Below are 144,179 nucleotides of genomic sequence, written 5' to 3'. Positions count from 1 at the left end.
CTCTTGTAGTAATGATAATATCTCTGATTTTACCATCTTGTCACCTTTTTAACAGTCACATTGGTTTTGTTCAACTAACTGTTATTTATCTTTCTTGTCTCACAGGAATCTAACATCAGTGTGGTGAAGTACGTGACACTACGGATTCATGACAACTGGGGCAACTCCCAGTACTCGTGTATCTACAGTTTTAGAGTTCATGGCAAACTAGCATGGCATGAACACTAAAACTGTGGAGACATGCAGGACTGTGGTGGAGTTAAGTATAAATGGAAAAAGAGAGAAACATCCGTCCTCCACGTAACTCTAGTTAACAGTTTGTAGTCTGATGCGCCTCACACCCAGCCGGTCGTCATATTGTTGGGGTTTTCTCTCTTTCCTTTTTCTTTTTTAATTAAATATTTTTCATTTCATTTCATTTCATTTCATTTATTTAATTTAATTTATTAAAACATTGCTTTAAAAAAAAATCATGTGTGTCCTTTGAAAGTTCTTAAATGACTGTGTATATTATGATACAAAATTACTAATTACAAAACACCTCGAACAATCTGTTTAGATTTCACGTACTGAACAGTAAGACAGATGAAAAGCACTAGAGCCACACGGTTTTCCCCTTAATAAAATTCAAGTCTATGTTGAATGTGCTCTGATATGACAGACTTATACTGTGAAATAGGATTTAAGGATTAATGAGGAGACTTGAGGTTTGAATGGGTTTTCAGGTGTACAAAGGTGGCTTACTACTTACCCTGGGTACCACTGTTACCATCATAACTTTTGCTGCAGATTTATTCTAAACAATAAGAATTTATAGATGTATATATCACTAAAAACTGATATTTGATATGTATATCCACATAATTATGGATTATTATCATATATATATATAATATTATGCAAAAAGACAGACTGTATTTTAAAAGAAAATACGTGAAGAAACACATTATATTAGATTTTTATTTCAAATATGACAAAATGCTGATTTTACAGCAGTAAAATTATTCTATCTCTGCACTTTAAACATTTAATAGCCTTTCTTCCTTGCACAGAGTGGATAGTCAAACAAACTGACTAATCATAAATACATTTTATACAAAGTTATATTTATGTTATGAAGCTGCCAGTTTTAAATAATCTGAGGCCACGCCTTCTCAATTCAGACTGGCCTATAAAAGAGCTTCAACCGAGGCAGGGAAAATAAGATGGCCACCACAGAGGCAACCTGCGAACACTTTGCTGCATTAGTGCTTCTCAACAATTTATTACTTTATTTTTTTGTTTTTATTACTTTTTTATTATAGCACTAGGAATAAACAATAAGATAAGGATTCTGGATCTGGATCAGCACCATGATGCAAACTTGTGGTCAGAGTATTGACTGTGTTCTGGAGCAGGCATAAAATGTCACTGTGCATGTGTGCGTGCATCTCCACCACCACTATAACAAAGGTATGGCAAACAGACCCACTTTCTAATAAAATATATATATGTTCATAAAATTATTGACAATATAAGCATTTAAGCACAACTGGATCTAAAAAAGCACTTATCCCAGTGTTCCAAGTTGATGAAAATCACCCAACAGGAAAGCAGCTGGGCATTCAGAAATATGATGTTAATCAAATCCTTCTGAATTAACCATCTAACACGGCAAAAATGAGCAGATGAAAAGCCAAAAATTCCAGCAGGCGGTGCTGGACCAAGGCCAGGAAGATCGTGAAGGACCTCAGCCATCCCAACAACGGACTGTTCTCTCTGTTGAGGTCAGGAAAGCGATTCCGCTCCCTGAAGACCAACACAGAGAGACTGAGGAGGAGCTTCTTCCCGCAGGCGATACGGTCTCTCAATCACACCACCACACAGTACTGACCCACACATATGGTTCTTACACACACACTGGACTTTCTGGACTTTGTTTTCACTTCATCACTTAAATCAAGACACAAATGTGGATTGCACAACACTGGACATTATATTTCTTCATTTCCATTTAATACTTGTACAGCTGTTGTTATTGTATATATATATATTTATATTTCTTCACACATTCTTATATACTTCTATACTGTGTATTGTGTATTTTGTTGTACAGTTATTTTATTTTCAACTTTAACTTATATATTTTATCTTATTCTTTCCCAGTTAAATTTACCCTTCATTCTAATTTGTGTTGTACAGTTATTTCATTTTTAACTTAAATTTTTATATTTTATTTTATTTTATTTTATTCCTTCCTAGTTAAATTTACCCTTTTTAATTTTCATATTTATTTCCTATCTTATTCATAGCCTTTTCTTTTTTTCTTTAGGTCACGAGCAGTTGTGTAAGCATTTCACTGCATATCGTACTGTGTATGACTGTGTACGTGACAAATAAAATTTGAATTTGAATTTGAAATCTATTCACAGGTTCACAATTTGGGCTGCGGTTCCCCCTGATTGTGCAACGGTGTTAACCATCAGCAAAACCACATATAAACCGCTCTGTGTTTAAGAATTGCAACGCTTATGCTATTCTTCTGATTTAGGATTATTTGGATGATGAGTTGGCGACACAGTTCTTATCTTCCTGCATTTCTCCAAAAACACACAAAACTGCCAAGGTTGAAGCTGGCACATGTACTCATACACACACACACCCTCAAACACTCAGACATTACAACAGCTATGTCTACTATTCAAACTGCTTTTCTCATACTGATCAAACATATTTTGATTTATATCCTTGTGAATAAAAATTTTTCACTATTTGGAAATAGAGAAAAGCTCTATTTTAGCACTCTGATGATTTTTACTCACATAAGGCTGAATATTGAGACCTTTTACTGTCTCTTAGCTGTGATGTGGATGGGCGGGGACTTCAATCTCTTTCTACGCCTCTGTCAGTGCGCCCCAGGGCAGCTGTGGCTACAATGTAGCTTGCCATCACCAGTGTATGTGTGAATAGGTGGATGACGAAATGTAGTGTAAAGTGCTTTGGGGTCCATAGGGACTAAGCAAAGCGCTATACAAATACAGGCCATTTACCATTTACGCCAGGTCACATGACAAAATTAAACAGCTTGTGATGGACAGAGTTACCATAACAGACAAGACATAGAAAAACGTAATTTGTGCCAGTATAATTTTATTTTATGAGAAACAAATTAAAAATGTGACCAAGATACTAACATTAAACTAAAAACTGATCAGAACAGCTTTGGCTGAGCTCTTTACATTTATGTATGGGCTTTTTTTGTTAGGATGCCTGGGTCGTTGACCCAGGGTTTTTTAGTTTATTATGTTATTTATAATTTCTAGTCTTTGGGTTTTTGTTAGAGTTATGTCTTATGGTTTGTCTCTGTGTAATCCTTAGTTGCTGTCTCCCCTGTCCGCTATATCCCCGTGTCCAGTCAGTGTCTGTGTCTGCCCTGGTCCCACGTCTCTGTTCCCTCTGTTGTAGTGCCTGCATGTGAGTCTGTGTCTTTGTTCAGTCTGTGTTATGTGTTTCCTGTTTTACTTTGAAGGTCTCTGTCTTATCTCAGTGTGTTCACTTTACGCTTCCTTGTCTTGTCAGTTCTGATTTGCCGCAGCTGTGTTTCCCTCCTGTTGTCCATTCCCTGATTGTTCCCTCTATGTATTTAAGCCCTGTGTTTCAGTTTGTCATTGTTGTGATCTACCTTTATCTTGCTGTGTGTTTTGGCTGCATAGGTGTATTTTGTAGTCTTAGTTTTTGTTACCCTTTTGAGTTCAGCATTAAAGCTGTTTTGAGTTACTTTCTGTCTCCGGAGTCTGCACTTTGGGTCCTTCTCCTGCCTGCACACAGCCGCCACATAACATTTTTGCTGTCATCATGTAGCTGAAGTGAAATAAGACATGTAATGTTTCAGCCTCAACAGCAGACCTGTGTGGTATAAACAAACAATTATTAAACATATTTTAAGAGGCCTGAAACACAGCTGGGGGGGTTGGTGAGGCCAAACGTCATAACGAGGTACTTAAAGTGTCCCAGGTGAGTGTTGAAAGCAGTTTTCCATTTATCCCCTTCTCGAAGGCAGACCAGATGATAGGCATTGTGGAGGTCGAGTTTAGAAAAGATTGTGGCACCTGCTGTAGCTCAAAGGCGTATGCTATCAGCTAGCACTTATTCTTAACAGTTTTTAATTTAACCCCCGAAAATCAATGCAGGAGCGCAGGGTTTTATCCTTCTTATCAACAAAGAAGAATCCCGCCCCGAGGGGAGATGTGGATTGCCGAATAATGCCTGCTGCAAGTGAGTCCATTATATAGTGCTCCATAGCCCCGTGCTCAGGCTTTGAGAAACTGTACAAGCAACTGTTTGGAAAGGAAGCGCTAGGGAGAAGACCTATACAAAAGTAATAGGGATGGTGAGGCGGGAGCGGCAAGGCCCGATCCTTACTAAACGCTTGGGAGAGAACATGGTATTCAGTGTGAACCGCAGAGAGGTCAGTGATAACCTCTGCTGGGTTAGTGGCTACAATGTTAGGTACAGCCAACCTTAAACACTGCTTGTAGCACCTAACACTCCACCCTTGCTGCTTTAGGGGCATTTAGTACTTACTTTCGCCAAATAATAAAAAATAATCAATCAAATAAATACAGAAAAACATGGATTTGTTGTAGTCAGTGCTCCTGCTGCTACTTACAGCTGACCGAACTTTGCACTGACATCATAGCCCAGAAGTCTTTGATACATCAAAGGCAAACGTATGATGTACACGTATTTCAAGCGCATGTGCGCAGGAGGTAAACAAATGCATCAGGTGTGAACAGATGACTGCGTTCGCTAACTGAAGGTACAGTATCTGGGTTGGGTTGAAATGCTCTTCAGATGTTCCAGCTTTAATCTCTTTGATGTGATTCGATACTAATTACCATTAAGCTTCATACACACTGGAAGCTATTTGCTCCTCACACATCCTTATGTAGCTGCCAGCTGGTCCCTTGCAGAATCCCAAGGCTCCAGTTCACTAGTTGACCCTCTCTTTACAAGCAGGTCACATGTCAATATTCTTCCCTGTTCTTGGCAGACTCTTCAGTCAGTCTGTTGAATGTTTTTGCCTGCTCAGTGTAGTGGGGAATGCAACTGCTTGACACTGAAATGTTCCTGCTTCCATTCTTGCTGGAGGCACAAAAGTATCCAGTCAAGCATGTAGACTGACTCCAGTTTTACAAGTAAGCACCCAAAAAAAGCTGCTATACTATTAATCTTATTTATCTTAAATTGGTTAAACATCCATCTCGAGGAAAATTTTAGTTTAATGTCTTCTTTTTTGCATGTTTTTCGGTAATGCAGAACCCTTATTAAGCAGACCTCTTTTGTTCGTGTCCATGACTTATACGTTACACATTTTTAAAGGCTTATGAAGTCTGATAACAACTCCAACAACCAGAGTGCTCCTTCCTCTCGCATTGCTCAGCTGCAGCAATACAGTGTTAGCCCAGGGACATTCTTTGCATATTGTCATGGGGTGTGTGAATGGGGCTTAGGCGATTGAGAAATGATATCAGCCACAAAGAAAAGCAATGGTCTGTGACCAAATGCTTGCTCTTCTATGCATATGTTCTCTGAGATTGAGGGCTTTAGTTGCCATATAAATGCAAATAGCAGGCTGGTATATTTGACATAATGTGCAATTATGAGTCAAATTGGGATTTTACTCAGTCTCATCCACTTTTCTGTTTGCTGATGTGCATACTGGAGCATACTAAAATCCCACAGAGTAGCAGGACTTTAGACATAAAGATGGCTGATCGTCTTTAGGAGGAGAAAGAAAGATTAAGACCCTATGTCCAGGATTAATGAGCTTTAATTATTTTATGAGATAAAATACTGACGATGTGTGCTGCTGGTAAAGTTTCTGGGCTGCCTTTCCTCATAAAAGCCATCCCTCAAGATTCTCTCCATATAAAGCAATGCAATATCAGGGACTATAACATCTAGTCCTTTTACTGAATCATGAGATATATAATATTCTGTTTGGTTGAGTAAGTAGCCTACATTGTCAGAAAGATGATTTATTAGGTATATATGATTGTAATAACGGAAAATAACCTCTGGGTGGTGCAATTTCACCTTTTTCCACCCTCTGGTTAGAATACTCAGATCCTACTCTGTGTCAGGGATGAGTTGATGCCCGAAGTGGGGAACTTTAAGTAAGAGGGGAGCGGGAGATCGACAGACCGATTGGTGCTATGGCTGCAGTGACACGAATCCTGTACCAGTCCGTCATGGTAAAGAGAGCGCGAAGCTCTTAATTTAGCGGTCGGTCTGTGTCCCGGCCGTCACAAATGGCCATGAGCTCTGGGTAGTGACGGAAAGAACAAGATCAGGGATACAAGCGGCGGAAATGAGCTTTCTGCGAAGGATGACTGGCCACTTTCTTAGAGATAGGGTGATGTCCCACTGGGAGGAGGCCCCTAGGCAGACCCAGGAGAGATTATATCTCTCGGCTGGCCTGGGAACGCCTTGGTGTTGCTCCAGACAAGCCCGAGAAGGGAACTAGGGAGAGAAGTGGTCTGGCCTTCTCTGCTTAGGCTATTGCCCCCTGCGACCTGGTCCTATATAAGCTGAGGAAAATGATTGGATGGAATTCGATGGTTTGATTTTGTCAGACCCTTAAAAGGCCAACCCTGGGTTTAAGTCCAAGAGCAGTGGTGCTGACTGAAGGAGTCATGGTTACTGAAATTAATTCTTGGATCTTTCTTTGTGCCCCCATTAATTTACACAGACTCACCAACATTGGACAGCAGGAGACTAGAAAAATGTTATCTGATGTGATGAGTCTCGATTTCTGTTCACTTGTTACTGCATCTCAGTTCAGTAGGGAGCTTTGAGTTGTGGTGGAGTGACAGGTTCACTTCCAACCCACAAATCTGTAGCAACTCTGTCATGCTGTCAATATGAAGAAAAATGTCTGAGGAAATGTTGTTGAATCTGTGCCACTAGCGTTCAAATGGTCGTTGAATGTAAGTCCCAAAGTCTGTAAAAACAGAATTTTTTCCTGGCAAAGCCAGTTAGTTTGATCATTTACTGCATTGTATTTTCCCATTTTGGCGCTACACTCTTGGTCTCCTGGTACCTTATTTCTGGTTTGTGGTGTCCGCATATGATGTCCACATATACCTCACTGAGGTGTCACTGTTGAGTAAAGTTGAAAAAAAAAAAGACTTGGTTGAAGCAACAGCTGTTCAAGTGTTAATTATTAAGATTGCTGTGCTAAGGGCTCAACAGTTGCTTTACACTGGAGTAAATTTAGAGTCATTAGTGAAAGGAGCTGATGATAGGAGGACCAGAATCATGCTGTTATACTATATGCAGCAGTCATTTTAGACACATAGATCATTGAAAGCTGTTTAAACAATGGGAATTCGCTGACTGAGTCACTTCAAATCACCTCATGAGTCACAGAGTTAAGTTCATTTAATGTGAATAAACAAGTTCAATAAAGTGAATGATGACTGAAAAATTGTTCGCTTTACTCTGAGAAACATAAAATGCCATTTACTTCCTGTTATTATATCAGTTTAATGACCTACTTTTACATTTGCTACAAAGTACCTACTGCCTATTCTTTTTTAAACTACTTTATAGTAAGTACTACCTATTTACTATTACTTATAGGTGAAAAGTTCCTGCAGGAAACTGACTAAATGGAGAATATCATGTTCCCTTCATCCCTTTTGAAGTTTTCTGAACCCTCAAAATACAGAGGTGTGGACTCGAGTCACATGACTTGGACTCGAGTCAGACTCGAGTCATTAATTTTATGACTTTAGACTTGACTTGAAAAAATGTTCTAAGACTTGTGACTTGACTTGGACTTTTACACCAATGACTTGGGACTTGAATTGGACTTGAACCGGTTTACTTGAAAAGACTTGATATTTTACCCCAAATATAAAATTTAACATGCATATTATATAGAGATTGAAAATGTGACGTCATTCACGGGTAGAACCGCAAAGGATTCTGGGAACTCGTGGCAAGAGGTACTAGCGCACGCAGGCTTTCAATTGAAATCAGTTACACAGGGATAAAAAGAAACACAAAAATGTCAAGAAGCCGTTGTATTATTAACTGCAATAGCCGGTCGCATGACAGCCACGGGAAGCCGACGGGTAAAGAGATCGGTTGTTATCGGATTACGTCGTTGAAGAGAAATTGTTCAGCCATGTTTCCGAAGTAACAAAGAGGCGACTGGATTGCAGCCATTCAAAGATCAAATATAACGTCCCAGAACACTCCAGCTCACAGGTTAGTCTGCTCCAAGCATTTCCACAAAGGTCAGTCTGCTGTTGTAGTTAATGCGTCATTTTCATAACATAATTGGTGATATAGGTTACAAGCAAGTCTGGCGCTGAACAGAAATTGTCGCGCTATGCTCCTTTGTTTATTGTGTATAAATAGTGAATTGTCCTGACACAATATTGTGTTTCGCTTCTGTTATTATGGTACATTGACAAAAACATATACTTTTATTCACAGGGTAAAACAGTTGTTTTGTATCACTAATTGCCCAGTGCGATTACAGCATACAATATTATTGTCACTGCTACATTTCTGTGATGCTACCAGAAATTATTTCCACTACTAATTAATTACCATTGAGCTCAAAGGTCCTATTAATAAACGGTTAAGGAATGTGTATTTATGACGACGATTTGTGAGACTGGTAAACTTATGATACGTACGATGGTCTTTACTTTCTACACGGTGCATTTCAAGGTCCTGCACCCATCCGTCGGTAAACTGTACCTGGGCTTGTTGCAGTGACCTGAAGTTACTAAACTTCACGAGTGTATGCATTCACTCCAAGAAGCGTATAATTATAAATATGCATATAAATATGCTACGATGAGATAGCTGACTTCATCTAACTAGCAAATGTTTTCCAGGCTACGTTGGTGATGCAGTTTTTTTTAATGTGTATGATATTTTTGTCATGCGATTTAAAAGCCGGTCCTACAAGCGCATCCAAGAACAACATGCAGCTTATCTCAGAACTGTTGGTGAAAACTATTCTTGGAGCTAGGTTTAATTGAGCTGCATTTTATAGAGGTGCAATTTCACAATTTGTGTATATTTTCTAAGTTCACTATTTTGTCATGTGTTGAGAAAAACACAGATTTAAAAATTACATGGTCTAATATTTACATTTAGCATATAACTGCAACATGCTTTTTTCGTTTTTTTTTTAAAGACTCGAAAGGACTTGAAATTCAAAATTTCAGACTTGTGACTTTACTTGGACTTTTACACCAGTGACTTGAGACTCGACTCTGACTTGCCTGACATTACTTGAGACTTGACTTGAGACTTGAGGATAAAGACTTGAGACTTACTTGAGACTTGCAAAACAATGACTTGGTCCCACCTCTGTCAAAATACACATCTGGTAATATAATCATCATGTTTCTTTTGAAACAGTATAGTTATCTGAGAAAAATGAGTTTAAGGATAACTGAGCTTTATACGTTGTAAAGGAGTATGAAAATAAGTCAGAATTCTAGATTAATCTGATTTTGCTCAAAGTAATACTTTTAGACTTAATTAAGAGAACTGATTAGTTCCTTCATTGAATATCAAGTATATGTGTTACACTGTGGGTATGTCAATATGATGAGAAATCGGTTGTAAAGCTTATTTTATCTGACTTTCTGTCATCAAATATGTCTACGTTCAGTGGATTATTCTTCCAATTATATTTGGCCACATACTCTGCTACTTATCAAGTTTAGCACATCCCGAATTACAAGTGAAAGTACTCTAATAAGGCTGTTAGAGGATACCTAATGACTCCGTGTGTCATATGGCACAGTATTCAGTACTCTTTGCCTCCAAACAGTGTCTCAAACTGAGTGACCTTAACTCAATATCCTGTCTGCTATCAATGAGATTATGCAGGCATGCTAACAAAAGGAAATTTGCTCTCACAGGGATTGACCAACAGCCATTTATAGTGACTCATGACTCAGAGGTAAGTCATGGCAGCGCTGCCTCAGACGACACTGTACAAGCTTGCATTTTATAATAAGTCATAGTAGGAACAACGGGTTATCACCAGGGCTATCGTTTTTTACGGTGAGTCATAGCTCAAGTGGAGATAAACTTTTCACTGCAGATACAAAGACTAGGTTTACCACAGCTATATAAGGAAAGAGAAAAGACCCACCTGGACTGTGAGTCATGTGTGTTTATGTAGTACCAGGGAGAAGTCGTATGAGCAGAGTCACACAGTGCTGATGAGCAACAAACATGAGTCTGTGGTACTAGTCAGGACACTCACACGGACCCATTTCCCTGCAGGGTCATCCTGTCAATCCTACTTGAAAAACTAAAAGGAAATATTTATTACTGAGTTCCTATCCTTTGTTTTTCTGGGAATATCTAACAAATAGTTTAAAATTAAATATACTGAACTTTTATTTTGAGAAAAACAACAGCAGCTACTATTGGGCAGTAAAGTTCATAATTCAGCGGGTGTAGGGGGTAATATAAGCAGTTATTACCATTTTACATTTGCGCTGAGAGGAAATCTATCTCAGGAAGCTTGGCTTTATGGGAAATGTTCTTTGCTTCTGCTTTATTTTGCCAATTTGAGTCATCGTGCCATCAGACAGTGAAGTTTTATTCCTATTGCCCATTTCAAACAAATAACATGCATTCAAAATGCTGTGGCTGGCAAAAAGAGACATTACAATGACTTTAATTTATTAATTTGATTTTTTAAATTCATAGCAGCAATATTGGGTTGTTCTGGGGTTTATTTGTCATCTAATGTAAACATTCTGTATAATAAAAAACTGCTTCTCTAGCAATGCAAAAATAAAGAAAGGCAACACAATCTCATAGGTTTTGGATGTTATGTGGAGCATGTTGCCTCATTAGAAGGTCCTGGGTTTGAATCCACGTTCTGGCCGTTACCTTTCTGTGTGGGGGTTGCATATTCTTTCCAGGTACTCGAGCGTCCTCACACAGTCCATAGACATGCAGTTAGTGTGAGCAAGTTAATTAGTGATTCTAAATCACCCGTAGGCGTGAATGGGAGCGTGAATGGTTGTCTCTCTTTGTGTAAGCCCTGCAACAGACTGGCAACCTAGCCAGGGTGTACCCTGCCTCATGCCTTATGGTAGCTGGGATAGGCTCCAGCCCTCCCGTGAGCCTAAATTGGATAAACAGAAGAGAATAGGCAAGCAGTCTTGTTGAACATATTGAGTAATAACTTACAGTACAAGATGTTTAAAAAAAAGACAGTCATTGTCGCAACAAATGTCCCTAGAGCTACTTGGCAGTTTCTCTAATTTAAGGAGATGAGATCAGACGTTAGGATTGCAGAAGTGTCGTTATAAAAAGGTGTCACTACAAAGCGTGCTCACTAAAAAAGTCCTACGACCAAGTTTAAAGTTTAACATGACTTTATTTGGAGGAAAAGTGGGTCTGCACACAATGGACGGATCAGCATACATTCAAAATTGTGTCCAGATTTTATTTAGGAGTATATGAGGAGAACCATAGTAAATGACCCCCCGTCCCCCCAAAAAACAAAACCCGCATGTTTTTGAATTATCAACTCAAGACTAAATTCTGACCCCTTAGCCCAACTAAAATACTATTGCCGGACCTGAAGACAGCTGCTCTATTAAGGCATTGCAGAAATAGTGAATTGAAACAGCTCTGCAAAAATGAACCTTCCTCATTTAATCATCATCAGTGTGCAATTCTCATAAGCAGCTACAGGAAATGGAGGTTGTTGCCGCTTTCTATGAGTTATATTGGCGAGAGTTCACTTGTGTGATTGTTTATTAACCTGCATTGTGTGTTAGTTCAGTCAGATTGAACGCTGCAAATATTTTAAAAAGAATGTACTCTCAAGTTTTTCTTGCAATTGTGTGATTCTAGTAACTGCAAACAACCAATAAGGGCATGCTTATGAAGACTGACTATGAAGATTTAGCCGAGTGACTGGTAATTAGACTGAGATGAAAAATAGCTGCCTTCCTGTTATTCATAGCAGAGTGACTTGCGCAACAGCACAAAGTTTCAAAAGATCTGTCACAAGGGATTTGGACCGAACACCATTTCCTGTGTTTGAGTAGATGAGCTGGTAAAAAGAGTGACGTCACACACAAAATAAGTGCCGGAACAAAACAATCTGTATACCAATGTGGAAACAGAGTCACTTTTGATGGGTCTGCATACAAAAGTGAAAGCACAAGCAGGCACAACGAACTGTCATTTATAGAGTAGTGAAGTGAGAAAGGAAGGGCCTACTGCATGTGGAAGGGTGTGTGTGGGTTTGCCTGTGTGTGCGTGATAGTTATGGTGTTGATTGGTACACCATGTGCTCGCTCTACCATCCCTGGAGGAGCTGTCATAAGCTGTTGAACGATTGATGGCTCTCTCAGAGGGAAAACACAGTGTCCTGTTATTGCCAAGAGGATCAGTGTTAACACTTTTATATGGCACCCCTGAGCTCTGTTCACTCATGAACTGGTATATGTCAAACACGCACAAACAAACACATGCAGGCAGTCACGCCAACTTTGTATATGTTAGTGATTCTCAGGGGGAGAAGCTGGTGTGACGGATCAGGAGAAGGAATTTAAAAAAAAAGAAGTCAAAGAATATTGCACCATTTTTAAAACTAAAATTAAAAAATTGTTCCTTTTTCATTTTTAATAACAGAAAAAAAGGTTTTTGGAAGATTATATACGTTTTTTTTCTCTCTAGCAGGGCATGCCAAAAAAACTTTGAGAGTCTGTGGTGAAACAATGGTGAATGGTAGATTTTGCGCATTTAGTTTGAGAAAGATGTGTATAATCTTCATGGCCAGGTAAAATATTGTCTTTTAAAATTATTTATTTCGTTTTTAACACCTAAAAATGTGTAATCTTCTGACATAATAATTGTGGATTTTATTGTAAAATCATACACAGGGTTGTTATAAAGTGATCTCCTTTGACAAACTATGAACAGTAAAATATGTAACATTTGGAGCAATCACTCTATTTCATGGTCTGGTTTTACTAGTTTTATTAGTAATCCATTGCGTTCGAGCTGCAACACTTCTGTGAGGGGTTTTTAAGCAGGATTTGTGACATTTACCTACATTTTTTTGTGTATTTTTGTTGCTTTTCAAACATCTGTAGCAACTGTCAAATACAAAATTTTATATGTGATTATCCAAAACCAGGACCTTCTGAAAAAACTCTAAACAGTATATGTTACAAAAATCTGCAGAACATAACCAACAGAAAAAGATCTGTGTTTATTGTGTCCAATATATAACTTTTAAATTGATTTTTTTAATTTACTGAAATAAAAGTGTGCGATAATTTTAGATGTAGTTGGGGTTGGTACACATGAGCGATGAATTAAACTTTCTAGGGGATGCTGACTGTATTTAAGCAGTTATTTACATCTAAGTTCAAATGATAATCTTCAGCATCTGTCTTTTTAAAACTGGCTAATAACTGGTCATCTGCTTCCTTATCACATCCATCCAGACTCCCACAGTTTGAATGCCTCTCCACTGGGACATTATGACGTCAAAGACCCACCCACACCCACACACACACACTGGACCAAGTCCCCTGAGGTTGCTGCCAGCACAATGTCATTATCATCCATCGGACTGCAGTGGCCACTGCCCATTGAGTCTCGCTGACGTTCCTTTTGTGCTCAGTAATTCTTCTCACAGAAGCCCACAACTCCACCCCCAACCCCCACCCGTACACCCGTCCTCCCGCCTGTCTACTGCGGCCCATCTGTAATCCCATCCCCCCGCCCCGCACCCCCATATCCGCTCCGTCTCGGCCTGCACTTCTCCAAAACAAACCAGCTGTCTTGGCCGGTCGTGTCCCTGGGGGCGTAAACAGGTGTCGAGAGGGCCGCGGGGCCTCAGCGTGTGACACACGGCCACACGCTCCTCCAGCCTTCTCCTCCAACCTGCCAACCCACCACAGAGCGAGAGAGTGGTGTGTTTTACACTTTTGTGGACTTGATTGTTACTACAGACAAGGAGCTGTTGATATCTGGGACTGCACATAAAACCTAATCTCTACAGGTCAAAGCAGCTGCTCACACTAAGTGCTTGTGATAGTTTCCTCACATTCATTGATCTGAGAAGTCCTTTGTTTATTTTTTAGAAAATCTTTGCTCAAGGGTGAGAATTCATTTAACAAAGATATCATGTATGAAGAAACCTTGACATGCCTGTAGCAGATATAAAAATACACACTGCTGTGCAACCAAAATAGATGAAAGGAGACGGGTATGTCCTGCTGAGCTTAAAGCCAGCTGTATTTTTAGCACAAACTTCACACTGTGCATAGGAGTGGAGGAGGGGGCTTGCTGGCTGAATGCAGGTCAATGCGCCTGTACACACATACCAAAATGGTAACAGCAGGTCAATGCCACTATAGTTGTATAATTCTGAACAGTCAGTGGAGGCAGTGAGCAAATATTGGCACCTCACTACCATCACTATCCTCATATATGCGTCCACTGTGGGCCATTTGAATTCCAGCTGTGTAAGTTCTTCTTCTGTGTGACTATAGAAAATTTGTAAACTAAATCCAAGCAAGTGCACCGGCTTCTTTGTGCAGAGCGTTCACATTTTACGACTCTTTCAAGTGCCTGCTAATAAGATACCCGACTTTGGAAACTGTGCTTGAAAGCAGTAAAGTCTTTCTTTTGAAGCTGCAGGAACAAAGGCAGCTTCACACCCTAAACAGTCCCGCTATCACTCTCTCTGCGGTGAGCTCAGCGGCACTGCACGGCCCATTGTACATCTGCCACTTGACTCCTTGACACTGAAACAGGGAGTGTGTGTGAAAGGTGGTGTGGTGGAGGTGTTTAGGCCTACATGTGCATGTGTCAAGCTGTACTTGTGCTTTAGTGGAGCTGAGCCAAGCTGCAAAGCCAAACTGCCACCTCGTTGATTCCTGTGTTCACATGTAAAACAAGCTGAGGCAAGTTAGTGGCTCATCTCTTGCATTCATGTACGACTCCTATCACCTTCCATCTTTACAGCAGCTCCAGAGTTATTCACCCATCTGGAGACAAAACAAGCCAGTAGCAATTACTGGAAACCCTTTGCGCTAGAGATGCTGAATGTCAAACCTCAAGCCTTTATTCAACAAAAACATAGGCACGGCTGTATTCTTATGCAACCTTGGTTATGTGGCTGACAGCCAGGCAATTAAGCATATGTGGATTTCTAAAAGTAAAATGGAAAAAGAAGCATAGAGTATGTTTTCCAGCTGAAGTTGGAAACCTACACTTATTTTTAAAAAGAACAGCTCTTTTGATTATAATTATGTCTCACAGTCCAAACTGAAACACAACAGAGCCAACGTTTTTTTATTTTATTTAGACAGCTCCACTGTCCTATACAGCCTACTGAAACAAAAGAAAAACAGAAGGAAAACAAGGACCTAATTTCATCAGAAATTTTGAAGTGAAGTCACATGCAAAAGAACAAAAACTGCCCAGTGTTACATAACTAAATCAAGTGATCTGTTGTGACTGCTTATTTAGACACAGCCACGTAGAGGTTTATCAGCAATAACAGGGAAAAGGATGGAGATTGCGCAATATCAGCGAAACACATTTGGCCAGCTGCTCACACTGGCCTTTCATGGGTCTGCTGTGCAGTCTAAAGTCTGAATTGAGACTCTCAGCAGCAGCTCATGCATTTGCATTTGATGCAGACTCTTAGCAGACTTCAGTCGGAGGCTCCAGCACCCGCGGATGACTCTGAACTTAACCAAAAACTTTGCTCGTGGAAGGCTAGAGCATTCAGAGACGTAAAAAACCTATCACGACGCTTTCGTTTCTGCCTTAGAGCTAGCGACGCAGTTTTGGGTGTGAGTCAAGTGAGGTGTGTTTAGACTAGCTCTGGCCTGAAAGAGTGCAGACGGAACTAGGTTTTCTGGCGGAGTAGCACTAAATCCACAGCGCAACAGACTACCGGTGCACAGTTCACCGCTGAGCTCGAGACAGACGGAGCGAGTCCGCTAAAAGTGGTCGGTGCGACTCCGAGATGTGTTTTGTGTGACATTAAAAACAACAACAACAACAACAACAGCAGCAGTTTGTCTTTACTCCCGTCGTCTCCACTACTCGGAGCGCTTTAGGGACAATTGTTCCTCCGTGTTTTTTCCAAACTGACGGACTTCTCGACACTGGACTGACTTCAGCTGAACTCAAAAGATGTCAATTTTGCCTTTCACTCCCCCCATTGTCAAACGACTTTTGGGCTGGAAGAAGGGAGAGCAGAACGGCCAGGAGGAGAAGTGGTGTGAAAAAGCGGTGAAGAGCCTGGTGAAGAAGCTGAAGAAGACGGGACAACTGGACGAACTGGAGAAAGCCATCACCACCCAGAATATCAACACGAAATGCATCACTATACCGCGGTAAGGAGAGTTTGAGCGTTGACCGTGAAATCAGCATCCTAGCTAGCTGTACACTTAGTAGCTTCCCCGGGGGGTTATTACTTCATCTGATTTCATTACAGCTTTGTTACAGAAAACTCAAAAAGGTTTCTTCCCTGGTTTCTGTCATCCTCGGCGCCTTGCACATGTATGGCATCATTGCTCGACTTGAGAAGTTGACATTTCCACTTCCTTTCTGGCGTCAATATTTCAAACTGTTGATTTCCTTTACGTGTTTATTGTGCAGCAACATGGTGGCTAAGGTGCTGCTTAACGAGCTAGCGTTGGACCATGAGCAGAGCTAGCAGATCATGTCTGAAACATCTCGGTGGCGAGCTGCTGGGGCATCATGCTGTCATCGTGTGCACACTTCACTTTAAGCGAGCAGCCTTCAGCACTTTCTTATTATCACATCAGCATTCAGCTGAGGGTGTTTTGCTGAGAATAAAAAGGGTACAGTCCATGCATTAACTAGCCAGCAGAGCACATGCAGTGCAAAAGCATTAATGGAGTCCAAGTTATATAACTTGGCCTTAATCTGGGACGCTTTCTAGCGTTCTTAGTGCGTAGGCGAGCCCGTGGAGCTGGCTTCTTCTTGCTCTCAGTCTGCACAGCCATTTGTCCATCAACACATTATTTAGAACAAATAACCAACAGTGGCATTTGTCAGTAAATCACAGCTGGTAGCTTCTGTGAGTCACTTCTCTCCTGAGCAGTCATTCTCCTCCCTCGATGAGAGGCTGTGCTTGTAAAAGCCTCTGAGGTGCACAATGTAAACACAAATCATGGATTTTACCCCTGCCACTCTTTAAAATGTATGTGTGGTATTACTGCAGTGTTGATTTTTCAAGTAACTCTCAGTTGCCGGTTGTTTTAGTACACCTTAATCCACCCAATGAGCAGAGATTAACTGATTCGTCAACTTGAAAGTTCTTGTCCGTTACATGGATAATCAATTTGAGTCATTTTGCATACTCACATGTGTCAGCTTACGTGATGTGGTTTTTAAGGGGCATCCCTTTAAGATAAGATACTTGGCATATAATTAACACCCGTGTCAGTAATAAAAAGCTTTGTCAGTATCTACAGATGGAGAATGCCTCCAGTCTGTTGTGCAGAAGAAGCGAGTAGTCTGCAGCCTCCAAAATAGCTATAAAGAGCCTGTTACACGTCCCTATAACAGTTCTAAAAACTGAACATGATACATTTTGCTTTGGAGATGTCATATCAAATTGAATTAGTTTTAACCAGGTCCAACTGCAGCGAAAGAAAATGGATGGATGGACAGGTGGAACTTGTATTAAAAGTACAGTGTGTGCTCACATGTATTTTACTTCTTCTGCTTTCTCCACTTTTACAACTAAACTCTCCAGACCTTTGCTTGCATCTGCAAAATCTCACTAGTGTTTGTGGGCTATTCAGATTTAATAGCATACTGTCAGATGAAAATTGAGCCTCAGTGGGGCACTCCCACATTCTTCATTGCCACAAGTGTGCATATCACGGCTTGTACAGGCCTGGGCCAGCGTTTAGAATTAAGCCTACCCAGAAAGTTAAATAATGTTTGTCATGATCCAGGTTTCATATTTCCCACCACTAATGCAGAAGGGAAGAGGTGGAGTGCATTAAGATGACCCCAGATCAGAGCTGGCTGTCAGTGTTGGCTAACAGAGTCCCTGGAGAGCTGCTGTTTCTATTAATTCCCCCACGTTTTGGCTTGCTGACAGCAGCTGCTTGCATGTTCAGGCCTGTCCACAGGGAGGTCAGCTTCTATCTCTCTGACACATGAACTCCCTGTTCAAGCTCATTGCTACCCGTCTTAATGGTGGTTTGCAGTGATGCTGAGTCGAAGGAAGCGGGCTCTGTGTATATTGATTGAATCAATAGTTGTATATGGTGGGGGAATAGCAGGAAAATTATATCACATCTCAGTGGTGTACATTGAGATAGAGTTATGGGGAAAGAAAGGATCAGATCTCAGCGGGCCAAGTGACAGAATATTATATTGAAATCTCAAGGCTATTTTTTTTTCCTGTCGTGTCAAGCACACTTATTTCTTTTTGTGTATGTGAGTTTGGTCTGTCAGATGAATCTTCGAATCAGCTGGGGAGCTTTGGGAAAGACTAGTTGTTTTTGAATGGCTGCAATCTGCTAGATAACACTAGCACACAATTACAGGACTATCTGTGGAAACTGTATAACAGCTTGGTGAGTTTGGTGGTTAAGTTATTTTTGGGTTGGAGGTCATTGACGTGGTCAGTGGGGCTGCATGTAGGTGTAGGTGTGCCTTTATCTTATGAAAAAAACATTAGTCATGTTCCCAGTTGAGGTCAAAACAAAGTATTGCAGGCTTTGACTGTTACTCAGAGAGTGCCATTGCTCTACTTGCCTTTTAGTGGTTTTTGACAATGAGCAGCTTTACTCATTTAAGACGTAAGTAAAAGTTTAAACCTCTGTCCAAGTTCAAGCCTGACTCATTCAGCAACGAGCAGCTGTGGTACTGACCTACCCTCTTCTTTTCTCCATTGGCCCTATTAAAGTCCTGTCTTCCTGTGAGCTGTAAACTTGGGTTAGCCGAAAACACTAGTGTGTAAAGTGCGTCAAGCCACTATGAGTTTCTAATGCATGAGGGAAGGATGTGTAGTGTGACAGCCTGCTGTGTGAGTGTGACAAGATGACTAACAGATGTGTGTCCTGTTGTTTACCAAGACCTGTATCTATAAACAGGAGCCAAGTTGTGTTTCCGTTATACCAGGATAAACTGGGAGCAGAGTTAAATATAGTTACAAAGTCAGTATTGGGAGGAGGTCAGGTTGGTTGGATAGGTCAACAAAACCTCAGGCTTTGAGACCAAACATGTACGTATGCTTCCTGTTTCCTAAGCGTAGTAAATGTCGTTTTTCTTTTTTCTTTTCCTGAGTTATGGCCATGATTGTTTCCTAACGTCAACCAAGATTACGTAGGCTTTTTAGCCTTAAGGAAGTAGTTACTTTACCCAGACCACATTTTTAAAGCAAACTATTACATTTCACATTTTAACCTAAATCCCTGACCTTTTGCCAACCCTAACCAGGTCACGTTTTTTTCTCTCAAACTCCAACCATAGTGGTGTCCATTCTTGAGTGGTTTTCTGTTCAGAGAAGTGACTTGTTTTGTAACTGTTTTGGGAGACACTACCACATTTCACCCCCCCCCCCCCCCCCCCAAATGAAAAAACTTTGTCAACCATTGCCACACAGTCAAACTTAGTGTAAACATTTAAACTTAAAGTTTTTGAGGTTGAATTTTAGGTGCAGGTAATTGGGAGGCAGTGGTTGAGCAAGTCAAACAGTTGCAAACAGTGTAACAAAAAATGCCATATTGATTAAAAACAATATAATCTCTTCCTGTACCTCCTTTAGAGATATATATTTATAGAAGGTATAAAAAAGGACATTGCTACCATAAGGTCACCTATTGGTTGCTTTAAACCCTTTTTGAAGCCTTTTGAGTGTTTCCTTCATTGCTATCTTGGTTGCAAAAAAAAAACAAAACAAAACAGATGTGATGAGGACAGGGGGTCTAACTATGGTACTACACACTCACAGGCTACTTTGCATAAATCATGGTGAAGTATAGAAAACTCTGTTCTTGTCATCTATGACTGGGAATCCATTCATAAACTAGAGAACACCAATGTATATAATTCCATACCCTAAACTAGCTGTTACTTTGAAATTTATTATTACTACAGCGTCCTTTTTTTTTAATTTGTTTAATTTGTGTTTTTTATGGATTGCATAGATTAGTCTACAAGCAAACAGTTGACCTTCACCACACACCATTTTTGCTGTTGTGAATAGGAGGATCTCTGAGACAGACCTTAGAGATGGACTGTCTTCTGTAAATACTAATGTGTGACTGTCAGTTAGGGCAACCACTAATAACTGTTGCCGTGTTGATCAATCTCTTAATGTTTTGGTTACTCAAGTAATTAAGATGATTTTTAAAATGATAGAAATAACAAAGATACACTTTGTTTGTGCAGTCCGAGTTGACACTTTCAGATAGGTTTTGTTTAGAAGCGTATAGCATATAGATTATAATAAAATAAATGAAATTAAGACAAAAAGTGTTGGTTTTTGGGAAGCTGGAATCAGATATCGGCTTGAAGTTTTTTGAAATGACCAATTATACAAGTTGTCATTGGAGGAATCAGTAGTTCCTGTAAGTACAGTATAATGTGTGAACTAATCACAAACAAAACTTGTAGAAGATACTGTGCTGCTTTTGACCTGATTGTACTTTGTGTATGATAGTTGTTGTGACAATAGGTAGACAACATCACACTAACTCAATCTGTTGTCTAGTTGTTTGTGCCAAATGTTTAATAATTATGACACAATCATGCACCTGTGCATATAGGGTCTGTCATGTGTGAACAGAGGTAACTTTTCAATGACAAAACTTAATGGGAGTTAAATATTCCTTAGAAAGACACACTCATCAAAGTTGCGTCTTCTGTGTGTGTGCTTAAAAATATATATTTGGGGTTAATGAGTTCCAACAGTTGCACACTGGCATCAAAAAGACATTGAGACATTTTCCATTATCTTAATATCATGTGTGATACGTGTACTGTGGACAGTGAGTTTTATATTCACAGAGCCTGGGGAAGTGGATTCCTCACCTTTTATCTTAATTTTCTCTGACTTTGTGCAAGGGGTGGTGAGAGGGTTTGTCTTATGTACACACATCTCTCCTGGCACTAAGGTTACAGTCTGATTCACACTGCATGTTGGGGCAGGAGGGAGTGTAGGATCTTCAAGTTCAGATGTAAAAGATGGGATAAAATGAGAAAGACAGGGACTGGACCAAGAGTGAGAAGGACTGCATCCACACTGCTGTTTCTTTATACATCACTGTTGAAAGTACTTCAACAATACAGTTCTTGATTAAGGAAATTCATTTTGTTGACTTTTGTCAGACCATCATGTTTTCCACCTTATCAGTGTGCAGCAGTTATGTAAAGATGGCTTTGTGATCCACATCAGCAGAATTTAATCCTGAAATGTAGACTGAAAACAAACAGATTTACTTTTGCTGTATACTTGGTGTCTTTTTATATTTGCTACTTTTGGTTAATAGTCCTTCCGGTTAGTCAATAGAATTAAAGCAGTATTTATTTTTTGCCTCATTATAAAAGCTGTGGACACTTGCACTGAAAGAGAGATGTAGAGGGAAAAAAAGTGCAGAAGAGAAGTATGGAATTCCCAGTGTTGCAAGGAAGTTGTTGTTATAATGGGGAAAATGTGCTTTAATGAGGGAAGATGAGACATTAATGGGTGACCAAAAACACAGTTGACAAATGAGAAAAGTATAAAAGTAGAAGGTAACAGAAAGTCAAGGGTTGAGATGAAAGACACTGAGGAAGCAGTCTCTTTGGCAAGCTGCAGCGTCTTGAATTCTCAGGCTTATCAGAGGGAGACAGTGGTTAGTGGGATTCTCACACACACACACACACACAAAAAAAATATACCGGCTAATAGATGAAATAGAACTGGTTTGTTTACCTTCTAGACAGCATTTGAACATCAAAAGAGATGTCTGCATGTGTCTGGATGACAGACTAGACTTCATTAAATGCACACTGACACACACTGCCAAACTCATACAGTGTGCACCTCGGCCCTGTCATGTCATTGTGCTGTTGTCATATTCAGAGTTAATTTTGTCTCATTCAAATCATCTGGTGATTTTGTAAGCGTAGGCCAGTGTCACTACAGAGGAGCAAGCATGTTGATGATCAGTCCGATGTGTCTGAGGTGGGAGCACAAAAGTGAAAACATAATGAGCCTTCGTGGTTTGGGATCTTGTCTGTTAGAGAGAGATGTGGTGCAGTTTTAAAGTGAAACAACAACAGAGCTGGTATTTGCTCATTCTTGTGCTAATTATATGAGCAGAGCAGGTAAAACTACTCTAGAAGCGTGCTAAAAGCACTTTATGGACGTGTCTTAAACAACTTTACTGCTGCACACTTTGCAAAGATGATATGGAGCTGCCAGACACCTGAGCAGAACCAGGGAGATCTTTTCATGAAATTAGCAGTCAGTATGTTGCTTCATAATAAAAGTTTGAGTGCACAGCTACCTTCCAGAATACAAAGCACGCCAGGCTACAGAATTGTGCAGTACATTTTTCCCTCCTACAAACAACCTGTCCAGAGTTCTTTGGGACTGGATTAAGTAAGACAGCTAAAATAACTAAAGCTGAATGGACTTGAGCCTCTTATGAAGGTTCTGGTTGTTCTATTCTGCACTTTAGTGTGATTGCCTGCTCAATGAAATCGCAGCACAGGGGAAACCCTAACTAAAGGGCATGAGTGTGAAAGCACCCACAGAGGTTTGTGCCTGCTAAACTTTTGTTTTGGTAGTTCCGTTCTGATTCCTCTCGTTCTCAAATAATAATTTTGTAATTTTCTGTTTATTTAACTACTTATATTCTCACATAATCAAATCAACTGTGTGGTTTGTATAATTTCAGAACTGTAAGAAGTTCATCTTTTTTTATGCAATTAAAAATCCAACCCCGCCTCAAGGAAATCAAACTTTTTAGAAAGTTATGAGAATGAAGAACACCAAGTTTTCAAGGTAGGAAGCTGAAAGCTAAAATGACAAATGAATGTAAAACATTAGATTGATATTGTAGGTGTGATTTAACAAAATGCGTCATCACTTTGTTAAATGAGCACACACACTTTGTCATTCACTTTCATGTCAAGTATCACACCTGGGTCACCCGAGACAGTGTTGTTCAACAGGACTCTGTTCAAGACGGGTCACAGAGAGTTTATGTGTGTTGTCTGTCTGTGTGTGGTTGGCGTCTCTAATGACAGTGACAAGTCTGCTTCTTCAGGATTGGGTTCAGGATTCCTGTCATTGTTTGATTTACTTGACTGAAAGGGATTGCTGCTGTGAGTCATGACTGAAGTCTGTTTGTAGACAGTAGTAACTGTGTTGTTGTGCTTACTTTGTTTGGACCTTAAAAACAAAAGAGTTTAGTGTCCTCGCTACTGTTGGACAGTAATTTCTTAGTTAAGTCACATGGTGATGTCATCCTAATATTGTTGCATTTTTGTTGAGGGTATCATTGGTTGTACAAACAATAACAGAATTTATTTAAGATCCTGATCAATTATAAGTCTAGTGTATATGCCATGCCTGAAGCTTGGTGTTCATCGTGCTTCTGTTTTCTGTTCCTTCAAAGGAAATAAACAGAATACTGACTGTAGAATTCAGGCTACTTAACCATACGTTAATAGATATAAATATATTTATGCCATTGTACATGACTCTGTGTGCGTGTGTGCATGTAGTTAGTCAGCTTAGAGGAATGCTCTTTCAGACTGCTGGGGCCTTGAGGAGGGTGTGGGCTGCTGTTTGGTTTGTGGCTTGCACCACGGGTGGAAGGGTTAGAGACACAGCTCTGCCTCGACTTGGCCCTAGCCTGTCTCACTATCTGCGGGGGAGTGCACATGCAGAAACACACACACACACACAGACGTGTTCTCCAGACAACAAATGCGCCTTTGTGCTCCACTGGCCACTGCCACCACCACTGCTGCCGCTGCTGCTGCTTCAGGTGCTAGGGTAAAGCTGGGTATGTGGGGGAAGGTCAGCTGATTGGAAGGAGTAGGGGTTTTTAAGCAGGGAGAGGAAGTACAGGTGAAAGTCATAAAATACAGAAATTACGCAATGACTTTTCAAGGAGGTTGTGTGATAAGTGTTTCTTACTGAAGTTGCCATAGTCGTTCAGGACTTGCTGAAAACACAAGAAACAGGAAAGAAACATGAGTCTTTCTTGGCCACAGGGCCACAATTTGTAAGGTTTGATAGGCTGAAACATTTTATCACGATAAGCGGTGACTGTGAGGTCTTCTTACACTTTACTGTCAATGACACCTGAAATAGTGACACGAGAAACTTTGGGCAGAAACATGATAAGAAATGCTTTAGATATTGTATCGTGTGTCTAGATGGATATATTATGCTATAATTGTACCAAGTGTTGGGAAATGATTATATGTCTTGATGCATTCTCAATCATCCAGGAAAGTAAATCTCCAAAAGTTGGTTCTGTTCATCTGTAGCGTTTTGTGGGAGAAATGTTTCGTCACTCATCCAAGTGACTTCTTCAGTCTCAGCTGACTGCAGTTTTCCCCAATCTTATAAACAGTACATTTGCATAATGACTGAAACCAGTCCACTGAAGGAACAATGGGCTGGGAGGTCAGTTCCTTAATCTTAATTATGCAAATTCTCATGACCATTGATCAACAACCACTGACCAAAACCCACTGATCAATGGCCATGAGTACCATTCACAGAGAGTTGGGGAATGGCTGCAATCACAGCATTGTGAGATGGCGAAAGATGTACCCTTAGGGCCCCTCCTCGATTCAGAGATGGACTTTCCCTTTTCACATAAATGGCCTCCTTGACTCCGCGCTCAAACCAGCGTTCCTCCCTGTCCAAGATGTGTACATCCTCATCCTTGAAATAGTGTCCACTGGCCTGTAGGTGTAAATAGACTGCAGAGTCCTGGCCTGACGAGGTAGCTCTTCTGTGTGGGTGAAGAATTTGTCTGACAGACAGCTCACCCAAACAGAGACAAAACATCCTTGCTAAAGGGAATTTTGCTGTCACACTGAGACAAATCCCGCTAGTGGAGCTGATCACAGCCACAGAAACAGCAATTTGCAACAACAATATTGCAGAAGTGGAAGCAGAGCAACTATGGAAAGTTTCGGCCTGTCTCAGCAATGCAAAGCCCCCAGCATCCAACATCACCATGGAGGAGAGGAAGGCACTCACATCACTTAGTGATGACAACAACATTATCATCCTTCCGGCAGACAAGGGTAGGTGCACAGTATTGCTAAACCAGAAAGACTATCATGAGAAAATTTTGTCACTACTCAGTGATGAAAATACTTATGAGCCCCTGAAACGAGACCCAGGAAGTGGCTACAGGAAGAGGGTGATAGACTATCTGAAGCAGTTGGAACAAGACAAGGCTATTGACCGGACCTCATACCACAGGCTATCCGGTTGTTCAGTCTGACGTCACTAGCCGTGTCTGGGTCTAAACTCCGCTGCAGGTCCATATATCAAACGATCACTATGGCATTACTGAGAGTCGAAAAACTGTCTAAAGTCTTTCATCTTTAATAAAATGATCAGCGTTCTATCTAAATACAATATAGCATGTCCTGACTGCGGGGTTTTGGAAACAAATTAAAACGTACAGCTCTGTTATCACTTCCAGCATAAATGAAGACAGAAAACTAAACAGCAGTGACGTTTGTAGGGTTACTGAAGTTGGGCTAGCTGGTATATAATGATGTGCTACGTGACTGCTAGCGACACAGCATAATGTTAGCATAATATAAACAAGCTAACTTTTTTTCCATTCGATAAAAGTTACTGTGAGTGTTCTCGGTGGTCAGGAACAAATGTAATCGCATGGCAGGATGCTTTAAAAGGACCAAACTTCAGCCAGGAGAACAACTGAGATAATCCATCCACAATACGAGGTTAGTCATTCATATACTGCTGCATGGGCTGGGCTGTAGTTACATCCCAAGGTTTTAAAAACTGAGCTTAAATAAATGATTAGCGGTAATAAAAGCCGAGGGAGGTCAACAGTGATCACTGACTGTTTTAGGAGCTTTTTGAGATTAAATAGAAGAAAATACATAACATTAAACATGTTAACAACACAAAAGCCATATTAAACCAGACTACTTTAGACCCGGAAGTAAGATTCGTCGCGTCATCACTGAACAACCGGATACCCAGGGGAGTCCACACCAAGTCTGTATGGTTTACTGAAAATACATAAACAGGGTGCACCTTTAAGACCGACTGTCTGCATGATCGACTCTGTCACCTATAACATCTCCAAGTTTCTGCCTTCCATCCTCAACCCGCTGGTGGGCAGCTCTGAACACCAAATCCAGAACAACCTGGATTTTGTTGAGAAGGTGAGAGATGTCATCATGGAGGCAGATGAAACCATGGTCTTGTACGACGTTACATCTCTCTTCACTTGCATCACAGTCACGGAAGCGTTGGAGGTAGTCTGTAAGAGATTACAGGATGACACCAACCTCAGCAACAGGACCACTCTCAGCATCGACCAAGTGTGTTTGCTTTTGGAACTGTGTCTTCATTTCACCTACTTCACATACAAGGGTCAGTTCTACAGGCAGAAACATGAGTGTGCCATGGGCTCCCCAGTTTCACCCATTGTGGCCAATTTGTACATGGAAGAAGTGGGAAAGAGGGCTTTGCTATCCTACCCTGGAACACCACCAAGCCATTGGTTCAGATATGTGGATGACACCTGGGTGAAAATCAAATCTACGCATCAAATTCACCAGGGAGGATATGAAAAGTGGCAGGTTAGCCTTCTTAGACTGTGAGATTTCCATCAGTAATGGGGGACATCTAAAAGCTGATGTGTACCGTAAACCTACACATACGGATCGGTATCTAAGGTTTGACTCTCATCATCCACTGGCGTACAAACTGGGTGTCATTACGACGCTACAATACAGAGCGAACACCATCCCCACTGACACAGCGGCCAGGGAGGCAGAAGAACACCACATCAAGAAGGCCCTGAGTAAATGTGGTTATCCCAGCTGGACTTTTGTCAAAGCTGGAAAGGCACCTAAAGAAAGCTCCAGCCGATCCAGGAGAGAAGGACAACCGCTGCCCAAGCGAAAACCTGTAGTGATCCTGTATGTATCAGGAGTATCAGAGCAGTTGAGACGCATTTTTTCTAAAAGTCTCTGTGGCTTTTAAACCCCCAAAACACGCTGCGCCAAAAACTGGTCCACCCCAAGGATCGGATCCCCCGACACAAACTGAGTAACATAGTGTACGCTGTTAAGTGCCAAGAGGATTGCCAGGATTTATACATCGGGGAAACCAAACAACCTCTGGCGAAGCGGATGGCACAACACAGAAGAGCTACCTCGTCAGGCCAGGACTCTGCAGTCTGTTTACATCTACAGGCCAGCGGACACTCTTTCAAGGATGAGGATGTACACATCTTGGACAGGGAGGAACGCTGGTTTGAGCACGGAGTCAAGGAGGCCATTTACGTGAAAAGGGAAAGACCATCTCTGAATCGAGGAGGGGGCCTAAGGGTACATCTTTCGCCATCTTACAATGAATTCTAATCGAAAGCCTAATAAAGAATAAGCAGTCAGGATAACAGACAAATATCCAGCATCTTTTAAACAATTCTGACATGTATGAATTCGAGCACACAGGTTTCTAACTTTGGCGAGGAAAGCATCCAGGGTTCACGGCACACACATGCACCGTAATGACCTTAATTTATCTTAGTTACCCAGTTCTGAGCTTTAATTATATCATCATTTGGATTTTTGCCACTGAAGAATCAACAAGTTAAGGTCAGTTGTGAAATTTGTGAATTTTTTTTATAGTGGAAATTTCTCTTTGAGGGATATCAGGCTGACACAGCATGGGGGTATGTTTTTAAGAATAAACATTAATTTTTCATGAGAGGTAAACCAGCCTACACTCTGCCCTTCCCTACGAAAAAATGCAACTAGACTGTAGAGAGAAATTTATTGATGACTTGCATCTGGAATATTCTCTGTAATTCATCATCATGCTTCAGAAAGAGAGAGACATACTGCTCTGCTCATTGACTGTTTGCAGTAAAACTAATGGCTCCCAGTCCTCCATTGTCTCCCCAGATTTTTGGAGTCCAGACTCTGTTATTTGTCGTCTAGCCCTGCCAGTCGTTTGTCTGCTGGTTTTGTATTTCACTTTAGGCCCTCCTTCACTGGTCCCAGCACACTTCAGCCCTATGATATCACCTATGGGCCAGACACCCCCTCCTTTCCTCCTTCCTCCACCTTTGTTAGAAATAGAGAAGTCTGATGGCTTTTCCAGAGAGAGTGGGAGGTTGGTGTGTGTCTTTGTGTGTTTTTCCGCCCGAGCCTCATCACTGCTGGACTGCTGCAAGTCCATATATGTTTAGACATCAGTGATTAAATGTATGTAAACTAAAGCATTTGGATGAAGACAAACTCAACTCAAGAAAAAGGTCATTTACAGCAATTTCTGATTGTTCACTTAATTGTTTAGGCTATAAAATGTCTTGTTTTGTAGCTCAAACCACTTTGCAAAACATGAAAGTTACCAGACTTTACAACCCATGAATGTTCAGAGACTTAGCTTGAAACTGAAATAACTGGTCAGCTATGAAATTAGTTAGCTAACACATTTCTATTTGTTGACTAAAAAATTATTATTTCAGCTGTACTAAGTACACTATTTAATTCAATTCAATTTTATTTATATAGCGCCAAATCACAACATAAGTCGCCTCAAGGCGCTTCATAGATGCAGAGAAAAACCCAACAATCATATGACCCCCTATGAGCAAGCACTTTGGCAACAGTGGGAAGGAAAAACTCCCTTTTAACAGGAAGAAACCTCCGGCAGAACCAGGCTCAGGGAGGGGCGGCCATCTGCTGCGACCGGTTGGGGTGAGAGAAGGAAGACAGGATAAAAGACATGCTGTGGAAGGGAGACAGAGGTTAATAACAGATTTAGTCTTGATTTAAAAAAAACAAAAAAAACCATGGTGAAATCTGTTTCTGTAGTTTTTTTTTTTTTAAATTTGCAGCTGACAGTTGTTTTAGCAAACCAGAATAGATTAACCAACCACAGAAAGTATTATGTGGCAAGTAGGGTCAGATGATATCAGGATATGTAAAGTAAAATAAGGAAAACTTTTTGCAGAAGTGTTGCAATACCTCTAATGTCGACACAGTTCACATGGTTGCATATATTGTGTTTATCTGGATGATTAGAGCATATCCACTACTGGAGAGATTGGGACTTAATTATCCCAGTCCAAATTTGAAATATCTTCCATGTGAACACTGGAGGTTGTTGCATTATTGCTGATGTGGAGATGGTGGCAGAGAAACTGGGCATCTCAGTTATACATGAACTTCTCTTCCAAACTCTACAGTGATCCAGAATCGCTGCTTTTCTTACTTTATAATATTGCCTGCCCCGGTCATGTTGTGAGCTGTATTTTTAGCAGTTGGCATAAGTTTTTCAGGACATTAGTAACCACACTCTCAAGGAATACCATTGTGCACATGTGGGCTTGTAGTTCAAACAAGTATATTAGTGAACTAGCAATATGTCTGTGAAGGTTCTCAGTCATCCAGGTCATCGTAGTCAAAGGAGCTTGCAAAGAAAAGCGTCTGGACTTCTTTAAGTTACTTGAAGATGTTTCACCTCTCATCCGAGAAGCTTCTTCAGTTCTAAGGTCAAATGGTGGAGAGTCCCAGATATAAACCTAGTGGGAGTATCCCCCCACAGAGGGACAAAGGACCCCCTGATGATCATCTAATCGTCTGAGCCAAGGTGTGAAACTGGGTGTGGGTCCCAATCAGCCAGAGTTTCGGGTGAACTAGCAATTTAGAAATTTGTTATTCTGGATGATCCTTCGTGGATTATTTAATTTTCTTTCAGTTATCTAAAAGATAATGCTGCATTCTCCCTCGTATCGGCTGGCATTGGCCAAGGAAGACAAAGAGACTTTACAAAGAGGTTGGTTGCAGAGACAGTCCAGATTGTAACCAACTTTATTTTCCCAGTTGTGTTATGTTGTTGACTCTGTGTGATTCTGCAGTTTCAGATCCTTAAACTGTTGGGATAGTGAAGGATTAATCTGTGATGACGCTTGCACAGAAACAGCTACTACAGGGAAAAGCAAATTAAACAATTTTTCGCTTCATCACAGGGCTAACAAAAAATTATTTAAAGGTCACAGACTGCTGAGTTAGTCGTGTCTAACCGAAGGTAGAATTGGTGAATGATTTGTCTCTTTACATGTTGTTGTTGTTGTTGTTGGAAGGCACCAGCCTCTGCTAAATGTCACCAGATTGTAGCCCTGTTGGTCGGGGTTCAACAGACTGGCCACAGACTTTATGAAAGGCACAAAGGCCATATCAGCCCAATAGCCCCTCACCCCCACCGCCCTCATCCCGCACTCAGCACTGCAATGGAGGCTGTGAGATCAGGATAGTGGGACAGACGGAGGAGAAGGAAAGGGGGGGTTTAGGGGTTCAGTCACAGACACTCTGAGCTACCCTGAGCTGTTGAGATGGTCTGGCAGACCTGTTGTGCAGCTGCAGCCCTCCTTTCTTTATCCATCACCCACTTTGTCCTCTACCCTTGCATGCTTTTAAAGGACAGACTGTGACTGATCCTGATCTTTGTGATGTGTTTGCAGGCACCTTAAAATGGTGAAAATATTCTACTTTTAAAGTTAAACATGCAAGTTTAGTTACATAGTTAATAACCAGCATTGGATGAGAACAATTTTTTCTCCAAGGCCTTCAGTTTCTAACTGTATGTGCTGGCATCTTCTTAGCGAGGTAAGGCTTTCAGTAAGAGAGTAAAAAAAGTCCATGTTAAGCCCACAAGGAAGGCGTGTGTGTGTTCAACACTTCTCGGACTGTTGCCAGCCTGGACACACACACACAGTGTATATGTTTGTGTCTCTGAGCGTAACTGGGTATGCCTCAGGGTGTTTGTTTTGCCCCCTCCCCCTTCCCCAGCTTAGTGAAGCTCAATCTGCTCTGTCTGAGTCAGCCAAAAGCGCACATATTCAAAATTTATGTATGTACTAACCTTCACAGCCACTAACATCTGCTTATATTTTTTTTTTATTTCACTACTTTTGCTACACTGGCAAATACTAAATTAATGCATACTTCAAATGTAAAGTTACCTTAATTATTTTATATCCCTTCTGTTCTTACATTTCTCTATACGTGTGTCCATCTGTGGAGCTCTACCATTCACGCAAACATACATGCTGGATGGATGTAAAGCTCATGTTCAGTCTCAGCTTTGGATCATGAGCCAAAATGATGTTGACACATTTACCCCTCTGGCAAAAATCTATACCTATTTATCCCTTTATTTTTAGACATCAGTTCCGGTCTATATTCTGAGATCAACATCAGCTTGCATGAAAAAACACAAATATTGCCCCAGATTTCATGGGGCAATATTTGGGGCAGGCGAACTGTAGGCAAAGGAAGAATACATATGGATCTGAATCACTTTATTTTAAATTTTGTGCTCCAGGATTGGCCTTGCTGAAGGAAATGCTCCCCCTCTGAAGTTAACTTTCAGCTGAATTTAGTTTTCTTTTTAGATAATTGAATTATTACACAGCCAATGTTTTTTTTTTTTGTTTTTTTTTTTGTTTTTGTTTTTTTTTAAAGAACCAAAAATCCATTATAATTTTTTCATTGTACTTCCTTCAATAGAAACCTGATTTGAGGATTTTCTTGATTATGTTATGTAACAGCAAAATATACACCCACTGGTTTTATTTGATTTTTTAAAAAGAGTTATCTAATACTTAATGTAGTTGATAGATTTAAGAAATCTTAGCCATTTTTAACAAAATTTTATTTAAAATTTAAGGTCAAATTAACCTGTAGAGCTAGAACTTGATAACCAGGCCAATCAATCATGGCTTTTCAGGGGTAGGCAACTCCAGGCCTCAAGTGCCGGAGTCCTGCAGGTTTTAGATGTGTCCTTGATCAAACACAGCTGATTCAAATGGCTAAATTACCTCCTCAACATGTCTTGAAGTTCTCCAGGGGGCTGGTAATGAACTAATCATTTGATTCAGGTGTGTTGACACAGGGTGAGATCTAAAACCTGCAGGACACCGGCACTCGAGGCCTGGCGTTGCCTACCCCTGGTTTATAGCATTATGGTATTGGATATACTGTAAAAATAGAATTATGTTGTGATATATTGTTAAATGTGACTCCCCTAGCTTTGGATGCATTCACTGTCAATAATGCTATTCATTCATTTTAAGTGCCCATGTTCACTTTTTCAATTCACATTTTGGTTTTGTAGATAAAATCAGTCAGTGCTGATTTGATTAGTTTCTGATCCTGTAGAGAGAAGCTGAAGAGTGAAAAATGTCCTGTATAAAGTCTTGAAGGCCCCACCCATGGACTTCAGATCTTCAGTTTGGAACACACACGCAGAGGTCAGCCCAGCTGGGAATTTGGGGTCATGATTATTCTCCCCTCAGCTACCTCCTGCCTCATGTCTGGAGTATTTTGAGGTCCAGATCATTTTTTTTTTTCTTCAATATCTGAGGTTGGCTGTTTAAATAGAGCTACTACTGCCACTAAACAACAAACTGAGGCTTGATGGTTTCACAGGAGTGGTTTTTGCTGTCAGAGCAGGGTTTCTCATTTGTCTCATTCAGTGGGCCATCGTAAATCTCTGAAGTGAGTCACTCTCATTGAGCAGGATATAATGTGTCTTGACTTGTCTCATACGCAATACTGTCTATTGCTGATAGCGTTGGTTTACGTTTAAATCATACAAACACCTTTGTAGGAGAGTTAGTTGACCTTGCCTGTCAGCAGTGCAGAGTAATGATCTAATGCTTGTTTACCCTCAGTTGTTCATCTGCTAAAGAAGAGTTTGCTGATCCTATTCGCTGACCTTTGTTCAAGTAAAATTCAACCTGGATCCCTTGTTTATTGTTAATAATTTATATAAAAACTGTGGAATGTGAGCTTTTTGTTCCGGGTTTAGAAGAAGCGAAAGGGTTGAGAACCACAGAGTTGAGCTCAGTAGCTATCGTGGACTAAATGATTCATCACAGTTTGAAGTACACTGACTGTGATTTGGTGCTCTCCCACATGTATAACCTATCTGACTTACTCTTCATGCAGAAACTGGGTGATAAACTCTCTGGTGTAGTAATAGAGATAGTGAGAGCTGTGCCCATATAAGTAATTCACTGATTAATTTGGTAATTAAACAGCAGATCAGGTGACAAAGAAATTACTTTCTTTTATGTGGAAATTGATGTTAGACATAGATATAATCATTTATGATGTAATGGACTATAATGATGTGGTGAGTGTGGTGTTTGGCTGAGGTGCAGCTCTGCATAGACTGTTTGTGGCAAAGAGAAAAAACACTGGGGAGTTTATTTCTTAATTTACAGCCTGTAACAGCAAGAGGGCATCAAGTCTCAGTTAATGTTGTTGATGGGTAGCAAAGATTGATGCAAACTAACGTGATTAGTGGATATACACTATCAGTCAAAAGTCTGGACACGCCTTCTCATTTAATGTTTTTTTTATTTCTTTTTATTAGTTTCTACATTATAGATGCGTACTAAAGACACCAAATGTATTAAGCAAGATATATGGAATTATGTAGCAAAGAAAAAATTGATTAACTCTAAAAATGCCGTATATTTTATATCTTCAAAGTAGCAGCCCTTTGCTTTGTTGACAGTGCTGCAAACCTTTGGCGGACTCTCAATGACCTTCATGATGTAGTCACCTGAAATGGGTTTTCACTTCACAGGTGTGCCTTGTCAGGGTTTATTTGTGGAATTTCTTGCCTTCTTAATGGAGTTGGGAACATCAGTTGTGTGTTGTGCAGAAGTCAGGTTGGTAAACAGCTGACAGCCCTATTTGACAAGTGCAAGAATCCCTGTTATGGCCAGAACCAATCAGCCATTTCAGGTGACTACCTCATGAAGCTCATCGAGAGAATGCCAAGAGTGTGCAAAGCAGTAATCAAAGCTTTTGACTGGCAGTGTAGGTGGGCAGAAACTTGACAAGTGAAACAGCATCAACTCACAACTACTGCCAGATATGGTTTAGTATTACTCTTTTAAATCTCTTGCTTCATTTTTCTTTGAGGTGTATTTGTATGTATTTGTAAAACAGCTGGCAGCAGTAGTAGGTTCATACATTTCAGTTACTAACTAAACAGTTGTAGCTTCTGTATTAGGAAAAAAAATTCCCCAGTGCTTGAGTATGCTTGAGTAGGAGGTCAACTTAGACCAGGATGGACTTGGCACAAACTTTGATCTGCATCTGATTTCAGTTCTTGGTTGGGAGGTGTTGAGGCTCCTGTCAACAAATCGTGCATTTTTAAATGAGAGGTCTCGGGCCTAGGTGGGAGATAATTGTCCTGGTTATCCAGGCTGATTTGCCCTGTGTCTTATTGAGCAGAGGAGAGTTCAATATGAATCTCTTTCTCCGGCCTCTGTGAATGTAAGTTGTGATTACACATTTCTAGTACATATGTGCCCACTCCAGGTCAGGGATGAGTTACTACTACAGATGGAGGAGTTGGGGTATCTTAGGGTCTTGTTCACAAAAGAGGGGAGAGTGGTGCTTGAGACTGACAGAAAGATTGGAGCGATGCTGTATCAGTTTCGTTATGGTGAAGAGAAAGATGAGCATAAAAATGAACCTGTTGATTTACTGGTCAGTCTATGCCTCAACTGTGGTCACAAGCTCTTAGTAACTGAAAGAACAAGGTCGTGGATCCAAGCTTCAGAAATGGGTGTCCTTTAAAGGTGGCAGGGCTCTCCCTTAGTGACCCATTGAAGAGCTCGGTCATTCGGCTCAGCGTAAAACAGCTGCTCCTCCACATTAAAAGAACCCAGTTGAGGTGGTATGGGCCTCTGGTAGGATGCCTCCTACTGGTGGTCAGTGCTGGGAGAAAAGTTATTTAGTGGCACATGTAACAACCACAAGATCATCATCTCAACACAAATCAGCAATTGCACTGTCTATAGCAGTAGGAAAATCTATGTTACACGTCTAAATAAAACTGGTTAGTTTATACAACATTGTATCATCCAGTCTTTTAACTTCAGGGTGCTAAATCAGGATGACGTAGAGCCATAAAAAAGTGTTATTCCTACACCAAAAGCCATGCGCACTTTAAATATAGAGTAGAAGCCAGTGTTAAAAGTTATATTAAGGGTGTTTTCACAGCTATAGTTTGTTTACTCTGGTTTTAATCAGTTGATGAGTTTGTGAACTTGTAGCTTTTCCTTATGATTTGGTTTGTTTTCACACAAGAAAATTCCAAGTGGACTCCAAGCAAACCAAAATGTGTCACTACAGACCGCCTGAAAATGTTCGGCATGCTTATTGGCCAGATGTGAGCACTAGTGTTTTTTCACAAAAGACATAGCATGCCAGCTCATAGTTTAATTCTAAGTTTTTCATTATGTCTCTCAGTAATGACTAAAAGCCTGCTTGACATTTTCTTCTTGTCCTGACTTTTATTACTTCACTCCTTTTTTCTTTCTGGTTTATAAACTGTTGCTTTTGTAACTGTTTATAAACCGTGTCCATGGACTCACAATGTCCATGTCACTGAGACATTGTTCAGCACATATATACTATAAATCAAATAACTTCAACTGACTATTAGTTAATGCCTGCCTATACATAGGTGATGTCACTTGTAATTACTGCAGTATAAAGTCATATACCCTTTTCCTGGTTGAAGTTATTACTGTGGCTGATATATTATTATACATTATAACGATTAGTTATGTCTATAACTTCTGTTCCCTGAAGGAGAGGAACGAGGTACAACACATAAGTATGGGATATCACGCCCTCGCGTGTCCTGGCTGAAGAAACCTTTATTCACGCCTTTACGGCAGATGACGTGTGATGACACGCGCAAGGCCCCGCCCGCACATATAGCCGCTGCCATCACCGTCATCCCTCAGTTCGATAGCCGCTCTTCACCGAGCCAACTGCTCAGTGGGGCCACCCTGTGTTGTACCTCGTTCCTCTCCTTCAGGGAACAGAAGTTATAGACATAACTAATCGTTCCCTTTCAGTCGATTCACTCGGTACAACACATAAGTATGGGACCTATATACACGCCCCGCAGAGCAGCCACCGAACCGGAACGGGACCACCACATCCTTAGTGAGTGGTAGACCCAGCAGAAAGGACAGCATGAGCCACCGAAGGGGCTGTAACGTCCAACCGATAAAACCGCACAAAAGTGTGCGGCGACGCCCAATTAGCCGCTGCACAAATATCAGCCACAGGCACCCCTCTAAAAAGAGCCCATGAGGTCGCCATCCCCCTGGTGGAATGAGCTCCCACCCCGTGGGGCAACGCAAAACCACCGGTGCTGTATGCCAGCGAGATAGCTTCTACAATCCAGTGGGACAGCCTCTGTCTGGACAGAGCTCTACCTCTATTCGGATTAGCGAAGCAGACAAACAACTGGTCACACAAACGCACATCCCGAGTGCGCTCAATGTAGGTGCGTAGCGCACGCACCGGACAAAGAGAATGCACCCCCCTCTGCTCCTCAGATTCAAAAGGAGGGGAGCAAAAGCTCAGCAACTCAAACTCCATTGAACTATAAGATGCAGGCATGACCTTGGGAAGATAGGCGGCATTCGGACGCAATACGACCCTGCGGCCATCAGGAGAAAACTGTGTGCAGGCAGGATGCACAGACAGCGCATGAAGGTCCCCCACTCGCTTCGCCGAGGCCAAAGCGAGAAGTAATGCGGTCTTATACGAAAGAAGTTTCATATCTACCGACTCAACGGGTTCAAACGGAGGGCCACAAAGGGCCTCCAGCACCAAAGACAAGTCCCAAGCCGGGACACTGGACTTAAGCACGGGCCTCAGCCGGCGAACCCCTTTCAGAAAACGCACGGCGAGGGGATGCGCACCTGGTGTCACCCCGTCAAAACCGATATGACAAGCAGATATAGCCGCTAAATAAACCTTGATCGTCGAAAACGAAAGGCCTTTATCCAACAGCTCCTGCAGGAATGTCAAAACATCCACAATAGAGCACTGAAATGGGAGAGTGTGGCGGTCCTGGCACCATCGCTCGAAGGCTCGCCATTTGTAAGCGTACAAGCCTCTAGTAGACGAGGCCCTGGCGCTCTGAATCGTCGCTACCACACTAGGTGGCAGACCCTTAGCAACCAAGTTTAACCTCTCAGCAGGTAAGCATGAAGGTGCCACAGATCCGGGCGCGGATGAAACACTTCCCCCCCCGCCTGAGAGAGGAGATCCCTGCGGAGAGGAAGCTGCCAAGGACTTGCTGCAAGCAGGCTGATTATTTCTGCATACCACAACTTCGCGGGCCACCAAGGGGCCACCAGGATCAGAGAGAGGGAATGCCGACGCACCCTCTCCAGAATTGGAGATATCATTTCCACTGGGGGAAATGCATACAGGAGCACGTCTGGCCATTGGTGCGCTAGCGCGTCCAAGCCCAAGGGTGCATCGTGGTCAATTATGGAGAAGTACAGGGGGCAGTGAGCATTCACCCTGGAAGCAAAAAGATCTATTTGCGCCTCGCCAAATAGATCCCAAATCTGAGCCACTATTGAAGGGTGTAACCTCCATTCTCTCACCAGAGGACCCCCCCTGGAGAGAAGGTCCGGCCCCAGGTTCAGGTGGCCCGGGACATGGGTGGCTCTTAGAGTCAGAAAATGAACACTGCACCATAACAGCAGAGAGCGAGACAGCTGCAACAGGGGAAGAGAGCGTGTTCCTCCCTGCCTGTTTATATAAGACACCACTGTTGAATTGTCCGTCCTGACTAAGACATGCTGGCCCTGCAGGACTGGACGGAAACGCTTTAGAGCTAAGAACACTGCTAACAGCTCTAAGTGGTTGATGTGCAGCTGGCGCTGAGCCGCGGACCAGATCCCTCTCACTGACGCACCCTCGCACAGCGCTCCCCACCCACTTAGGGAAGCATCTGTGGACACCACCTTGCGAAACAACACCCTCCCAATCCGAGAGCCCTGGTGCAGTAGCCCGGGCTCCCTCCAAGGACGGAGAGCTAGCATGCAAGACGCAGTTACCGGCAGCCTCCTCCGGAGGTGACGCGAAGCACACAAACGGTGAGAGAGAGTCCAGCGTTGAAACGCTCTCATTTTCAACAGCCCAAGCGGCACTACGGCGATCATAGATGCCATCATGCCCAACAAGCGCAATATCGTCTGGAAACGCAGTCTGCGTCCCAGCTGAAATTGAGCGAGGCAGCGATGAAACGCGGCCACTCTGTGCTCTGACAACCGTGCGCGGCTGGAAAGAGAGCATATTTCCAGACCGAGAAAAGCGATCTGTTGACCTGGGATTAGCGAGCTCTTCTGAAAGTTCACAGAGAACCCCAGTGTCTGAATGTGTGACAGAACCCGCGACAGCTGCGTCTCCGCCTGTTCTCTGGAGCAAGCCACGAGAGCCCAGTCGTCCAGGTAGGCCAAGATGCGGATGCCCCTCTTCCTGAGGGGCGCTAGCGCTGCCTCGGCACATTTCGTAAAGGTGCGGGGAGCGAGCGACAGCCCGAACGGCAGCACTAGGTATTCGTAGGCTACGCCCTCGAATGCAAACCTCAGAAACTGCCTGTGTTTCGGGTGTATAGCGACATGAAAATAAGCATCTGTTAGATCGATTGTCGCAAACCAATCTCCCGGGCCGACTGCACTCAGGAGCTGTCTGAGTGTTAGCATCTTGAACCTGTACGTTCGCAGGTACGTGTTCAAGACTCGCAGGTCGAGGATGGGACGAAGCCCTCCCCCTTTCTTCGGAATGACAAAATAACGGCTGTACCAACCTTTGTCCGTCTCCGAAGCGGGGACCACCCGTATTGCTCTCTTCTGTAATAGCGCCTGTATTTCCTCTCTGAGTACCAAGGCTGCCTCGGGGTTGACAATCGTGTTCACGACTCTTTGGAAACGAGGCGGCTTGACCCGGAACTGCAACCGGTAACCCATGGCAACGGTTTGCAGCACCCACGGAGAGGGGGCGCAAGCGCGCCACTGAGGGAAGTGAGCAGCCAGCCGGCTGGCCTGCAGCACTGACGGCGGGGCGCCGTCGCCCCCCAGTGTGTCTGCAGGGGACTGCATCCCCTGCCTGACCTGGCTCATTTCGCCTGCAGGTTGAGCATTTGAGATTGTTTGAGAGTAAACAACACTCTTTATTGATTGCAACATGGGAACATGTACATTTATACATTTTGTTGGGTGCACCTTTTCCGGGGCATAACAATGAAAAACAGCGGGAACACTCGATGTGGTCGCTTGAACATTCAACACATCTGAACCGTGTGCAGGGGTTATGTGCTTGGGAGACCGCGATAGGGAAGTGCAGCGCCTTCTGGGGCTGACAACCTGAACAGAACTTAAGCGGCACCTCTTGTGCGGCAACAGAGGGGTAAGAGCAGCGTCTCCCTGCTGCCGGATCCCTTCCCCACTCGCAATCACAGCTAGGAGGGCTGAGGCTTCTTCCTCCTGGGCGTCGGGTCCCGTCGGGGGCCCGGGGGAGGGCCTTTGCCCCAGGCCGACTGGCGTGGAGCTCGGGCCGGAGTACGTGCTCTCGCCGGCGGCCCTCCCACTCCAGCAGTGGGCGCCGGTCTCTTGCCAGCTGTCAGAGGAGCGGCGGGCCTGTGAGAGCTAGCAGTGGGCTTGGGCTGGGGCTGGCGTCTGGGGATGATGTCGCGCAGAGCTTCCGTCTGCTTCTTCCTCAGATCGAATCTAGCCTGAATGGCTTCAAGTGAATGTCCGAATAACCCAGCCGCAGACACTGGTGCGTCCAGATACACAGCTCTGTCTCTATCAGGGACGTCGGAGAGGGTCAGCCACAGGTGCCTCTGCGCCACCACTGTCGAAGCCATCCCTCTGCCCAGGGAGAGCGCTGCACAGCGAGACGCACGGAGGATGTAATCCGTGGTGACTCTAACCTCGTTAAGAAGAGGTGACAGCGGGCTGTCCTCCGGAACCAGCGATCCAAGCTCCGCCAGGCACATTGCCTGGTACGTCTGGAGCATGGTGACGGAGCTCATGGCTCGAGCGGTGCCGGCCTGAGCCCGATAAATCTTCTCCAGCTGCGAGGCCGAGAATCTGCAGTGCTTGGACGGCAGAGTTGCGGGGCCACCGACACCATGGTTATGGGACGGGGCCAGATAAGCAGCCAGAGACGGCTCCATAGGGGGTGGGTTAGCTAAACCAGCTCCCTCGGCGCCGTCCAATTCCATGTACTGTCCATAGCCGGGCACAGTGACGCGGGTAGACAGAGGTTTGTCCCATGACGCTGTTAGCTCGCAGAGAAAGTCTGGGAACATGGGGAGGCAGTTTTTGGCCGTTGCGGGCTCCGGTGGAAGGAAAAAACCCGCAAACCGCGACGGCTTCCGAGCTGGTGGAGGAGAGGGCCAGTCCACCTGCAGCTTCTCAGCGGCACGGCGAAACAGGGAGAAAAGAGAGGTGTCATCGTGGCCGACCGGCGCAGCAGCGGCGGCATATTGGGTCGACAATGAGCTCTCCTGCTCATCCTCCGACAAACCATGGATGTCCAGGCCGATGTCCAGCACGTCATCGTCTTCCTGGGGAGCGCTGGCGGGCTTCAACCCAGGCTGAAGCCCGTCAGCGCTCCTGCATGGTTCCGGTCCGTCATCGGCTAACCCGTCAACGTATTCCATGTGGTCAGCCCAGCTAATCGCGGGGACATCGACCTGAAAATTTTCGTCTTCGGACTCGGACGAAGCCGGGGCTCCAGACTCGGAAAGAAGAGGGTCATGCCGTGCGACAGCCGAGCGTCCCAGCACTCTTTCCACAAACGTCACCCGTCTTTCCAGGGTCGAGCGTCGGAGCTGGCGACAAAACGCACAAGCTTCGGGCTCCGTCAACGCTCTCCTAGCGTGGACGATCCCCAGGCAGACAGGGCAGGCATCGTGCTGGTCGCTGTCGTGCAAAGAGAAACCACATCCCTGAGGACAGGGGCGAACAGAAGATTTCTGCTTTGCTCGCTTCGGTTTGGAGTCCATTCCCAAAACGCAAAGCGAAACGCTGCACAAGAAAAACTTGAAAATAGCGCTCCGCGGGCAGCCTACGCACCAGCTGGGCGGTGGAGGCTAACACCAACAGGGGCAGTTAAGCTAGGTTCAAGTTGGCAGACAACGGAGCTAACTAGCAGTAGCTAGCTAGCCCAACTCAGCAGAGGTGTTCTCAGCGAGGTGAAGAGCGTAAGAACTGAGGGATGACGGTGATGGCAGCGGCTATATGTGCGGGCGGGGCCTTGCGCGTGTCATCACACGTCATCTGCCGTAAAGGCGTGAATAAAGGTTTCTTCAGCCAGGACACGCGAGGGCGTGATATCCCATACTTATGTGTTGTACCGAGTGAATCGACTGAAAGGGAACTATTTTCTTATTTAAAAAAACCCAAACAAAACTGAATGGAAACGGGGACAGTAAGTAGGGCACCAAATGACCAGTAGATTTTGTATGTCTGTCTGAGCCCACACAGTCCCACCCACCCAGTAGCAGACATACCAGTGACATCACATCAGCCCTCTCTCACGATTCAACACATCCACAGTGAAAAATGTCACATTCACGTGCCTACATGTGAATGTGGTTTCCTTGTAGATGCACTTTCCATGCATTTCCTTCATGTCATCATCACTGTTGGTTAATTTACAGTGATTCACTATTTCAGCATAAGCTCTGTGTAACATTAAGTTTTTCCCAAGTTGTTTATTGAATGAGGGTGCGTGGTTAAGTTGTTTAATAGAGGTCTAACAGCAGTCTAAGTGACTTCTTGATGCGTGGCTTTATGCAGTATGGTAAAAGGAAGCAGCCACAATAAGTCATGACAATAAATGCCAACACAGGAAAACTGCAAAAGAAAAGAGATACTGTGTTTGCAAGCAGACCCCCATAGAATCAAGATTATGCAAAATCTGGCTTAACATTACTATAGATTGCTATATAGCTTTGATAAACAGGTTCTTTCAGCTGCTCTCTTGTTCAGGGGTTGCTCCAGCACACTTGAATTGGCAGATCTTTACACCGGATGCTTTTCTGGTCACAATCCTGCCGGGGATAGATTCCTCCAAAAAGGGGATCTTTTACATGTTGGGTGTTAAACAGTGCACTGTGGAGTCACCCACTATAGATCTTGTTGACTAAATGAAAACTGGTATATTCAGAAAGCAATATTGAACAAATGGTTTTCTATTCAATTTGCATAGTAACCCAGAGATCTTTGTTTGCTGTTTAAATTGCCAGGTCTTTGTAATTTTCTATGTTTAATTCTCAACACTTTTTAAAAATAAAGTTTTAGAAGTTATTTGATCAGACATTTGCTTCGTTTCATAGCTCTCGACTTCTGCATGGGAAACAATAAAAGCTTCTGTCGTTGCTTTCCCAGTTCCAGTATGATACCAGTATCTTGGTTTTGGGTATCTGCCAATACACACCACATCACACCATACACCATTCACTTGCCCGATGTGCCGTGGTTGACCTAGATGAGGCTCAACTGAGCTTTCCGCAGTTGGGCGTGGCCTTGTTTTTATTTAGAGAGTCATATTTGTCCTTCTAAAGAGCTTTATCTTAAGCCTTTGACCCTTACTCTGTGTGAGAGAGTGAGTGGGTGGGACACAGAAAATGAGGGGACGTATGTGACTGCTGCCTCTTGCGTAAGATGTTGTGCAGGGTTTTTTAGTTTTGTTTTGGAGGTTTTTTTGTTTGTTTGTTTTTTTCCCCTCTGTCAAGGGTTATTGTGCTCCAAGATTACAGCCTTTAACCTTATTATGACAGTCCACAATGTCAAACTGTCGCTCATTACTATCTGCCGGCCTAAATCATCATCCTGCCAGAAGCATGCCAGATGAGTGCAGATGTTATACAACACAATGAAATTCCTTTTAAACATACTGTAATGTCATTGCCGATTGTTTATTATTAGACATGACCTCATATCGCCTCTGCACTAACAGCTGGGACCCTCGTCATGGGGAAGTAGTTGCATAGCACAGTAGTGAGCACCAAATCCAGCATTTGATAACATTTAGAGGACAGAGCAGCGTACAGTGAATTTTTGCTTGAAAACCAGTTTAAAAAAAAGAAGAAATATATTTTAGTTGTTCAGGACTGTCAAGGCAAAGACTGTATACCCATAATTTGGATATCATCAAGTACCAAAAATACTGTAACAATTAATCAAAAGGAGCGGTGTCACACAATTACTACTTGATGACAACAATGGATGAGAATATTTAATTTTAGGTTCATGAATTTGTTTTTATAAACAAAAGGTCACAGCAGGGGAAGGGACAGGTGGATCAAACCGTAACCAGCCTCAGAGTGGTAGTACCGACATAGCCCTTTCAGAAAAATGACATCAGAGCCAGATGCTATCAAGAAACAAATTCAGCAGTTCTTCTTTTTAGTAACTATTCTATTTTCTGTTTTCAGTTGGAGGTTTCAGATATTTTTCTGCTGGCAAGTATAAGGTCGTGCCCAGGCACACTTCCCTCTCATTTTAGTCACAACACACACTCTGACACGCAGCAGAAAACAATATAAGCCTACACAAAAAGAAAAAAAAAAAGCGGTGGATAACTGGAAAGTCAAACCAAATGTCTCAAACTTATGCTTCTTCCTCTTCGTGTATTTACAGATCTTTGGATGGCCGTCTTCAAGTTTCCCACAGAAAAGGTCTGCCCCACGTCATCTACTGCCGTCTGTGGCGCTGGCCCGACCTGCAGTCCCACCACGAGCTGCGGGCGGTGGAGCTGTGCGAGTACGCCTTCCACACGAAGAAGGATGAAGTGTGTGTCAACCCATACCACTATCAGAGAGTAGAGACACCAGGTACGACAGCTCGGACAAACAGAGTTCTTTCTTTGTTCACTGTTGTGTTGTTTGAAGAAAATAGTTACGTACATTTCCAGTGTGTTCTAATGGGTCTTGGTTAGTGGAATAGGTTTTGTTTTTTTGTTTTGTTTTTTTCTCCCACTGGATGTTTTTATAGGTTTATTTGTATCCACAGGGTTTGTGAAACACCTTTCCTCTTATCAGCTGATCAACGGTTTATTAATTTCTGTTCCAATAAATATTTACTTTATCCATACATGAAATCAGTCATTGCTTTATTACTATATTCTGAGAAAAATACTTTCTGTGTGTTTGTGTCTGTTATGCAGTACTCCCACCAGTGCTGGTCCCCAGACACACAGAAATCCCCACTGAGTTCCCACCTCTGGATGACTACAGCCATTCAATCCCTGAAAACACCAACTTCCCTGCTGGCATCGAGCCCCAGAGCAACTATATACCAGGTACCAGCGTGCCTCCTAGCATGACTCACACAAAGTACCTCCTTATGGTTTATGCTTTGTGAGAACTAGTTTGTAAGGTGGGCTGTTTATGCTGTACTGAAGAGTTTGGTGAAAACTGACTGTAACAGAGAAGGAGTAGTAGTAAAGTACTTAAAATATGAGGATGATGGTGCACGCTTGTGGGTTGTTTGTCACAAAAAAGGCGGAAGTACAGCTCTTGGAAGAGACCTACCTAGTTTGTGATTGCAAAGGTAGGTGTGTGTGTGTGTGTGTGTGTGTGTGTGTGTGTGTGTGTGTGTGTGTGTGTGTGTGTGTGTGTGTGTGTGTGTGTGTGTAATTAAACTAGTTTTACTATAATTTTCCTTTTGAATCTTGAGTTGGATGAAAAGCTTTTACAACATCGTCCCAGGACAGGACCATCAAACATAGGACGTGGGGTCAGAATTGGCCTGACAAAGACTCCAATCTGGTCCTATGGAAAGCTTGGAATATGTGAAGAAGGGCACAAACATTGGACTTCCTAACTGCATTTTCATACTTTTTACACTTTTTCATACTGTTTAGGGCCTCCCCTTCTCTTTATATGGAGAGATCGGGCAGCTGCATGACTGGCCCACATAAGGTCAAAGCGTGCTTCATGTGGGCCACAATGTACAATAAGTTTGGTGTTTCTGTTTCAAGATTAAGCTTTTAACATTATAAATAAACATACAGCCACATTTATAATGTGGCTGTATGTTTATTGTCAACCGGTAGCTGTTGAAGTGTTATTGATCCTTTTGATTTACTTTTCTTTTGACTTTTCTGTTCAAAAGTCGAGTTCTGATGTATTGTGAGAGAATTGAGAAAATGGCCTTTTGACTATGAATTTAGGAAGGGATTTACTTACATAAGCTGTTTTTCAACAGGTTAACGATTATTAAATTTTAAACACTTTCACTCATTCACTCACCGACTAGAACCTTCTCACTATTTAGGAAGTTCTGTGTAGGTGATTGTACGGTCACTTTTTGCGTCGTTAATTATGTTGTACTTCAGAATAATTAAAGCACAGCAGGCCAACTGTAATAATAGTAGTAACACATACTGGATTTAATCAAATTATTAAATACAAGTACTTTTGGGCTACTCTCATTCCTCATCTCTATCTGTTATTTTTCCCTCAGTGCAGCTACAATGCTTGGTTAGTGATCAGGGGCCACCAACATTTCAGTATGAGTGAGTGTTTGTGTCTTTGCTTGTCTCAGAAACACCTCCACCAGGCTACCTCAGTGAGGATGGAGAAACCAGTGATCACCAGATGACTCATAGCATGGACACAAGCTCCCCAAATCTGTCACCTAACCCAGTTTCACCCACACACAATAACTTGGGTAAGAAATGCGTGTGTCTGTTTGTGTACTTTTCTGTTTGTCTGCCTTGATTTGCAAACAAATGTTTCAGCAGCGTATCTCCCCAGTGGGAATTCTCTGTTTGGTTTAACTCATTTCTGTAAGAGGAAACCAGATGATGAAAGAAGCCTTTGTGTTCCCCGCTCACCATGTGAACTTTTGAACAGGTCAAGACACCACGCAGCCCACACTAACATCAATAACAATATCCTAGGTTTATTCTATCAAGACGGAAAAGCGCCAGGAGGCTTGGCTGGAACGCAGTTGGTGAAATAATAAAGCAACAACAGTTTCATTTGGCAGTGCTGTCCGGTTGTGTTCTGGACTTCAAAGCAAAGGACAGAATGTTTCTCAGCTGGTAGAGGGGGACAAAAAGGAGCAAATTACCAGAAACAGTTGAATTTACTGAAGAGTACCATGGACAAGTCCAACTGGGCTGCAGAATCCTTCAAGTGAGGGTTGAGTTTCCACATTTTGTCTGGTTAAAGCTTCTGGGAAACAGTGTATGGGTTTGACATTTTGTGACGCAGGCTCTCTCCGTGTTTTTGTTGGTTTTCTCTTTTTTTTTTCCTCTGTCTGCAGCCTCTCAGCCCTTTTCTCCATATATTTGCCTCTTCTTTGTTATCACTGCTCTTAATGTATGTTTTCTTTACCATCTGAATAATTTTCTGTCTATTAATTCTGTGATTTCTGTCTTACTATTCTACTACTTTGACTTTGAGAATACATTCAAACATTGCATTAGTTTAATTGTTCTGCACTGTATTAGCAACAGTATTGAACTCAGTTCTTTCCTTTTTGGGGTCCTCCTCTGTCTCAGACCTCCAGCCAGTGACGTATTGTGAGCCGGCCTTCTGGTGCTCTATTTCTTACTATGAGCTGAATCAGCGAGTCGGGGAGACCTTCCACGCCTCGCAGCCCTCGCTGACAGTGGACGGCTTTACGGACCCGTCCAACTCAGAGAGATTCTGCCTGGGTCTTCTGTCCAATGTCAACCGCAACGCAGCTGTGGAGCTGACACGCAGACACATTGGTAGGCCTTATGACTCCATTTGGATAATATCTCCTTTGCCTTCTCAGAACACTTTTATTCACTTGATTTCTTGAAAGACTATTGGCTTATTAACAAACATGATTACGTATTGCTTTAGACCTGTTATTCAACATTGTACTTTTAATTATTGTTGTTGCTGACTTGTTTCGGCTCTCTGCCTCTCACTCTTTACCTCAAGGTCGTGGCGTAAGACTGTATTACATTGGTGGAGAAGTGTTTGCAGAATGTCTCAGTGACAGTGCAATCTTTGTCCAGAGCCCCAACTGTAATCAACGTTATGGTTGGCATCCTGCTACAGTCTGCAAGATCCCTCCAGGTATGTGTCCAGCTAACACTGGGAGCATCGAGAGACATACAGGACAGGGAAAGGGAGTAAGACAAATGAGTAGGACGGAAGACAGTGCAATAGAGAAAGACCAAAGTTTACTTTTCACAGAATTGGCAGTTCGATCCCCAAAACTTGTGTGTGTGTGTGTGTGTGTGTGTGTGTGTGTGTGTGTGTGTGTGTGTGTGTGTGTGTGTGTGTAAATGGTTGAATGTAAAGTAATTTGGGATTGAAGTGCTATATGATTCCATTCAGTTTTCCAAAGAGAGGCAGAGGCCAATATACACAAAAACAAATTGATTGATGATTCAGAAATGATTCCCTGAGGCTCAATCATCAAATGAGGCTACAACACATCGCGTACCTCATCACCAGCCAGCCTGTCAATGTCTCCTTTGGCTAAACTGTGGTCGGGTTAAAAATAAGGTTTTTTTCCTTTCCTCACTGGTCTCTTTATTTTTACCACATAATTGGTTTGGATTGTTAAAAGCTTTCCCCAAGCACATCTGTAAATGTTAACAGTTTGTTGTCTGAAACAAGATGTTTATACAATCATTGCAGCATTTAGTTGAGTCAGTGACGCATTCAAGTACACATTCCTTTAATTTGGCTGTTTTCATCCAAGTCACTGCAATCTGATTCGGTAGGACCACGAAAGATATTTCTCCACTTTTAACACAAGTCTGTGTGGAAAGCCATCAGATTAATAATGTTAGTTTGACTACTCTCATGTAAGATAAATTTAAATTGTTTGTTTTGTAGAAGCTAGAGATCAGCTTCATCTTGATTTTTTTTTTCTAGCACCTCTAATTGATCTATTGTTTGTTGTTCTCATCAGGATGTAACCTAAAGATCTTCAACAACCAGGAGTTTGCTGCACTGCTCGCACAGTCAGTAAACCAGGGCTTCGAGGCTGTGTACCAGCTCACCAGGATGTGCACCATCCGCATGAGCTTTGTGAAGGGCTGGGGAGCCGAGTACAGGTAAGCTGCAGCTCTGAGTTAATGCTAGCCACTTTCTCGTCTCCTGTTTCTGCAACAGTGTAGCAGTGTAAAATCCATACGAGGTCTGCATGTAAACGAAGACAATAGACACAAACAGACTGTGAATTACATCCCACAATCCACCCGCCCCCGCTCGCTGGCATGTGCACACACTGGTGAATCCGGTCAATGATGTCACAGAGCTCTCGTCTATAGAAACGGGCCCCAGTTGGCAAACCAGACTATTTTTAAGCAAACACACATGTGGTGTGTCAAAAAGAGATGTCAGACTTTCCCTCTTCCATTCCCTCCCCTTTTTCCACACAGTCTGACTCACTGATAGTAAGAAAGGAAGAGATGGAATTAAAGGCAAGCAGATGATTGGCTGAAAGTTGGCCGTGCTCAGGCGGTTTCCACAAGGGAGAAACCTTTGAGCTGGGAGTGACTGCTCAGCAGTCCTGTCCAGACCAAATGCTCACATGTGGAGACACTTAAACACAGGATTCAGGTTACTGGAGTAGCCAGGCCCTCCTTCTCTACCTCCACCTTCACCTCACTCTCACTGCCTGTTTCCATTGTTGGCTGTGTCTGTTTAACTCTTTAGTCCCTTGTGTCTGTTCACTTCTCTCTGCTGTGAGAAAAGCAGTAAAGGAAAAAATGTTATGGCCCCTTTTTTGTCTTTAGTGAGAAAAAAAAACTAAAGAAAAAGCTTAAGAAACTGCATCATTTTGTAGTTTTAGGTTTTTTTTTGCAGTTGCTGCAAGTCTTCCAAATGATTTCTTTATTTGAACTGTACAAATTCAAGAAGTATGTGTCATTGATTAGAACTACAAATACATATCTTAAGAGGTCAAAATCAATAGTTGCCGTTGTTGGTTTTTCAGTCAGTAGAATTTTTGCATTCTATCTTTAGTGACACAGTGTGTTAAAGTGTAACTCAAAGAAGCTGTGAAAGTTGTCTGTCTTACATCAACACTGTAATGAAAGCAGAGCAATGTGACTTTGTAAGTTTGCCCACACTCTTTAACAGCTGTGTCTGTTTACCTCACATCCCTTTGTGCCTCTTTGGTCTCTCCCAGGCGACAGACAGTGACCAGCACCCCCTGCTGGATCGAGCTGCACTTGAACGGGCCCCTGCAGTGGCTGGACAAGGTGCTCACACAAATGGGCTCCCCGAGTCTCCGCTGCTCCAGCGTCTCTTAGGGAGACCATTCACCTGCTCATTTCCTGTCAATGACTAGAAACACACAAACTGCACACGGACGAGAACGGCTACACAAGTACTGAAAGATGACGAACCCCCTCATTCAGCCACTGTTACTTTGTTCTTCCTCCCCACCAGCTGTCAGTAGCACTTTTTATTTACTTGTCTGTTTTGAAAGGGGCCGAGTGCATTAAAACAGTTAAATGTTAGAAGGATCTCTAAATTTGACGTCTGTAATTATCCTTTGTTACCTAAAGGACTGAAGTTATTGCTACACGAGCTTCTTCCTGTCTGGTCGTGTTTGTTTAAACATTAGTCTCATAGTTTTTACCTGTTTTGTACAGATGTTAAAGAAAACGGCTGATCCAAAAAAACATTTTAAAAAAAGATTTAATTTTTAACCATTACTTTTGAATTTGTAATGCATGTGTATGTGCATGTTAAATGCATTTTACATGATTTTGTTTCTGTTTTTGGGCATTTAATACTTTATGAAAATGTGACCCAGTCAGATGGCTTGAAAAAGAATTGTATAGTGGGAATAGTCAACCAACATTTATAAAAAATACAGCGTGAAGGAATGGGAATATATTTCTGTCTGGGTGAATAACAGGATGTTTTAGCTTCACAGTCAAACTTCAAACGGAAACAAAGGAAAGCAAAGCTTCAGTCAAACTTGCTGCCATTCAGGTGGTTCTTAATCAAGTGCTGATTTGAACTACTACCTGAATCACAGTTACATATCTCACATGTGGGATCATTCAGGGTGGTGCACTTTTATAAAATGTTGATTCTCCGGTAAAGTGTTGTTGCAGCAGCTGAGGTGGTGCTTTATCAGTGAAATGTATTCTGCACTCATTTCTGGAAGCTTTGCCAATTTATATTGTAGTGTGTCACACATGCAGACTTGAAAACATCTCACATACTGTACATTTCTGCATTGTTAAAGGGGACCGGTTATGCTTATTTCTGCTTCCAGGTTTTTATTGTTGAGCTCAGTGGTCAAAATAATCCTCATTTTTGTCACTCTGATCCTGCATCCAGCAGCTCTGGTTATGCTTTGTCAGGAGCAGACTGTTACCTCCTCTACTCTCGAGGTCACCTTTCTTCTGATTGGCTGACCTTTGCAAACTGAAGGTTTGAATAGGAGGCGCTTAAGAGCTTTCTGCTTGAGATTACCTATTGTGTGCTATTACAGGATCTGAAGTAATGGCCATGTTTAATAACAGCATGCAGCACTGTAAAGGTACGTGTGTATAACAAAAATATAAAAGGTCCCCTTTGAACTGCAGATTGAACAGACTTGTTTATGTATCTGCAGAACGCTTTGAAGTGCAAGAGGAGCAAAGGGATGCCTTTGCTTTCGCTGATATTCTCAGCCATACATAATATTGGTCTTAAAATTAGCCATGCTGACTTTGTGCACTCAGGACTGTAAAAGAACAAAAAAAAAAAACAATAATATACAGAAACCAATGAAAAGAGGAGATGTATGACCTTTGAGACTTTTTAGTCTATTTTGCTATCAATTAGGTTTGTAACATGATACAGTGGAAAATAACTGCTGGCAGGTCTGGGGGGGGGGGGGGGGGTAGTAGCCCTTTAAATATATATATATTTTTTCTTAATAATCTGTGAGGATAAGACAGTTTAAGTACAAAGCACAGCTTTTAACAAAGGGACTTGTTGAGATAAATAAGAGGCATGTAAATACCAATAGCTTCTCAAAATTCCCTTTTTCTTTTTTTTTGTCTTTTCTTTTTAGGCCTGTACATATAGTATATACGTGTGTTTTAATAATGTGGCCATTAGCCTTTATAATGTTGATCGTTTTGGAAACAGAAGAAGAAAAAAAGATCAAAAACTGAAGAAAAACAAATGTTGGGAAAAGCGATGGCAGAAATAGAAAGACAGTCAAAGCTTTAGTCCCGTTTCCTTTCAGCCACCCACTGTGATGGAAGTGGAACCATTTCCTTCTTGTTCTCTAACACTAGACAAAGACTCAGTGGGTGAGCATGAAAAATATTTTAAATCTTTGTACTGTGCTTATTTACATTGTCCAGGCTCTTGATGTTAACAGCAGCCCAGTGGTGCTAGTCTTTAACATTTTAGGGACTGAAGAGTAAACAACAAAGGCCCGAGAGTTTACCATCAACGCTGGTAGATTTTGATCTCTTTGGAATGATGATGACTTTTAAACCTGCAAACTTTAGTGGGATGGTTTCAGAAACAGTAGCATCTACCAATCTGAGACGAGCCAGCTCTTTGTAGAGCTTCTAGTGTCCTCGAATGCAGTAGTCCTGATTCTGATGGGCTCATAGTCATTGTATTTACCTGGTAGGGATTATTTTTAAAGCAAATTTGTCATTTTTATACATTCTGCTTGTGTTTAGTTTAGTTTTGTTTGTTTTTTTATCCCCTTTGTTTAAATCTCACCCTGTAATCGCTATTATTAGTTGTGATTTCTGCTTCTGTGCTCTGAATTGGTCTTTTTAGATGTCTTGTACAAAACCCTTTTATTTTTCTCTGCTTATGAAGAGTTGATGTGATGCTTTATATTTCTGTGTATTATTGTTGTTTCGAAAATAAAATATATATCTTGTGGTGATACGTGAGCCTATGTGCTAAGTACGAAAGAAACTGAGGCTGGGTGGAACTAATCTTACATGACAAACTGCATCTTTATTTCTTGACTGTGCATAATTATTCAAACATCGGAACAAATCAACATTATGAATCACAGTTAGCTGAGTTTTGTAGTTAAACGAGATTTGCTCGCATGAAATGTACTTAAAGCCCTTTATTAACATTTCCTTCAGTGTGGGGAATTCCTTGTCTGCGGTGGATAATTTCATACTGTCTTCAGAAGCAGACAGAGACGGTAATTACAGGCCCACAGCAGCCCTCTCTTGTTTCTTTACTTACTGCTACGTTACGAGCTAATTCAAACCATAAACATTTGTGCCGTCACAGAGGCGCGGCGCGGCTTTGAACATGAAGGCAGGCTTTGTTGTTGATGCCCTCAAGGGGAAAAGGGCCGGAACAAGCTGCTTGTCGCTGCAGAGACCTTGCTGCTGTGGTGACGAATAGTTTGTGTGAAAGGACCAAAGCTGGCTCACAAAAGTCTGCTGTATGTGCATGCATTTGAAAGGCAGTCAGCGCAGCAGTGAGGCTTCATTATTAATTGTTTCTTCGCGATTGTATAAGAGGAGACAGACAAAGAGCTGAGTGGATGTCTGTCTCCACCATAACCTTCTACCTGAGCAGGAGAGCAAAGTATGTGATACAAAATGAATTTGTGCAGACAATTAAGCCCTCTGTTAAACATCCTGTTTCACATTTATCTGAACTATACCTGAAGGCAGATAATTATAAACTAGTTTCAGGTCAAACCACATGAAAAACTTGAATGGATTAATATAGAAACTAGAGAGTGCTGCTTGTGTCTGAGCACTGATAATCACTTTTCGTCATGATCTGATTCTGGAACAAGTCATTTAAAAAGAAATGAATATGTGTGAGCGTAACTTAGAAAGCTTTTTTGTTTGTTTTTAATAGTAAATTTGCTGATTGTACAGAACATACAGTTGAATGGAAAAACATTGAAAGGACATTCAAGAGACGATATAAAAATCAAAGGTATGTACAATAGAGGCAGTATTGCAAATATAGTAAGACATGGGCATATAATATAGATATAAATAGAGCAGTTTGTGACATGTACATGGACAGTGGTGCGAATGCTTGTAGCAAAATGCCAAAAACAGTCGGCAGCATTAAAAGATTTGAATGTACTGGGTCCTTGTGTGGAACCAGCTAACACAGAGTTGTGGTAGTGTGTTATAGGAGCAAGCCATCAACACAAGATCCATGGAGGCTGGGGTTTTCCACACCAGGCAAGACCTCAGGTGCAGGCTGTGTAAAGATGCCCCTGAGACAATCCAGCACGTAACAGCAGGGTGTAAGATGCTAGCAGACAGGACATAGAATGAACATCATGACCAAGTATACTTGAACATCTGTGCAGAGTATGGCCGGGAAGGTGAAAATGTGACTACCAAGCTGGGCGAGTGGCTCCAGCAGATCCCAGGAACAACATCCGAGATCTCTGTCCAGAGGAGCGCAGTCCTAGGAATAGCAAAGATACTGCGCAGGACCCTCAAGCTCCCAGGCCACTGGTAGAGCACCTGACAGGGAAATTTACATTTTTTTAATGTGTAAAAAAAATAAAGTCTTCACAGGGCTTGCTAACCAAGCACCTCAATAAAAATAAAAACCCTGAAGATCTGTCAAGTCTGCTGGTGTAAACATTCAGATGTGTTACCACAGTTATCCCAGGAGTGAAGAGTGAATATCCAAACAAATTCACCCCAAGGTCAGACCATGTTCAGCGAAACTACAATACCCAAGAGCTGCATCTCAGACTCTACAGGGCTGTGTTAAAAGGTTAAAGTTAATGGAATTAAAACTACTGCTTCTTTGAGTCTCGTGGTAGCACGGTTTCAGTTTACAAAAGAGCATCTGAACAAACCACAAAGAAATGTTACCTGTAGCCACCAAGGTTGTGGTGGGACGTTAAGAGAGCTGTGCCCACAAACCTGAATGAGCGACGCTGCAAAGAAGAGCGGGCCAAAATGAGTTTATATGATTTCATCACACACACAGAAGAAGTGCACCCGCAATGAAATGAGTACCCTAACAGATATAATAAGCGGTCACAGACTGGAATATTTTAAGACGTACTCTCGGGTCGGTAATAATAAACAGTTTTAGCTCAACACTGCCACCTATTGCTCGCACAGAATAATAGCAGGCCAGATACATTGTTCTATTGATTTATTTCAATCTTTTCGCCTTTATTTTCCATCAAAGAGGTGGAGTGTGCACAAAAACATCACACGCAATGTAGAAATAATATTTTTGTCTCGATTTATATAAAACTGATCAGGAGATTTTGCACTTAACTATTAAACCTTTGAACTTAAAACAGCTGGACGCAGTCTGCTCGCGGGGCACGGCAAACCACGTGACTTTATCAGGCGGGAAAACAAAGGGCACTTACTTTGCATGTGATAAAATTAAGACTTATGCTGTGAGACAGCACACACAACATATTCAGGTGTAGATTAGTGCCACACTGAGGTAATTTCATTCAGATGTTGTTAGGGAAATGGATCGTTTGGGGCTGCCTGCTTACAGCTAACAATGATTAAATGAAGATGAATACGTTCAGCAGAGAGAAAGGGCTCGGTACATCGCCCAGCACAGCAGAAATGAGGTGTCCCAGTGATTTAGGGCGCAAAGATGGGAACAGATGAGTGGCATCAGCTCCGTCTCTGTGTGAAGGTCACCGTGACGCAGGTTTCGACAGTGTGAATGTTTGTTGGTAAACAAATCCATCTTGACAAAGGTCACCATTTGTTTCCTACTCTCCTTTTTTATTACTATTATCAGGGTTCGTACGTGTGCTTGAAATCCTTGAAAAATGCTTGAATTTTAGTGTTGCCTTTTGAAGGTTTGAAAAGTGCTTGGATTTCAGATGTTGTGCTTCAAAGTGCTTGAAAGTGTAACTGTATTTCATTCACCACAAATAACTATCTGATTGAATAGTTTTCTTATCAGATAGAGAAATAAAATGAGTCGCAAAATGTAGAGGCAAAATTTGTATAGGTATGAGTGGCTAACATACCTGTAGGGTGCTGTTTTAATGAGTGTTTGATGGAAAACAACAATGGCGGAGTTTGCGCTCTCCAGTCGCATGATAGGTGAGTCCTAGTAAATAATTTTCCAGTACGTGTACGTTACACATGCTATTTTTAAAAAATTATGATTATTTTGATAGCTATCAAACTCGCTGGAGAAATGACTGAAATGCACTGAGTGTGATGCAGTATGGCAGCGCTATTATGGAATATGCTGTGAACTTAGCTAACATTACTTAGCAGTGATATCAGTTACTTTGCTCAAGTGAAAGCTTTAAACATTAGCCTGATACATAACTAGCTAACTTAAGGCTTTCTGATTAACCCTCTGGGGTCAACGGACCCAGAGTCTCCATTTCAACTTGGGTGAAACGTGCGGACTTCAAACTATACACCAGTGTTTAAATTGTGTTGATAGGCCACCTAAAACCAGTGATTTTTGTTTTTAATAAAACAGTGGTGTTTACTCCGGGAAGAAACTGTTAAAACGGCATTTTCTAAGGAGAGCGCTAGCAAACACGCTTGAGTGAAAAACAACAGTTGTCACTACCCGATCCGTACCGGAAACCCGATCGGTACCCCGCATGCGCGAAAGGTTTCTACTTCCGGTCGTAGTGTTTTACGATAGTTACAGGTCAGAGTATCTGTTAAGATGTTAAGAATAACAAGTATATCTTAAAATGTTTGCAATAATGAAGCATTTCAGTACAATGTAGACAAAAATAAAAAGATAGTTACGGATCAGGACTCCCCGATCCTTACTGCGCATGTGTAAAGTCTGACCGTACAAATCCAAGAGCACCTGGCTGCAGCCACTGTGGAGCTTGCTCCACTACAGGTCACTGTGTTACATTCTTCTCTTGGCAATGTTTGCTTTTCCTCTCATAAGTCTATAAATACCAAAATAAGATCTCTCTTTCAGGATGCAATGGTCTCTGTTCCATCAGCCATATTTTATTGGGCCAATTTTGTAACAGATATTGAATGGAAAAAAGTTTGGACTTTACCACAAAGGTTTTTCTTGACAAACAAAATTAAAGAGATTTCTTTTAAGTTGATTCATAAGTTTTACCCTACCAAACAATATTTGTCCAAATTTATGGCTGAAATAAATGTAAATTGTACTTTCTGTCAAGAGCAACCTGAAACAGTTTCTCATCTGTTTTGGTCATGTAAATTTACGTGTAAATTCTGGAAGGATTTCCACAAGTTTATTACTGACTTTGTTCTCCCTAATCTTCAACTGTACTATAAGGATGTTATCTTTGGCTATTATAATTTTAAAGACAAGGACAATGATGCTTTCTTTTTTATAAATTTGGTTTTATTTTTGGCAAAATTTCATATACACAAAAGCAAAGTCCTCGGCAGAAAGCCTGAACTTCTTGTATTAAAAATGCAACTTGCACAATATATAAGGACAATCTCCTCATCAAAAAACACGAAGGCTCTCAAGACTGTTAACATCTGTAACCGATTGAAACTGCTAACTTGATTTTGGCTCTTGCAAACTTTTGTTTATTTATGTTCCCCTTAATTTATTTTATTTTTTGTACTCACTTTTGTCTCACTGTCTTTGTCACTCTTTCTGTTCCTCATTGTACTACCACAATGTTATCTTTTATGTGATCCCTGTTTTACCTGACTGTATGTCTATAATGTGATAAATAAAGTTTAAAAAAAAAAAAAGAAAAAAAAAAGACCCTTCTCTACAAATCGGGTCTACCCGATCCGTACTGCGCATGTGCAGATGTTTTCTTCTTCTGTTCGTTTAATGGCAGTGTACTCCCCAGTGTACGAGGATACCGCCACCTGCTGACCGAGCGAATAAACCCTATTATAAACTGAATTAGCGTCATTACAAACGTGTGTTAAATTTGATTTAGCGATAGTCGAGTGTGTTTATGCTTGTCTGTGAGGAGAGGATTGTTGGAATAGTGATGATGATGTGCGCTATCACTGTCAATTGTCAGTAAACACTTCATCTGGCTGATGAATCTACACCTGAGATATTACAAAGTCTGCATTATTAACTCTGTAATTAGGCGCCATTCTTCTTATTTTACGGCGCTGTTGCTCAATCTGGGGACGCTCTCTGTTGAGGAGAAAAGCATGAATTTCTTTGTATACGGATTATCCATTGTTTAAATGTCCCGGGCAGTCGAAAAGGAGGCAGAGCTGTTGAGAAATGCTAGGAGCTAACTGGGCGCTAACCGCATCATTCAAATATATTGAATGTCACAAAGAGAGGAAGTGACGTAAGATTTGCGCATGCGGGGTACCGATCGGGTTTCCGGTACGGATCGGGTAGTGACAACAGTCATTGGTGAAAAAAGAAAAAAAACACTCCTTCCCTATTGGTGGAAAAATGTACCATGTCGACCAATCAAAAAAATGATATGGCAACATGTGGCATTTGGTTGTTTGGGAAGAGAGGGACGTTTTAGGAGTGACCGGCGAGAGAGAGAGAGAGAGGGGGTTTTGATATATGAGAAATTTGTGAGGTTTACCGTGTTTGGAGTCTCAAGTTAGTGTGTTGTCTTGTGTAGTTAGTGTGTAGTGTAGTCATTGTTTTGTTTTGTTTTGTGTGTCAGTTCTACTAGTGAATGTGACAGTTGCTGCAAAAAAGCCACCAAAGGCAGATTGCAGTGTAAACGCTGAGTGACACACCTGCTGTCAGACCTGCAGGTTTATCCCTGTGCTGTTCTCATCTGTGTTAGAGTGGACACAAACAATTTTTTGGAGTTGCATCAATAATTTGTGTGCCTTCTTATTTGATGCAGAACACCTGATTGTTCTGTAAATAGTTTTAAATGGTTATGTAAAAAACGTCTGAGCATTTTTAGGTAAATAGTACCATATAACTTTGTTGTTTGCAAAGCTTGTGCATATTTTTAAAAATGTACAATTTCTATTTGCATTTCAAGTTATGAAAATGATTCGTTAAACATGCCTGTGGTTTTTACAGTCAAAAATATCACTTTCTACTCGTATTTTAAATTTTGTCTGAATTTAGATAAATTGTGCTGATACAGTATGTCAAAATGAGAAAATAACAGATTGGCAAGATAAACAGTTTTTAAAGGTGAAATATAGAGGCCAAATCAAAAGTAGTCAAAAACGGCCAATTATACCCTGGACCCCAGCTTTTTGGAGTATTTGAAATAATGGTAATATGAGTGATCCATATGGTCACAAAGAATAGCCACTTGTTTCTGTGCTACCAAAGTTCCCCGGCTTTCATTCAAAATGTGTTTATCTTCAGCATCTGCACATTAAACTACTTAAAACTCATAAATGTCTTCAAGCTCACACTGAGGCCTGTGGGGCACTATCAGCCGCTCAAACGGTACACACATTTATATGTGTATTTGTATATGAATATTTCATACTTTAAGGCTGCCTGTTTATTTAAGGGAGATGAACAAAATACATTGGAATTGTACATAATAATATCACAGATGATGAATTCAATAGATTTTAAGTAGATGCTTGTGCATTCTTAAAGTCTTATATGTTGAATTGAACTATGTGATCTATTCAAAGCCTCCCAGTCAGTGCTGTTCTCCATGCCTGTCTGACTGTACATGATGTTATTAGCACAAACACTTTAAAGGTGATTTACTTCAACAATAATACAGACAGCAATGTAGTTAGCAATAAAACAGTTTTATTGGGAATTAACTTAAAAAACAAACAAACATCTGTCTCCTATTTTTTGTCACACAGGAAAAAAGCATCAATTTCTGAGGAGAAGACTTATTTATTTCTTTTTTGGGGGGGTAGTTCGTTTTTCTATTTCTTAACAAAAGGCGAACAAAGGTGTTTAAGTTCACCTAGGATGATTTGTTTTAATTTTCACATGGTCTTACTGAGGTGATGCGAATTGAAACATGCATTCTTTTTTTGGGGGGGGGGGGGCATGTGCTGGAAAAGCTTGAAAGGGGACCTTGAAAGTGCCTAAAAGTGCTTGAATTTGACCCTGAAAAAGGCGTATGAACCCTGTATTATTATTTTTTAATCTTTCATCTAGGGCTGCACGATTAATCGTTAGAAAATCGCGATCTCGATTCATACTTATGTGCGATCTCATTTCCAAATGACAACGATTAAAAAAAAAAAAAGAAAAAAAAAAGACGATGACGACGATTGTACCGCATTTTGATCCGGGACGTAATCTGCATGAAAACAAGCGCTCACTCTTCCTGCTCAACAAATGACAAGGGCGGAGCCTTATACCACGTGATACAGAAGCTGTGCCGTGTGATGCTTAAATTAGCAGGGAAAAAACAACGGACAGCACGTCAGGGATGAGGAGAAAGTGACGGGAGAATCCGTCCCGGTCAACCACCCAACGGGAACCTTATACAGCGCTTCCCTATACCCGTCGAACTCCCGCAGGCACAAAGAAATTACGGAGGCTATCACTTATCACCTGACCAAAGATATGACTCCCATCAACACTGTGCAAAACGAGGGATTTAGGAAAATGATCAACACCCTAGACAAACGCTACACAGTGCCGTCCCGCAACTATTTTTCTATTGTTGCACTACCTGCTCTATACACGCAGTGTGAGCAACGGTGGAGACGGAATTTCAAGCAGTACAACATTTTGCGGCAACAACAAAACGTGAGACATTTGTTGTTTTTATGTTTATTTATTGTTTTTATGTTCAGTCTCAACTGTTACGAAGTTGATGTGGAGTTAATAAGTGCAATAAATATTTATACTGGAAAAGAAAATCGTGAGAGAATCGTGATCTCAATTCTAAGCCAAAAAATCGTGATTCTCATTTTATGCAAAATCGTGCAGCCCTACTTTCATCCCCTTCACTGTCATGTACTCACTCTCTCCCATCTCTGGCTCCTGCCCGACTTCTTTCCACACGTTCATTGTCTGCCTCTCTCTGTAAAGAAAAGCGCAGACCGCGCTATTATCAGCGCTCAGACGCCTCCAACCTGATTGCACTTCCATGGGTGGCTACGCTACAGCTGTCTCTGGACAGCAGCAGGTACCCAGAACTGCATGCCAGCAGAGATGGGCACCCATTTCTCCAACTGGCTGCTGTTGGCCCTCTGCCTGCTCGTCACCCTGCGTGCAAAGCTAGCCAGCACTCATCCCCCGCTCCCCCGTCAGCTGTGCCACCCTATGCAGGAGAGGAAACTGTCACACTCCCTCAACTGAGTAGACGGTTCATTCAAAAGCACCTGGCCAACACTTATGTTCAGTGAAGAAAAAAACATGCATATAAAATGTTCAGATGCAAGCTAGCTGTGAGAGAATGTTTGGTGTAGAAGGAAACGAGCGAAAAAAGTTTAATTTTGTGCCTCGAAGCAATTTTCTGCTCCTTGGCACTACTTGCTTTTTCTGCCAATATGCTTCAGTTTGTCTCCCGAAGCCAAACTTTGCACTTAAGAGCACAAATATCTGTTTTTCTGTCTCGTGCGGGGAAGTTTCTTTGTTAAACCCTTTGTTATAATTAATAAAAAGTCAATGTTACACAGCGGAAAAGCGCAGGGGAGAGAGTGGGGAAGAAAAGTGGCGGAAAAGGAGGCGGTGAGGGAAACATATTTACTGACATCCATGGGCTGTCACCGCTCTGATTAATGGTGGCTGGAATCCCTGCCTGGTGAAAAGGTGTTGTTGGGGTGTAGAGAAAGCCCGGGCTCTGACCCAGAACTAATAGCATTCGACTTGAACAAGCTGTCCAACCTGAGAGAGTGAGTTTCTGCTGCTGCCAGTGTGCGCTGCAAAGAAGCTGAAATAACAAAAGTCAGAAATGTGGAGGGGGTAGACACTGCATCTAAGTTTACACTGCAGCCTTTGAACTTGGAACAGCTGGCCTCAATGGCGCGTGCCTGGCCTCACTTTGGTCCTAACTTAATACATGAGGAATAGTTCCTCAAGTTTTGAGCAACAAATAAAAATTTGGGATACTTGGGAATTAATCATTAGACACCATCTGAGGCTGAAAGAAAAGGTGGTTTAAATGCAATAACATGTAAACGTGTAAAGCCTGATTCTGAGAACCAGTATACAAGATTAGTTGAGAACTATACTTTTTATTGCACGGCAAAAATACATTAAGTTCACAGTTTCACAGATAGGCTGTATTGAGACATGGTGCTTAAATGTTGATTCACGTTGATTCACATCAAGTCAATTCTTTTATTATTTATTTAGCCCCAAATCACAACAACAATGGCCTTAATGAGCTTTATACACTAAGATAAAGACCATACAATAATACAGAGAAAGTCCCACGCAATCAGAGGACACCTATGAGCAAGCAATTGGTGACTGTGGGAAGGAAAAACTCTCTTTTGAAAGGAAGAAACCTTCAGCAGGACTAGGCTCAGGGAGGGGGAGTCATCAGCCAGAACTGCTTGGGGGTGAGGGGACAGGACAAAAGACATCGTGGAAGAAATGAAAAAAGTGAGTTTTAACTTTTCCAGTTATGTGATTAGACATCCAATTTTGGTTAAGCCACGACTTTGACTTTGGCCACGAGGGCTCTTTTGTATGCTGTTGACATGAAAGTAGAATGTGGGTTGTCTTGCTTAAATAAGCGAGGCTTTATTTAAGCAAGGTTACATCATCTGCATACATGGTTCAGACCTGTGCCATCCATCCTAAATGGATCATACTAATATCTGGGCTTTTTTGTTTGTTTGTTTTGCATTGTCGATTTTTAACTTATATTTTGGATGCGTTTTCCAGCATTACAGTAACTCCCACTACAGAATTGTATCTGATTTTAATGCAGTGCTCCCTGAAGGGTCACAGCGATTCATTAGTCGTGGTTTTTTTGGCCTTGAAATTTCTCTTCTTTTGATTCTTTTAATGCTGTTATGTACCGTATATAATGAAATCCTCTAACTCTCAGCTCTTTCATGTTGAGACATATTATTCTTAATTTGCTAAACAATTTGCCCTCACAATCTTCAGACTGACAAACCCCCTCCCCGTGACAGTCTTTTTGCTTGAGAAGATTCCCTACCAATTGAAATGACGTGAAAGTAGCAGCTGTGTCCTGGTTGAATTCTCTAAATGCTGAGAAATTGTGCTTCATTGCTTCCTTTCTTATGTCCTTAAGATCCCGATGAATGGGTCATCCTTTAAGAAAGAAAAGGAGATAATTAAGTTTGCCAGACTAACAAATACTGTACTTGTATTCTCTTAGTTACAAAGGCTACAATGTATTTTCCTGCAGTTGCAGTCCTGAATTCTCTTTCCTTGACCTCAGCGAGTAACATACAATGTGGAGTGTTTAGGAAAAGACAGAGAATGCAATCATTGTTTGTTTGTTTTGTTTTGTTTTTTTTGGGGGGGGGGGGGGGCTATTTAAATTCAATCTCAGCCTTGCAGGGATATTATTTTACAGTTAGATCGATGTGTTTTGAACAATGACAGCACCACAGAGTATTTTAAGTCAAACAATCTGCATGGGATTTTAGTACCTTCAGCTTTTATTTGAGGATCTTCTGTTCTTTTTCATCCTTAGATTTACTATGTTGAATCACTGCCATGTTTGCATTTCTACTTGTGTGCTGTGTGAAATTGAACTGTTCATGTTGGTCTTGGAGTTTCTTTTGCTGAGAAGCAGGAACAGAAGACTTGAGAACCAAATCAGAGTCTGTGCACGGGCTCTAAGAGCTGCGGAAATGAGAAAAACGGCAGCTGAGCTATTATATAAGGAAAATAAGTGAGCTGGTTACAGTTACAATCAATTTATGTTTGTTTAGTCCTATATTACTATCAAACTGATCCATCACCATTGTTGAAGTCTGATTTGAACGTTAGATTACAGTGTAAGGTAACGCAGTACTATATGAGGCATGACTGTGGCCAGATCTTTGACCCCAAACCCAGAACCAGTGCAGACCGCTCCTGATTTTTTCCACAAAGAAGTATTTCACACAAAGGTAACTTAACAAAGGGCATTAACAGAGCTCTGGGAGAATGCATGGGTCGTGGAGAATTGTCGACAAAGATGAGAAGCGACTGGTCCAGATTGCTTGATTTTACAGAAGCAGATGTCCAGGAGCGGTTTGGGTCCACAGGGTTATGACTGGAGTAGTGAGTATTCAGTGAGGGTCCAGATTATGAGGTTGTGGGAACAGGTGAGCATTCAGCAGCAGGTCCACTTCCACAGCCAACGAGGAGATGGAAGTGGAAGAAGAAGGAATGTTAAATTACATAATACACAAATCCTAAACAGTCAATGTGATATTTTTGTCAATCCCTTTAATTAAAACCAAAATCTGCACTTCGGTTACATGTTGATTGTTTGACCTGTCATTAAACCCGTTGCCTGTTAATCTAACCAGCTGTTGTGAGGTGTCTCACCATGATTAGGGTTTAAGGACTTGATATGGGTTAGTGTCATGAAATTTAAATTGAGCTTATAGTATTTTTTTAAAGATATTTTTGAAATTTTTACAGTAATATGAGGTAATGGGGTTGCATTTACTGTTTTTAGGAAACAGGGGAGTATTTCAGTCAGTACTATTATGTGGGGTATGATGCCACTGCCACCCCTACAGTGTAATGTTTTTGAACAAAGCACTGGGACTGTTCCATTTCTGCATTTTGTCTGAAGGCATTAAGTGAGGATTAGGACTTGGGAAGTGAAAGTAGCCGTAGCTACCTCCCTGTTCTCCTCTTAAAAAATGCCACATAAAAAGGGTCTTCGCTTCAAATAATCTGCAGCATACTTGCCAGGAACATCATCCTGCCGAGGCTGTTTCTTTGCTGAGGGTAACAGCAAGCCCAACAGCTGGGACATAATGAAGCTTTCAGGCACTTGTTCTCCCATCGTGTAGCACCAGCCCCTGTCTGCTTCCACCAGATGTTCCCTGCTTTCCTTCCAAAAGGCTCTGCTGCCAAAATGGGTACGGAAACCAGCTAACTCCACAGTCAGTTCATGATTGTAGGGTGATAGTTGGGTTAATTGCTTGTTTCGTGTCTACTGGGCGATGCCCTGCCACTTTGTTGTCATCTTGTATGTAGCTGGGAAAATTAGTTTGATGGTAACCCGAGCTGCTGTTGTCGGGCTCTTTGGTCCGGAGTCAGCTGGGAGCAGATAAACCCGATGCTATTGACTTACTTTCGGGGGAGCTGCCATTATGAATGACTATTGTCTGAGTTTTGATGGAGGACGTGTCACTGTGTGTCCTAAAAAGCACACAGTCCTCTTTGCCACCAAATCAAATGAAGATGTTAGGGGGACATGGGTGTGACTGAGCACTGATCAGATGCTGCTCACCTCCTCGGAAAACTCGGGAATATCTCTTCACCAACCGCACAGTTGTATGCTCAGGAATCTACCTGCAATGAAAAAGAGGCCTCTGAAACCTTATTAGAGGTTCAAACAAGTTTATATCTGCACGTGTTTGGACATTAGCAAGCTCTATATGCAAACAACCAAATTTCAGGTTGAAGAATTGGTCGAAATGTATGGCTAGTTTCAACTCAATGCCTTCTGAAGTAACAAAAACACAATTCTGTTCCCTTTTGTGCCTGGGTGTGCCGTTCTGCAGTGCATTTCCTGTTAATTGCTTCGTCTGATGTAACCCTTGCCAGTGGAATCATGTTGCAGGCTCACAGAATTAATTGAGACTAGATGTTACATATGTAATTAAATGAACTCGTATCATTTATGCTTCGCTCGGTTCCTGTTAAACCGGTAGCACTCGAACCTCGCTTTTCTTTGGGGCAAATGAAGAAATCTCTATGGGCCATCCTGTCACTGATCAATGCACATTTAGATGTTTAACATCTGGCAAGCCACTGGAAAGTGGCTTCTATGGCAACACTGCGTTGCCATCATCCTCCCATCATTAGCTTTCACCATTGCCCCAGGGTTCATAATGTCGTTAGAGATGCAGAAAAGTGGCGTTACATGGCGTTTCCCAGCTCCTTTTATTGAAGAAGCCTGCTATGCAGCCTGCTTGTCCTATTCCATGGACACCACAGGGAAATAAGACATGACGAGAGCGCACAGACGCGAGGTTTAAAATTTCCTGCATCAAATCTATTTTTTGGGGTGGGGGTGGTGGATTTGGCAAACAAACGGGGTCACACAAGCTCGTGGAAAAAGCTTTTACTGCAATGCTGTAATTTCTGAGGGTGCTTATGGAAAGTGGACTATAAAGGATTTGATGTTGTTGACCCTGTTGGCGCGTGCAAAGATCAGTTCTGTAGATTTTCGGTCCCTCTTTTACACCCAGAGCCTCGGTCCTCTACATTTCCTACTATCTGCCCATCGCTGCACTAGTTTTAATCGAATGTGCAGTCAAAATGATCAGCCACAACGACTGAAATTATGTAGTTGTAATTACAAACAGATGGGAGGCTTTATTTGCACTTAAGGCGGTGGTGTGCATGGGAAATGCAGTGTGAACAAGAATAATTAAGAAGTTAAAGTCCTGTTTTTGTTTTTTTTGTGGGGGTTTTTCCCCAAGTTGTGTTTAAATATCAACACTACGATGTACATTTGTTTTAAATTAACAGTATATTAATGCTTGACCTGGAGCAGCCCTCACCTTCAAGCCTTTACTGAGAAGATATAGATTTTTATTCTATTTATATATTTATTTTCTGAGACTTCAGTGTGTTTATTTGTTTTGGAGGAAAGCAGTGTGTTAAAGTTGTGGTGCCCCATGCAGGAGATGCTTCCTGATACCTGAGGACTCACTGGGGAGGAGAAAGCAACTCATCAATCGAGTCACATATCACTTTCTGCTTTGTGGCCTCTTTGTGGCGCATATAAAACACTGTCACACAATGGGCACTGCTAACATTTAATATAACGACAAGTTAGACAAATGCATGCTCATTTTGCTCCTTTATGTGGAACTCTCAGGGTTGGCCTTATCTTATGCGGTGTAAAGAACACTGCAAACTCTAGAGGCTGCTAGTGGACTTCAGACTGCATTCAACCTATTAATGAGAGCAATTATCAATTAACTTAAAACGGGCCATTTTTAATCGTTAATTTGGATTATGTGCACACATGTTTTGTGGAGCCATATGGAGCACTTCGTATTTTCTAAACATTCGGATATCTTAATTATGCAGCTTTGTTTCGGAGTGCTTTAGAGTAGCTGCTTCATTGCTCAGACTCCAACTGTTTGCAGTTCACTTGCTGTCTGTGTACAACAGAGGTCACCAGAGGCTGCTCCTGCACGTGAAACCGGCACATCTGCTACGTCTTGAGCTGTGAACCGAAGTTCCCAAAATGTGTCGCAGTTGTGTTTGTTTGTTGTGTAGTGTGTGGGGTTTTTTCCCCCTTCAGCTACCATTCTGATTCAGCAAACCTGCAAGCGCAAGACTGCTTTATTTACGATGCTTGATTTTTATGTATGACAGTTTTGCTGAGAAGAAGAAGAAGAAGAGGAAGAAGGGAAAATGTTCCTCCTCCCCGTCACCCCCGTGTTTCCCCTTATTGATTTTGGAGCTTGGTTGATGTGACTCCGCGCCAGAAGTGTCACTTAGATGAATCACTGTTAGCCCAAGCTGGCACAGCTCAGCACTGGTGACAGAAGGAAGAATTCCACGTGGATCAAATAAATACAGATGTGAAGTAATTAGATGTATTCCCAAGAAGACCATCGCGGGGATGTTAAAGATGGTAGGGATCAGCATTCCCACCATGGTAGCTTTTATCAGTTTAAACAGGAGCAGGAACTAACTGGGTCACAGCCCAGGAGCTGACTTTTATGTTGGAGGGTTTAGCAATAGAGGTGGGCGGATCCATCCTATTATCGATACTAATGCTGCTATTGGTACTGAATCGATAATAATAACGCGATAGGATCAATACTGTTTTTATCCTCTAATTTCAATCTTTAGCCCAATGAACTGTGTTAAAATAATTATTGAAAATGACAAAATATACCCCGAGATCATAATTTAGAGTAGCACAGCACTGGTTAGCAATGAACGGGCTTTCAAATTTGTCATATTAAGCAAACATTATGTTAACAAATCAAAAAGTTTGTTATGGAAAAAGTATAAAAGCATAACTACAGCTCACGAATTAGTATTGTATTGCTAAACCTGGCTTTATATTGAGTTTTTTTCACTGATGGCTACATTTAACCTTGATTCAAATAATATGAGACAGACTCTTATATTTAATTATTTTTTTTTAACAGAGTCATCCTGCAGGGCCTGACAGAAAGGAACAAAACACATTAAAACGCGTCAAACTCTAGGAAATGTCATTGTAAAGAGAAAGATATGGACCTGTACCCAGCCTACGTATGGCATTTCTATAAAGTCAAACAAAGGCCGTAATCAATTAGATTCCAAGAATGAAGCAAAGTACAGTATCCTGATGGCCCTGAACAGATTGGATTTAGAGGAAAAATGCTATTGCTTTGGTGCGCTGTAATATTGTGAACGGGGCACCGCATCTGGGGTCGGGTGGGGGCCCTCCACCAATTTATGTAAAACACACTTTGATCTTCAACCTAAAAACACATTTGAGAAAATCGCTGCTTTTAGTGCAGCATCTCATAACAAAGGCGGTGTACATTTGCCACATAATACTGCCATTACAATTAATGCCACATCCCTGTGAAATTGAACCCCACTTTTTTTTCTTTTTTTATTCCTCCTCTCGCAATTATAGGCCCCTTCAGGAGGGGACGTATTTATGTCCGGCAGTTAGCAATGCATTGATTTAATACGTTTCTAATCAGGACATGCAGCTCCGGGGCCTAAAATGTTAATTTTTCCTGCTGCTTACAAAGTAGCCTTTGATTTTCTGTCATGCCAGTAATTACAGCATTTTGCCACTAGACAGGGGGAGAGCTTTGTCTCGTCTAATTATGAGGTAATCATTGCTGTAGTGCCAGCATGTTGTTCTCACCTTTTTTTTTTTTTTTGTTAATACTATTTTGATTTTATTTTTACAGCTTCCAGCTATTACCTTCCCTTCACTGTGACACAGTTAAGACTGTGTGTGTGTGTGTGTGTGTGTGTGTGTGTGTGTGAGTGAGTGAGAGAGTGTATATCTGGAGTGTAGTAGCCTAGTGACTGTAATTGTTGTGGTATGGGTGCTGTTAATTACTGGAGTAAACGGTTGAATCACGGCCAGGGCCCTTTGTGGCTGCAGAGTGGCGGGCAGCAGAGGAGAGAGACAGAGGGCTGGAAAATTGTTTTTACCATCTGGGGACCGAGGGATAGAGAAGGGGAAGCAGAAAGGAGGAAAGTGGGAACAGCAGCAGACAGAAAGGCCCAATTGGTGGCCAGAGCCTAAGGGTCTGGGGGTCCATATGGAAGGCAACACTTTGCCTTGCACTTTATTGCACACCTTGCTGTTTTAATCAATGGCAAGCCTGTTCACAGAGCCTAAAGCTGCAGTGGTTGTTTCTCATTGTCATAGCACTGCTTCCACTTTTCCTGCTCCACTACGCCCCAGCACGCCTTACCAAATCTCCGAGGAGCTGTGCGGCAGCACTTTCCAGGTCTCTCTCTCTCTCCAGAAGTGAGAAATGTTTGCACTTTGTGTGAGGTTAAAGCTCCTCTTTGGTAATGATGATTTGATACGCTTTAGGCTCCTGCCTGTGCAGCTCTAATTTCCCAGCAAAGCGGGATAAGAACGGAGACGCCCGCTGCGCTTGGAGTCGTTTCTTAAAATGGACGACACCATTCCATCTGAATTCCATTTGAGTGCTGAACATAATGGGATTAGGCTACAAAAGGCGGCGAGACAGTGGGATATGTGCTAATAACGCCATAAAAGTGCCAGTCAGCATGGGCTGGCTCCCTTGAAACCCCACACCGGTTGGAGGCAGTTTAAGCACGTGGTGAGGGATAAAGGCCTGCGTGGGGGGTTGAGTGTTTTATTTTATTACAGAACTCTTGCAGGAACATCAATATTGTATTAAATTAGTTCACTTTTGTGAAAAAAAAAACAAAACCCCAGCACACACAGAAAACAGGTGAAAGGTGTTTCTCTAAAGTAGACCCAGTGTGTTACCAGGAGCATCTGATATTGTATAATTACTGTAAAGGACATTCAAATGCAGATTCCCTCTGTTTGAGCTGAGCAACTCCACACTTCAGCATATATCCCTGCATAATACTGGAGTCTAGAAAACCTCAGCTGGTCAGTAAACTGGTCGGGTTAGATTTCTTTTTTTCAAATATAATGTCGCGTTACTGTAATATAATCACTTAAATCAGGTAATGAGTAAAGTAACAGATTACTATTAAAAAGAGAAATTAGATAACTGACAGGACTTAGTGCTGCTGAATCTTTGATTTTATTTTATTTTTTGCTGTGTTTTACTTGCATCTATTTGTGAGTGTAAACAAAAAAAAATGTTATTTTATTTTATATGCTGGAATATGCAGAAAATAGGTTTAAATGTTAAACAATTTCTTCAATCAAAGACTGTTGCACATAATTTAATTTTTGCTTGATGTAATGTGCATACAGTTAAAAGATTAAAACTAATAAAACAAGTTTTTAAAAAGAGACTTTTTCATTTGATTATTTGATTTTATATGATGGATTATGCAGAAAAAATACAATATTGATTTGTAACTATTCAGCTTGTGTATCATGTTGTTAAAAAGTAACTAAGTAATAAAGTAACTAATTACTTTTGAAAATAAGTAATCAGTAAAGTAACTGGAGAAGTAATCATTAATTAGTAACTAATTACTGTTTTCAAGTAACTTGACCAACACTGGTTGTCAGTTTATTTTGTTTTAACGTTGTAAACTCATGAAAGGGAATCACACTAATGACTCCAAACTTTTGAAAATGGCAGCAAAAACATGTAGAGCCTGGATCCTGTTCAGCTGTCAACACGTTTCCTCTGCAGCAACAAAAGAGACTGCAACAAGGGGAGGTGTTTGTGGCAAAAACACCTATTCAACTTTCCAAAACTGCGTTGGTGGGAGATGCATTAACAACATTTTAGCTTAAAACTGATTCCATTGGTGTGGGTAACTGAGACCCTGTTTACATGTAGATGATGAGGTCACAAGTTGAAAGTTAAGTTAAGAAACTGGCAGCCTTTTACTTTAAGACAGGGATGCCAAACACATGGCCTGGGGGCCAGAATCGGCCCGGCAAAGACTCCAATCCAACCCAGTGCACCACTTTGGAAAATGTGAAGGAGGGCAAGGAGGACTTTTGACTTTTAACTCTAACTCTACTCTTTTCTGTTAAATGTAAATGTCTTCATGCGGACAGAAAAGGAGAGTTTCACTGTTCTGGCTCACCTCAGAGCGGTGTGCTGTATGTGGCCCATGATGTTAAATGAGTTTGATATCCCAGCTTTAAGTCTTTAAGGATTTACCCCCATATAATTTCAATAATAGGATAAACTAACAGAGTTTACGTAGAGGTAAAAAAAACAACATTTTTTGTAACCAGGCTGTAAACATGCTTGCAATATTAACATGAGAGTGTGAGGAGACCGACTGTGTTTTGAGAGCTCGAATCGCGCTGGATCTTTCACTCTTGATCATATTACCTGGGAGGCATCTTAAAATTAAACATCAGAGATAGAAGTTTTATTGAGGCTTAGCTTTTAAAAATGTTTGAAATAACCTACATTTTATCTACCCTGTGGAGAGACTGCCTTTTTTGCGCACAACAAACCAAATCATCCCTAAGAATGCTGACTGGCGTGTGCCGACACAGCTGCATGATATCATCCAGATGTCTGCATTGTGCAATTAACAGCATGTTCAATGGAAACAGTCCCGCATTATGTTTTCCCTACAGAAGTCAGACTGCAACAGGCTGCACTGACACCATTGCTGCTGTTTGGCTCTTTCTATTACACCCTCTGTCGTTACTTGGATTTGTGATTAAATTTAGCAAAGTGCTGCCGATAGCCGAATTGTCCAGCCACTCTCAATTACTGTCTGGGGAAGGTACCTGAGAAAGCTTAACACAGCAATTAACAACTTAATTAAGTGCCACAGCCATTGTGGCATTTCTGGAGCCATGCAACAAGGGGCATATTGATTGCAGGGGATTGCCAGTTGGTCCCCAATTGATCGCCCAATCGATTGGCTTGGATAGGCACTCCTCAGTGACTCAGGGAAAGGAGTTGGTGTGTGTTGTGTGTTTTGTCTCAGAGGAAGTAGCCGTCATGCCACTGCATGACACACTGATAATGACCTGCCAGACTGGCTGCGTGGCCCCTACCGATCCCCCTGAGTGCAACACACGTGTCTGGTGTCAATCATTCACTCGCTCACTCACTGTCTCTCTCGCTCTTTCACATAAACACACACAAACCGAGGCCTTGGGTCTCTGCCTGAATCCTAAGTAACATCTGCAGTCTATTCATTCTAAATACACCTGACAGGGATGCAGTGACACAAGCGCAGGCATAGCAGAATGGATTGAAAACACTAGATACAGGTATGATACCTGAAATCACAGATACATGTTACTATTAATTTCTATTGGGATGTTCAGATTATGATTAAAATTAGGTCAGAATATCAGAGGCTTTTCAGTAAAAAAAAAAAAGATCCAATGGATTCTGTTGGAAGAGTAAAAACAAGCAAAAAATGACTGAACAAGGATGCACCAGCCAGCCTGCACACATTCACACAGATCCAGTGCTCCCCGGGGAGCAGTTGGGATGCAGGATGGGGGCTGGATGTTAGTGAGGGGTGAGGGGGAGGGTGAAGTGGTGGTAAGATGTCAAATAAAATGTCATCTCTTATTGTGTCAATGAAGTAATTCCCTTTTAAAGGCTTGACCCTTCGACCCTGGAGGAGCTCGGCCAATTGCCCAGTGCAGCCATGAGGTGATAACAAATGACTCAAGCGAAGGGGGATGGAGGGGGGTGCACGGTGCGCAATGCTGGACTCACCCCGGGCCGGTCTCGCCAAAGAGAGGATGTGTCCGAATCAATTACAAACCACTTACTCTTTCAGAATCACTCATCCTACAATTTGGTTAATCTACAGAATGTAAAATGCCTTTTTATTATTATTATTATTTTTAAATGATTATTGAACCATTTTATTTTCTTGGGTAACTCTTGGGTAAGGTCCTACTAATTAGCAAGCACCCTTTCAGTTGAACCTCATAACACTCTGTGCATTAGTAGTTTCTCATTTTGCCACTGGGGGGCAGTATTATATGGATGAACTTGAAGGCTGCAACCATTGAAAAACTCTAATTCCTGCTTTGGGACTATGCAGCCATGCTCTGTGGATGGTCGTACAACACGCGCTGTAATGTTACTCGATTTTGAGTGAAAAAAGTGTGTGTGTGTGTGTGTGTGTGTGTGTGTGTGTGTGTGTGTGTGTGTGTGTGTGTGTGTGTGTGTGTGTGTGTATTTGTGCATGTCAGAGTGGTTGACAGGCTCAGCTCTGCCCGTACCCGCTGCGGTTCCGAGGTGCTCAACTTATGACCTGTAATTACATTGCTACTTTGCTCTCAAATCTCAATAGAGCAGGTTGGTCTCAGACACTTCAATTACCAGTCCTCAATACCTTGCTCTCACATTCCCAGCAAAATCATAATGATAATCCAGGGAATGGACTGATCCAAAGTTTATTGCACATAACATGGAGAGAAAGAGACAAAAGATATGTTGCAATTAAACAGCAAAGAAAAAAAAGGATATAGGTGTTATTCTTATTGTACGGTTTTCCTAGTTATTGTTAAGCATGATTTTCAGGGGGGAAAAAAGACCTGTAACCCCTCTTCACAGATTTGTAAATTCTAGTATCCATTTAAACAGGAAGACTTTTCAATACTTAAAGAAGCGCTTGTGAAAACAGCACGGCAAGGCCAACAACAATACCCCCCACATGTCCCACAGATTCTTTGGAAGCGGTCTGCATCAATTTGCATTCAAACTTGTTGTAAAATAGAGAAGAGCAAAAGATCTATCTATTGGGGCACATTTGAAGGTTGGGTCCAGGTCGCATATGTTTGCCCTTGCATAGTTCTGGCACATTGTGGTGTAACGGAGCCTCAGCTGCAGGATTGCAATTTTTAATGAAAAAGTGGGGGCCCCCCACATCCAGGTAAGACCCCTGGAGGTTGTATTTCCAGGGCTTTGTTGTAACCCACAATGAGGCTGTGTGGACGAGCGCACGCATGTACACACACAGACACACGCGTTCGCGCTCACGCACGCAGATTTAACCCAACAATGATGATGGCTACAGCAGTGGCTGATAAACACTCATGTATTTCCCTGAAAAAAAGCACATTTTGGATGTATCCTTGATCATCTGAAAGACTCTATCAGACATTAAATATTAAATGTCTCCAAACTTTCATTAAGTATATGAGGAAACAGCTGAGGTTATTAAATGCCCACCAAATACAACTTTAGAAATGAAAGAATCGCTGTATTTTTTATTTTTTGGTGAAAACATGAAACAGGCAGTCAGATATTTTAAGGTTCTTTGTGGGCATTCTTTGCAGATCAAGGACAGTCTTATTGCTATTACCTATAAAATATTTAAATATTTTCTCAGTGGCATAATTATAGTCATTTTTTGTACTCATTTAGGCTTAGTTCAAACATCTTCAGTGGATTTCATCTGTTATGGTGAATGGTACAAAATGAATCTGTGTTACTGAGCACTGATTTAAGCTTACAGATAGACGTACTTTACCGTATGTATGAGATCACATGTATCCAAGACGCATCTCTGAGTTTCACCTGCAATAGAAAAAAAAATGCAAGGAAGCTCATCAGTCAATGAGCCATTGAAAGTGTTTGCTCAGCTGTTCAACTGGACGGCTGATCCTAACGGCCTGAAATAGTCTGCCTGGAAAAAAAAAGTGCAAATTACTGGCAAGCATAGCAGTGGTATAATCTGTCTTGCGTCTTATAAGAAACTGAGCTCAAATCTGTGCTCTTGTTTCCAGCCAGCTGTTTATTACCATGCGGGACTTACACACACACACAGAAACACACAGAAACAAACACAGATCTTATCTCAGCAGAAAGATTATATTCCTATCATGAGCCAACTCCCCCCCCCAAACAAACAAACACAGGGAGTTTTTTGGACATCCTGATACTAAGGAATTACAGTAATCCAGAAGCAATAAATGCATAACTAGTATATGTACGATTGTGCAAGACAGCAATCGTACATATTTATTTTTACACATGAATCTCCCCTTTGCACATCGGAAGCCACGATGGGCCAGAAAACACACAGAAATGTTTTTAAGGATGGTAACACTGAACACTTTCACTCACAATAACAGAGCAGACGTCCCTCTTTATGTGGGACAGCACAGCATTTGTATTGCTTGTCCCTTCCGTCCCACTTCTAGAGACTATGTCCCACATTTTTGCCGGCTCTCAAGGACGTGCACTTTTCTAAAGTCTGGATTGCATCAAATGCATGCAAAGGGACGGCTTTTTATTAGCCTGTGTAATGCTATGACCATTTGTGAAATTTAAGAGTTACCAAAGAATCACAAGCTTTGCAGATTTTGGCAAATATGATGAAAATTACCACAAAGAAAATAACTCAGCAGTATATGTGCATAGTAATAATGTTTTTCTCTTTTTTTGCTAGTTATTTTTATTTGTTATTTTTCAGTTTTGCACAGGAAAAAAATGTGTGACACACAGTGCATGTGTGCCACAACTATAACCTGATATTTATGGTCATAGTTATTGCGTAGAATTAGTAGAACAATAGAATTCATAAAATAATCAGATATGGTTCATAAAAGTTGTACTAACATCTGGATGAAACACAAAGACTGTCAATAAAAACGATAGTGAAATGAGAAAATATGAAGACTAATAAAACCATGAGAACAAACTTCAGCTTCATTGTATTCTTATTGTATTTACTTAGCAAAAGAATTATGAAGCTACATTCAGATATAACATATTTAACCACCTGTAGCACAGTTAATGCATGCTACTTTGTCCCCAGTCAAATAATGTTAAAGATGTTTATTAATTTTTATGTTACAGGCAGTAATGCATTAGTCACCTGGCAGGAAGGGCCAGCACACACACCAATGTCACTACAGCTTTCCACTGATTCACCACAGTATTGGGTTTGTCATCTGCTGTGAACGACTAGTATTAAGTGAGTGACAATGGCCCACTTGACATGTTGTCAGTGCACATACTGTTAGCACAATAACATGTTAATATGAATTTGATTTGATTCTACCAAGAAATGTTTTCCAATCGTGGCAGGTCATAAGTCAGGTTAGAGACTATTTTTGAAAATTAAATTAATTACTGAGCTTTCAATTGCTCATACACAGACAGTAAAGGCACTTAGAGATATTATTCAGTGTGAGCACAAAACCAAACCAATGAATTTATCATTTTCATCGTAGCATTTATTTCCTTTGTTACTTTCATTGCTTAGTTCAATGCGTCGGTCTTTATATGACACATGCTCGCTCGCCGTGATGAGTTCTTTCACACAACAAAGGTCAGAGGCATCACTTACAGAAAGAGAAGGACCCCCACAAACACTCAGTTGCTCCTCTATCAATTATTGAGCCGCAGTTGTCAGTTGAAAAGCCAGCCAGACTTTCCGTTGATCTATTTGATGAATATTTCAGCTGACAAACCGGCCACCTGACACTCCTCACCAGAGCAATGTGTGGTTAGAGAGAGGTCACGCGTTCTGGCCACAGTCATGCACATGTGCATGCACATGTATATACAGTTACAGTGTAGCTGTTGTTGCTATTCTATTGTGAATGCTTTTAGTTACTGTTTGTTTACATTACTTTCCCCCCAGAACTCTCTGTGGTGGTATCTGTGTTGACTACAAACAAACAAAAATAACATGTTTCCTTAATATATATGTGGACACTACACGTTGGAGGAAAATGCTACTATAGCCTGAACGATATAGGATTTTTCGGCCCGATACCAACATTTGCAAATATTTATTTACTTTTTCACACTCCCCTCGACTCTGCTTGAATCAGCTAGTTATTTTTTAGCATTCCCAAAAGGAAAGTTTCAATGTACAATGTACTCCGGTGGACTAACTATGCAAAGTAAACTTTATGCAATGTCGACACTTAACATGATGAAGGGTGTCATCTAGACTGGCAAACAGCTAATATTGGCCAATATTATCATCATTATCAGACGATATCCATCCATCCTCAAGTTCCTCTCTCAGCCCTTGGTATTTTTCCAGCTTTTCTTGTTTTTTCTTGTTAATTTTGCTATCACTTGGTATATCTGCATCTGATATGGCCGTCTGCCTCTGCTTGTCTACCACTACCACGTCAGGTTGTTCTTCCAGGCCATACTTGGCACAAATGTTCCGATGCCGGCCACTTGGTTATGGCATTCCATGTATGCCCTTCCTGCTAGCATCTTGCACCCTGCTGTTATATAGTGGATTGACTCAGGGGCATCTTTACACAGCCTGCCAGGTGTGATAGACCCCAGCCTCTATGGATCTTGTGCTGAGAGCTTGTTCTGCCATGATTTGTTCCTCTGTGTTGTCTTTCAGTCCAGCTTTGTCCAGCCACTGGTAGGACTTCTGGATGTCAGCCACGTCTTCTGTCTGCTGATCACACTGTACACACTGTGCAGGAGCCTGTCCTTCCATGATGCTTCTTCTCTTGCTCCTCTTCTACTGGCTCTGACACTCACTAGTCCCCGGCCACCTTTCTGCTTAGGGTACGGTCTCAGGGTGCTGGATTTTCGGTGAAACCCTCCATGCATGGTAAGGAGCTTCCTTGTCTTGACATTAATGGCTTCTATCTCTTCCTTTGGTCAGCTTCTTATCCCATCGGGGTATCTGTGTTGATTGATCAGGTCTTGTTGTTTCCATTCTGCTGATTTCTCAGGACTTGCCTTAATCTCTGCAGGTACTTGGTAGTTGCAGCTTTCCTAGCGGCCTCCTCGTAATTCCCAGATATTCGTAGCTGTCCTCAGTGTCCCCTCTGACTACCTTCCCTCTTTTTGTTACTTTCCGATCCCACTTCTCCAGTTCAAACGGCATTCCCATCCATATGGACTTTTATTTTAGACTTCACCAACCACTGCTTTATTATTCAATGCAGAACACAGATATCTCTTTGCTTGAAGGAAGATACTGATCATTGTAAATAAAATAACATTATAGGTAATCCATGCTGATATTTTATTTTGAGGTTTACTGAAGAACAGAGTAAAATAGTGATGGGTTTCCTGGTGAGTTTGCACAGGGAACACTCAGGATATTTTCATCTAAAATTTTGGGACAATCAAATTCCTAGGATGAAACTGCCAGCTCACTACAAGAATGTTACATGAAAGGGAAACGATTCACCACTTTGAGCATTTTTAATTAAAAAAAGAAAAGTCATATTTTGCATTCAATATAATGATTTGACCACAGCATGAAAGAAAAGCCAAGAGAGCTTGGATGAACTAGTGATGTGTTATTTATGTGGGGCTCAGCTCAGATGCTACCTCACTAAAGGAGACATACCCCATAAATTTTTCTGTGGCCACTATGAGCAGGTCAGGAAGGCACCAATATTTCCTCTTTATTAGAAACAACAGAAACAACATACAGCCATAAAAGGGGCCCTCTGAGGTGAATCTGAAAGACTGGAAATGGCAAGAAAAGTATGCAGTTCGAGGAGCTGAAAGGTAGTCACACAACCCATTTCTCTCCAGTCAGTTCATACGCATCTTGGTGCATTTCCTCATAACTCTTCCACCAGTGACTCACAAAGTCCTCGTGCTTCATCACAGGTCAACTTGGAGATGAACTTTAAAGGAAGAGGTAACAAATGATCACAGCCTCTCGGGCAATTCATATCTGCTGAAGTGCCATAACCGTCTACGTATCCTGACCTCAATTTGGAGGCTGCGTGTTGTGAAGGCCCATCTGAGTGAGATGGTATCGATCTGAGCGGGGGCTCTGGCAGCATCAATAAACAACAGGCTTCAGGCTTCAAGGCTGAGGAGACACATCTCTATTTCAGCTGGAGGGTTTGCATCTGGATACCTGAGTTGGGACGTGGCCCTGGAACAGATGGTGGGACATGTTTTTCTTGCTGAGCTCACAGCTCACATTTGTGAGACCAAGCCAGTGATATTTAGCCCACCCTGCTGGATCTATGAAGGTAAATAAGGCCCCAAACTACAAGCTCACATTTTTTACTCTAAATAATTACGAATTAAGTTTAAGGGGCACATTAGATATAGAAAGATACCAAGTAGCAGCCAATATAGCAGAGAACGATCAATGCTTAATGGGTAGACAAATAGCATTTCAAGATCTTCTATATCAGCATTACAGTGAGAGACGACGGTGCTGACTTTGGCTCGTTAATCAATAAACACAACGAGCCGCCCAATATGTTTGACACGGACTAATGAAATAATAATCATCAAGAGAAAAAGAGGATGTGAACAAAGGCTGCATTTCTTAATAAACAGAAGAAAACAAAACTAAAGTGAAAGGAATTTGGCGGTCCTGCCAGGCAGTTTTGTTGCTGTCTTGTTTACTTGCTTTTCCCTCTTTGCTGAGAAAGTTAAATAAGTGTGCTTCATATATTTAGAGTCAAACTGAGCTCTCTTTGCGCTAAGCAGCTTGTCAATAGCAAGAAAAGAGGCATGGAGCGAAAGAGGAGGCCTGATAAAACGGCTTTTAATTACCAGACAGTGAATGTTGGCCTTCCTCGTCCACTTTCCCCTCCCAGCTAAGCCAGGAGTTTGATTTCTGATAATGCGGATTGCTGACTGGGCTTCATCCTAGTTGTCCCTAAAGCAGAAGGATCTAACGTCACGTCCTGGGAGAGCACGTCTGACAAAGTGCCATATAGATCCTCTGCTTTTCATCAGAAGTCAGTGCTGGTCGAGGCATTAATCCGAGTGCTTGATGGCCTTGCTTGTGTTTCCCCTTTTGTATCCAGTTGCAATTAGGCGGAGTAATAATTTCAAGCATTGCATGGAAATCAGTGGGTCTTTAACCTAATTGTTGGTACAGGTGTAAGATCAGGAAGGATCAATGCAATGAACTCGTAACATCCCTCTGGGAGTGTTTTTTAAAGGTTCAAGTACAGACAATTAAATAAATATATGGTAGATTCAGTGTTTTACATTTCCTTTTCTTTTTAAGTGAGATGGTAATCACTGATAGAGGAGTTCATCCTCAGGCCAATATGGGATGGAGACATTTTTTGTAAGAGCCAATGAAACCCAGCCTAGTGCAATGGCCGGCACAGCACACACACCACCACTGAAATTGTTTTCAACTGGCACATGTATTGTATAGCCAAATTTGAGCCATGGGGAGACAGAGCAGGCTTTAACAACTTCTTATCATTACACAGAACCCAGGTGAACAGACTTAGGTATCAGGTCTGTGGGTAGAGCAATGTAAATGAACAGGATAGAGACTTCACTTTACTCAGGGATCAATGTCTTTTTTCCATGAACTGCAATCAGAGCTGTTTATAGAGTGGACAGAGCAGCTGTTCACTCACAGGGCCGCGATCAACACAGGTTTTAAGAGCCCTTTTGTTTTACACTCAATTATATGCTAATGGCGAGCGCAGAGTGGAAACCTTTAAATACTAATGCTGTTTTAATGTCAAGTGAAAGAGGGAAAAAAAACACTTTTTAAAAAACTGTGGTGGTTTTCATCTCAACAGCAGTACATTTCCGTGTAAGTGAGGGCCATTTACGAAACATTTACAATTGTGATCTAAGGTCATGTTTTTAAAGGAATATTTATCCATAATACCTCAGAAATCTATTGTATTCTCAGTATTGTACTCAACTTATCAACCTTGATCTCAGGTCAGTGTTATCTACAGCAAAAGCGGTAATAATTCCTTTTCAGTGCAGAAACAAAAACTTTTTAAACCGTATGTATATTTCATTTTATAACATAGGAAAAAAAAACCCAAAATAAGATCCATAAGAATAGCAGCGTTCTCTCAAACTTCGCCTTTTAGAATTTGACAGATTGATATAGATAGTGCAAGTCTTTTATTTTGAAAAGGCAACGAGCGGATGTTGATTCGGAAGCGCTGTTGTAGCAGTTTCCTCAAAACTAGCTATACAGCTAAACACCTACGTTAGTACAGTGTAAACTTTGTCTCGTGGAGCAGTGGTGTACACGTTCACACTTCGGGATAAGCCTTTCATACGGTTATGACTTGACTGTGGTGTCGGCGGCGACCGACCTCAAAACCTTTTTGTTTTTTAAAAAGGCTCCGCATCACTTAAATCAAGAATCCGGACTGAGCAGGATGCTAGCATGTATCGTTAGCAAACTGCTGCAGGGAATTAGCTGGTTAGCTTCCACATCCAGTCAACTATTATGAGGCTGAAGCTTCCCTCTTATTGCTCTCACTTAGGTTAAATACTGACAGCGCAATGAACACCGAGGCGATAGTGATCCGAATAAAAACGCCGACAGGAGACATGGACTCGTCCGTGGACTGTCCGTCTCTTCTGAACTTCAATGACTTGCTCGTGAGTCTGCCTCATGCCAACTATCACTTTTCACTCACAGACACACTGCACAAGTCAAAAACACACGGACTGTTTCTGACTCAGCGTGTCGTAACCCTGCCTCATTAATATCTGTCAGTCTAATAACCATCCTTAGCTGTCTGGTCCTAATTCACCCTGTCAAACATTACAGGTCGCAATCAGAGATGTCATGCCTGAAGCCACTGTCACGGCCTTTGAATGTAAGTACCTGCTTTAGAGTTGAACTGCTGTAATGCTGCAAGAGGAAGCTTTGAATGACTGTGTTTACACACCAAAACAATAGCCCTGTAATGTAGGGACTTGTAATCATTTATCAGATTGGTCTGAAGGAGAGGAGATCTCATGCAGCTGTGTGAGAGTAAGAACCGATCCCTGCTGTCATGGGCTAGACTCTAGCCCTCTTGAACGGGCTTCATCTATCTGAGAGAGTAAAAAGCTTCACACATTTTCATTGTGTTAGCTTCTCTCTTCTCTGTTCCCTTTTTTTACTACTCGTGTTAACCTCTAGCATGCGTTTTATCCAGACATGCCATAGCTACTGTACTAACTGATTGATTGACAGGAACAGTTGAAGTTTCTCTCATTCAATCAAATTAAGATTTAGCCTCTTGGTATAGGCACCATTCAAGCCTGTTTACGGGTAGAGTGCAAAGAGTTTGATTGACATACAAACATAAATACTGCTTACTGAGTGCTTTTATACATTATATTTTATTGTATGATTTTGATTGTATGTTTTGGCTCCCCAAATTTTGCTATTGCATTAATACTTAATATGGAATGATATGCTTTTTTGTTTGCATGCCTTGATTCTATTAAATGTTTATTATACATAAAAGTGTTGTTTTACAGTGTCTTCTGTTTATATTTATTATACCACACTTGTTACTGCAAAAAAAAATCTGTTTTGAATTTTCTCTGTGATTTCCCCCCTTCCCCATTATTAGTATTTTATTTTTTACAGTTGTACTGTTTTTGTTTTTGTGTTGTTGTTTTTTGTTTTTTTTAGACGAAGATGAGGTGGGAGACAGAATCACAGTAAGAAGTGATGAAGAACTCAAAGCCATGTTGTCATATGTGAGTACATAAATGTTGCATGCAGTACTTTGACCAAGTCAGGCATAATATCCACAAATTGCGAAAGTCTTGAGCGACCCTTGCTTCCTCTTTATATTTTGTTTCCAACAAGCTGGACTTTGTAAGTCTTTAAAGTGCTCTTGAGCATAATTCTCTAGGCTATCTGAAGGTCAGGATATTGGCTGATTTTTTTATTTTTTTTAACTAGTTTTCAGTTCAGTCTTCCTACCTGACCATTTTAAGAGGACTGATGTTTGTTGTTTTGAGCTATTAGTCAAAAATCACATATCTCAGCAAGGTGTGTCAAGAAATCTGAAGAAACTAAACAAGTGGAGAACAAAAGAAGATGTGGTAGGCCTAAAAGTATTATTTACAGTAGATGAAAAGTACCTGAAAGTCCACAGAAAGTCATTAAGGCATGGGAAAGCGAGGGTCAGATTAACATGAAGAAAGGTAAAGCAAAAAAGAGACAGAGAATTTTTTTTAAAAGGGTGGGAAAAAAGACACAAAGGACAATAGGTCACCAACTGCTGCATCTGTAACAAAACGCATTCAGCAAATAAAAAGCACCTGATAGAGGATAGATACGCAAACGTACAGTCTTTCTGTGTGTATGAGTAATAACACTCATACACACAGAGTGTGATTGTGTGGTTTTCATGAAAGTTACTTGATTATGAGTTTGATAAACAACAACAACAGCCACTGGTAGCCAGAGGTGACAACCTAAATTACACAAGAAATGGACTGAAAATATGTGGCAACAGGTCTTATGGAGTGATGAAGCTAAATTTGTTTAAAGTTTGTTGAGTTTAGGTTAAAGGTAGAACAGTGAGTGTCTACAGCTATCTGTTAAACACTGTGAAGGCTCCGTCATGGTTTGGGGCTGCAGTTAAGCCTGTGGTGTTGGAGGTCTTGTCAAAGCTGATGGATTCTGAGTGCAGAAAAGTGTGGCCAGACTTTGATACACCATGCAATCTCATCTGGAAAGTGTGTGCCTGGCAACAGCTTTATTATTCAGCATGACAATGATCCTAAACACACTGCCACTGCGCAGAAAAACACACAATTGAACACAGTCAGTCATGGATTGGCCTCCCCAGAGCCCAGACGTCTGTAGCTTTTCAGCTCACAGCCCGACACACACCAACACAACAGCACAGATAGTACAGACGTTAAGGCGGCGAGGCGCGATTGCGGGTGCCGCTCAGGTGCAGCGTCGCTGCAGACCACGCCCCGCCACACACATTAACCAGGTAAAATACATATTTAGGCAGAATTTTGCAAATATCTATTTTTCATTTTTCAGCAGCGTAGTGCTTTTTTTTTCCAATTATTATTTTTTTAAAAGTCAGGTCAAGGCTCCAAAAGCCCAAAGGTGATTTAAGGGCGGCGGCTCACAACAGTTTTTCTTTGCTACATGGGTCATTTTAGTTCAGCTGGGTGTCTTTCCTTTTGTTATATTTCTTTAAGAGTTCAAAATGTGTTAATTACATGAATAAAATGTAATTTTCTCTGTAGCACTTCATGGATTTAAGCAACACCTTAGTTGTTTACACAAAGCATAAAGGTAAAAAAAAACAATATATACAGTGTTATCTTCATTTTAGATGTCAAAAAGTACTTGCAGCTCCAGTGTTTTCTTTTGCATGGAAATTGCGTCCAAATGTCTTTTTGGGTGTTAAAGGTTGCTGACCCCTGGTGTAAGAGAATTCACACTGTTTAAGAATAAATATGGTCACACCAAATATTGAATTTCAGACTTGTTAGAATTATACAAGCTCTATACATATGCTGTATTTCTAAGTATGTCTGCACATGTGTCAATAAATCACTGCACCTATTTCCTAATTTCCTAGCAAAATATAAAGAAATGAGGGGTTGATCAAGGCTTTTGCACAGCACTGTACATGCCAGGGTTATGTTTTCCAGTTATGCTGCTGCATTGTAGCATTCTTACTGTGTGCCGATTCCTCATTGGAAAGTAGTTCTGACAGAAACTGTTCACATTCAATCCTTTGTGCAGTTTAGATGACATGGCCAAGAGCATGTCTGAACTACATTTGAGCATTTTGAAAGGTCCTCCTCCTTTATGTGTTCTGCACTATTTTGGTTAATTTTTTTTGTGCAGCTTTTTAGAGCCATTTAAGTGTCTGGGGTTTTGTATATTGTATCGTTTGGAAAGCTTTTGAGGCACGTCAAATTGACATGACACAGTAACAAGGACGTTGTTCAGATTTTCTGTATTTTTTAAGTGCTTTGCTCAGCGCCATAATAAAGCCACTCACCTCTCTTTTTATTAAGCAAAACCTTAGACCCAGTCAATCCTCAACAATCCTGAACTCTCAGTTTGAGTGTTTACCTTTCTAGCTCGCATGGACTTAAGGTGTAAATAAGTCATTTTAAGAATGGTTTGAAAAAACCTTTAGTATTAAATATGCTACACCAAAGTTTTTAATGTTAAATTAAAAGGCGTTCTTCGATAGCCACCAAAGCCTTGGTTGAATTCAAAATGACCTCATCAATCTGGTGAGTTACATCAAATACTATAAAATACTTGGCCTAGAACGAGAAGCACAATTCTTCAGGTAGCAAAACATGAGACGGCAAGATGCTGATTTGATGGCAATCTCCACTGACGTAGTTATTTATAATATAACATGAAGAAATTGAAGCCATATAGCCTCATCTAGCAGTTAACCTATGGCAATATTCAGCAGCACACATGCAGACACGTCCCACATCCCCTTCAGCTCCCTCAAATACTGCAGTATATTTTCATATTCGACCATACTTACTGTTCATGCCGCGGACAGTAAGAGTAATGGCGTGTAATGGGTTTTCTGTATGAAGTACACTGTAAACTAAATGAACTGTCAATTTTTATTATTTATTATTCAGTACTTAAAGTTTTGCCTCATTAAAGAGCAGCCCCCCTGGGCTGCAGAGTTGTTCAAAATCTACTTTCATCTGTGGATGTCTTTTACCCCCCATCAGCTCACAATGATGCTACTAGAGCCACAGGCACAATTTACACTCCCTGCTTCTTTTTTTTTTTGTCCATTTTTGTCATGCATTCACTTGTGGTTGCTTTTTAATCATTAAGTAGCATAGGGTAGCAGGGTGATTAAGCAAAAAGAGACAGATGTTGTGCCAAGAAGTGTTGTTAGACAGACGTGGAAAAGGCTTTGACCTAAGCAAGTTTTGTTTTCCACAGATCCAGCGGATGTTGTTCTGTGCACTGTCCTGTTAAAGCTGGAGTAATGGTTGAGAAAGGGGCAGTGTTTACAGTGGGACAAATTATGATTTGATCTCCTGCTGAATTTGTACGTTTGCTCACTTACAGTGAAATCAACAGTCTCTAATTTTTATGGCAGTTTAATTTTAATGGAGAGAGACCAAAATTCAACCAAAATCCAGAAAAAAAATCCTGTTGCATAAAACTTCTAAACTGATTTGCATGTCATTGAATGAAAAAACCATTTGATCTCCAAGCAAAACAGGACTTAGTACTTGGTAGAAAAACCCTTGTTGGAGAGTAGAGCAGTAAGAGGTTTCTTGTAGCTGGTCTTCAGGTTTGCACACATCTCAGGAGGGACTTTTGCCCACTCCTCTTTACAGAAACTCTCTAAATCCTGTAGGTTTCTTGGCTGCCTCCTGGCAACTCAAAACTTCAGCTCGCTCCACAGATTTTCTGTAGGACTGAGGTGTGAAGATTGACGAGGTCACTCCATGACCATAATGTGGTTCTTCTTTAGCCACTCATGTGTTGCCTTGGTGGTCATCGTCATGCTGGAAGACCCATCCAGCACCCACTACCCATCTTCAGTTTTCAGGGAAGTAGATTCTCGTCCAGGAGTTTAAGGGTGCATGCCCCCATCCGTTGTCATCTTGATGCGATGAAGTTGTCTTTTACCCTTAACAAAAAAACAGCCCCAAGACATAATGTTTCCACCGTGCTTGACATTGGGGATGTCGTTCTTTGGGTCATACCCAACATTTCTCTTTCTTCAGACACGGTAGGTCGATGCCAAAGAGCTCAATTTTGGTTTCCACAAAATTCCACAGCAGCTTCAGACTTCCATGATGCTGACCAACGTTGACTTGATGGTCATTTTTTATATTTCTTTCATTATATGTCTGTGTGTGCACACAGCCAGTCTGTAGGAGGTGTAATTCTGGCTGGGTTGAAGGGGATTAAATACTTTTTTGTAATAATTCTGTCTTGCTCCATTAAAACCACGAACTTGCATTAACATTAGAGACTCTTAATTTCTATGTAAATTTTGGTTGTTTCTATTTTGATGTCAGCCCAAGAAGTCATACGTCTGTGATTTCAACAAAAAAGAAAAGTTGTCATTTATCATGGGCTAAATGTTTAGTTGTATGTTACATGGAAAATATCGCAATTAATTACAGAACCGTGCAGACTTGTTTTACTTGTTAGATAAAATTAGGCCGACACTGTGGTTTGTTTTTATTGCATTTTTATTTGTCTGAAAAAATGCATGTCCAAAAACCTTGAGTTCCTTGTAATTTGTTGCAGATGAAATGAAAATGAAATGAAAAAATTGATATTTTGTTAAAGAAACATTGAAACGTGTATTGTTTTTGCTGGCAGTTACACTTTTTGTCTTTATTCTGACATGCCTTAGGTGTATATAAATTTATGACTGACCCCTGCCTCTTTCTACAGCGCCCAATAGAAATATTAAGTATCCACAACAGTGCACAGCTTTTCCCACAGATTTCAGACCCCATTTGTTCAGTGAATTTTTGGCAAACAAATCTCGGAGCCTCATAATGGCTTTCTACTCATGGGACTGCCAGCTGTACAAAAAGCTGCTGATCACCTGGAAATACTGGGCTCACTAGACTATAATTTACGCTAGCCGTGTACTTTGAATGTTTTATGCAAGTGTTATGCATTTCAGCTCTGGATTGCATTTGTATTTAGGGTTTTTTTTTCCCTGTTGTTTGCTGCCTTTTGGCCTCCGTGGAGACTAGTGGGTTTTTGCTTGAGTGTTATTAATTCCAGGTGAGCAGACAGCCATTATATGAAATTAATAGGAATTAAGGGAAGCAGCATGTTAGGTGAAATGTGGGATAATTCAGTTTCTTCACGGTTGCTTTGTGTGTGTCTGTGTGTGTGCGTTTGGGAGGGTGTGTATATTTTTATTAGGAAATGTATAATCAGGCTTTTAAATACGCTGTCAGTGCACGATGTTTGCTTTCTTTCTTTCTTCTTCTTTTTTTTTTTTGTCTTGTTCAAGATCTTTGCTTTAACATTGCCCTGCGAAAAATTCACGCTCGTGATTACTGAGCAAAATTAATGCTCAAATTCAGCACTTAATTAACATCAGTCTACAGAGGGCATTTATTGTGAGAAGTATCCCCCAGCACTAAGAACATTGATTGCTACATGCTCCTGCGAGACCCGCTAGACTTCCAGGCATTTCTAATCATTGTTCGACACCTTGAAAGACAGACGCCCCCTGTTCAAAGTTAAAGACCAGCCTATGTCAGGTGCTTAAAAAAAACAAAAAAACATGTGACCTCATCCCTTCCTCACTCAGCTCCCCCTGGAGGTAGTGGCGCTAATTCCACCATTCCCATTTGCTCTTGGTCTGCTAATGATGATGAGACTCACACTTTCTCTCTCTTGCACTCTGGCTTGTCCCTTAAGGCTGAGCGATGGTATTTGGGATCGGACACTGTTTAGTTATTGGCCAACAATGGAGAATGTCTTTTAATAACACACCTACTACAGATTAGGTGGTAATTGCAGCCTTAATCAATAAGCTAGCTGAGCGGAAAATTAAAGGTACGTGAAGCCCGAACACCCCCAAGTCCCCCCCCCCCAACACACACACACACAAACACACACACACACACCATGTTTTTTTGCTATTAAGACCCATTGTTCAGATGCGGCCTATTGAGAATGCTGGAGGGCGAAAGCAGAGGGCTAGGAGCGAGGAGGGGATCTGACAGTGATAAATAGGCCTTTTAATAACAGCTGTGCCACATGGGTAGCCATTCTGATCCATTCCAATCCAAGCCGTGCCCATCGTCCTCCCTCCTGCCTCCTCAGTGAAAGAGCATTTACATTTTGCTGCGATCACTCAGTACTAGTTTGTAAATGAATTACAATAAACTTGTGTATGTGTGCACAATATAAAGACATCGTCTCAAACTCAACCCCTGCAAAAGCAGAAGACATCAACAAAACGCACATAAGTAAACACACACACACACTCTCTCTCTCCCATGCTCACACACACTTGCGGTTTAACAGATGGTTTGGTTAACTGAAACATCAATTATTGCATTGCCTTGGCAAGCAACCGAGAGGCTCCAGAGTGCGTGCATGCACGTGTTAGTCCTGTAGGATATGAGTGTTTGGTGAGCTGTTGACCTGGAGGAGAAAAGGGTTAATGCTACACTCCTTCAGAACAAGCCCACAGGGCATTGGTCCTCGTCTGCAACAGATTTCCGCACAGCATGCTCACGTTTTTTTTACAAAAGACTGTGGATTAATTCTGGTGGCAGTTAAATAAACATTTTGTGTGTGTGTAATACTCTAAAATTAGGCCATGTAGTGTAGGGTCAGATCTTCAAATTTAAGGTTTTTCTACCTCTGTCGTGTGCTGATAACATTCTTGTACAGATATTATCTGTGAACTTAAATGCATGTAAAGTCATTTCAATTTAGTGTCACACTCGACTGTTTGTCATTTGCTTTTCCCCTTTTAGTACTGCAACACAATGAATGAACAACGCATGAATGGACTGCTGCCGGACCCTCTGCAGATTTTTCCAAGAGGTACAAAAGTGAGATGTTCTATTTTTATCACGGGCTAGGCGATGCTAACGGCTGCTTTGTAATTAACGTGGTGACAATTAATCACCAGCACCATTTAAATATATAAAAATATTCACACTTTATTTGTAAACGCCTATTTTACTAAAATTAGTGTACATGACCTGCGCTGTTTTCACAAAAATGTGAGCATTTGGTGAGTAGGAGTAACAGTGGAGCCTCTGGATAACATTAAAATTCAGCGGCTGGCTTTGTTGTTGGATGTCATTCATAAATCTACATTTCTTTTGCTCCAAGGGCATTCAAAGTGCATGCTTGTGTTCAGCTCAGGCTAAGCCTTGCCTGCATCTCTGGCATTGTGCAGTTTCTGTTCCTAAACTGGTTTTCATAATGAGGGCCTTTTCATAACATAGTTTTTCTATATTTTCAGCTAGTTTTCACAACGCTCAAAGACATACATGATCTCTAACAGGCCCTAGGGGAGATGTGATGAAACATTTTATTGTCTCCCTTTAGCTCTCTGGCTCACTCTGTTTCTCTCTCTATCTGCCCCTCTTTCCTCTAACGCTGTGATTGTTTTCTTTCTACCTAACTACCAACCAACCATCTCAAGAGACCAACAGCTCAATCACTCTCTTGTCCACAACTAATTTTTTAGTAACTCTCATTTCATCATTTTTTTCCTTCATGAAGAACTGATTCCTTTTCACCACATTTGTAAATGGCCCAGTGATGTGTTCTACAATCTAGTCAATTACTGTTTCAGCCGGCAAGACTCCAGGGATCCGGAACATACATGGCCTGAAGGTACCTATCTCAATAATTGTTTCGGCTGCCTTACACAGAGAATGAGGGGAGGGTGAGAAGTTGAGTCAAATGGATTGATAATGCTGTGTTCCACTTATTGAAATGTCAATTGAAGTCAAGGCTCTCCTTCTCTTTCACTCATTGTCTTGCTCCCCTCGACTATGTTTATGCATTAGCATATCTGGCTGCGGCTGTAGCAGGGCCTGTCTCTCTGCTTTTCCATCCGTCTCTCTGTATTCTTGATTCTCATGCTGCGATAGTCATTTAAGAACAAGGTGTTATCTCCCCTCCAGAGTATTATGATCCTCTCATTCCCTATGATAGAAAGAGTGTCAGCGTTGGTTAGAGAAAAAACTAAATCGGGCAATAAGAAGATGTCATTGTTCAACCATGAAATTGTCATTACAAGCCCCCAAATGGCCTCTCGCAGACCTTCCCATTTTATGTTAGGCATATGTTGCTATTGAAACTCACTGCTAATTACCATGGGTTAAATGACTTGACACCTCCTCCATCTCTCCAGATGATCCATATTATATCCATCTGCATTTCAATGATAAAATCCCCCCCCCCACACACACACACACTCACAAATACTACTTTATGTATCCTCTGAGGAGCTTTGAGAAGTGCTACTGAACCGAGTCAGTTTTTTTTTTTTTTAAAGGTCAAGAGTCTGTTTTGAGAATACGATGTTCTTTCCAGAAAACCTTTAGTCTTTTGCTAATCTTTCCCTGCTTTTCTCCAGCTTTAATACAAAAGTAATTGGCCGAGGGAAGCCCTGTGTGCCTTTTTAAATGAGGTTTTCTTGGGCACTAATTAAAGAGACATTCCCTGTGCTTTAGTGGACCCAACGCATTGGCCTTTTGATCTCAATTAATATGCTATTTTTAGTATCTCCTTTAAAGGGTCTTGTCTCTCCTTTTGTGTTCATATCTAGGTTGAGCCTGGAGGTCTTTGGAGTAAACATAGATGCAGATGAATAGATGTAAAGAAAAAGTCTCCCACGAGGCACGAAAATGGGAATGTCTTAAGTTTTCGTCTGGACTCTCCCAGCTGATTTTTGCTGTCTTTCTTCCTGTGCTTTTATGCAAATAAAAATTTTCTTCTTCTTCATTTGGCTCTTTTTTTTTTTCTTTTTTTTTTAAACAGTCAATTGACTTCACAAGCTGAAACGAGAGGCTTGTGTTTTATTGTCCATGTGACCATGTGCTGTTTTTTTTTTGTGTGTGTGTGTGTGTGTGTGTGTGTTTTTTTTACATTCTTATGCCTGTCTTTGCACACCTTCAGGTTAATACAAGGCCTAATCCAGCAAATGACTGCAGTCACGCTGTCCCAGACTCTATAGCTAACAACAGGTGAGCTTTCTGGGGCACAAGGATCATGTTACACTACCTGGAATAAACAACTAAACCTCTGGTTGGTAAATGTGGTGAAGTCTGATATACTGTTTTCTGTCCTCCAGCTTAAAAAAGTCATCTGCAGAGCTGAAGAGGATCTTGACAAATGGCCAGGTTAGTGTGTGCTTTGGGGTTTCTGTACGATTCCAGCCTGTAATCTTACTGCTGTTGCTCTGAGACCTACTGAGGGGCTGTGGGCATGTCATACAGGGTGTGTATTTGGATGTTGTCTCGTCACGCTGACTGCACCCAATATATAGACTTGCTCTCTCCTTTCTCACTCACACGCACTCTGACTCTGTAACTAGTGTATGCATTCAGACACAGTGGCTATCATGTAGGAAGAAAATTAGACATACAGCCTTCCTGGTTTCTACCTGATTGTTGGGGTTTCACTGTATTACTGTGGGGTCTTTATCTTAAAATATACAGTGCCTTGAGGTGACAGTTGTTGTGATTTGGCACTGCATGAATAAAATTGGAATTGAAACCATCATTTCTCTTTACCTCCATCTTCTCACCTTGCTATCACATTAGTTGTGGTTAAATTAGGGAGGGTCCATTATCACGTGTTGTGTGCAGGCATGTTTACATGTTTACTGCACAGCCTGACCCTTATCAGTACTCATCCACAGTCTAAATATCAAAATAAAGGAACTTTTTAAACTAATGTATTGTTAGTCTGCAGCCTCAGTGAACATCACACACACTGAGGTCATGTTGAACGGAGGCAATAATTAGAAATTAAAAATATTCACTTTATTTTGTTAATTAAAAAATTATACACGCAAATAAAAGTACTTTTAAAAATAATGACAAATAAAAAAAATGTATTTTTGGCACAAATTTTAAGTTGTGTAGTTACCAAAACGTGTAGTGGATTTATTTTGCTTTTATATTTTTATTTTGCATTATTAAGGGACATATTTTAATATTGAATAGTGATGTTTTGAGTAATTTTCACCCTAAAATCTTAGACCAGGACAAACGTTACATAATGAACTGTAAAATGTATTTATGAATTGAATACATGATGGCTGTCTTACATAAAAGTATGCTGATATTATACAAAACAACAACATACAACTCTTACTTTTTTTTCATGGATTTATTCTGCCTTCTTCAATGCTTAGTTGATATTTATATTTACATAAGCTTTGCCTCAATCAATTATTTTATCGTCCTGGTTGGAAAAATCTACAAAATGTACAAGAGGAGGAAGCTACATGATCACACCCTGACTTAAAAAAATGAATAAATTATGAAATGATTGAAAACAACTCATCATTAAATCCTACAACATTCAGCGTCCCACTCGCCCAAACACAGTATTGTTTCTTTGTTTTAAATTGGACAGCAAAACCTTGTATTGATCTCTTCTCCTCCTTCTCTTATTTTGTTTTTCACTCCTTACGTCGCTGAACTTGGACTGACCTGAATTCTTGTCTTGTTTATAGCCTTCAATTACAGTGCAGTCCCATCTCCCTCACGTGCTCACATCTCTGTCTCTCTGCCAGTTTAGTTACACATGTAATTCAGCGGTTGTATTGCTTCTCATGTTATAACATCCACTTACAATCAGTGTAATCCTGGGTGTGTTTCCTTCTCTGCAGATAAATGCCCAAGATATCCACTATCAGGAGCAACTTGGCCATGGAAATGGAGGCACAGTTTACAAGTAAGTGTTTGTTGGCTCTCACGATGAGGCACCAGCATTGCAAGGCCAAAGCACTGTAATGGATAGTGACACTGAAGAGATTATGGTGCATTCAGTAAGCCTGAAAAAACTGTACCTGGCAGATATTCAACAAGAGTGGGTACTTTTAGATTGAGTGTGACTTCTATCATTTTTCTGTCCACTTTTTCTAACAAAATAGGACTCAAAACTGCATTTTGTGTGAAGGGGTTTCATTCCTCACAGCACTCTTTCTGTTCAATTGTGTCTCCATCTATCACTCACTGTTTGGTGGGGCATCTGTCAGGCTGATTTTCATCTGTACCTTCATTTTTTTTTTTTTATTCTGGGTTGAAGGTTGCAAACATATATGATATCGATTTGGGGCTGTAAGGTATGACAGCTATTGACTTAATTGGCCTATAGTAAAGCACATAACCTACCACCAAGAAGACTTCCATCCTTTCTGGCTAGACAAATGTATGACTAACCTGATAACGTTGTGACAAGGTTGGCATTTGTGTCGCTCCTTCTATCTTTCTTTCCCCTACCTTGTGCTTTCTCTTTCCCATCAATCCTCAGCTATTGAGCTGTTTTATTGAGATTGAAGTATTGATCACTGCTCAGACTAACCTTGGCTTGACGGAGTGCTCTGCTTCTGATAGTCCAACAAATCCAAACGTCTATCTTTTTTATTTCTTCATCCTTTTCTTTCCAAACACCTTTTACTCTTTTATGATTTTTGAGGTTTTTTTTTTTAATATATATATTTTTATAGCTGCAGTTTCTTATAGTTGTCATAGAATAAGATTGTTCATCAGTTTGGCACCAGAAGTGGTTACACTGCACAGGGGGAAGGCCAATACTGCAAACCCAACAACTTTTCAGTCAATTTAGCCCAGCAAAAAATCTATATGCAATGCTGCTGAACTTTCTAAGGTTGAAAGGAGACGATTTTGAAAAAACAAAACAAGTAATGTTTGTTATTTGTGTTCTATTTATGTGTTTATCTAATTTTAATTTGGCTTTTATTAGTATTTAATGAACATGCTTTAATTATTTGACAGATACTTTTGCAGGTCAGAATCATTTAGACAAGCAAAGGAAACCAAGTGTACTGAAAAATGTGCATGTTGACCGCTCACTCTCATGCCATCTTTACTATGTGTGATGCTAATTCCATTTAGCAAATTTTGTGACATAGAAATGAGGCGATGCTGTGCCCTCTTCAGGACCTGCTGTTCATTCCAGCTTATATTGGGCCTATCACTTGTGAAGAGCACTACGATAAGCTCCCCACCTTTTAACCTCTTAGCCCATTTATGACCTAGAGCCATTTAGACTCAATTGGATGTTACCAACATCTCAGCTCTCCATAGCCACATACTGACCTAACCATCCATCAATGTCAGCCTTTGTTTTTTATTACACACTCTTTCAGAAGTCCATCTTGTCCGCCACTCCTACTGACTCTACGCCTTATAAATACAATAACAAGGACACACAGGCTGTACTTGTGACTCGTGGCGGTGCAATTAAAAGAAGCACATTTGCCTGGCTGTGGTGACATCTACTTAGACATCCACGGCTGCTCCTTTAGTGTCTCAGCCCATTTTCTCCATTGATTTTATTTTTCCTTTATATTGATCATTGCGTTTCAAATGGCTGTGCTTCACTGGTTGATTGCTCTTAGATTTTCTAGTTGTCTGAAGAGCCAGAGGCATTGTGTTTCCATATATGTGTCTTTTTTTTCAATTTTTTGTTTCCTTTATTAAATTTGGTCCAATATATGAATTTGTGCAGTGATGGGTAAGAACTAGAGCCTTAACAGGTATACATTTTGGGGATGGATAACTTCACCCATAAATGCTCAAGCCTTCTCTGAGTGAAACTGTTTCCAGCTATGCTGCAGTGTTTGGTGTGATACATGGATGTCCCACTCTAAACACTTGATCTGCATTTTTACCAAACTTGAGAACAGTGTTGGTCAAATAAAGCTATTTAAACCTATTTTCTGCATATTCCAGCATATAAAATAAAAGGCGGAGGTTTGCCCTGGTGCAGGTGTGTCGCAGCGGACAGTGGAAGGATCCAGCAGTTTCTCTGTGAATTTCACATTTCCGTGGCAGCGTACTCGGTGCTTGCTCGGACGTTTAGGGGGTTTTTCGTTGTAAAAAGAAGTTTTCTTCCCACACAGTGAGCAGCGGACGCTAATGTTTTTGTCACTTTTTACGGAATCAAACTCAAAGTAACGTCAGTATTTCCTCGCTTTAAACGCTGCACGGTCATATGCTCTCCCGCACTCGTTATATTATCCATTGTTGATCTGTTGCCACGAACGTCGCACTCGCTTACGTCACTGTCACGAGACACTCTTGCAAAAAAAATCACGGTTTTAGTAACGCCCTAACGCAGCGTGCTTACGGGAAAGTAACGATAATCGAATTGCCTTTTTTTGCAATAGTAATCTCTTCCTTTACTCGTTACTTGAAAAAAGTAATTGGATTACGCGTTACTGCCCATCTCTGCTTGAGAATAAATAGCACCTTTTGCACCAATCTTAATGTTGAGGATGTTGATCCAAAGACCAAATGGCAGTATCCATTGGAGGAGTCAACAGTGGCTCATAAAGTGTGCTCAACACTCTTTTTAAGCATTCAAGGTGAGGATCAGACTGTTGGTCGTGCTATAACTTCCTGAATCATCTAAATCGGATAATTTCCCGCATTTGACCTCAACTTTAGTGCCTGCAATCATACCCGGACCTACTGCACATTAAAAGCACAGGCGTACTTTTTGACTATACCAATACATTTCTCACTCATCGCCTAACCTTCCTTCAGGTTTAGCTTCCTATCATCACATCCTCTGTCCTAAAATCAAATTCAACTTAATGGGTTGCCTGCGTACTTTGTGCATGTGCTCAGCCCAGGACTTCTATGGAGCAATGTACAAGGCTGATTTTGAAGTGGTGAATATAATTTAGATGAGTTATGGTTTTTGATATTTGTATATGAAGACCTGTTAAGCTAACTTGGGTCTCATTAATGCACATCTATATCTGTTTCATCCACAAGAGGCCTGTTCACAAAAATATTGAGCGTTTTTCATACAGTGGTAAAGAAACCTTTAAACGCTTTTTATTTGAACTCTGGATTTCTGCTCATAATGTTTTGGATTATTAGGGAGCCTTTTATGTCTCTGTGTTTGGGTTTCTGTCAGTCTGTGGCACTTGGGTGACCGGTGAAAGCAGTATCAGGTGAGGGAGTCAGGGAGAGAGAAAGGCAGCTCGTCGTCCATGTGGCAGTGTAAGCATAGCACGTTAGCCCTGATCCAGGAGGCCGATCTCTAACCCACGGCCCCAACTTCAGAGACATAGAGAGAGGCCCTATGAATACTGCATGATGAAGCTTTTATTACAGAGCGAGCTAGAGTGTAAATAAGATCCAGGCAATGGGGCACGTTTACTGGGGTCAGATCAGGGGGAAGTGGCAGGGGGTGGCTATGTAACCTTGTCCCCATGTCTCCTGCTGTCACAAGCCTGTCACTGTAACTCATACAGGGATGTTCGGCCCTGAGGCAGTCAAGGACAACCTCAGAATAAAGCTTCAGTGCAGTAGAGGTCCTATTGCATCTCCACCCCTAAAACATGCCCTGAACATGCATTTCTTTAAACTTGGAGATTAAGAAGCTAGTCACTGTTTCTTTTGTGGCCTCCTTTAGCTGCAGAAACCGCCATCAGATGTTTCCTATAGTTGAGATGTTTGTAACTTGAGACTTGCATGACAAGGAAATAACTTGCAGAGGACCGCTCTTCCTCCAAAACCATGCAAGTCCATCAATATTTCCAGACTTCATAGAACAGCTTATAGCTTGCTATGCTTCATAATTGGCTGAGGTTAAGATCATTGTAGAATTTGTACTTCCTTTATTCCTGAAAAGCAGTGTTCAGTTTTTCAACATTCTTAGCCTCCTCAGTGAGAACAATAAGTTGTTTAGCACGGTGAAGACGTGGTTTAATCTCCTTTCAGGCTGCCACACTTACACAGCCTGCCCAGTCAGTATTTAACATGTCTACCCCTGCAATCTTGCCTCAATTAACATCTTTGTCTTAATTAAGAAGCAGCAGTCATGCTTAACTGATATTGATTGTAGCTTAAAGGAAGACCGAGACATCAAAATGAAAACAAGGCTATCAGCCTTCGTGTTCAAAGAGCTCTGGTCTAGAAAGATGACGCTTAAATTCTTAAACACTGTATCCGTCTTGAGGCAAAAAGAAATGACAGTGTGAAATCAGAAGAAGCTAATGGAAAAAATATTTAACAAAAAACAACAAAAAAAATCTGGCCTTCTTGTTTTATCTGTAAAATTTGGCTCATGGCAGACCTTTGTCATGGGTCCTGACACAAATTAAAGTTGCAAGTAATTCAGAGGATTATTTAAGCAATACTGACTCTACTACCTGTAGATTCAAGGAGGGCATAGAAGCTGAGACCCTGTAGCTATCAGTGAATTTAATAAATTGTTTAATATGTGAGGTTACTGTTTCTTCTCTGGACACCTTGAAATAAATGACAATCACTTAAATGTCTGAAGTTTGTCTTTAATTAGGGGAAAAAGAGAAATGTGGCATGGCTGTAGTCAGAAAGCCAGAGCCAAAGTTAGCTCTAACTGTGGGTAAAAACCTGAAAGGCACTAATAGGTACCATTAATTAAAGGCCTGGGACAGTTTAGAGGTATCTGTCCGAAGAGAAATGCGATCCTCCAATCTTAGACACATTAATCACACCTTGTGCAATGCACATTCTCTCTGGATGACCCACAGACGGTTGAGTAGCCAGGTATCACATTTACTAAGCCTGTTTGTGAGCTAACCAGCCTGTGTGACGTACACTGAAGCCAGCTCATCCCCATCACCTGACAGCTGTTGGACAGTATTTGTCCTTGAGGATTGTATGCTGAGAGGTCACCGGTCCCGTAAACTAACCTTCAAGGGCTGTAACTAAAGCCGATGTTTGGCATTAAGGAGTTTGATAATTAAATCATTATGGGGCCAGGTCGGTGGCTGCTGCTTTACTTGCAACTCAAAACTCTGTCTGGAGCAACTAGACAGAGGCTGACTGCATCGGGTTTTGCGTGATGCTCTCTGACCTTGAAGAGAAATAACAACAGGATTTTGTCAGTCTGGTTTAGACTCTGCTCAAAAAGTCCGATGTGGATGATTTATAGTCAGTTCTTTTGGTCAATAAAACATTATTGAACTAACTGTAGCATTACTCGCATCATCACAGCTTGTGGTGGTTTTAATCAGATAGTGTTGCATGTTTTTGTTTCAGAACAGAGTCTAGAGCAGCTTCATGTAATAGAAGTGTTAAAGGGAGTAAACTTTAATGGCAAAATATGAATTTATGAGCAAAGTATGGCCCTCACATTCACCAGATATGAACATCATTGAGACTCTATGAAAAATGCTGTAGAAGAATAAGAAGCTACTTTCAGCTGCTCCCTTATTCATAAGGGGTGAATATGGGACTATTTGTATGAGGCAGGTTTATTAAATACTGAGTAACGAGGGTGCTCAAACTTGTATAAATGCCATATTTCTTTCATTTTGTAAGTTCATTAAATAAAAAGTAACAACATATTACTGTCTGAGACGGCATTCCCTTTTTTCAGTTTTGTTTTAACCTTATTGTCTTCTCTTTTGACCCATCCAGAGCGTACCACGTTCACGGCAAACGGGTTTTAGCTGTCAAGGTGAGAATTCCTTCCATTTACATGACGATCATAGTGCTTACTTTTTCATTTAGTCCGTCCCTTTGAAACATCAGCGGAATTTGTTGGTGTCGAGTTTATAATTTTGCTGCCCCTTTTGTCTCGCCCTTGTCTGATTGCAGGTCATTCCCCTGGATATCACGGTGGAGTTACAGAAGCAAATCATGTCAGAATTAGAAATTCTCTACAAGGTTAGTTTTGAACGACTAATTCGCCTCCTGTTCTTCACCAAAACATTTTTTTCTCCACTGATGTCTGATGTCGTACCGCACCTACATTTTTAATTAATCATGAGTCTAACTAATGAAATGCCATTTATCACCTCTGGTCTTACTTACTAAGCCAGGGATCAGTGATACATGAATGAACAGGCACACAAATGTGTGTGTGATCTGAGAAAGAATATATACATAGTCTGTGTGTGTGTGCTTGTGTAATTAAATGATAAATGTAGTACTTCTTTCAGCAGTTAGACTTGCAATGGATGCTGCAGTGATGCTTTTGAATCATGGACTGAAATCTTAAAATCTGATCACAAAAAGCTTTTGTGCAGTTCATTCCTGATAATTTTTCTTTTTTTCTTTTCAAATTTATTTATTTTTATTTATTTATTTTTTTCGTAATCCTGAATAAATATTTTTGGCATGCTCTTATATGATCACATTTTCTGTGCTCTTAAATTGCAGTGTGATTCTCCCTACATCATCACTTTCTTCAGTGCCTTTTTTGTAGAGAACAGGATATCAATATGCACAGAATTTATGGACGGTGAGTTTCTTTGCGACTTAAGCAAGTAGCTTGTTTTTTTCCCTTTGCTAGCTACAGTTGTATAAAAGAGACTTTGGGGGAAAAGTCCTCTTTCTCTCTGCCGTGTACCCATTTACACTTCTGCAGATCAAGAGAATGTCTGATCGCTGTAAGTTGTTTAGCATGCCTGTGTGCTAAAAGCTACAAGGGCGTGATAAATCTTGACTTAAGTGCAGTTGTAGGTGTATTTGTGTGTGCCTTTACTGGTGTGAGATGGAGAACTGTGGGGTTTTTTTGTTTTTTGGGGGGAGGTGGGGGAAAGCTGTATATGTTTGTCAAAATGTGTGTTAATGCAGTGATTTCCCTCGATTCACACATTTTCTAGCTTGTCAGCAGTCTGTATAACTTCTGAGTACTCTGTTAGTTCATGAAACATCATGAAATTTCTGGACGTATGTGTACAAATGTAAACCGGTTCACATATAGCAAACACTGAATGATGATTGGGTATAATTGTGTATAGTCGCTGTAATTTTGCAGAATACTTGGATGATATCCTCAGTATCACTTTATCTTAAATTAACTGGGTAGCGTTTTGATGATGTTATAAAAAAATGACTGATTAGACTTTTATTTGTATTATTACTACTACTATTATTATTATTACTTTTATTATTTCATTTTTATTTATTGATTATTTATGTATTTAAATTAGTTTTGTGTACTTTTTGCAGTGTATATGTAGATCAGCATTGCTCTCTTGGCACTGATGTCAGTTCAGGATCTGTGGGCTAGATAAGTAATATAAAACCTGGATTAAGATGAAATGAGCATTTCTTCATTTTTTTTTTAATCTGAATTGTGCAACATGTCTGTATTACTGTAACGCTCTAAATATACATACGCACATACACTTATACATGCATACATTGACACTGACTAACCTGTGTCAATGGGGAAATCTGTGTTGTGCAGGTGGCTCATTGGACGTCTACAAAAGAATTCCAGAGCACGTGCTTGGAAGGATTGCTGTGGCGGTAAGTGTTCATAAAGTATGCAGAGTTTCCCTGCTGTAAAGTTAAAACCTTTTTTTACTCCATATACAGAGCTCTAGCTGCGAGCACAACAGACCCCACCTACCTGCTATTCAAACTTTCTGTTTGCAAGAAATCAGCCAATCAGATAAAAGTTGGTTTAAAGGGATTTGGTGCAGCATTAAAAACATTTTTTCAAATTGCCGATGAATAGAGGCTAAACAATTGTCTAATATAATATAAATATACAATATTTTAAATAGTGAAGTCAAAATTCAGGACTTTTTATTGCCCCTCTGTTAGCCTGGTTCTTCCAGAGGTTTCTACCTGTTAAAAGGGAGTTTTTCCTTCCCGCTGTTGCCAAGTGATTGCTCTGATTGCTGGGTTTTCTTTGTATTATTGTAGGGGTTTTATCGTAAAGTATAAAGTGCTTTGAAGTGACTGTTGTTGTTGTGATTTGGCACTACATGAATAAAACTGAACTGAAGCAAATTACAAAATTACAGTTATACTACCAATACTAAAGGAGTTATATATGTTGACATGTATAAAAAGTATAGCATCAACAAATTGTGTATATACATATCTAAGCATATATAATATGTTATGGCAAAGCCCTAGGGAGACGGTTAATTTGTACTTAGTATAGTAGTAGTATTTATTTTATTGTCATTGTCAAGAACTTCTTGTACTTTTTAAGATAGCGCTGTCGACCCTCTATAGCACATATGTTTCAAAGTTGTGGCCCAAATACAACAGTGGTCCCACTTCCTCCATGGGCAGACTATAACAGCAGGAAAACCTTGGTTACTAATTTGTCAGCAGATATAGACTACTGACAAATTGTAGCATTTGCCTAGCTCTAGCTGCTTTCTACATCCCCATTCATATAACTGCTAAAAGGTTAAGATAAGCTTTATTATCATTGTAAGCACAAATAAACAACAAAATTGGAGGCACTGCTGATGTTGGTGTATACAGACAGACAAACATAAATAATCATACTTTTCAAATAAAAGAGTAATAAAAATATTCTCTGTACTATCATCAATAGAAATAATAAATAAATAGATAATAATGCTACGGATTGCAGCTTTAATGGCTCAGGTAGGCAGTTGAATAGATGGATATTATAGAGGTATTTTAACTATTGTATTTTGCACTTAAGGTAGATATTGCATAGAGATCAAACATGAACTTGTTTGTGCATGCGTACCAGAGCATGAAACTTAAGTGATGTCACTCAGTATAATTAAATATTCATATTATTTTAATGCATTATTATGAAAAAATGTTTTTAAAAAAATGGTTTTCTGACCACTGTTGATGTCTGGGATCATCGTCATTCATCAGGATTGGGTATTGATAACATTTTTATATCAATGCCAAATGAATAAATAATATAAAATTCTGCTTGTAAACATGAAACCATCGCTAAAAGCTTGGAGGCTTACCGTTACAATGAATTGGACATTTTGTAACTGTTTCTCAGTCCCACCTGGCTCTCGATTCCCTTTTCTAGTCGGTGGTTTTACCTCTTGAATTTAATTGCCCATGCGTGCGTGGCAGTCGCAGTTTCAGTGTGACCTGTTATTTGTTTGCTGCAAACAAAACAGACCTGAGACAAAAACTCATTTAATGTATTAAAGAAATAAAGACAGGAGAACCACAGGTGTGAATTTTTCAATTAGCCCTTATTAGGTGAATGATGGACAAAGTGAGTGTTGTTTTCCTCGTACTCGCCCCGTGCCCATTTCTCCCTCATGTTCTCCTCTCAGTTAAAACTCACATTCTGATCGTATTTGGCCTTGATGTTGATTAATGCATGCCTCTGTTCCACACTCATTACCCTTCTCCTGTCTCCACCTCCTCTTTTCTGTCTCTCTCCTTTAACTTTGTCCGTAATCAAACAATGACAGCTATTTAGTCAGTGTTAATTCTAATTCACAGCTTTCCTTCCTTTCCACTGTCACAGTTGTTAATTATCACAGAAGGAAAAGCACCCAAGAGGGTGCGAGTGGAGCTGCAGACGCCAGTTGTTGCGCTTGCACCACAACCTTTCAAAGCAGCAGGACTTCAGAGAGCTTTTGTGATTTCTTAATTTATCACAGAGGTTGTTTTGCACGAGTGCTGGATGACGGGAGCCTTGAAGCTAAAATCTGCTGTCACACCCCGTAAATGAAGAAACCACCACAAAGCAACATTACACGTTTGCAAATGACTTTAATACTTACTTCTTACTTTTCTAGGTGCCCTAAACTGCCTCCTTCCTAATTCTTCAGTTATTTTCTCTTTTCTCTAGAGAGAAAGTCAGCTTGTTCAGAAAGAGTTTCTTGTGTCCGTATTCACTTCCTGTTGGTTGCTTCCTGATTCTCCGTTTGTCACCAGAGACTTGTAGACATTTTACTCGAATGCACCTCATAATTTTAGCCAATTTGATGTCCATGTTTCCTCAAATGACTTCATAGCTTAACATTGTTGTTGGGATAGACTGTAGAACTTGCCTACAGTATTGTGCAGAAGTCTTCTCCCATTTCTCTGTGTATTGGGAAATAACAGTTTATTGAAATGTGTGCAAGCATAAACTGGAGTTTGTAAAATTAGAAAGAGTTAAAAGTCAGTATTTTGTGTGAACACCTTTACTCTTAACCACAGCCTGAACTCTCTGAAACCTCTTTTCCACTTGCATCTACTCAGCTCGACTCTACTGGATTCTACTTGGTTTTTAGGGTTTTTCATTAGGTGCTCGTTTTTAAAGTACAAAGTTGGCTGGGGTTGCAAGCGAGCCGAGTCTAGCCAAAAATGTGATATCAACAGACTTCCAGGAAGTGATGTCACTGGATGAGTCATGATAGTGACTCTGTCACAAGAATCAAGCCGAAGCAGAAGTAGATAAGTACTTTTGGGCAGCTCTGTTCCTCACAGTTTAATTATTTGACGAATTCTGTGAAAAGTGAAACCACGGCTCTCGTCCCATTCACTCATAGGAATGGACTGAAAGCACTCAATGAGCCTTTGAGCAACACGCTTTTAAGCCATTTTACAGATCTAAAAGCCCATAGACTAGGGAGACAGATATTTCACTGCCTTATTCACCTGCAGGTCTATAATTTAAATGCTCTGTTACTTAAATATGGGAACTAATATTCACTGAAACAAGGCAGCAACTCCATACTTGTCTTTAAAATGATGTAATTCACAAGTTGTTTGGCTAATACCATCACGCCATACTACTCCTTGAGGTTAGTCTGGTACAAACGTGACAGATTGTGCAAGCTGGTCTTAGTTGAATCTCCTGTAATCACCACTTTATTATACAGCGACAGTTACTCTGAAGGAGTCCTTCCATCATGCCGCATGCTGGGATCCTGGAGCCTGTTCACCTGCTGCTAAATTTTGTTCTTTAAAATGTGTCACTTTATAACTGAACTCTTTCAAAACAGAGGTGGCGATAAACCTGAGTTAATGTGAAGTAGTTGTTATTCACCAGGGTGTGCTGGTTACACGCCTCATGCTGTCAGAATTGATAGTTGTTCTCTGCCGCTTGTGTCTCTAGGTAGTCAAAGGCCTGACGTATCTGTGGAGCCTGAAGATACTTCACAGAGGTGAGTAAGGTAGTGCACGGCCTCCGTTTTATTAAAAAAGAGCAGGGTTGATAAAGACAAGCCGCGGTGTGCTGATGTTGCAGTTCTATGAAGCAGTTTGTCTCCACAGATGTCAAGCCTTCCAATATGCTGGTGAACACCCGAGGACGAGTCAAGCTCTGTGACTTTGGTGTCAGCACACAGGTACACTGATTTGTTTGTGCGAGCATGAGTGAGAGAGGAAAAGAGAATGGGAGATAGAGGAGAGAAGAAAAAGAACAGTTGTCTGTGGCTTCAAAAACCTCAGTCCTGTGCTCTCGGCGTGTCTGTGTGCGCGTGCATATGGTCAGCTTGTCAATCACCACATTCATTTTCCAACTCAAGACATCAGCGCTGTCCCAGGGGTCTTCCTCTCACATTAACCCCCCACCTCCATTGTTCTGCAGCCTCTCAGAAAAATCACTTGTTATAATTATGACCCACACACACAACGCCAAGCCTCATTGATATGTATTCAGTAGATTGGGGGAAAGCGTGGGTGACGGACAATGGAGTGCGTGTGTGCAAGTCTGTGTGTGCATCAGTGTGCGTTTTGTAGTGTAATCATCAGGGACAGACCTTCACCGCTCCCCAAAACATCAACCCGAGGTCTGCTTTTTTAACACACATCGCTTCTGTGGTAAATTGTTATTCATTTTTAACCTCCACTTCCTTGCTCAACTCCAAGGTGAATTTACACCCTCACTGACTTGTCTTTTTAACTATATTTTTCTGTTAAAGTCTTTTCCACTCATGTACATGCTTCCTCACTCTTTCACGCTCCAGAGGGCATGCTCACAAAAAAAGGAGAGAGAAAAACAGCCTTAAGGGAACAGACACTCATTATCACAGTCCTGTCATTGATGGCATGTGCCATTGTGTCCACATGCACAAACTCACTAATGTCTCCTTGTCTCACTCCTGTTCCTTTGTGCGATGGTTTAGTGCAGCCCAAGATATCGACCTGACATGTCAGTAGGTTTACGTAAAGAAACTTAATCCCCCTTGTTTTTCTTTATTCCTTGACATGACCTTAGTTATATCAAGTTATTTATGCTGTGATCATTTTAATACTTTTTAACGTTTACTCACTTAAATGCTGTTTTATTTGCAGCTGGTGAATTCCATCGCCAAAACATACGTGGGAACTAATGCATACATGGCGGTGAGACACCACTTGATTTTATTCTCTGATACTTTTGAATTTGTTTTAATGCAGTTATACGTTGGTCTCTGACTTTGTTTTTACACTTGTTTGTTTTTGCTTCATAGCCGGAAAGGATATCAGGAGAACAGTATGGGATCCATGCAGATGTCTGGAGTGCGGGCATCTCTTTCATGGAGGTATAACAGTTTTTAAGTGACTTTATGATACACTTAACTGTTACATGAGCGGTCCATTTAATGGCAGATTTAGCTGCAGTGTAATTAAAATGTAATGGGTGGTATCGCATGTGTTAAGTCTTGTCTGTTGCTCATTGTGTGTGGAGGTTTATCAGTGTCACTGTTCTTCTCTCCACATAGCATCGATAAAGTGCTTAACTGACAGTGTGTGTTCAAATAACATTTTAATTTCAGCATCCACCTCCCCGGTCTTTTGTCCTCCTGCTGACATTATTGATTCTCCATCTGTTTCTGTCTCCAGCTCTCCTTCAGCACTATAATAAACGATTGTGGCTTCTGCCTCACCTTTGTTGGTCAATAAATTTGATATCATTACAATTATAACTATAATGGAGTTTGCAGTGATGTCAAACTTATTGACGTAAGTTTGCGTGATTAAGACATATAGTCGTTTTATAAGAGTCTGGTCTCTTTGTTTCTAGCTGTGGGCGTGCACATTAAGCCAAATGAATTGGGTTGCAGTCCTGCTCCCATCTTTACTAGTTAGTCTGTTTATGTTGAAGGAAAGAGCTGAGCATTTTGACAATTTAATAAAGTAATGTTGCCAATAAGCTGCCCTTGACCAAGATGAAAAATGTCCACCCCCAAGTGAATTGCAAAATGTCAGGGAGAGCTGACACCCAACACCCCAGTGAAAACAACACACACACATATTATACGCAACTGCCCTCCAATGGTGTCCCCCTTCTCTTTATCCCTCTATTCTGTTCTCTGCAGGTGGTAATTGTGCGTGTGGGGGGGTTATTAACTAATGGCTGATGTTGTTTGATGAGGAAGTGTTATCAGCAGGTGGGCACTAAGCTTACCTCAAAGACTGAAAGTCTCAAGTTCTGCACGCTCGAGTAGCTTCAGCTGCATTTTGCTTCCTTGTCTACACTTGAGATTTTATGCTATTAAGACACTGCTGATGGCAAGGTGTTTGTACAGTAACACATAATGATGGATACCCTATCATTGCCCTTTACAGTCTATCTGAATGCAGTCCTGTGGTCATACAGGAAGTTTTACCTTTGTGAAGTTTCATTTGTCAGAAAAAGTATTGCTGTGTGTTTTTGGTTGCATTTTAATCTGAGACTCTCACGCAGGACTTCTTAGATGGATGGATAAAACTAAATTTGTTTATTGTCAGATATACTTGAGAATTAATTGTTATCATCTTGTCTATACAGCTGGCGCTTGGCATGTTCCCGTATCCACAGGTAAGGGCTTTTTTTTTTTTTAATGGATTATGGCACTGATGAATAAATGCTGGGAGTTTTGATCTGCTTCAAATGATTTTTCTGGAAGGAGTTCCTGTTGGATGTTTATTCTTGTAATAGTTTTCTTGATAGATAACAGTTTCTCTTCTTGAAATAATTTAGTATGTTAAGACAAAATAAGAAACAAAGAAAAATTGCAAACAACCTGAAGACCGCTCAGCACTGTGCTGATTAGGCTTTTTGTTGGCCAGCTTCTCCCACCCAATTCTAAACTGCTGGATAATTTTCTCTTTATTTTTTTAATTGTAGTTTTCTATTTATAGGAGAAAACTGGAATCATAACCCCCGGGGAACTGATTTCCTCTTGTTATCAATTCATCTAGATCAGTTTTTGATTTACAGTTTCAAGTGTATGAACTGCTTTTTGGGCTTATTTTTTTCCCCTCATTACACTAAGTTAAAATCCTGCTCAAATGTAATTGCTACAGAAGTGGCTTCCCAATCCCATCAAGTCTTAATTAGCCCTTTTAAGATGGGTTTATCTCACTAATCCCTAGCTGAGCAATCTCAATCTGGTTACCTCAGGTTACCTCCTGGCTGTCCACCTTTACAAAATTTGAAGGGGCAGGTCTTATTTAGGAAAATTTGTTTCTGAAGTTAGACTGATTGTGTGAGAGTATTAGTTATTTATAGATGAGCTGGGATTTTCCATTTCTGCCCGTCAGTGCATTTGACAAAAAGTCTTACACGGTGAATCAGTTATTTTATTTTTTTAATGGTTTGTTGTGTGCAACAGTTGGACTGCTCTGTTAGTCAAAACGCGCTTGAAAATAAGTGATTTAAAAGGCAGACTGTTTGGTAACTGCTGCACCATCTGCCCATGGATTGGCGAGTTACTGATTATTTTCAGGAACGCCAGTTATCCTTCCCGAGGAGAGCAGACATTCAATAAATGAACGAGCCGGACAGCTTTTATAAGGCTTAAAAATCTCAGGATGTATGCATGAAAATGTGCTCTTGTATGCCATTGGTCTTTTGGCTGATAATGTCCATTGCCTCTGTTTAATGATGTTCTCCAGTAAAAGCCATTTGTCATGTGTTTTGACAGGAATTTATTCAGCACCTCTTTTTGTGCTTTCACAGTAAACATCTGTCTGCGAGACTGATTAGAGTCGCGATGTAGCTCTTGACTTGTTTTTGGCGTCGATCGTTAATTCTTAAGTACGATGAAAAGCAAGTGCAGGAAAGCAAAGGTGTAGATCGTGTAGTAACGTAAATGTCATACAGTGATCGATCTGTGCGCCTGTAGCCTTGGGTGTGTCTGATTTGCGCGCTCTCCTCTCTTCATTTGATTCCGTCATTATCATGTTAATCGCTAATGTACGAGAGGCACTTTAGTCCTCCCTCGTAGATATAAAAGGGGTGGACAAAATAAAAACACCTCTCTGTTTTTGGTAAGGCTCTCTACCATCACGCAGCTTTCCTCATCTCGGTGTTAATTTTCCCCTAACTCCATATGGCACTGCAGACAGTTCACCTGCAGGCTGTAGCAGAGCAGTGTGGCGAGAGCGCTCGGATCCAGCTCGTCAGGCGCAGCCTGCCAAAGTCCTCGGGCCTAAGCTGTCATTTTTGCAGACGCTGGCACAGCTGTCTGTGCAAAACCCCCTGCTACACTTCACAGAGAACATTTTAGCACAGGCTCAGAAAGAAGTTGTAGAAGATTAAAAGAGGGAGGAAAAATTAGAAGAAAATCTGTGGCGTCTGAATTTTTACTTAGTGAAAAATGCTGGATGACTTATTAAAGCGGTGTGGCGTTTAGATTTGAAGGAACTAAAGGAAGGGAGCGTGTGCGCGTTCCACTTGCTTTTATTTGTCGGACGTTGTTTAGTTAATGGATTATCCTCCATTCATTGTTGTGTGATTGTGTATGCATGCACAGTGGAGTCATCACCTCATGTTTGTCATGATTAGAGATTGTCTCTTTAATTCCACTTCACCACATGTCGGGATTCATTTGCATTCTTTGTCAGGAGTTAATGGAGTTTTGCACGGCTCGCTCTGAAAGTCTTTGAAGACACCAGACCTGATGTGATGTGTATACAGCCGCCAGCAGTATTGTATCTGATTGATTTGTTGTCTTTTTTGCTTGCTTTATGCTTGCTTTTGTTTCTCTTCATTTTGTCATGTTTTTTTTTTCTCCCCCCCTCAAATTTGAATGGATTTGTGGATGAAATGCCGTGTCAATCTTTAGTGTGTCTGTTTCAGGAACTTTCATTACACGTCAGCGCATCCATCAGAGAATATAGATGCTTTCCTTTTGTTGCTTTGTTTTTTCACTCTGAAATGAAACGGAGAGGAAATGGTATCTGTTCCCACAGTGTAGTGTGTGTTGTAAACAATGTTTGCTGTAATTTTTTAGCTCGCTACAACAAATCCAAACTGCTGCATACTTTGTTCGATCACGTGTCCTCCGTCAGCAAGCTAGTTAACATTTTGTTTCAATAGATAAGTAATCAATATGTGAAGTCTTAACATATTACAGGACCTTTTGTTTATTGCAGTGCTAATTATTGTCGCTTGCACATTTTTGGACGTTTCGCTTACAACTCATTTTGGCTCATCTGTGCAGCCGAAAACTGATTTTAATGATCTGTTGTCTTGACTTGATAGCGCTTCCTTTAATCAATCACGTTGCAAATCTAAATTTAACACTTAGAGAATCTAATTTGAGCAGTATTCCTGTGGCTAAGGATGAAAGGCTGGCAGCTGAAGGAGATCAGAGATGAGCTGCTTTCATTGCATGATGTTTCATAGCCTTCATTTTCAGGGAAACGCATCTCAAGCTAATGCAACAGCATGCTTGTTGTTGACCTAACAGCTACGAAAACAGAGGTGCAGACCTCTCATTTTTATACATATATATATATATATATATATATATATATATATATATATATATATATATATATATATATATATATATATATATATATATATATATATATAAGCATATCTTCATTTGGGCCCTTAATCATAATGAAAACATGCCTGTCAGTTTTTGAAAGTGATGTCTTTTTTTCTTTTATTATCTATCTAAAAGAGAGTTTTTTAGATTCATTACCCTTGAAGAAATGTCTTCTTTCAAGAGGGGAAAAGCCATCTGATCTTTTAGACGTGTTTATTGAGCGGCTCTTGAAAGGGACAGAAATCATTTGACATCTAAAAATTGATTTTGTGACTTCTTCTTTTCATGCTGAGCAGACTGTGATGGTTTGAAGTAATGAGAGAAGCTCAAAAACTTGAGTGGGCTCTCCACCTCAAAGACGCGAGAAGCTGGTGTTTATTTCCTACACAGCTACATTTGCATACACACACACAGAGACAGCTTTATGCACTTACATACACAATACAGGTGTTTGTTCATAGCTAACATACAAATAAAAGTCTGAGTCCATCTATTTTCTTCTGTTTATCTAGTTCAGGGTCATGGGGTGGCTGGAGTCTATCCCAGCTGTCATTGGGTAAAAGGTGGGGTACACCCCAGGCAGGTCACTGGTCTGTGTCACGCTGCTTACCAAGAGAGTTTATTTCTGTGCACACTTAAGCAAACATGCATTTTTTTTTATGCCTTTGGGATCTAGCTTTTTGATTATTCTTTTTATGGGTTCTATTTTATCTTTTTATTATTATTTTTATTTTTAGGGTGGGATACATCTACAGTCTTCAGCACACATCCAGTCTCGTATTAATTCACTATGAGTCACCGGCACAGAGATTCATTTACATCTTCCGCTAGTAGTTTAGTCAGATTGTGTTTATGACTTAGGAGAAGATTCGACTCATTTCATGATGAAATTCATTGAGAAATGCGGCCCATCCAAAGGTTCACTTCATGGGGAATAACAGGGAGGTATTTTAAAATAAAAAATCTTTTTTTTGATGTGTGGTCAAGCCACACGGTACAAGAGGAACATGCGCTCATTTATGCTTGAATAAGTTGGTCTCCCACTATCCAATTCCAACTCCTGGAGCAGCACGCAATTTTGTTCTAGTAATTATTTCTGAACAAATTAGTTTTCCATAGTTGCCTTTAATGTGTCTGAATCAGGCAAAACTGGATATAGAGGCAGTTTAGGAGTCTCTTGGTATTTACAGAGTGTAAAAACCTGTATTTAATCGAGTGGATCAATAAGTGCTCTAATGCACTGTCAGAAGGCCTGGAGAAATGAGCAATTTATTCACCAAACATTGTTAGACATTTAGCTGAGCCTAGTTTTTGAGCCTTGTATCATTTAGTCTGTGTGATGAAGTTATAAATTTAGATCTTTAGAAATAAAAGCATGGGTTTCCTCATGAATTCAGCCTCGGGGGGTGTTTAAATAAAAAAACTAAATCCTGTCTAGAGTTTTGTTACTGCAGTGTCGTACATTTTAAGACGAAGGCTTTTATTTTGAAGAAAAGTTTCTTTATTTTTGATCCCGATCAAATGAGGTGGCGTGTTAGTAAGTCAAAAAATTGGATTTGTGTTTTTTTTCCTCCTTTTCAAGATCCGCCTTGTTGTTGTCATCGTGTGTTTAGCTCGTTCAGTGTCGGAGTGTCACCTGGGAAACCGCCACAGCGAGCACGCTCTTCTAAAACCTCAACACTGTTTGCGACAGTCACTTTGCATCCCAGCACATCTCGATCACCTGGAGGGCAGGAATGAAGTGCAGCTCTGAAAATTAGCATTAGTGGATCTTTTACCCCCATTCTCCTCAAATGAGAGCGAGGCCATTAACATTTGTGTGTTTTCATTATGTAAATGGTGTTAACACATACTCACAAATTGCCAACAGGAAAGCAATAATTTTCTCCCAGTGATCATAATGTGTCCAAGTGCATCGTCTTGATTATGACACGCTAATTACATATTGCCTAGTCTCTCTCTCTCTCTCTCCCTCTCTCACCCTACAGATTCAGAAAAACCAAGGATCTTTAATGGTAAGTTTTATTGCAGTGGAATAAGAAGCTAGAGGTCTACAACTCTGAAGTCTGTTACTCTTGGTTGACTCTCTCATTTGAAATAATAATAAAAAAAAGCCCATCAAATTCCATTTTTGCAGAAAAATATTGGATCATGCTTAAACTGCTAGTATTACATTAGGTGCCATTATGGAATAATAAAAACATTCAGAAGCTGAATGGTGGTTTGCCTGAGCTCACTGAATTTGATTAATCTAGGTAGATACTTTTTTTTTTTTTTAATATCACACTATTGATTTTCTCCATTGCCAAGAAATTCCATGTAAGCTAACATGTTTTTTTCTCCCTGTGCTTCTCCTTTTCCAGCCTCTCCAGTTACTGCAATGCATTGTTGATGAGGTGAGTCGTCGTCTTATGTGCTTTTGCATCTAAAGTCAGCCCTAATGGCCCGGAAAGCTTATATTTTGTTTCCTAATGAAGCAAACCACTCAGGCGGCTTTGCTCCCCATTCACTCAACCCTTCACCCTACGCGACTGCCTCAGGCAATACACATATGCACATGCACATTACTGTAGAGGTTGGACCTGTCATGAGTAACACGTACACACAAAGCGCAGCTCTCAATTCTGTGTACTAGTGTATGCAAAAATGTGTTTAACCAGGCTTTCTCTCCTTACTGCACTGGGTTTTATTATTGTGTCTTAAAAAAAAAAAGTCAGAGAAGACTCACAGGAGCATCAAACCAAAGACTCATAGGACTGATAATGATGCGCGCACACTGCAGACCACAGCGACTGATTAGCCATCCAATAAAGTTTTATTTAATTTTGTAATTTGCGTAGAAGCAAAAGGATGTCAGAGATGAAAAAGACATAATAATGACTTTATAAGAATTTATTTAAGCCAACGGATCAATCTCCTCAGTGACAGCGTTCAGGTACCCGTTCTCATCTAATTTCTTTATGCTCTAAGACTTTCCATTTTCTAATACAAAATGCAAGCTTGGACAAAATATCATAGTGAAACCAAACCTTGTTCAAGTCAATCTTGAACAGTTTCTTGATACATTGAGATGCTGCTGTGCACAAAAATATGCATTATATAGAAGCTCACTCTGTGTGCATTTACATCATAAGCAGGAATAATAATCTCCCCTCCCCTCTTCTTCTTTTAAGCTGGCTTCTTTGCTGAACAGTCAAAATGGCTACACAGCATAAAGCATTCCTGCAATGCCCCCATCACCAGCTATATCGCACATTAAACATACAATGTCACTTGTCCTTAACTGCCTATAGATTGGCCGTAATTAATAATTAAATGCTTTCGGTTGTAATGGATTGACCTGGGCTGAACTGTTCATTAGTCAGCTAGACGTAGCCATCACTCAAACTATTTTTCTGTGCCCTTTCTCGTCTCCCCCTTGAGGCAAGAGAGCTCTCATTGTTGTCCGTGCCGTACCGTCCCAGCTAGTGCAGTGCTTTGGAGGAAGAGACAAGAGGATAACCTCTCTCTGGACAGTTGACGCTGCATTGATGAAATCTATCTGTTCCCACTTACGCCCGATTTAGACTTGTGCATTGAGTCTCGACAGAGCCGATGACATAAGCTACGTAAAGTGGCTGACATTGTTGCCAGCGTTTATGGCTGTATGTGGTGCATTATGTGTTAATTATGTGTTTTACATGCAGTGCCAGCCGATAGAAACAAATGAAATGCCTCGACTTTCTTCCCTCCGGGGTCCTCGCTCTTTGTTGTTTTCTTTTTTCTTTTTTTTTCCAAAGGAAAACACATTTATGCATCAAGTTTGTACATTCAGATAGTTTCAGCTCCCTCTCCCTCCAGGAATTTACAGATTTTTTTTGAGTGCTTATGTTGTTACTATCATTATTGTTTCTTATATTGAGGCAATGATTGTAATTCTCTCCCTGTCCTGTTCAAAAACTGCTAAAAAACTCACCAGAAATGAACAGGGGAGAGGACTCGACGGTTGTGAACAGGCCAGGTGCACATCAGGTTACACTGTAGGTTACGTTGTAGAGTTTTAGAGCTATTCGCGGTTACCGTTTACCTACAGTGTAGATCTCCCACTGAAGCATAAATTCCCACTTGGATGTTCAGAGTCTGGCATAACTTGTATAAACCCTTTTTTATTTTTGTTTAAACCCAAATAACTGGGCTGGGACACGTCACATGGAGCAGCTACTCTAATACAAAGGTATTTTTAATTAGTTTAGACACACCTGACTCAACACTATGGCAGGTGTGATAAATTACACCTGACTCCCTGGCATTTTGTAAATATTGCTCATTACTATATACTGTACTGTACATGTGAACCTTTTTTGGATATTGTATGTGACTTAACCCACTGGGAAATTGAAAGTTGCTTTATTGGCTGAATGAATGTGCTCTTGTGAGTGGAGCTTTTAATATTAGGTACAAATGTGTGTGGTTTGGCTTCCATTTCTTTCATTTTGAACCTAAATTGAGGTATGCCCTCAACATATAGGCCAAATAAACAAATGATCAAAATTCAAATTGCTGATTACCGCTGATTCTGTAGTGTGGTGGTTTACACATTTATCCAACACACAAAAGATTTGCTCCCCAGGAGGAGATGCAAATCTCTGAGAAGGTTGCGTGAGGAAGTAGCATGCGGCATAAACATTTTCCAGATCATAAATCTGCTGTCTGAATAAGGGAGCAGCTGAAAGAAGGATTTACTTACACAGAATAGTAGAGGTAGTAAGAACTGTGGTTTCAGCTCAAGTAAAGGAGTTTATTTATTTAGACAAGAAAATGGTTTTGACATTCATGAACAAAGAACATGTAGTCGTTGTTGACAGCTTACACAGTTAATTTGCCAGCATTAGAGAAAACACATTTTTGACTTGCCTAACGTAACATTACATCACCTCCACTTTATCTTGATTTTATTTATAAGGTTGTTTTAATGCTTTAAAAAAAAATTAGGTTGATTTTGGTCAATATTTGGAAAACGCCAAAATTTTCCATAACCCAACAGCTATAAAACACTCGAGGCTGAATCTCATTAGTAACACACTGAATATCTCTTTCTAAGGACTGTTAGTGTTCACTCTCAAAATGACACATTTGTATGTAAGACACTTAAAGGGGCATTTGCACTTCTGCACTGAATCTATGCTGCATTCATGCCATAAATACAAACCTTTCCGATCATCAGCAAAAGTATAAATACCAGTATAAGTAAATTATAAAATTGGGTATAATTCATATTGATCCTGAAGAGTGGTTCTATATACGTGTATACTGCTCAAAGAGGAATCAAAGGAACACTTGAAAAATCTTAACTTTGATGTTTGATCTGATTTCTGAATCCAGCCCTCAGAGCTGTGATGATTTTGTTTTCCACTGATGTTTCATCACTTCATGCTGATCGGATTGCACAATGCATGTTAGTAAAGATATTCTGCTAGAACATGTGTTTTAAGTGTTCCCTTAATTTTTATTTTAACATGCCAGTCCTCCACTTAAATGCATCGTACTTGCATCTTTGGAAATCCTTGTTATGAGTGCATGCTAGAGAAACGGCATGCTCACCCTGCTCAGGCAGGGTCTTGAATTAGAAGTTCTCTGCAGTTGTTTCCACCATCTGTAAGCTGTCCTCCCTCATTAATGCGCCTCTCTCCTCTGTTTGTTGAATAGCAAGTGGCTCCACTAATAAAGAACTCCCACTTTATTTTCAAGCCTGTAATTACTGATCTAATTTTGCCTAATAATTGCTTCATGGCAATGACATGTATATTTACTTGTACCCTTGTACCCTCGTAGTGTGTGTTCTGTCTCCTAGTGGTGCACATTGACAACCAGAGGACTAATTCACGCAGACTAGCCACTTTCATCAGCCTGCCTGTCTTTTGTGCCATCGCCTGCTGCCACATCAAAGCTGCAGCAGTGTTCCTCTCAGGTGGAAACATGAATACATGCATAAATGTGCATGTTTATATCTGCATGCAGATTTGTTTGAAAAGTGCAGACAGGAATTTTGCATCAGATTTAGCCTACATGACACATACATTAGTTGTATAGTCAAGACTTTATGTGTGCGGTGCACCTAATTGATTGTTGCTTTGTGTTTGTGTGTACACCAAAATATAGCGATAGCAAATTATTTGGTGCTCTGTCTCTGTAAACAGTGTATACTAACGTTTGTGGGTTTTCGTGCTCAAGGGCATTTGTTTGTGCACGTGTGTTTTTGTGTGTGCGCTATGATATATTGCTCATCCAAGCAGCGGCAGAACTGTGAAGTGCACTGAGATTAGAAGGAATCCATTCCTTTGTTAATTTAAATGGGTTCATGCATCATGCTTTGCGGGAGCCTGCCGATCAGAGCATTAAGGAATGGCGAACACTGCCCAGAGGTGTTTTTAATGGCACAGCAGGGTCTCGGATGTAAAGAGGTTTAATTCTTTGCATTTGAATGAATGCGTGGTCTTGAACCTGGGCTGTATGAGTTTTGTGCATATCTGAGTAGTTGCTTTATTTCATTTTTTTAAGACCTCTGCATCATCTCTGTATGACGCCGCACTACATGTTTTTAAAACTTGACCTACACCTGCGGCATCTACCGATCTTATTATATCCAAGCACAACACATTTTGTGTATGTAAAATTTTAGAGTTACAGATAACAGCATCTTCCAAATGTATATACAACAACTGCTTGCTGGTATTGTTGGAAACAAAGTAAATACAGATGTTAATTTAGTAAGGTTGCTGCTGTAAAGTGGTTTAGACTTTTCCTCCAAGTATTTCATGTGTAAAAATAATAATATACTGTGTTGGGAGGTTTTCGTGCCAGCAGCCAAAGGCAGGGATAAAGCAAGAGTGGGAAAGTGGATGGAGTAATGAGGTGAAGGGCTGTAATGGAGGGTCAGTCGGGCACAGCTGTTCTACATGACACGGTTCATAGAACTTCGATTGACAACAGGCAGCGGGCCTGACACACTCAGACACACACACAGAGGGATACACACTTAGATGACTTCAAAGTTTTTGACACCCTGTAACATTAACATAACGTTAACTCGATCTTAAATGCATCCTTATACTAATCCTAAAGCATGTCTTTGCTTTTGCTATTGATTATCTCAGTGTAGGTAAAAGATTCATAGGAAATGATATGTTTGAAAAATGGGTAAATAAAGCTCAGACTCTTTATTAAAGATTAATGTAGCCACCTTACGTGACCTATTGGTTTGTTAAGTTTTGTTTTGTAGCCTTAGGCTTAGCATTTTTCTCACCACTGTGTTGCTTTTTTTCAAGCTTGATCGGGTTTAGTTAGGAAACTGCATCTATCGGCTGCAATGCACAAACACACATATTTGCTAATTATTCGTGCACTACTAGTTTCACCTCCGAAACCCACACAGCAAGCCATAATATTTCCCAGATAGCACCATTAAAATACTCCCAAGTAACGAAAAACGCCACACGCACCTTGAAGAGGCTTCATCTCTGCTGACTTTGTGTCATCATCCACCTGTCAGTGAAAGTGGTGTTCTCCTAACTTTAGTCCTTGATCAAACATGTGAGTTATTGAGAAAAAAGAAATCACCACTATACAGTTGTGATGAAGAGGTAACTTGGCTATAGAGACCAGGCTGCTTTAAAGACGACTGTTTTATCAGCCTGTGTGGACTGATTCAGTTTTGTAACAGCTGCAGTTTAGGACACTTATGTGTTTGTTCCATTTTCCAGCCTTGGAGCTTACTGCTTTCAAAGGTGTGTTTAATATCTAAGAATTAAATTAAAAGGGATGTCAAAACATCAAAAAAATTTGTCTTTATTTTAGCTTCTTATTTATCTTTTAAGTTACATATTTCCCTGGAACAAAAACCTGCAATGATAAAAGTGAGGTGAACTGCACAAAAGATTTGTGTACACTTTCTCTAAAGTAAAGGAGTGCAAAAAACCACAATGTCAAAAATACTGAATAATCTTTCAGATATTTCTCCTACATAAATTGAATGCTACAAATTTAACATTCATCCTGGTAGCTTCAAAGAGCTTCGTTACCATAACATCTTTGTGTCTGTGTGCACCTTTAGATATCTGCTAATATAATAAAATATAATAACATTTTTGTATTCTATCAGCACCGTAACACACTCCTTTTACTCTTATACTTTAAAGTGGGTTTAAATAGTCCATTTTCCCCACCAGGCTGACTTTAAACATACTGTGTGCCACCAGGTACCTCCACAGCTGTTCACCTGGCAGGCACAAGGAAAATAAAAAGTAGAAAAAGTTTTTGCTTTGCATCATTTGGTTGTTTTAGTAACCATCAAACAGAATTTCTGTCCTGTTAAGAGCACTCGTTTTCAAAAGGTGACTCTTAATTAGTTGTGTGCGTTGTGCTGAGGGCTCCACACCAAATATACAGCTGTTTCCTTTAAAGGTTTTTCCCTTTGGTCTGATGATCTTTTCATTGACATCCAAATCTTGTCTTATTCCACCTCTTTCTCTGCTGGACTGCTTACAATTAAAGAACATGATCCAGGGATGTTGGCATCTAATAAGCGCTCCCTGCATCGACACCTGACCATGTGCCTGCCAATCACAGCTGGTCCTTGCACTGTGCAGCTTAAAGTTTCCCAGACTAGTCTGGATGAGTAGCATTGCATTAAACACAGATGTACAACTACTTTCAGATGTTTGGCCCAGCAGAAGAGCTTGTCCCTCAAAGCAGAAAAAGGGCCAATTTACTGGACAAGAGACACGTTATCCTCTCAAAACCTGCAGTAAATGCAACGAGCCACAGGAGAAATGAAGCGGCATCAAGTGTCACCTCCATCATGCAGACGCAGTGAATGGCGTGAAAGAATTTATATTTTGCTTCTAGGAGATGCACTTAGGTGAAAAATATCTGGCAGACCTTATTCATGAATGCAGCAGTGCCATGTTGATTTAATTTTTAATTACTTTTTGGTAATAGTTTTTTTTTTAAATTAGATCTTTTATTTTCTGTTGAAGAGAAGCCCTGAGTTTAGGTTCATGAATAGGATCTGATTTGTTTTGAAAGCAGTGTTGTGTTAACATGAATCTGCACGAAAACATTTTTGGTACTAAAATCAGTGAATAATGATGACAAACAATCTCAATAATCTTGTAGTCCTAAGTATGATGACTTGATCTCATTCAGCTAGAGCAGCGGTGCCCAACCCCCGGGCCACGGACCTATTTGGTTCCGGGCCGCAAGAGTTGAGGCTCGGGTGTGAAATTTATTGTTTTTATGGTTTTTTTAATGTTACTTTTTAACGTTTTTATCGTTAACTCGGTCTCCCTGGGTCTTTTCCCGTGTGTTATGAATAAATCTTCTTTTTTTGGTACCGGTACCGGTTTTATTTTGTTGTATTTATCCGTGACACCTTCAGGTAATAAAATATTGTCTGAAAATATTGTCGGACATACATGCCGCAAAAAAGGTTGGGGAAGGCTGAGCTCGAGCATCTTTGAGACGAAAGCGTGTGGAAACCTTTTTCTAGCAGCACCAGCACTTTCGCCCACGTGGCAGATTTAGTGTTGTTATGCTGTTGTTGGTTATGCTATATATGCCGGACACGGTCAAATTATTTCTTTTTTTTCTCTGTGTTGTGTGTTTTTGTTCTGGTAGACAAAACATTTCTGCTAAAACCTTAGACCGTAACTAGTCCCCTCGCCAGAATTTCAGGAGAGAAATAGAAAAAAAAAATCCAATCTTATTTCTAAACTCAGACTGCAAGCATTAAGTGTGTGAATATTTTCTGCGTCACACATTGTTAGAGAATAACAATAGCACAATAAAATCAAGGTTGATCTCTGTGTCAGCAGTGCTTTTCAAAAAATGGGGCACGTCATCAAAGTGTAAAATATGTGTTGAGTTGAACCAAAGTTCAGTTTCCTGATGCTATTGTATATAGTTTTTATTTAAGTTCAATTCAACTTGGATTGTCTTTTAACGTCACAAATGTTTAAAACATTGTGAAGTGTAGGGCACGAACCTTCTGAGGTCGGGGGCTTGCCAGTAAAAGTTTGGTAATAAATACAGAGCAGTGTGACATCATCACCCCGAGTTTGATTACTGTTTTTTACATATTTCAAAAATGAAAAAAATAACCTCACAAAACAAAACTTTAATCTAGCCAATGTTTCTGTGGGTACGTGTCATCACTTGGTTGATGTGTAATCGTCAGTCATAACACAAGTCACATTTCAGGATTTTAAAAATTTCCTTTGACAATTTTCAACTTTCATCTCCAGCCTTAAATTTGGTCAGTTTTTTCTTGCTTTAGTAATTTCAGCCAACCTTGACTATGACAACCCTCGTCTTAGTTTTAATGTATCCCTGCTGATGTGAGGTAAATGTTCGGGTTTTTTTCTCCAGTAGGTCAAAAACTGTCCTCCTCTTTTTACAGGATCCTCCAGTTCTTCCTGTCAGCCAGTTTAGCGAAAAGTTTGTTCACTTCATCACTCAATGGTGAGTTATTTGTTTAAATGACCCGTTTATAGAAATTGAAGCACTAGATTAATTATTTAAATAAAAGAGAAACTTTATGTGTATTCAACAGCTATTGACTGTGTAGTCCTTTAATTTGTAAATTTGGTTTGTACGATCTTTAAATGTTTGTCGTGGTCAAATATCGAAGGACTTTTTGTTTCATTCAGATTACTGTAGATGAATATGAAGTATAATGGTATAATAGCGTAATGGAAATAAACTGCATTAGTGTTAATGCGTTGTGGTTGAAATAGCTATTAGCTCTGTTCTCCTGTGTGTTTGAATAGAAAGCTTTTCTTTATTTATGAGGAGTGATTGATTTATCTAATGCGTGAGGACACAGAAAACGTTTACCCTGCATTTGCTTGTGATTAATTTGCCTCTTGTAACCTTTACAGTTAGACAAACATCTACATACACACCCTAACCACATGTGTATATGTGTGTGTTCAGCACTCACAAGCTGATTATACCAGCTGCTGTTTGTCCCCGATGGGTGTTGCATTTACTTAAACAGGGCATTTCTCTCTCAGGACCGAGGTACTCCACCCTGCCTGCGTTCAGTGGTGGTACTATCCTCTCCCAATCTGTTCCTGGATGTTCATAATGCTTTCAAAGCGATGCTTTAACAAGTTACCTGACTGCACACCTCACAGTATGAAGGACGCTTGCAAAAAAACACACAATACTCCCCATATCTGTCTGAAAGAAATGTACTGGGTTGTAAGGGAATTAAACTCTTGCTTTTAATTTCTGTAGAGCGAAGAGTTTAGTTTCAAGCCTCCCTCCTTTTTTAATATTCGTTTATAAATAAAATTAGGCATGAATTGTAAGTTAGAACTAAAAACCATCTCTTGGGCACTTAGAAACTCAGTTTTAATAGTGTCTGGCTTTAAGCTGTTGTATTTCTCTTTTCAGCATGAGGCGGAACCCCAAGGAGCGACCTGCACCCAATAACCTCATGGTAAATTAAACCAATCCTCCTATTGAACACTTCCAAGGACTTCAAAAATATAGGTTTTGAATAAATGTGTACAGAGAATGATCATATTCATGCATTCCAATAAAAATTCAATTAAAGATAATTTTATTATCTTTGTAGCTTTTGGAATATGCAGTTGTATTTTCCGCAGTGATTGAGGTGTTTCAGGTCAAGGACCCTCCAACTTGGCATTGATGTGTGGAAACGGCAGTAATGAACTTTTTGCTTCGGATAAACAGTGTCAGAAAGAGGTCAGCCAGAAACCTTGAGGAAGGATTGAGACCTACTCCAGGAATAATTCATTCATTTCACTCCACTGGAGTCAGCATGAATAAATCAGGCTGTTGTTCAAGAGTCACATCATTCAGGTTCAAAATCAAGTTTTAAATTTGACCAGCTGACAAAAGAAACTAAGTGTGCGTGCGTGTGTGTGCGCGCGCATAAATCATTAGGACTCCAACACCTTGTAGAATTATCAGCTCAACCATTTTCCAAAATTAAAAACAAATCACTTGGTCAGTTTCACATGTTTTTATAAAATTAAATTTTTCTTTCAGTCATCTACATGTACACTTACCATTTTCTGCAATATTATCGCTGCTCATTCAGGCTACATTAGGACACAGATCCCGTTGGGGTTTCATAAGGCAGGCATCCGGCATGAAAATGTGCTAAATTGAAGACTTTGAGCTACCCACTTATGAATAAGGGAGTAGGTAAAGGTAACTTTTTTTCTGGCTGCTTAACTTGCCTTTGGCACATTGAAGCTAATATTTTTACTCTAAAATGTTGAAATTTCTTGAATTCTTTTAGAAATAATTGACATAATCCAGGAATCAAGCTTGGCGGTGAATAACAGCAGCAACAAATTAGTTAATGGCATTTAAATTTAATGCTGAAAGGGCAGTGACCCTGCTGTAGTATATAAATAAGGGACAGGCATACAAGCCAAGTCAAATGGCTCCTTCCATTTGTGAACCTGACGATTGTCTTTAGTTCTAGCATCAGCACACAAAACTGTCAGTTTGTAAAGACTGCCTTTTAAGAGTTTTAACACTCGGGGTTTTCTGTGTGCTCGGATCAAGGACACTGACAGTTATGTCCCGAGAGAGGTGAGGCCTAAAGGTTTGTGTTGTGGGGATGGTGAGCTGGAGAGGGTAAATGCAGAGCTGCTAACAGATTGCATGTTCTCAGTCTCACACTAGAAAGAAGGAATATTGGGAAGTGTTGGCTGTACAGGGACTTCATGCTTCCATCCAAAAATGAAGCTCAACTTGATGTTTTTGTGATCTTCTGCTCAGAACATTTTGTTATGTGAACCAAACTTTTATGGTTTTTCTGGCACAAAGGCAGATGTATTTGTATGTTTTTGATTTATTTTTTCTCTTTACCTGAATGCATAGTTGGCTCATCCTTTGATATGTCATTTCTCATTCACATAAGGAAGATTATAAGTATTTTACAGTCTTTGTGGTTTTCTGACAGGGGTTGCATTAAATATCAGATTCTTGTCAGACATTACCTTTACGTTACTTTACAACCTGCCTGGCTGAACACTCGGTTTTCATTCGCTACAGGGCGTCCGTTAATCTTTGATAAAAAGACGCCTACTGAAGGTGTAGTCGCAGGTTTGACTGTCAAAGTGTAGTTAATTTGACTAGTGTGATCGCTGTGTCTTGCCCAGGTGCGATTAATTGAGTCATGTTTTCCAAGCGTGCCTTTCAATTGTCGGACAGCGTGAGCACAGGCTAGCAGTGGAGCGGGGAGGCGGGTCAGTCGTGCTCGGAGACGCTGCAAGGCGCCCATCGCTCTCTATGAGTACACCCTCAGTAGCTGTTAGTGAAACTGTCTCTTGCTGGCTCAGTCATTAAGTGGATAAGTGTAGCAATAGCAACACAATGCTGGAATTAAAGAGCCAGTTCCTTTGTATATTTTCCTTTTTAATATTTTCAGTTTACCTCAGTTTACCTGTTGTATTTTTCTGTGTAATAATTAAACTAGTCAAAGTATAATAATGTTTTGCTTGGTGAGGGGGGGTTTGATTTGGGCCATTAAGAATGAACTGGAGCTCCAAGGAAGATGCCCTGTGTCTGTATTCTTTACTGTTTAGAGGAAAAACTAAACGGCTCTTTGTTCAGTCGTGTATTTATACATGCGGCGTGTCTTTAAGAAAAATATTATTTGTTTCCTAGTTTAACGAGATTCTCTCCACCCGTGAGGTTGAAGTGCTTTTCTGATTTTTAATTTCAGTTTTTTCTTTTTAATATTTTGCTTTTCAGCAATAACACATTTTTCTATTTTATGATTTCCCCATCCTGTGTTTTTTTTGGAGGTGGTGGTTGTAACTCACTTTCATCCCTTTTCCCATCAGTGTTTCTTTTTTGTCACTCCTCCTATATTCCTACTGTGCCCCACTTCTTTCATATTCATACTGTGATCCTTGTGCTCTTTTTCAAATTTTCACAGTTCTCCGTTTTCTATATTTGTCTCGCTCCATCCCACTCATCTTTCCTTTACCTATATTTTGTCCTCCTGTAGGCCTTCTTTCTGTGCCCATGATGAACTGAGATATAAGGTCATGGTTGCCTGCCTTTGTGACACCAGCCTGCTGATTGTCTTTCTCTTTTCTCTTCTTTAGTCCCTTTTTCCTCCCCATTCCCCAAGCCTCCTGAGTGCATTAAAACTCTTTGCCTATTCTATCTGTATGTTAATGCACCCAGCCATCGGTCCCCCCTTTCTCTTTTCTCTGCTCCACTATTTACTCTCACTTCTTATCTGTGGAAGGTAATGCAGGAAATGCACACAATAGTGTAGACACTGAACAAATAATGTTTTGTGACCATACAAAGTGACATAGTAGCTCCAGTTTGCTCATCAGGTTTCAGCATGTGGTTTCTCTAATCACTGGTGTAGCTTTTACTGACATTATTGTCACTGGGATTTTATCCTATTAGATGTTCTTAAAAAGGCTGCCGTTTGATTGTGTGCCTGCTCGTAGGTTACATCCCTGAAGCTCGGGTTATGTCTGTTATATACTTGACGCTTTGCGCATGAAACTGTCTTCTTCTATTAGGCAGCTTTATCATTGCACAGTGTAAGAAAAAAGCTTTTTAAATGGTTCATGCTATGATCCCAACGTGACCAAAGGAAGCGCAGTGTTTTGATTACACTACCAAAGAAAAAAGGCGAAGTTAACAGAAGCTAATGGGAACAGAAGTAGTATAAGTGTGTCCTTCATTTTTATTATTATCTGGTGAACCGTAGGGCATGTTTTAAACATCAATCCAATTAATCACTGGTCACTTTGTGTTCGACTGCTCATTAATGCAAGTATCTAATCAGCCAACCACTCTGCAGAAACTCATGCATTCAGACATGTAGACATGGTCAAGGCGACCCGCTAAAGTTCAAACTGAGCATCAGAATCGTGTAGATGGTAAATGGACTCGTTCTTATATAGCGCTTCTCTACTCTGCTTGAGGACTCAAAGCGCTTCATATAGCGTGCCTCATTCACCCATTCACATCCACTCATACAACCACTTTTTTTCCAGCATGTAAGTGCTTTCTAGCTAATATTCACACACGCTCATTCTCTGATGAAAGGATCAGAGATCTTGCCAAAGGATACTTAGCATGCAGACTGAATACTGGATAACTGCTCTACTGTCCATCACAATGGGCAAGAAACTTGTTTTTAAGTGACCTGGCTGGTAGTGCCAGACAGGATCGTCTGCATATTCTGGAAATCTGCTGGGATTTTCAGCACTTCCTTCTCAAGATTTAGAGATGGCAGTATTTAGACTAAGGTTTGAAAAACATAAAGCATCCAGTAAGCTACAGTTCTCTGGGTAAAAATGCTTCATTGATGTCAGAGAAGAATGGCCAGCGTGCTTCAAGCTGATAGGCTACAACAACTTAAATATCCATTTGTTTCAAAGGCATGGAGAAGAACATAAACAATAAACACATGAAACTTTGAAGCAGATAAGCTACAGTAATAGAATACTGTACCAGGAGACACGTTAGCTAAGAACAGGAAACTGAGGATATAATTCACCAAAATTAGTCAATAAAAGATTGGAAAACTGTTGCCTGGTTTGGCAACAGTCTCACTTTCTGTTGCTATGTTAGTATGGTAAGACTTGGCTTGAACAACATAAAAGCATAGCGCCAACCTGCCTTGTATCAACGGTTCAGGCTGGCATGTCAGTATGGACCAAAATCTGTGAGGAATGTTTCCATTACCTTGTTGGATCTATGCTGTGAACAATTAAAGCAGCTCTGAAGTTAAAACTGGGTCCAACCCAACACTAGCAAAGTGTAACTAATGTAGTGCCCGGTGGGTGTATGTTGAACAATAAGATAAATACTAAACAATATCAGTCTACCCAGTGACATCAGTGGGTTGTAATTTGATACATTTATTTATTAATTAAGACTAATGGACTTGATTTAATAAACTCGGGCTGAGGAATCTTTGTTCTTTAGTTAGAAAATCACACGATGAGCCATCAGAGAGGCAAGTGTGTGTGTTTTTTCTGTCCTCATACTGATGCATCTTTCATTGTGGACACCCAACCCTGTCGTCATAAGCTGAGTCAGTTAAGGAGACTTTCCATTGGCTCGCTCCCAGGACTTTGGCTGCCGGTATTTGGTGATGACCTGTGCCGGTCTGGGGTTTCTTGCTTTTGGTTCTGGCCTGGCTATTAAGCTGTGGGGCAAGAAAGAGTTGGTGAGGGTTTTAAGCATTTGCTTATTTCTGGGATTTACATGGACACAATATCATCATGCGTATCTGTTTCCTTGTTTTATGTGGTTAATTTGTGCATATGAGTGAAGAAAAACTAGAGCGATGATCCGGACAACCTTATGTTGTTTTTTCGGGATTTGATGGACATTTCATTTCTCCCTCCCCCTTCTCCCACTCCTTCGTTGTCCCTCGTTCCCCAGCCAGCAGCCTTCACGCAGCCTTTTAGCACCCTTGTCAAAGCAGTCCTCCTATTCTGCTTCTCTATTCATAGATGCACACACACACACGCACACAAATTTCATAGCCCCCTTTCAACCCCAGAGACACCAGATGAGCCCCTCAATTTTTTTCACAAAGAAAACCCCCTCTTGTCTCTGACCATCCTCAAATCTGGTTTGAACTTACACACACACACACACACACTCACACACACACTCACACAGAACCACAAACGCACCACAAAGACAGGAAGACACTAAATAAACTACGTTAAAATCACAGTTTGACCATTTGAATCAAAAACAGTGGATGTTTGTGATTTACTGTGACTAATTAATGGTAATCTGCCTACATCTACTTTGCTTTTTAGGTCCACTTCCCTCGGTTTTCTCATTGATTTCACTCTATTTTAACTCAGGTTAGACAGCTGGGAAAATGTGTTAACTGTAGTTGCATGCCTTGCACTTATCATGTGTGTTAAAACTTTGGAAACAGTTTTATCCTCCGAGGAATTGGCCTGTTAATGTTTACATTGTTGCATGTGCAAAAAGGATTTTCACATGCCCGCTTGTGTATCAAAGCACCTCTTTTGAGACCATGCCACCAGTGTCTCCTCCTCCCTAAACTTTTCTGTCTCCACCTTCCCCTCCAAATGTTTTCGCATTTCCCCCTTGGGTGTTCACTGATGTAAACTCCATTTACACATACTCGGACTACAGTGCTTCAACTCAAGTCATTCAGACGTCAGCCAAGTCATTTTAAATGGTGGCTGAAGTCAGAGTAACATATAAATCAATATTTGGAGCTTGTATAATAAAAACAAAACATTATCCTTTTTAATATAACATTTCCTGATTTGACCTTTTTGTTTAGGTGTAAAAATAAGTTAGATAATAGTGAATGCTATTGTTTAACTTAATTGAAAGTTAAATGGACGTTTGTATCATTGATGTGAGGATTAGAGAGCAAGCTATCAGTTCAAAATGTAAAGTTAGTCATTCTTCATTCTTTTTCTCCCTTTTCAATATATCCCAGAATACTTCAAACGTTCTGGGAAAGTAATAGATTTTTCCCCTCATTTTCTCCAGTAGTGGACATTTATACTTTTTATATATATATATATATATATATATATAAAACTCTGTATATAATGTCTCATAATCCAGTTTATTCATGAAAGTACCTGTGCTTTATTATAACATGTTGATTTGTACTGGACTCTTATTATTAGATTGTATGAGAAATATCCTAGAGAGACCACTCTGGTTTGTAAGTCATAGTACTTCATTTCCCATGCACCTTCAGTTGTATCTGCCTGTTGTACTTAACGGCACTAACAGGTTACTAGCTCTGAGTGTGAATCCTGGCTACTGATTTGGTTACTTAGTTGGAAACTCAGACATGAGACTGACACTGTCACTCTTTTTTTTTTTTTTTTTTTTTTAAACATTATTTGGTGGATATTTGAAGAACAGCAGGTTCTCTTGACAGTAACATTAAATATGTATATTATTGTGTTTTGAGGTCACATGCCACTGTAACAGTGTAGCTTTCTCTGGGAACTAAAATTGGTGCACACATGCCCACACACTGGCCATTCATACACTCACCCAGGCAGTTTCCAAAGGGAGCTAGTGATTAGCATGCAAATCTGTAAAGTCCCAGTTATTCTACCTACCTCTTTACCCTTCTCTCTTACTCACACACACACACACACACACACACACACACACACACACACACACACACACACACACACACACAGTGTTTTTTCCAACACTATTCTAATGAGGTGATGACCAGTCTCTTGTTATAATTGCCTCAAACTCCTTTTAATTTCTTCTGAGCGTATTAATCATACATTGAGTTATTTAAAATCGCATAAATTAATCTTAGATTAAACAGACCCTTCAAAGGCTTCAAACAATTAAAGAGTTAGGTAGTATTTCCCCTGGGTGTAGGCCATTTCTTTTTGAGCGGAGCAGTTGCAGGTGATTATCCCAGTTTGATATGGCCAGACGGTGATTAATGCAACTTTTAAATGAGTCCTTCCCCCAGCTCACCTCTGTCCATGCTCTGCTACAGCAGAAAGTCAGACACCTTCAGTGACCTGACTAAGAAGCACTTGTTCACTCTGTGTTTAGAAACTCTTCCCTCACAGGTTTCATACTTCGTTTAAGCTGCAGAGTTTTAATTATTAGACAGCCGTGTAGAAGTGCACCAGACCAAGTGCACGTGCAGTACATTCAAAATGACATATGCCAGATTGATATAACGGTCATTAGGTTAATGTAGGGTTTGTTTATTTTCTTAGGCATGTGAGCAGTCTGGCAATAAACATTTTGTCTCCAAAAATATTATATTGAACTTCTTGAAGTCTTGTGCTTTATTTTTACTTCTGCTCACAGCTCATAGATATGCTGCATGTGACAAAGAACTCACTAAAGGCTTTTTAATTAGACTATCTGCTGTGGTTCCTATTGGTTCAGATCCTTTAAATTTGATTGGAGGGGTCTAGTCACTCAAAAATGCTATTATATTTATTTAGGCTGCCTCTGATGATCTCAAGTGCCAGTGACTTAATTTTGATGCTTTAGGCCTAAGATAATGAGAAATATCTCATAATAGACTGAGCACTTCAGCATTTAAACAATGCTACTGCATGTAATATTCAATACTGAACAATAACTTAAGTCTTTTTCAAGGAAGCAATTTTTTGTTCAGTTTCCATAAAAGCCTCATTTTTATAGATTTAATACGACTGGGGAGAACATAAGGTTTAAGGCCTGGGCAAGTTTGAAACCACAATGTAAAACTGTGGAGGACAAAAAACAAAAACCATGTATCATTTATCCGGCTCCTAATTTTGTAAATTCTGCACTCAGCTTTGGAGTCTCCAGTGTCATTGAAATGCAACCAGATGCTGCTCGTTTTACATTTTCGCTTTTTCATTTGTTCACTTTTTCCTGACACGCTTGCATTTAAATCGCAATTGCCTGACTCAAACGTATCCTCAGGCAGGATATAATTGTATCCAGCCAGCAGGCTGTACGTTTGACTCCCCTGCTTTACAGTGTGAAGTGTACTCGGAGTACTTATTTTTTGGATTATTGCTGTTTTTAAATATAATAAAGCCAACGAGTATGTTGGTACAGTGGTTAACGTTGTTCCCTCACCGTAAGAAGGTTCTAGACTATATGGGCAAAAGTTCTGGTCCACATACAAATCATACCTACGGTAACGGCTCAGCCATAGAGACCCATGCTATGAAGCTCCTGCTGCACAGTATTTGTGCTGATGTTAATGCCAAGCATTTCTGACTTTAACACACTATGTGCCTCAGCACCCTGCAACATGCTTTGTGCTACATGAAGTGCCACTTTGTGTCTGAGTTGCTGTGGTTCCTAAATACTTCCATTTTGCAATAACGCAACATACAGCCGATCATGGGATGTCTAACGGAAAAAAATTCACAAATTGATTTGCAGCGACTTTCTATTACAGTAAACACACTCAAATTCAGTAAGCTCTTCAAAACAAGACTTCTTATTTTCAAAGGATGCAATCAAGCACCCAACCATATCTGCCTGTTTGATTTTATACACCTGTGGCAATGGGACTGAAAACACCTGAAATATAAGGTTAAGAGGTGTGGCCCAATACTCTTATCCATGATGGATCCTGCTGCAGGGCTGGGGCCTGTCTGTGTGAAGTTTGCATGTTCTTGCTTTGTCTTTGTGGTTTCAGTTCAATTCAGTGTTATTTATACAGCACCAAAACACAACAACAGTCGCCTCAAGGAGCTTTATATTGTAAGTTAGACTCTACAATAATACAACAGAGAAAATCCCAAAAATCATATGACCCCCTTTTGAGAAACGCTTTGGCAACAGTGGGAAGGAAAAACTTCCTTTTAACAGGAAGAAACCTACAGCAGAACCAGGCTCAGGGAGGGGCGGCCATCTGCTGGTTGGGGTGAGGGGAAGTAGACGGGACAGAAGACATGCCATGGAAGGGAGCTTGAGATTGATAACAAGTACGATTCAATGCAGAGAGGTCTATTAACACAAGAGTGATAAAGGTGACTGAAGAAGAAACACCTCAATGCGTCATGGGATTCCCACAGTAACCTACATCTATTGCAGCATAACTAAGGGAGGATTCAGGGTCACCTGATCCAGCCCTAACTATATGCTTTAGCAAAAAGGAAAGTTTTAAGTTGTCTCCCAAATCCAAACTGGAAGCTGGTTCCATATAAGAGGGGCCTGAAAGCTGAAGGGTCTGCCTCCCGTTCTACTTTAAAATACTCTAGGAACCACATGTAAGCCCGCAGTCCAAGAGCGACGTGGGATTTACATGGACACAGGAAGCCAATGAAGGAAAGCCAGTACAGGAGAAATATGCTCTCTCTTTCTAGTCCCTGTCAGTACTCTTTCTGCAGCATTTTGGATGAACTGAAGGCTTTTCAGGGAGTTTTTAGGACATACTGATTATAACAAATCACAGTACTCCAGCGTAGCAGTAATAAATGCATGACTAGTTTGTCAGCGTCAATCTGAGACAGAATATTTCAAATTTTAGAGATATTGTGCAAATGGAAGAAAGCAGTCCTACATATTTGTTTAATATGTGGATTGAAGAACATATCCTGGTCAAAAATGACTCCAATATTTCTCACAGTGTTACTGGAGGCCAAGGTAATGATCCAAGAATCTGGTTAGATATCATATTTCTGAGATTTTTAGGGCCGAGTACAATAACCTCAGTTTTATCTGAATTAAGAAGCAGAAAGTTAGCGGCCATCCAGGTCTTTATGTCTTTAAGACATTCCTGCAGTTTAACTAATTGGTGTGTGTTATCTGGCTGCAAGGATAGATAAAGTTGGGTGTCATCTGCATAGCAGTGAAAATGTATGCTATGTCTTCTGATGATGCTGCCTAAGGGGAGCATGTATAATGTAAACAGAATTGGTCCTAGCACTGAACCCTGTGGAACTCCATAATTAACCTTATTGTGTGAAGAGGACTCTCCATTTACATGTACAAATTGGGCTCTATTAGATAGATTCAAACCATTACAGTGCAGTACCTGTAATGCCTACAGTATGCTCTAATTGCTCTAATAATAAAAATATTATGGTTTACAGCATAGGTGTCAAACTCTGGCCCGCAGCCTAATTACATTTGGCCCGCAAAGCCATACCAAATTACTATTAGAGCTGGCCTACTGGTAGTATACAGGCAATATATATAATGTTTAGTATTAAGCTTTGCTTGTTCCATATTCAGTTTTTCAGCAAAACGTGTTTGAGTCCATAAGAAGAGATTCGTTCTTATATCTGGAGGAAGATTTTTTTTTTTTTCAATAAATATTAATGTTAGCCCGCAACTTTGTTCCAGTTTTGAATTTTGGCCCACTGTGTATTTGAGTTTGACACCCCTGGTTTACAGTATTGAACGCTGCCTAAGGTCTAGCAGGACAAGCACAGAGATGAGTCCACTGTCAGAGGCCATGAGAAGATCATTTGTAACCTTCACTCAAGCTGTTTCTGTGCTGTGATGAGCTCCGAAACCTGACTGAAACTCTTCAAATAAACCATTCCTCTGCAGATGATCTGTTGTCTGTTTTACAACTACTCTTTCAAGGATTTTTGATATGAAAGGAAGGTTGAAGATAGGTCTATAATTAGCTAAGACCGCTGGGTCAAGAGATGACTTTTTAAGTAACACCAGCTTGGAAGACAGTGGTACATGGCCAATTATTATAGATCAGAAGAAGAAATTTTATTTAAAAGCGCCTTTCAAGAAACCCAAAGACAGTAAATAGTAGAATAAGACACATCGTAGAACAATGATAAAACAAAGAACAATTTAAAAAAAACACAAGATAAAATAAACAAACAATGAGTTCACAGATTGTTCAGTTCACAGGTTGATCATATTTAAGATTGAAGGATTAATTAATGGCAGGATTTCTTTGAGCAGTCTTGTAGGAATGGGGTGTAAAAGACACGTTGATGGTTTGGAGGAAGTCATTACTGAAGTTAACTCCGAAAGATCAATTGGAGAAAAAGATTCTAAATAAATATCAGTGGTACTGCATGTACCATAATGTTAGAATGAATGGCTTTTTGTCAGCCTGGCTACAGCGCTGAAGAGAAACCTATGGTTGTTCTTATTTTCTTCAATTAATGAGGAATACAAAGATGTTCTAGCTTTACAGAGGTTTTTTTTTTTTTTTTTTTAATCAAGCAGCAAATTAATTTTCCAGGCTAAATGATGATCTTCTAAATTTGTGATACGCCATTTCCTCTCCTGCTTAAGCGTTATCTGTTTCAAGTACTTCCTATTTGAAGGTCTCTTTTTAACAGGAGCTACAGTATCGAGAGTCATATGTAATAAAGAAGTAGAATTTTTAACAAGATAATCGACTTCTATGGGAGTAGCGTTCAGGTAGCTGGTCTGCTCCTTATTCTAAATTTAAACGTTTTCAGGAAAGCATCAGATTCTCACTAGGTGCCCAGTTCAAAGACATGTATGTTAGGTTAATTGGTGTAGGTGTGAATGTGGGAGTTCGTGGTTGTCTGTCTCTGTGTGTGTTAGCCCAGTGTTGGGCGGATGACCTGATCAGAACATTTGTCAGCTGTTTTTTTGTGTAGGATTAAATATTCAGATTTAGGTTCAAACTTGACCATGGAAACAGTTTACTCGCTCTCCTTGAACTTTTGATGTTTAGTTTTATTTTCTGGACTTCCTGTGATGTCTTGTATACACTGTTCAGTTCTTTTTTCCTCATTTTAATCATAATTCATCTATTTCTTGGGTGTGATGGGATGTGATGACAGAAAAGAGGCTAAAAGAGCACTGTGAGAAGTACCTTCATCGAGGTCAAATTCCAGCAGATGTCTCTGGCCTTTAGGGTTAATTTCTAGAGTGGAGGTTGGAGCCTGATTTTAAAAACATTACTCAGGACTTCCTTCTTTATTTCTGTATCACTCCCTCTCTACTGAGGGAAGGAAGAATGATTGATGAGATGGGTATTCAGCACATAGGGGCACCCAGGAGCGTCCACTCCGCCCGTCTCATACTGACACACACACACACACACACACACGCACGCACGCTTACAATGATATGAGAGTAATTAACCTCAGACTGTGTTAACCCCAGCTGGCCATTAGAAGGACAACAGGATTGATGGGACTCCCCCCTAGTCTTTAACAATCTCTACATTTTGTGCATGATTAAAACACACTGCAAAGTGTTTCCATTTTCTTTGAAGTGTTCACAAAGGAAACCGCAGCGAGCAGAGAAAGCAGAAAAGTCAAAAATCAAACAAATCCTGATACTGTCTTTTTTTTAAGTTATCACTTTATTCCCCCTCGGTGTGATTTTTATTTTTATGAACATAATTGTCACATATTTCCCCGTGTAACCACAAATAGACAAGAAGGCTCTCAGGAGGAAAAAAGTGGACCAGCCTGTCCTACTTTATCACTAATCTTATATTGTCTGCACCAGTTTGGGTGTTGCTGGCGGGTATTAAAGACCCCAGAAGAAACAGCTGACAACAACATTACTCACCTTGGAGTCACTTTCTGCCTCCAATTTGAATCACACTAGTCATGTTCTTTTCATATTGACAAGATTTGCATTTTGCTTTTGACCTGCAGCCCTGCAGATCAAGGAAATATAAATGTTAAAGTTTTATTTTTAAAAAAAAATGTTCAGGTTGGCAAAGAAGGTAGAACTCACCTTGATGTTTTAAGGTCAAAATTAATAAGTGGCAGATTAAAATAAAATCACTGTAGCTGGCAATGTGTTCTGTTTATGTAACATTTTACGTAGATTTGGATACAAAGTTTGTGGGTTTGTGATGGTCACAAAGTGCAGTTAAGGACTCAATAACACAACCATAGAGACTCGTTGGCAACCACTTAGCAGCTCCTGGTCACTAGTGAAAGGTGTGTATTCACTGTTTCTTGGATCTGAGATTGGTCACAGATCGGGGTGCTGCAAACCAGTTGTGGGATTCATACTTTTCTCTAGCAACCAAAGGTTGCTAAGGGGATTGCTGACTGGGCTCTAGATGTGCATGACTTGAGAATGCAGGTTTATCCCTCTTGGTTGGTGATTGCCAGATTGGTGCCAGTAGGCCTCTGAGTCTGTGGGACTGATGCTTGAGGCAGACTGGGTCATGTTTTCCTGTGTAGGTATTTATGCTAGAAATCCAATTTGACTTGATGTTGGCCACAGAGACAGGTGGAGATCAATCCTGTTTAATTTCCTCATATATGAATGGGCAGAAGTCTCTTGTCAGCCCTTAGAAACATAGATGAAAGCATCATAGTTGCATTAACTCTTCAACCCTGTAAAGACTGTTGAGATTAACCCTTGAAGCTCTTCTGAATTTGAATTTGAACTTCTAAATTGGTTTCTGTCATATTTCAGGCCTGTTTATTGAACAAAATGACTTGGTTTCCATCAGAAGTTAGTGAGTGTGGTCTCTGCCTATGCAGTTACTCTTGGAAACCCGGAAACTATTCGAATGTTCATCAAATCGTGCCTTTATTGATATATACAGTACTCAGGGCATCAGATGTGGTCTTTATGGGGGAAGGATTGAAAGGTGAATAGATGTTTATACAGACAACATGCTGCTAACATGGCTGAAATCAAACTCTTCAGTAGTGGTACTATATTTAAGTGACGTTAAATATATCTTTTTTTTCTGTTGTTTTGTGTTAATCATTGGCTGATATACGTTATTGTCTCCTGTTATCCCAGATTCATTGACGTAGCTCCGTGAAAAAAAGCTGAGCGTGTGTCTTTGTTTTTTTGCTGAGATTGATCTTCTTACTTTGAACTCCTCCAAACGGCGTGCAACACTGACAGCTTCTTGTTGTTCACGACGGAAATCACTGAGATCAGTGTTGACAAGTTCATTTAAACCGGCCGGCCAGAGCGCTGTTTACCTAATTGGACATCTAGACACTCAAATAAAATTCCTGGTTAGTCCGAGTTGATTTGTCTCATTTGCAGCCTCCTCCCCTCTCACCTCTTGACCCTCTGTGACCTCTGCAACCTCTGGTCCACAGTCCTCCAGATGAGTCTGGTTACTGGGACCGCTGACATGTGACATCTCTGTTTAAGTCCTGCAGCAGTAACAAGTGAATGGTGCTGGAGTCTGACGGCTCGATGGGCTACAGGGTCGTGTTGGTGGGTTTCCCGAAGCACAAGAAGGCTTCAGAATTAGTCTTTATTTTTTTTTTGGAAAATGTGTTCAGAAGGAGCGTTCATGATTGGGCTGTGTTTCTGCCATGGCTGTCTTTTATTACAAAGCTCATCCCACATCCCGTTATGACTCACGTAGCTCATTAAACTTAAAAGATATTTGTTTGAAATGCTCTGACAAGCCATTACTTAAACGTTCTGTCTTTAAAACCAAATCTGTTGGACATTAATATTTAAGAGGGTTTTATGATGTTCCCGTTTAAGTTGTTTGCATTTTATCATTTTGTGAATCATGACTCAGATGCAAGTAGCTGCTACACCGTACACTTCGCATAAAGATGTAATAATGTTTGTGGCTCCAATCTGTTTGATAATAAAATAATATTGTAGAATGGGTGGAAACATTTGAGTTTTTTCTTTTTTTATGAGAAAGCTCATTACTTGTGTTTTTACAGCCACTTTAGTTCATTTTTTACCACATAGCAGTTATTATGAAGGTCATATATGTTGTATTTATTTTTATGTTTGTTAAAAAAGTGAAAAGTATGATTTACGATATAATCCAGTAAATTTTGTTGCAAAAAAAAAGTAAATTATTACTAGAACCTTAATTTAATTGTCTCATTTTGATTCCCAGCAGCCTTTATTTACTTACAAATACCTTTTTATTTTTTAAAATTTAACTTTGAGTCTTTAAATGTGCTCGCTTTGTTCTCCACAACCTTTTCTTAGATATTCTAAATAGAATCATTAAGCGCTTGTGTTTTTCCTTCATACAGGATCATCCCTTCATCGTACAGTATAACGATGGAAATGCGGAGGTGGTGTCGATGTGGGTGTGCCGCTGTCTGGAGGAGAGGCGAGCTCAGCTGGCTCAGGGACGCATGTGACTTCTTCCTGTCGGCAAACTGTGGTGGACCCGAACGTTTGATCCCAAACACACATCAAAGGATTCAGGGTCAAATACGTCCACGCACACTGGACAAGTACCTTATTATGAATGGACCGAAATCACTAGATGTTACTTTATCTGAACGATTCTTGATGTAACAGACACCCAGGAGCGCGCTCGCGTCCTTTAAACTGAATATTAATCTCTGCATCGACGGGTCTGCACCTGGAGATCCTTTCCATTTCAAGGGAATCCCAAAAAGCAGTGACCATTAAAGTCGGCTGATTTTAAAGCATCAGAGACGAAAAGAAACTTCAAAGCACAAGACTCGGGCGCGGGCAGAGTTACGCTCTGCGTCGATGATGGCATCCCAAATAGCCGTCTTGTGCTTTACTGTTGACAGCCCTCCCATGAATGTTAAGGTTTTTTGCCTGTGAGTAACTACCCATCTGTGTGCCTATTTTTCCAGTGCTATAATTTCTTACCTCAGCAAACTTGATTTGTCACTGCAATATCAAGACACCCCACCCCTACCCCCGAAAATGTACTTACTTTTAGCTCCTGGAGTTGAACATCTGCATAGAGTTTTTCCTGAACTGGTGAGGCTGAGTGTTATCTGCTATATTCTAGAAGCCATTAAGACTGAAGGAAAATGCAGCTAAAAGCATAATCTCCCCTTATAAAGCACCACTGTTTAAAATGCTCTTTTAGTCACATTGTGACCACTAAGTTACTTTAGAATAAAATGTCATGTATTATTCAGAATTAGACATTTCACTGGGTTGCCTAAGAGATCGCTTTATTTTGCTGTAAAGGGAAAATGTTAATGCAGTGTACTTGACACCAAAGACAATATAGACGGTGAATTATATTGATTTTTCATGAATGAGGCAAATGTAAGAGGCCGAGTGACTAAAATGAATTGTTTCAGAAAGGTTTTTATGAAATGTGTAATGCTTAAGTGCAATTAACCTGCATTGCTTCCCCGTATTCACAGTGAACGTAGCTTACAGTGGCGCAACCTGCACAGCGTGTGAATCGATGGAAACAAATGCAATGGGAAAAAACAAGCAAAACATGAGCCAGTGGTTAATTTTTTTTATCAGTTCAACGCGGTTTCATCCTTTAAGTTGTAAATCAACAACCTTTATGAATGATCAGAAACTGAAAGTACATGTTTACAGATGGGTAATCGTGTTGTTCTTAATGTGGGAAATGCTGAAGGTTGCTGTGTTATTTAGTTTTGATCTGTTTGCACTTCATGTCAAAAATGGACAAACAATTAGCGACCGCAAAGCTCCGAACAGGCTGCTTACCTGTGCGTGGCATTCACGAATCCTCCTTTTTATTTCAGCACCCACGTTAGAGCAGCTGCACAGCCTGCATGAGACCTGCGTCTGATTGAACCTCCTCGTGTAACAAAATTAGGCTAATACTGCTCTTTCTCACTCATGGCGTTTGTGTCCACAGCACAAACGCTGTGGACATGCACAGTTTAAGGTTTGAGTCCATCATGTGGAGATAAGAGTAGCTGAGGTCAATCACAACAAGTCCAAGTACAACAGGTTTTTAAACCCATGTGACTGATGATTTTGTAAGTTTGGTGAAAATGTGCAGAAATCCATACTGGTGCATTTAAACTACAATTTAATTAATATTCATATTTGAGTATTTCTCACACACAAAAAGAATGAAAAAGCTAGAGATGGCACGATACCACTTTTTTATGTCCGATATCTGTCGATACCGATATAAATCCGATATAGCATATTTTATAATCAATAAAACGTTTTTTTTTTAATATCTTGCTGCATTTTAAGTTAAACTCACCGTGGGAATGCTTTACAAACACTCAGAGATGCTTGCTTTACTTCTCTGGGATACCTTTCTCGGAGATTAAATGCCGGTTTGGAAGCACATAGCGAGGCTCCAAATGCTCAACCAGACCGCCTCCAGGTCTCGCACGCCACAGCCGCTCTATCACGTGATGCATATTCCTCCGACGTGCTACGGTTATGAGCTGGGTTACGCCATGTCGCAAGTTTTGTGAGGTGCTTTTGTGATAGTTAATGGACCGGATTACATTTTTTATTTCTCTCCAATATCTGATCCAGTAATTTAGGTCAGTATCGGACCGATACGTAATATGGGATCAGTCCATCTCTAGAAAAAACCAAAAATGTCTTGAAATACAGTGTAAGCTATGTACTCCATGCTTTTGGTACAGTCGCTGTACCGCAGCCGATGTTCCAGCTGTGAACATCAGACAAACACTGGACGTTTATGGAGTGGAAGTGATTGCGCTCTCTTCTGATTCCCTTGAATTTTGTGTGGTCACACCTTAAATTATGTTTAATATCAGTTTAAATGATCTGGTATGAAAAACATGACATCACAGTGTGGTTTTTATTATTATTATTATTATGTTACAGCAGGTAAATCTTTTTTTAAGACATTTTTCTGCCTTTATTAAATGGAAACAGTTGAGACAGAACAGTTGAGGAATGATATGAAACAGCTGCGGTCAGAGTACTGCTCAGTTATTTTGTCACCATCATGAACTTCACGAGTCCTCCCACCATAAATCATTTATTGCCACTATTTGCCTGAAAAGCCTGCAAAAGGAAGTCCAACCTTTTACAAGTTTATTGTTGTTGTTATTGATGTTGGTTTTTTTGTCTAGCTTAGTTTTTTAGAAGGAATGTCTGTGCAAGATGCCATTTATTTTCCTAAAGTCCTCACCACTCTTGTAAGTGGTGAAAAGTATAATATGAAGATGTTCCAGTTGCTGAAATGTCATCAATGGAGATTCTTCAATGGTTTCACAAGGAGTGGTATATGTTCTCTGCATTATAGTCTGTTTTTAAATCAGCACTTAATACTGTACATTGGTGGGACATCCACGTGATACTAGGCTGCCCTGTTGCTCATGAACATTGTTGTGGCATTTCTTGCAAAGCAAATGAAACCATGAAGATGGCAGCATTTCATATTTCTGAACAGATGTGCACTGTGATGATTCAGAAATGGTCTCACAGACTTTTAAGCAAGAATATGTCATAAATTAAGAAGAAGAAAAAAAAGCTCCTCTCTCGCTCCGTTTCTCTTGTTTCCTCCTAAACTTCAGAACATAAAGTCAGTGATGAGCCCAGCAGAGACACTCGTGCTGTGATGTTGCTGTCTGACTATGGCCTTTCTGTAATTATCCATGTTGGCACATATTCCAGCCATAATAAATAAAATGTATTTAAACGGTAACTTGGCTACATGAGACTTTTTATTTGCACTTGACATTTGACTGTTGAAGGCTGCTGCTTCTCAGTCAGGGTTCTATTTTGAAGGAAAAACGAGGTGCATCAGTTTAAAGGTGTAGTTCTGTGTACTTTGATGATTTAACGCTTTAATATAAATATCCTTCTGACTTTTATCCAGCAATTATTTTTGGCAGCTTGTTTTTTTTTGGTTTTTTACTTTTCTGTTTCTGTGGAGGAATTGTAGATCTTTTCAAGTCTGGCTATGAAATATGAACGAACAAGCTGATCATAAAGTTAATTTGTGCAGCTAAAAAGCTACAGCAGTGGTCCATCTTCATGATGTGTGAAACATTAAGTACACTGAGTGTCTCTTGTTGAATTTAAGCAAACACCTCAACACATACCTTTACAAAGGCTGCAAGACTGTTTCATCACGCTACCGTCACCTGGTTGGACAACATGGCACAATGAAAATTAGTGCGACTGCATGCAATGAGCATCTCAGGGACTAGGCCTGCAATCACTCGCAGTCTGTTGTTGTCTACAAAGCAGATTTGGTGCTTTGGTGCAGGATGCACAAAGTTCAGAAACCTTGCTTTTATAAGAGAATAGAATCAGAAGAGACACGTAGCAGTTGTGCTTATTGGCAACCTGCTTGTATTTATAAATTGGACGACAATTATTTGCCAATCTGTCCCAGAGTGACTGCAGTCACTCCGAGTTGGACCACAGCTGTTTGGAGACAGGTTGCCTCCCACCAGGCAAACTATGCAATGCAACTCCACCTCTGAGCAACCAGCCGTTCACCGCAACTACGTGCAAGAAAAAAAATTTCAATGCAATGCAAAGACCCGGTCATCGCATTATTACTCTAATGTGATCGAGCCATTAGACAGCCTGACGTCCCTAATAAACTGTCAACAGATGATAAAGCATAACTGGCCTGATTGTGTTTTTTATTCCAATTATAATACCTAAACATTAAAAGTCTTTAGGACGCGGCCCAAACTCTTCACACGGTGTAAAGTATGTAAGAAAATGAGGCTTTCTTCATTAGGAGTTTGACATTTACACGTCTTGCCATAGAGTGACCCAAACCTGAAAGCACCCATCTCTCCTAAGTTCATTTATAATTTGCATTTCATAATTAATCTCAGTCAACCTTTAATTAACATCTGCTTTATTCTTGGTTATTAATTTGTGCCATAGCCTGGGAAAAGCAGCTCGGTGCAGACAAACGCAATCCCACAGAATGACTGTATTTAGATAACGTTTTTATTTTTCCTCTTAAAGCATCAAGGACATCCTCGACTTTCCTTTTCCTCAACTTAAAAAAAAAAACCCACATTCACGAAGGAGACCTTTGGATAACCCGGCACACCTTCTGCTTCTGATGTTAAACTTCATTACCTCCAAAACAAAAAGTTCTTATCTCTGCTGTAATCCCTTTGTAGTTTATTTGATGAGGAAAAGTAAAAACATGGATGTTTGCCGACAGAAGTCAAGACTTCCAACTGATCCTGATAGAACGATGATATTAATTAATTCATAATGTTTTCATAAAGCACACCAGTAAAAACAAAAGCCGGGAAATTTCTATGGTACAGTGCATTCATAAATACATCACTTCTGCCTACAAATGCTTAGATGTGAAGACTCTGGATCTGAAGAATGCGGTCATGAAAGACCTCCAAACAAGAATGTCACAGAATTTAAAATATACTAATGCAACCCAGAGCTCAGATAAATGCAATGCCGGTGGTGTTAGTGTGTTTTATTTCTGTGGTATGTCGTCTTCATGTAGTGACTGAACGAAGAGCAATCTTCACTTAGACAAAAACCTTTTATGACATAAGAATTTGTATTTCCTTTTAACACCCTGAAAAATCTGAAAGTGAAACATCTCAGCAACTACATTTATACATTTTTATGTTTGCAGGTGGACAAACCCTTGGACTTTTCTGCCAGTGCCACTGTAAAGTTGGCATGTGTTGTTTATAATGTGCAACCCCAGTTCTAACAAAAGCTAGGGCGCTGTGTAAAATGTCAAAAACAGAATGCAATGATTTGAAAATCTCAATAAACTCATAGTCTAAGGAGCTTGGAAAGACTTCTTTAAGTTTTCTTTAAGATGTTTCACCTCTCATCCGAGAAGCTTCTTCAGTTCTAAGGTCGAATGGTGGAGAGTCCCAGATTTAAACCCAATGGGAGTGTACGCAAGAGGGACATGGACACCCTATTGATCCCCTACCTAATCACACAAGCCAAGGTGTGAAAACGGGTGTAGGTCACAATCAGCCAAGGTTTCAGGTGGACCCATTGTGAAACCTAGCCCAACCCTATCATGTGATTTCCTGAGGTCAGACGGCCCAGGATGTAAGTGGGCTTTAAGGTGTCTGGGAAGGGATCTCAAAACTGGTTTATAGATGGCAGACGGTTGGTGTCGTAAGCCACCGCCTCTGTTCAAAGAGAGTTGTTCACAGTGGACATAGATGGCTTCTTTCACTCCTCTTTCAAACCATCTGTCTTCTCTTCTAAAATATGAACATTGGCATCCTTAAAAGAGTGACCGTTGTCCTTTAGATGCAGCTGGACAGCTGGGTCTTGTCCCGTGGAGGTGGCTCTTTTATGCTGTGCCATGCGTTTATGAAGTGGCTGTTTGGTCTCTCCAGTGTACTCAATAAACTCATATTTTATTCCCAATAAAAAAAGCAAAAACATCTCATTTAAATAATATTTATCTCATGGTGAATTTGATGTAGCACAATTCTCAAAAAACAAAGGTTGGGACAGGGCCATGCTGACCACTGTGTACCATCCCCCTTCTTTTTAATAACAGTCTATATATGTCAGGGATGTCTAACCCTTAACATTTATGATGGCGCAGTGCTGAACCCATGCAGTCATCTAAATGCCTGTTTTTAATGCACAAAGGACTGAAGATCACAGGTGTCCGATGCTGATTTTCAGCCTCGTCCTTTGCGCGCAGAGATTTCTCCAGATTCTCTGAACCTTTTTGTCATATTATGCACTGCAGATAATGAATAATGCAAAGTTGAAGTTTCATTCCAACTTTTCTAAGACACGTAGCTCCAATCAAATACAAATTCAGTTAATATTTTTAATGATATATTAAAAAGTCTCAGTTTAAGCGTTTGTTATTTTGTGAATAAATCATTCAAAAGTCATTGCATTCCTTTCTTATTTACCTTTTATACAGGATCCCAACTTTTTTTTTTTCTTCAATTGTGGTCGCAGCCTTCTGAAAACTATTAAAACTATCTAATTGTGTACACACATTTATTTTAGTTTCTAAGTGAATACAAAAAAAACTGTTAATTATCTGAGTGTCCATCTGGTGCCACGAAAGGTCAAAATCTGATTTGTTTTTCCTCCATCTTTGCTGACAGTTGAACTGTGCCAGACGAGATGTTTCCTCATTTCTATTGTGATGCAAAGTTAACTTAAACCCTGTCAGGGTTTAAGTCAGTAACCCCCTCCCAGACCTCTGAGCTAAAGACTAGCGGCAAAATTGAATGGAAGATGAGACAACTCCTGTGATCACTGAAACAGTAGACAAGGTTATCTCAATGAAGTGCTCAAATAAGAGTGCAAACAGTGTTATTATTCATGAAAGGTACAGTTTGAGATTACATTGCTTTATCCAGAACCTCAAATAAATGAGACAATTTTGAGATTGGTGTATAATTACAGGGTGCAAATTAGGTGAATTTAGCAGGGGGTGAATAACTGCATATTTTAAAGAGAATTTATTTAAAATTTGCCAGGTTAAAGGTGGGAAATGCTTTGAGCAGGCCGGTGTGATGATGTCTTGGAAGCAGGAGGAGCAGTTCTTTGTTAGACTCCACTCTCACTGAAAATGTAATTGGATGAAACTGTTTAAACGAAGCAGAATTAACACGGGAAATGGAACTCAAAGATCAGGCTGGATGCGGTAACTGTTTCTCCACCTCGTTTACAGAATTAGTGAGAAAGTTTTCAGATAGCTTTGCACTGAGGAAAAGAGGATGAGGGTCCACCAGTAACAGAATCAGTTACTTTAACAACTACTTTTTGATTGAGGTTAGAAAAGTAAACCAATCTTGTGTATTTAACATCAGTCTGATGAGTTTTTAACAGTAACTTGTGCTGTGTTTTAACTCGTCGCGCTTCATAATTTCTTCATTTAAAGGTTTAATTCTAGTCTTTCAGTCTCAGGAATTTATTGAATTTTTGTTTCTTTTGCAGTTTGGTTGAAGGTGGATATGTACTGACTGTTAAACAGTGTATCTGAACTCAAGTGCAATTTGAAGGATGGTAAATGAAACAAATCATAGCTTTTAAGTGCAAAATAAGTGTTATGAATGTTAGAACTAGATATATAAATACAAAAAAATACAAAAACAGGCAGAGATAAGCCTCAGTTAGAGGCTTAATGCACATAAAAATCAATTCTAAAAAGTCCAAATCATTCAAAACAACAAAATTATTATTAATAAAGGACTTATTGACAAAATATCTTCCATTTATTTGACCCTAGAGAAAAGAAAGAAGAAATGGTCTTACAAGGCTATCCTGCCTGTAGACTTGAGTTGGACTGACAGTATTGACGAAGGAAATGACTTTAAAACATGAATACCGCCAATAAGACGTGCAGCCTGACACTGTGTTTGCATCTTTTTGCCATGTTTAAAATCTTGTACATCTCCACAGTGGGAATTAACAAAACCACTGGAACAAAAGCCAGTGAAGCAGAGAGTTTCTGAATCCAGAAGGGCTCAATTCATATGGAAATATAAATTTCAAATCCACCAATAACTACTAAAACAGCTAATAACTCTGTAAAAAGGGATTAGCCCAGTGAGCAGTCAAGCTAGCACATAGGCGGTCTATTTGGTTAATTCCAGATCCAGATGTCCAATGACTACAATATTTTTCTCTATTTAAATATGTAATTGAAATGTGTATGTGTATGTTTTCGCAACCCCGCCCTCTCCCTGATGCTATCCCTAAATTTAGCTAGCCCCCAGTAGGCCCCCAACCAACTTTCTGCTAAGCTAGCAACCAATCAAACTACCTCCTTCCTGCCCCAACTTTCAGCTAACACCTTCCCACCTAATCCTGGCTTTAAAAGACAGCTGCCTTTTTAAATGTCCTTCAGAAGGAAGTTTGGCT

At 40.6% G+C, this 144,179-nt stretch overlaps 3 protein-coding genes and 1 long non-coding RNA gene across 10 annotated transcripts in view; 3 read left to right on the top strand and 1 right to left on the bottom strand.

Moving 5' to 3' along the window:
- LOC113018553 (SUN domain-containing protein 2-like) overlaps positions 1–470 on the top strand; it is a 2,689-nt gene extending 2,219 nt beyond the window's left edge. For 2 of the 3 annotated variants that reach the window (XM_026161771.2, XM_026161679.2), the window contains exon 9: positions 106–470. In XM_026161771.2, coding sequence (XP_026017556.1) covers positions 106–228 — 123 coding nt within the window. In that variant the 3' untranslated portion in view covers positions 229–470. The remainder of the gene's footprint in view (positions 1–105) is intronic. The other variant, XM_026161853.2, reaches the window with a different exon arrangement.
- A 15,239-nt stretch (positions 471–15,709) lies between these two features.
- Positions 15,710–49,632, top strand: smad3a (SMAD family member 3a). The gene is made up of 8 exons (XM_026163273.2): positions 15,710–16,424; positions 43,824–44,017; positions 44,350–44,484; positions 45,732–45,857; positions 46,696–46,908; positions 47,108–47,245; positions 48,093–48,237; positions 49,317–49,632. The coding sequence occupies exons 1-8, from the start codon at positions 16,222–16,224 to the stop codon at positions 49,438–49,440; spliced, it is 1,278 nt and encodes a 425-aa protein (XP_026019058.1). The 5' UTR covers positions 15,710–16,221; the 3' UTR covers positions 49,441–49,632.
- Positions 49,633–77,255: 27,623 nt separating this feature from the next.
- On the bottom strand, positions 77,256–78,978 carry LOC113019507 (uncharacterized). The gene is made up of 3 exons (XR_003272031.2): positions 78,778–78,978; positions 77,971–78,142; positions 77,256–77,885 (listed from the first exon to the last, which is right to left on the bottom strand). It is a non-coding gene; the product is annotated as an uncharacterized LOC113019507 (long non-coding RNA).
- A 1,180-nt stretch (positions 78,979–80,158) lies between these two features.
- map2k5 (mitogen-activated protein kinase kinase 5) lies at positions 80,159–136,640 on the top strand. 5 transcript variants are annotated; one of them, XM_026163240.2, is made up of 22 exons: positions 80,159–80,604; positions 80,777–80,825; positions 81,635–81,702; positions 88,459–88,528; positions 89,292–89,332; positions 90,623–90,690; positions 90,798–90,846; positions 92,346–92,410; positions 98,125–98,164; positions 98,305–98,373; positions 98,869–98,950; positions 99,905–99,966; positions 103,520–103,568; positions 103,678–103,751; positions 104,701–104,751; positions 104,859–104,930; positions 106,160–106,189; positions 111,143–111,169; positions 111,518–111,550; positions 119,590–119,651; positions 120,591–120,636; positions 135,638–136,640. In XM_026163240.2, the coding sequence occupies exons 1-22, from the start codon at positions 80,506–80,508 to the stop codon at positions 135,746–135,748; spliced, it is 1,317 nt and encodes a 438-aa protein (XP_026019025.1). In that variant the 5' UTR covers positions 80,159–80,505; the 3' UTR covers positions 135,749–136,640. The 5 variants fall into 5 exon arrangements, with proteins under 5 accessions (XP_026019025.1, XP_026019034.2, XP_026019039.2 ...); XM_026163249.2 differs by lacking the exons at positions 119,590–119,651; positions 120,591–120,636 and having other exon boundaries at positions 135,638–136,003; XM_026163254.2 differs by lacking the exons at positions 119,590–119,651; positions 120,591–120,636; positions 135,638–136,640 and adding an exon at positions 112,578–112,774.
- Positions 136,641–144,179: the final 7,539 nt, after the last annotated feature.

Source organism: Astatotilapia calliptera, chromosome 1, assembly GCF_964374335.1.
Source record: "Astatotilapia calliptera chromosome 1, fAstCal68.1, whole genome shotgun sequence".
Taxonomy (NCBI): Eukaryota; Metazoa; Chordata; class Actinopteri; order Cichliformes; family Cichlidae; genus Astatotilapia; species Astatotilapia calliptera.
The sequence above is the reverse complement of the archived record's forward strand: the minus strand, read 5'-3'. Positions and strand labels throughout refer to the sequence as shown.

Coding starts and splice junctions, on each gene's coding strand:
- smad3a (XM_026163273.2), top strand. CDS start 16,222: ATGTCAATTTTGCCTTTCACTCCCCCCATTGTCAAACGACTTTTGGGC. Junction 45,858..46,695: donor ACCCACACACAATAACTTGG/GTAAGAAATGCG, acceptor CCTCTGTCTCAG/ACCTCCAGCCAGTGACGTAT. Junction 48,238..49,316: donor GGCTGGGGAGCCGAGTACAG/GTAAGCTGCAGC, acceptor GGTCTCTCCCAG/GCGACAGACAGTGACCAGCA.
- map2k5 (XM_026163240.2), top strand. CDS start 80,506: ATGAACACCGAGGCGATAGTGATCCGAATAAAAACGCCGACAGGAGAC. Junction 92,411..98,124: donor AATGGAGGCACAGTTTACAA/GTAAGTGTTTGT, acceptor TGACCCATCCAG/AGCGTACCACGTTCACGGCA. Junction 104,931..106,159: donor CGGGCATCTCTTTCATGGAG/GTATAACAGTTT, acceptor TTGTCTATACAG/CTGGCGCTTGGCATGTTCCC.